At 46.1% G+C, this 144,179-nt stretch overlaps 3 protein-coding genes across 11 annotated transcripts in view; 2 read left to right on the top strand and 1 right to left on the bottom strand.

The window, feature by feature from the left end:
• The window catches only part of LOC135910519 (uncharacterized), an 18,968-nt gene extending 2,236 nt beyond the window's left edge, over nucleotides 1-16,732 (bottom strand). Inside the window, exons 1-7 of one of the 2 annotated variants that reach the window (XM_065442579.2) lie at nucleotides 16,181-16,732; nucleotides 12,522-12,686; nucleotides 11,579-11,751; nucleotides 10,385-10,546; nucleotides 9,392-9,556; nucleotides 6,847-7,098; nucleotides 5,156-5,346 (exon numbers count right to left, since the gene is read on the bottom strand). In XM_065442579.2, the coding sequence (XP_065298651.1) occupies nucleotides 5,156-5,346; nucleotides 6,847-7,098; nucleotides 9,392-9,556; nucleotides 10,385-10,546; nucleotides 11,579-11,751; nucleotides 12,522-12,686; nucleotides 16,181-16,359 (1,287 nt within the window). In that variant the 5' untranslated portion in view covers nucleotides 16,360-16,732. Of the gene's footprint in view, nucleotides 5,347-6,846; nucleotides 7,099-9,391; nucleotides 9,557-10,384; nucleotides 10,547-11,578; nucleotides 11,752-12,521; nucleotides 12,687-16,180 lie in introns of both variants that reach the window. The other variant, XM_065442580.2, reaches the window with a different exon arrangement.
• A 110-nt stretch (nucleotides 16,733-16,842) lies between these two features.
• On the top strand, nucleotides 16,843-44,000 carry UQCR-C1 (Ubiquinol-cytochrome c reductase core protein 1). Its single transcript, XM_065442581.2, has 13 exons — nucleotides 16,843-17,000; nucleotides 19,284-19,508; nucleotides 20,365-20,494; nucleotides 22,272-22,470; nucleotides 24,450-24,529; nucleotides 26,931-27,046; nucleotides 29,384-29,488; nucleotides 31,913-32,052; nucleotides 33,174-33,242; nucleotides 33,972-34,088; nucleotides 39,480-39,537; nucleotides 41,576-41,651; nucleotides 43,847-44,000. The coding sequence occupies exons 1-13, from the start codon at nucleotides 16,935-16,937 to the stop codon at nucleotides 43,909-43,911; spliced, it is 1,446 nt and encodes a 481-aa protein (XP_065298653.1). The 5' UTR covers nucleotides 16,843-16,934; the 3' UTR covers nucleotides 43,912-44,000.
• Nucleotides 44,001-53,339: 9,339 nt separating this feature from the next.
• On the top strand, nucleotides 53,340-132,610 carry LOC135910521 (CUB and sushi domain-containing protein 3-like). 8 transcript variants are annotated; one of them, XM_065442582.2, is made up of 11 exons: nucleotides 53,340-53,713; nucleotides 60,579-60,687; nucleotides 70,497-70,718; nucleotides 72,402-72,608; nucleotides 78,229-78,408; nucleotides 100,713-100,901; nucleotides 106,310-106,498; nucleotides 110,555-110,743; nucleotides 125,955-126,041; nucleotides 127,899-128,033; nucleotides 132,165-132,610. In XM_065442582.2, the coding sequence occupies exons 2-11, from the start codon at nucleotides 60,615-60,617 to the stop codon at nucleotides 132,245-132,247; spliced, it is 1,554 nt and encodes a 517-aa protein (XP_065298654.2). In that variant the 5' UTR covers nucleotides 53,340-53,713; nucleotides 60,579-60,614; the 3' UTR covers nucleotides 132,248-132,610. The 8 variants fall into 8 exon arrangements, with proteins under 8 accessions (XP_065298654.2, XP_065298655.2, XP_065298659.2 ...); XM_065442583.2 differs by having other exon boundaries at nucleotides 127,899-128,100; XM_070540801.1 differs by lacking the exon at nucleotides 53,340-53,713 and adding an exon at nucleotides 53,824-54,318.
• Nucleotides 132,611-144,179: the final 11,569 nt, after the last annotated feature.

Here is a 144,179-nt window from a genome sequence, read left to right as displayed (position 1 = left end):
ACTCTTCTATATCACTGGCACCTGCCAGCTTCGTGCTTGCTAGTTAAGCCATGTGACGTGTATGTGCAGTGCTCATGGAATGAAACACGTCAATTTAGGGCTAACTAATGTGCATACTTTTGTTACCACTGGCTGCAGTTTGTCTCACATTGACGCAATTTTGGCGCGTACACTTAGATCAGAGTCCGCGTCAACTTTGGTGACCAGATTCCTGGTGACATGACATGGTACTCTCGTGTACTTTGCACATGCGCAAGGTTCTACTGAATGCTCCCTGTTGCGTTTCATTCCATGAGCACTGTACACCCCTGCAATTTATTAACCAGAACACATGAGCTTTGCATCATGTCAGTGCCTTATAACGGTGAGATAGGTGACACTATGCGCAAGTCCACAAAGCACTCTGCTTGAGCATCGTCTGCTACACTATTTGCATCAGTAGGACACAAGCCCAGTCAGTTATCTGCGCAGTCCTACTTGTGAAAAGCCAATATGAAAATAGGTGTAGTTTACGATGTTTCACCTGTGATGCGCTATCCATTCTTTCTTTGTATTACTGGAACCCACACACGCGCCAGGGAATAAGCATAAACAAGAATGCAAATTTAACATAAATGAGGTATTGTAATTAGGAAAAGAAGCAGGGGCATAGCTCTGATTGCAAATACTTGTAGCTGCATGGCCTGGCTATTTGTAACATTACACAATATGGCCTCGCATACAACAAAGGCAGGGCATGTATACTTTTGAAGCAAACAGTGTAGCAGACGGCATTCAAACAGAAGACTGCTTTGTGCACTTGCACATACTATCGCCGACCTCGCCGTTATAAAGCGATACGTGTCATGTAGTTTATGCACACCCGTTCTGGTTAAAAGTTACAAGGGTGTACACCAGATAGTTTAGACAATATTATGCCGCAACAAATTAATTTGGAGCTACGATTGTTCATACAGGTGGACACGGGCGAACAGTGCCCAGAGTTGCACAAAAATCCAAGCGCATGATAAAAAAAAAAATGCTTCACTGTTAAAAAGGTATCGGGCATAGTTGAGAGACAGATGGTGCTGCTTGCTGTACGTCTGCCCCGTGTGCCCTTTATATCTGCCCCCGACGTTACCTAGCACATGAAAAGCTGGCAGGTGCCCAGCACAGTTACTAGTAACAGTAAACCGGTGGCAGTATCCTATAGCTCTCTGCAGTCAAGTATGCACGAATTTGTTCCAGCAGTGAAACCACTTGCGCCAATGAGCCAATGAGATGTAAATGTCAAGGTGCGAGTGTTGAGTAGAATAAACAAGAGGCTGAATAAACAAGACATTTGTGGCAAAGTTTCCTTCAATCTTGCAAACAAGACATACGGCTCTCTCAACGAGAACAGTTTTTCGCTGGCGCTGCAGCTTATGTGAGCAAGTTACACAGGTGCTACCATACCACTCTTGCAGTCCAAAATTCGAATTCTGCGTGACACTTTCAAACAGAACTGTCAAGAAAACCATAATAGTGGTGTTGGCGGTGTGTACCCGCACCACAGTAGCGCATCCTACCAGAAAATGCCTCAACAACGACACGGGTTAACATAAAAGCATGCAGGACCTTCTCCTGCATGCCTTAGTCGTCACTGACTAAAGTCAGGTCAAGCCTGAAAAACTAACTCTACTATGACAGAAGGATAGAATGAAGGAAACATAATATTTTCTGTTTTTGTCTTTGTACAATGCATGGTAATTTGCTGTCACCTCGACTGCATAAGCCGTAACCGGGCACCGAACACCTAGGCCCCATTGTAAATAAAGACGGGAATCTTTAAAACTGAAAGACAACAGACCAAACTTCAATCTACAGGGAATTGTGGTTACATATAACTCAAAGCAAAAGAGCCAAACAGGAACTATGACAGTCACTCTCACAATTTACACAATACAAAGTAAAGGACAAGACTGTTCACACAAGAAAGGCATATTCCTTCAGTCTTGCAAGACGAGAACACGGAGGAAGTTTATAGTATGTAATATATAAGTCTGGGGCACGGCACCCATGGTAACGTAAAATCTTAATGATGCAGCAACAGTGTTATAGATAATATGAAGTGAGGTTTAGACGTGACTTACGGTAGATGGCAATTGGGCAAGAGTGCTGAACCTTATGCAGCACAAACCACTGCTAACAATGACAAAAAGAAAATGAACTGTGATAAATCTTTGTGATAACCACTGTGCAAGAGAAGTGAAGGCTAGCAATGCACGACAGCGTCATTGCCACTGGTCGTGATAGCGTCACGACCAATGCATGACAGCGGCACTGATAGCGTCACAGTGATGGAGCATTTGTTCGATGAGGGAAATGATAAAACTCTATAAGCACATCTCACGGGATGTTAAAAAAGCCAACCATGTGAAAATGTTCCCGTTGGCATGAACACGCAAGTTTGTACAGTCAAACCTCTTCCAACACGGAAACACCCTCGTTATATCCAACATTCCTTATAAGTATGACAGCTGATATCAGTAAAAAATGTAAAAAATTTTAAGTTTACTTCATCATATCTCATAATTCGCAATATCCATGTATGTTTATAGAATCAAGAGGGGGGAACTTTGGGCCTGTTGGCCCGACATGTTTAATGAGGAAAAGAACTGCGACTTCAGACAGGACGTAAGACGAACCTTACCGCTCATCCTGTCCACTCCTTCGTTTTACGTCCCATCTGAAGTCGCGGCTCTTTTCCTTTTAAACATATTTACAGAAGTTTGACTGCATCACTAAATCTGAGACTGTAGCCTCAGAAACGTCAGACTCTAGCTATATCAACCAAGCCATTCCAACGCAAAAGTTTGCGTGGTAAAGTCTTGTTGACCCAGAGGTCGTGTCGAAATATGGCTTGTTGTGCAGACAATCCTAGCTGGCAGTGTACAATAAATGTCTGCAGAGATGACAATCTTGTACCACCAATTCAGATGGTGTTGTCAAACCTGCTCTTACAACATTATCAGTGTGCGTAGAAATTTCTGATGACATAAGAATTCCAACGTACAGAAGCATTCTAGGCTTTGCAAAGAAGCTGCCTAGAAGTAGATGACAATGAAATTTGTTATGACATTCAGCATCACTCTATGCTGCAATGTGGTTAAGTGGCAACATTAAAGCAATAAGGGGACCAGCTAGAACCTACCAGCTACTAGAAGCTTGGTGCCACATAATGCAATTTTTAGAGGCTAATGTGAATCAATTTTCGTGCCATTTGCATCAGCTAAGAAGTGTGTGAAAAAATGACCATGCCTTCTACAGCATATTACAAACTTTCTTTTTTTTCTGTGGCCACATTTTTCATAAGTGCCTATCCTGATCTTGTCTTTGCATGTTATGTCACTAGCTCATGCAAGCTGTCACGTGCTGTTTTCACCGGGATCAGCCATTAATGCAAATGTCATTGGCATGTGCAGGTCGCAAATCTATGAAATCTGCGTGAATGGCATAAGCAAATCTGTGAAACTGCGTCCAGTACAGAACTTTTCTAAGGTCAGAAAGGCTGCAGCTTGCACTCAATACTGCATGAGCATGTTGGCACCTATCTTCCAGTTGACCAGTGCACAGCGGAACACATAGGCTTGTGATACGGTTTTTGGTGAACGCTATACCTCAAGCAAACGGCTACTTACCATATCCACGGAGGAGGCCAGCTGTTGTAAACTACGACAGCAACAACGTCAAGCGTCTCGGCAATGTGGAGTTGGTGACAACAGTTTATGGGACATGGAATTTTCCAAAAGAAAAGAAAAGGAATTCCTGTGAATTCTTGGCACGCAGCCTTGAATTCAATGTTGCAGACTGCATTAGCTTTTGTGACCAACACGGTGATTCATTAAGTTAGAAGCATTGGGTCTTAACAGTGCAGAATTTCACATATGTCATGGAACTTGTGTCCTGTAAGCTTTTGTGGCCAACTGTACCTCCAGTGTGACACCGCCTCGCATTAACGTGTCCAGGTTTAGTCAGGCAATAACCGTGACGCTGTGATGGCCAAGATAGCATACCATAACACACCTGTGACACTACGGAATGCATTTTTGTTGGGATTTTTGGGCAGCAACTGCACGGAGTGAACACGCACACTGATTCCACGCCGAGAAATAAATGACACACAGTTGCTGGTTAAGAGTTGCTGCTGCTGCTGCTGGCAAAGCTATACAGGCTGCTTATCTCTCATACGACATGTGAACACACTAAGAAATGTCTAAAACAGTGCATTTTTTCGTGAGACAGTGACACTAAGTGGCTGAAGGCACATAGAGCTTTACGTAACTATGCAAACATATTCGATAATACAGTACGCAACAAAAGGACACCACCTGGGGCAGAAGGCAAGGGCAATCATGACGAAAAAACCATTACTCCACTGAAAGCAGGCTAGGAGCCAAGCACCAGGCCATGCTTGCACACCAGATGGCTGCCCAGCGATGCATGATGAGATAAGGTGCACCAGAAGCGTGTTCCCATAGTGCATGTGTCATTTAGTTCAACACGATAAAACATCCATGCTGGGTGGATGTGGAAGTCTCCACCAAATCATTCACCGAACAAAGATGCCTGGAAAGACAATTCGCCTTCCCAAAAAAAGGGCTCCCTTGGACACAGGAAAAGTGCGGAGGCGCAGATTTAGCAGACACAGAATGGCCACGTCAGATAGTCACCGTTAAGTCTCCCTGCAGGCACCACAGTAATGCCCAGATGTGCCTGACACGATAAGCAGGCAGTACTCATCTCCACACTCACTAGTGTGGCAGCACATCCGACAAAATGCACTGTCCCCGCACTTAGCAAGCAGAGGCACCGGATGTCACCCCACTCGAGGTAAGACGTGTTCATCCGAAGATGCCAGGCGAAATAAGCGAGCTTCGGCAGAGAAGGTTTGCCTACCGGCAGAAGGCAGGCATGAGGGCACATTTGACAAGACACACTACGCCCAACAAGCACACGCAATGTGTCCGGGAAATGCCTAAACACAGATGCTAGCAGGGTGCCCCGAGACTTCACTAGATAAGGTATGCAGCTTGCACTAGAAGAGCGTCACAGAAGGTAGAGAGATGGGGGAGCTGAAGCACACGGCAAAGTTACGAGCGACTCAGAGAACGGTGCAGCAGCCGACATCGCGCACCTCTGGCGGAGGGGGCATCACCTCCTGCGGCGGCTCCTGGTAGGAGCCGTCCAGGTACACCCGCAGGACAAAGATCCAGTACTCGCTGCGGTTGCCGTTGTTGTATGTGAAACTACTCTCGATGCCAGCGTGGGCTTCGCCGCCGGTGAACAGACGCATGGCCACCGTCTCGCAGCTCAGCACACGGGCACCTGCACAGTATGAAAGACGCGGCAAGGCACGGCAGTGAATTCTATGCTACCAAAAGGCCTAGCCTTTGTTTTCATTGGCTGCCTATGCTAACACAACGGCTGATAAGACCTGCTCGGTGAGTATTGCACTCATTCATCAACAACCTTTTTGTTGTATTCTCGAGCGATCACTTTCGCAAGATTTTGCACGACTTGGCACCAAATCTGGTGACGCATATGGTCGACAGCATTGCTGGCACTGTGCAAAGATAGTCGGGAATGCTGTCAGTCATATAGTATGCCAACGCGTCTTGTGCCGAGTCATGCAAAATCTCACCAGGGTGACTGCATTCTCAAAAGTGATCGCTAGATAAAACTGCCCCTGTGTTATCTTTTTAAGGTGTGAACCAATCGGTAGAAAAAGCATTTGCGTCAGAACCTGGGGTTTGGTCACAGCACTGTTTCTCGAAACCAGTGGAAATCAACATGAGCATGAAGTGAGAAAAATAGATGCAGCATTGCATTAAGAAGGGAACTTAATTGGGAGGACCTTAAGTCGAATGAAATTCTACAATGCCTGCGTGCACTACTCGCGCACACCAGCTGTGGCCTTTGAAACACGCAAAGAAATAAAAGAAAAAGAAATAAACAACACACTTCACCACTTGCATTTCTACATTCAAATGTAGCCAGCAAGCTTAGCCAAAGCATCAACTGCAACACCACTTTGGCACAGGCGCATGTTCTGGTGCCCCACCAACGCAGAAAGAAAAACTATGCAGGCCTTGTTTTTGATGGATATATATTCTGTTACTGTAGGAGCCCTTTCCATTATTTTCTCAAGTGAGCTAGGGGCACACATTTGTGGCCCCAGCTCAACCCGGGGAGCACTCCAACCATAGCTTGCACACTGCAACTTATTTTTATTTATTTATTTATCAATACTGTAGGTCTTCTGCAGACCCATACAGGGAGCGGGCTTTCATCATCATAGGCATGTAATAATATACATCAAGTTCTCAAAAAGACAACAGGAAAACATGAGGTAGATCAGAACACTTCAACAACAAGTGCATCAATATTATATTACATACATGGTTACGCCTCGCGTACACGAAAACAGAAAATCTAGCATTATGTATCGTATGCTATACATAAGAAAAATGTACACACGAGAATAATACAACACTACAAGATAATTTCCGGCGTTTTACAACAAGAAAAGTTATACAGGGTCAGGAAAACAGGAAAAGTAGTTATACAGGGAAAAATGTACACTGCACTTCTTACTTTTAGGTTGCCAACTCCTGATGTGCATACTACAATCATTTTGAATAAATTTACATGCAGTTCTGTCCAGTAACTAAAGGGCTCAATAACTAATAGTAACTAACTGAGAAAAAAGGAGGCACGGATTTGTAACAAAACTGCTGCATTACTGTTCTGCCCTGCACAGTGAGAGAAAGGGTCTTCACCATTCCACGAAAGTTGGGAAGGAGGTTGGAAGAAGGGGGCACTGACCGGTGGCCCTAATCCAGGCCTCGACGCGCTTCTTGGTGGCCGACAGGCTCTCAAACTCAGGCACAAAGATTCCGCGCGTCAGCTGCAGCGGCATGAAAGTCTTGCAGTGCAAAGCCAAGGGAGGGGAGGGCGGCAGTCCCCCTTCTATGGGCATGGGCTCCTTGCTGTAGGCCACCCTCAACACCCGCACGAAGAAGGTGGTCCGCTCCGCATGTTCCGTGTAAGACATGCGCTGTGTGTCCACCATGGTGCCTGCGTGAAAAAAGAAAATTCTGTTAATTACCAGAAATCTTTTTTATAATAACGAAGCTGTTGCATGAGTGGAGAACTGCTTCTTTTGTTAACGATGGCATCAGCATTCGGCTTATGCGCCACCTGCCATGAATTTTTGTACCCCTTAAAAAAACATAATTTTGGATAGTTAAGATACAGAGCAACCTTTGTGAACAAATTTTACGTTTGAAATATGAGTTAGCGCATGATGAAAAGTTTGCAAAAATGAATATTTTTGATGACGAAACTGCGGAAAATGCTTCTTTATCACCGCTCAATGGAACTGATGCAGAGCACAGAATGCTGGGAACCTGTGCGTGCAGAAAAATTTGGACGATGCTTAAACTTCACCTTTAAGAGTGGAATGCAATAGCATTCAAAGATCCTTGACTGCTTCTCATGCTTCCTGGCAACTGCAGTGTATGTAACTGTGATGTTTACTGGGAAACGCTCATGGTAAACGAATGCTATGCACAAAGGCGAGCGCCATCTAGATGTGTTTCAAGGAAGCGGGCACGCTGCTTCGTAGACTCCGAGATATTTATGTGCCGGCGTGCGCAAGTGGCAGGCGCCGTCGCCACTCTATGCATTGTAGAAACACTAGAAAAGGGGTTTGTTTGAGTTTTTGTGAAACATAATTATGTTTTCTTGGACATTCAGATTACAATCCAAGAGCTATCATGTCTGTAAGTTGTGTGTAAGCCGTAGTTTACGATTTTTCCACAGGTTCTAGCTTGAGAAATTCAATTAGTTCTGTCACTTTCTTGCGTCACATGGAAGGCCTGGGTATGCGTGGTTCAAAAATATTTTTACCGAAACAACGTCCGACGTGAGGCGCTCGACGCCGCTACTGAATTTTCTTTGATGCGAGCTCCTTAACGCTCTCGCATTAAAGTCTTGGAGGCTATGGCGATGTCTGGGATTTGCGTAATTTCTGCTACCACTAGGTGCACGCATAACTATCTGCTTAAGTGATAATTAAAGGCTGTTAAAAAGAAAATGAGACAGTTATCAGCTTTACATAATTGCCAAGATTGCTTCAATGGCATGTAGTACTACTCATTTATAACCAATTTAGCCAAAGTGAAATTTCACTGCAGCTGTCAATTAGGTGACCCTCTTATAATTCTTTATGAGTGTAGCTCCTACATGGCTGCAGGGAATTTGCTTCGTGATGCAGCATTAAGTTGCAGAAGCTTTATGCAGAACTTGCAGGAGTATAACATCTGTGATCGCCATCTCTTACCCATTTCGGAATCCATAGAGCACTTTGCACTTAGTACACTCAACGTACTGACACTTGTCACTGCAGTCGAAATGGCTCATTCGCCAGTGCTGTTTCAGCCAATCAGCGCGTGCTCCTCTGGGACAGTGTCTATACTGATTGTGATTGGAATGCAGCTACAGGTGTCAAGTTTACCACCACTCCCAATATCTTTATGACTCTACTTCTTTGACTATCATTCAGACCGAGTTCACGCTTTTATGCCCATCTGGTTGCCTGCCTCTTGATCATTGAGACTATCTCGCACATTATGACATTCATGTCGCATGATTGAAGTCCTTGGTGGATAGGCTGTTTCATGTATTTGAGTGTTACTTATTTTGCAAATACAGATTAACTTTACTACAATGAACAAGAACATAGCAAATTATAAGATATAACAAGGTAAATTAACTTTTGATAAAGCACACTTTACTTCATTGAGTATTTCACTGCTATATTGAAACTAAAATTGCAAGATGCGGGACAATATAGACAATGTCAGTTACAGCGTAGCAAGTATATATTTGTTTACTCAGAAGCTGAAAATGTGTATACTCGTAGCAAAAATGTCAAAGAGCCAGCAACAGCCACTTGAACCTGCCATTTTAGATGCTAGTGTGCGTTTGGTCCAGTGGCTTGACTTGGCTGGCCAACAGCCGGCAAGTGAACATGCTGATCTCGTGTGATCGCACCGACTGCATGTGGTCACACTGGGCCTCCTGTTGAAATTCAAAGGAGGCCCTTTGTTGGCCCATCAAAGGCAACACGCTTGCATTTCTTTTGCATAGATATTAGAAAGAAATTGCGATGTAAAGAACATACTTTCTTGCCGGATGAGACTTCGCTATAACGAGGTTCGACCGCACAAAGTCTTTGCATTGCACTGACAGTCATATTTGTAGAAGACTTTTGATGCACCGAGGCTTTACTTCTGTACTTTATGTACACCATGCATCACACATGCTTCCTAGAGTACTTTAGCACTGTCACGGAGGTGTTGCTCACCTGACTTCAGCTTGATCTCGAGGGACTGGGCATTGCAGAAACGCAGTGAGCCCTGCTGAGAGCACCACTGGGCAGCCCGGCCAATGACGTTGCAGAACGGCTCGTACCTCGGGAATGAAAAGAGGCCGCCCGTCGACTGCCGCAGAGGCACAAAGTCTGCCACGCCTGCGTGCACCACGAAGAAACATGTAAACACGATACGATAAGTTTGGGTGTCAACTACACTTTTTTAATATGCAGGAGAGAAGGTCATGAGGCTTCAGAAATGTTGCTGGGAAAGGCAGCCGCAATCATGCAAGCTGCGATGAAAAAGTACTGCAAAACCTCAAATGTAGTACGAACTGATATAACACGAGCGGTAAATCTAGGATCGCCAGGAAAGGCCACGTACAGTACGTATCGCAAATTACCGCACTTCCACGCTACTTCTTTATTGGAACCATGCTGTCTGCTCACTAACCCTAACTTTCCTCAGAAGACACACATTGCTGGATAGTTCCATCCAAAGGCACTCATCTGTGCTGTCCACAGCATTCAATATTCCGTTCTGTCACCTTGGCAAATGCTTCAGCCATGTTTCAGCGCAGTGGGCATGGGTGTCCGCGATTTTGGTTTGCCTCGAGATGTGCGACTGTCTCATCTCACAACGATTCTTAACCATAAGTGCACAGCAGAATGAGGAAAAAAAGAAGTGATTAGCATTACTATTAGCACCACCGAGCTAAGAGCGACTGTGGGGGAAAGTAAATGTTGCACTTTGTATCTCTACTTATGTTAGGGTTTTTTCAAAATATGTCCTTGAGTATATGTTTCTTGAAGGGCATAGCACTCGCTCACACGTGTTGCTCAGTTTCAAGAAATGACGTTTCAGGGCTCCTTTGATGCTCACCATAAAACAGATAGCACTGCATAACGATCACAACGATGGCCATAGCTGGCAGCTTTTCATGGAGGCTTGCAAGGCCACTTTGACGCAACCATGGTGGAACTCACCGATTTCCTCGCAACTCGTGGAGCCAAGCTCGTAGAAGACCCGCACCACAAAGAGGAAGTGCCGGTTGCGTCCGCCATACTCGGACCAGTACGACCGGTCGGGGTCGAAGTTTGAGTAGCTGGGGATCTTCATCTCTTGCGTCTCCACCGCCAGAACACGCCCTGCACATTGCAACCAACATGACACACGCCATGAGGGTGCAAATAGGTGATGATGCTCTGGTGAATAAACACCAATCCCTCTGAGAGGCATTTGCCACCACATCCTTTATCTTTCACAGATTATATAAGTGGCCCTTTAACAAGATATGCCATGACTCTGGTGGCTGCAACAAGTTACTAGAAGAATTAGCAGAGCAGATAGAGAATGGTAGCACGTAAAGCAGTGAAGGAAGAGACACGGCTGTGGCCCATAATGTGGTGTCTAGTCATTCCTTTGAGGAATCAGTGTCGACAGCATCAGAATGCTACTTGATATTCCATAGCAGTGCTTCAGTGTTCTGCAATGTAAACATAACAAAATACCAGGTCAGCCGAAGCACCAAATACTTCCAAAAGGCTGCACCTGACAAAGCGTGGGGAATTGTGCTTCCTAAGCAAACAGATAAAGATGGAAAAGAGAGACCCGGAGACTGAAAACATCAACAGCTGCAATATGGCAGGGCACCTTAGACCATATAAGCCCTGTTAGCTCCTTTCACTAATAAAAATATTTTACAGCAAACAGCCGTTAATTCCACATTCGGGGCCAACATTGTCTGTCACATCCCCAATTGCCACAACAGAAAACCCTCCTTGCTGCTGCCCTGCCCTCATACCACCACTCACTCTCCCGCGCACCGTACTGTCACATTGTTTAGAGCATGCCACCGGGTGCCACCTCCTCAACGTGTCACTGTATCAGAGCGGCAGAGTCAGACTGCTATGCGGCAGTGAACTCTGCCACGCTGTTTTGCCAAGTTCCTTCTCGCACTAAGGAAGATGTCAAAACACAATCATGTAACTTCGCAACATACAGCAAAAGTTTAACTGACACACTGTTTTGCCAATGCAGCCATAACATAATGACTGTCCATCGTCTATGATGAGGTAGCTGTCAAAAGTCTCGCAGATCTCCTCGGAATTTCCTCATCAGGCACATAATACATATGCTTGAGAATTCGAGCTCCCAGGTACTAAGCTCCACACACATACCTGGTGCAGGCTGGTGCATTAGCTGCTGGTTGTAGCGTTCCAGAAGCTCGTGCAGCGTCTCGAATGTAGGCATCCCAAACAGCCCTGCATGGCCTGTCTGCTGCGGGATCAGGTTGCGGTACTCCAGCTGCTGTGCAGGTCGACTCTGGTCAACGCGTGGAACCAGCCATAGCCTGCACCGCAGCCAATGCTTAGTCATGGTAATGCCTGCCACATTTCTTCAGTGATTTCTCCTATGTCTGAACATATAACTCAATTGACTGATCAACTGATGTTGTATTTCCTAAAATTTGTCTTCCCTGCCTAATTCTTGTGTCCCGTGGTATTCTTGCATGACACCCTTGCCATTCTTGTATGACACCCTTGCATGACACACGCGAAGGCGGTAGTTGCATGTTGGAGTTTCATAGCTCCAACGACAGATAGAGCAAGTGTTCGGATGCTAGCACCACCTAATGGTGTAGATGGCTTAATTGCAAACGGAAGTTGCTTCAGCTGCAAGATGGCACGCGTGGAGTGACCATGTGCTTGTCAATGCACTTCTGAAATTAGTACTGTACACAAGATACTAAGTGCACATGGTGTAATCTGCCATAATACAATGGTGCACACCCGTATGCATTTATGACACTTTGAAATATCAAAATTATATATAAAACAAGCAACCTACAGCACAGTTTTTGACACTGTGCACTCCTAATTAACCGCACTCATATCACACGATCGTAAACGTCAGACTTCTCTGTCAACAAAATGTGATTAAAGTGATGACACATCTCCGACCAGCATTATTTTCATGCCACCTAATGTTCACTGACAGGTTCCCCACTGTTCTACTGGGGAACTGTATCCACAAATTCTTGCAATGCTGTAGACATGCGAAGCTGAAAGTATTGCTGAAAGTGGTCGATCAAGAGAAATGCCTGGTTATACACCCACACACCTCAGGCTGCGCACATAGCGGGTGCTCTGCTCGCCGTACTCATAGTATGTCATGCGCTCGGTGTTGACCACCTCGGACGAGGTCTTGAACTCGACGCTCTCGCATGTCTTCACCTCCCAGGTGCAGTTCTCCTTGAGCCAGTCGTTGGCACGTTGGAGCAGCACCCTGCATGAGAAGCAAATGGATGAACACGCACCCACACCATCAACCAAGGTGGTCAATAAATTTACTTATTTATCTCTCTGCATACGCTGCCATAACATGGCATTACAGCAGGGTAGAATACTAGCAGGTAAGGAACACGGCCATGCATGCTGTCTCTATGGTGGCATTTCAGGTGTCCAGTTGGTGCCTCTTGCCTCGCCTACCCTGGCAGTGATACATTTGCACACATGTGAGTACTATATATGAGTGTGTATGCACTTATGTATACTAGCGCCAAACTGCATCTTGCAATGTAGTTGTACATCTCCAGTGAGAAATAAAGCACTACAACTATAGCCCTTAACCTGTGGGAGCAGCTCAGTGGCCATGGCGCTTTGCTGACGAGCACGAGACCATGAGTCTAATCCCCAGCAAGAGCCTTCTGATTGGGGCAAAATGCAATAACGCTCATGCACTTACGTTTAGGGTGCACATCAAAGAATCCCCGGTGGTCAAGGTTAATCTGGGGCCGTCCACCAGAGTCCTCTCATAAGCAACTGTGCGATTTCAGGACATTAAATCTCATAACTTAGGAGAGCAGAAAGTTGGGCTAATTGGTTGAAATGCGTACTGAAAAAGTTTTCACGGAGGCACGGCTTGCCCTTGTGTCTCCACGCAAACTTTTTCAGTACCCATAACTTAAGTTTTTATTACAGCCTTTATTAGATGCACTCCTTGCTGATACACACCGCACAACAACATAGTTTCTTTCCCAAGTCCTAGTCAGAATGCATTCAGTTGACCGTCGACAGCTGTCGCGTAACTTGATATGTCTTGTGACTTATGGGTGGGCTCACTCTGGCCACACAGGACGACGCAGACAGGAAAGCCATTAATGCAGGCAATAGATGACAGTAAAGTGATCTGCGCGCTGCTACTGCATAATTTAGTTGTGCCAGAGTCAAAGACACCCTTTCCCTTTAGTAATAGAAGCTTCCAAGCAACCTGCAACTACGTGCAAACTTGCACTGCTGCTGCTGTAATATAGCAGCAGCACAGCTGTTAACAAACACAATGGCCGCAAACAGCATTTGTTCCTAGCCTAGTTGCTTTGTACTTAATGGCATATAGCACATGTCTTCTTCGGGCTCAAAGACATGGTTAGACAAAGCTCAGTGACATGGTCACTTTCTTATTACCGACCAGTATGTTACAAAAACCCATTTTTCGTTTAACTACCATGGTTAGATGCAGACAGCAGCACCTTGTCATATGTGCACAGAGTAATCGTCCCCTCCATGTGTGTGTTAAGCTAAAAACAGCTTTTCTTTCCCTGCACACCAAGACGGAGGAGCAACAATGTGTGACGGATTGGTATGTTGACGCTGCACCCTGGATTTTGGTGTCATATTGCTGTATTCAAAACACACTTTGTGGGTGCTTTTCATTGTCTGTGATGACACAACAGTCTAGGCCAAGTAAGTGTCAGTTTTCTTGAACCTTGGCGGCAATACCATGACTAAACTGCTTCCACGCAGTCCTGCAGGCATCTGTCTTCATATCCGGGAGAATATTTTACTTAATCGTTTCCGAGTTAATTACCAAAAGGATTGAAAGGCAGTGTGAATTATAGAGTACGAGGTATCTCACAAGCATATGAGACACGAACAATCAACAGGAAGACACTGCAAATTTATACTTGGTTCACTTCATAAACTCGTTCAGCTGGTTTGAAGGATGATGTGAGTATACTTTATGCTACCTCTAAAGACACATGCTGCAGATTCTGCTAGCAGATGCATTACCGGGATGCATTAGTAGTTGGTTTTAGCACATGCTGAGGTGTGGTACAAGGGACACAGAAGTTTGTACGCTTATTTCTTCTGCTTGTTTATGGCCAGATGGGCAGGCAGTGAATAAGTGCGCACATTTACACAGCGCAAGCTAGAGCTAGCTAAAATGCTCTTTATTTCTTTTTTTTTAAATTCCACCTTTGCTGCTTCATGCGATGTCATGATTTTGGCTTGTACACTTAATTTGAGAGCGTAGATGCACAATCTTTAAATAGGTGACAAGATATACAGTGGTGTGAAATTACACTATCAAGTTAATTATGATTTGTAAGAGGCGTCATATACTTTCCTGTTTGCGTTTCAGTTGGTTGGGATAGTACAAGCCACATCATATAGTGGCACTTTCATGATTGTTGTAGTGTCATTCTTACTATTGACATCGTAACCAATATTTAAAGCTGTAATGCATGATTATAAGCAATTCATGGCTCCAGAAGGCTCCTCACTCTGCATCAATATGAAAAACAACACCTAATCTGCCTTCAAAGAGCGACATCCTGTAGACATGCGAGTTGTCTGTACAGTTGTTATAGGTTTAAGAGTCCTTCTAGCATAACCTTTCTTTTATTTTGTGTGCAACTCCTCTTCCATACTGGCACACCGTTAAGAGTGACTCTCATACATAATGCTGCATCTCAAACGGTGTGGTAACTGTGTATGCCACACAATCGAATGCACCAATGATTACATACAATCATTAACAAGAAAGTGTGAGCAAGGATGATCTGTAGCTTTGCAAGACCGGCTGGCGCACATATGCAATGACCTCATGACTTGACGCACGCATTTCATGCTCGACAGTGTTATCTTTGTTAAGAGAACTGCTGCTCTCGTTCCTTCCTATGAATGCCGCGCGCAAAAATTGTTCGAGATCGCGAGTTTAACAGCAAAGAGCGTTGACCGGACAATGCCAGCGAATATATGTATTTCTGGTATTATCGCGACGGGGCCGTTATCACCTCACCTACAGCTGTCGGCTACAGACGCTTACAATGCGTCTCGAAGGTACAACCCGGGGCTCGCTGTGAAAACACGCAGAAGTTCCGGAAGCCGCCGGTAAAACGCCTGTCACTCGATCGCGCTGCGAACTCGTACATAGATGAAACTGAGTCGCCCTATATATAGCCGATCAGCTATGCGTGCAGCAAAGCGCTTGTTAGTGAAGGAAAATAGCGACCACCCTCAACCAAGGTCAGTATAACGACGGCTCAAGGAAGTTTTTCTCCACGCGTGACCTCTGGTTGACCACACGCCATAGCAATAACCAGCTTTGCAAGGAAGCATATATTGGCACGTATAAACACACATGCAATTTTCGATGGCCGGACATCTCCGACGCAGTGCTTGCTTTGGGGACTGACGGCTTGCACAACTTGCACCGCGCGTGGAATCGAAAGTACAACCGTGGGATCGCTGCGAAAACACACAGCTGTCGTGTAACCAGTGACCTCGCAAAACGCAGACGGTGCGATATCACGCACGCGCGACACAATGTTTTTGTTTGCGCCTAGCTCCTGCGTGTCTGCATGCAGAATAAGCGCTTCGATTTCTCGCTTCGAAGCTTGCAAAAGAATCGAAACCAACCATGAAAGGCGCCGCGTCGAGTTACCGCGATATTGCAGCATCGTCGCGCCCAACTTCTAGTCGGGGCGCGCGTCTCACCTGAACGGCTCGAACGTCGGCGTGCTGAAGAGGCCGCCCGAACTGATGCAGTAAGGCAAGAAATCCACGAAGCTCAGTCCACCGCCCAGAGAAGCGTGCTGCCGCGTGGCTTCGCTGTACGAAGGCGGGAAGGACGAGACGTCCGGGCATCCCGCGAGCGGAGTAGCCGTGGCCGACATGACGCCGCCGTCGTCGTCTGCTCTCGCGCCGCAGACGAAAACAAGCGCGATCGCCGCCGCACCCGCTGCTGGCTCGGATGACGACAGCTACCAAGCGTCAATGACCAATGCGTGGCGGCCGCGGGCAGCGATAAACAACGACTAGCGCGTCAGTGTACGTGCATTTTTCGGCGCGACGACACCACCACCGGACGGTTTACGACACAGGCTGCGCCCATCCCCCATCTGAGGCGCGTCACATGTCCTGATCAGGGTACCTTGCTCAACAAACCTACCCGCCGAGCCTTACGCTAGGCTAGGGCAAAGGGAGAAGTTTTCCTGAAGGGCTCATTATTAATTTGTCCGACTATCGAAGTGCGCTTGCTTTCTTGCGTTTTTTTCTGTTTGTCCTGTCACATTGCTTTTCACGGCGCAAGGAAAATATAAGATGCTGCTAGACATATGATATTACTATTCCCCATTGTTCTGCTTCTCCCCACAGTGCGCCTCTGATTTGAGTGGAGTTTGTCCTGACGTTCCAGCAAGTTCCGGCGGACCCAGCAGTTCCGGTCGATCGAAGAGGGCACTCGGCAAAAATGGCGACCTCGAGGCTGCTCAAGGGTACCGCGATTCTCCTGCAAAATGCCGCGAGGAAGTCGTCTGTAAGTTGTTCTAGCAACACGGCCTTCAAATATGGAACGTACTTGTTCTTATGAGCCACGCTTTTAGCGATCTTCCTTCTGTGACTCGCGTAACAATGTCGGAAAAGCTTCGATCGGAGAGGGCCGCACGGCAATGTGGAAGCAAGATTGACCTTCCCTCTGTGACCGCATTGCATTTATTCTGCGACAATTCGTTTGCCTATACGGCATAAGAATCCCAATTTGGAATGTGCTATCACATGCCCGGAGTGGGTTTGGAGCTCTGAATCACTACCAAGTGCCTGTTTTAGTTTCGTGCCATGCCGGCTGCAAGTGTTCATGGGGCAGGTCATTCAAAGGAGCTGGGACGAGCCGTCACATAACCTGCGCTTGCCCGATGAGAAGAACGTGATTTCTGCTTTTCTTTTAACTTTGTTCAGTGCGGTGGTTCTCCTCTGTGTTTGCACTGAAGACACGAACGCTGGCTGAGGAGGTGGTTCATATTGCGGAAACTGTTTCGTTCCGAGCATGCGATCTGTTCGACACCGTGCAACGTAGATATGACAGGAGTAAAAATATCCGAACTGCCTGAATCGGCAGTCAGCTTTTGGTCACTATCTTTTGGCTTATGCATTTGACAGTGAACTTGAGGTTATGGCACGCTCCAACATTGCGAAGCGTAGCTCGTTGTCATCCTATTTGACTTTCAAGAAATGTATGACAGTGAGGAAAGTATTTCTCAAGATGCCACTGAAGAGAGCTCCAGAGTTAATTTTGGCCGTCTGCGATTTGTCAGAATGCATCTGAGAACCCGGCACTGAAATATTCTTACATTTAAGTTGGGCGAAGGTGCAATTTGCTCACATGCTGCCACTCCCTCCTAGCGTTTTTAAAGCATCAGCTCATGTGCTTGCAAGTTGATCAGGCATTGTGGTTGTGCCCAGGCAGCTCTCATAGGAAAGGTCGGTAGCAACTTAGTCTTATCTTTAGCACCAAACACAAAGCGATGGACTAAAACAAGCAAGAAATGGAAAGCATACGTGATGACTTCTAATGGATTTTATTCGAAAACTCACTCGAGCTTAATTATTACTGCATGTTTTAGCAATAAAACACATGTTAACAGGACACGCTACAAGCACTAAAAAAATAACCGAAGCCACATAACTGTAAGGAAAGACGTGTGCACTTCTGTTGAAGCATGCTGCAGATTGATCTTTTTTTTTTTGCATGTGTGTCTGAGGACGACACACATTGCCCCTGACAGACATTATTCTTCTTTAGCACGATTGCATTAAGGGCCCTGTGTTGCAGAAAATCCGTTGTCGATGGAGTTGTCCATGAGCGAAAATTTTCACATATATATTTCACACATATATTTTACATATATATATGTATATGCCGCACTATTCTATCGCTAAAGTTGGTCACACCTCTCCTTGCATTCTTGACAGAGTTATTACCCGGAATTTTGAGAATGACAGCCTGCAAACAAAGGTCATGAAACAAAACACCAACAGTGCATGCCTTTTTTGATAAATCTTCTCACAGTTAAATATTTTAACTGCGAAACAATAACAAACTTGAAGGCTGTGCACTTCCACCGAGATTGGCCAACACAAGAGACTGCATATCTACCAGAAAGCTTGCCTTCGTGCATAGTGTTCGCCGCCTGCACTTTTCGGTAAACATTATGGTTAAGGAAGTTGTAGTTGCCGGGAAACGTGAGAAGCAGTCGGGGATCTTTGAATGTCATTGCACTCCACTCTTAAAGGCAAAGCTTAAGTGCCCCATAATTTTTTGTATCTGTGTCTGAGGACGACACATGATGGCCTTTATAGACTTTTTTTTACCAGATATGCTTCACTGTAGATCCTCAAAAAAAAAAAAAAGTACTGTGATGGAGAGCCAGCATCTCGTTATACAGCTTCGGTTCTTTATTTTTTTATTCTTAAGTGCTTTTTATTTCAATATGGATTGTAAGGATAAATTGCAGTGATATCGAAGTTTGTGTCATTATTCAAATAAAATTGTTTGGAAGTTTGTGCACACGCTTGTCATTTGTGGTTGTAGCTCCTTGACTTGTGTTTTTTGACCGAGTAAAATGCGAATAAATATAAAGAGCGCTCACTCGCCCAGACTCCATTCGGCCTGCTTATGGGATTTCACATGAGGTTCCAAACCATCGAGACATGGTTTGGCTTAATTCTTGTTACAGTGTCAGCGGTTCTTTGCACTGTGGCTACGGCGGCGACACGCCGCCTTGCGGGCCTTCTTTGTGAAGTGCTTTTCCTTGCTGCTCAGCTTCCCCACCGCCACCTCCACCACCTGGCGGCCAGCAGCTTTACCCAGACGCTGGTGAACGTGCCCGAGACGGTGGTGACGACGCTGGACAATGGCCTCCGTGTGGCCACCGAGGACTCTGGCAACCCAACGTGCACGGTGGGCGTCTGGATCGACGCGGGCAGTCGGTACGAGACCGAGAAGAACAATGGCGTCGCCCACTTCCTCGAGCACATGGCCTTCAAGGTGATCCCAGCTTCTGTGCATGGCCATAAATAATTTAGTGCAACCTGTGTGACGCATCTGCACCTCAATATAGTTAACACTGGCTCAGTACCAAATTGCAAAGATAGAATGAAGTTAATCTAGAATTCACTTGCTTACATGATAGTGTAATGAAGTAATGTAATGTAATGGAAGTGCAGCATACAATGCCGCATTAATTCATGTTAAGGGGGGGACAAGGCACTTTAAATTACTTTTTTTATTTGCTTAAAAAAATTTTAGTGAAATTTGCACAGTTATGTATTGTTACCGGCTGATTTCAGGAATGCAGTTATTTTGTTCCGGTTATAAAGATCTTTTATGATATTTGAAGTAATAAATAGGGTTGCAGCAGGTACCCATATCCAGCAGGTTCAAGATCGGGGCGCCAGAGGGCTGTTCCTCTTGGGCTTTGGGTTGGCGAGTGGTGATGCATGCTTTGCGGGACCGTCCTGAGAAAGGCTTAGGAGCACGATGCCGGAATGGACTAATCGTACGAATGTGCTACCATTTGCCCAACCGTGCACACGAACGATTATGCCTTTGGTGTCCAGCATGGGGCGAACATATTCGCTCACCATCTGGTCGTAGCGAGTCAGACTTCCTCGATTTGTCACGCGCCCATCGGCATGTTCAGTGGATATATAGTAATTAGGCTAGCAGGCATTAGTGTAGGAAAGGTACAATGAATGCCCTTTTGATTGTGTACGCCACCGTGTTGTTGTTCCTTTGTCCCAAGAGCACGTGTGAGACCCCACAAGGTCGTTGATTTGTTGACCTAGCCCTGTCCAGGAAACACGTCCAAAACTGTCCTCATCTCCCATTCTTCGCAATGCAGGGCACGTCCAAAAGGTCGCAGATTGACCTCGAGCTGGAAGTAGAAAACATGGGGGCCCACCTGAACGCATACACGTCGCGCGAGCAGACCGTCTACTATGCCAAGTGCCTCTCCAAGGACATGCCCAAGGGTAAGAGAAAGAAAGGAGAAATTTATTTATTTATTTATTTAAAATACCTTACAGGTGCTATGGAGGCATAGTGTTAGAGGGGTTACAAAATCAAGGCAAAAAAAATAGAAGAAAGAGTAAGCAGCCTTTTGAAGTCTAATACAAAAGATACGTGTCAATACAGGGCTCATCAACATTACTACCAAGATCAAAACATGAAAAAGGAAAAACTGAAGTAATGAAAGGCCACAAAGGTACACTTAAGGAAATAACACAAGTAAAACTTAACATAAGGAACTAATACTAGGAGTAAAATACAGGGAAAATGAACAGATCAGGGAGTACAATTCTTGAAGGGATATTACGGAAAAAAAGACGCAAGAAAGCAGTTATACAGGGCATATAATAAATGGCAGGGACGTTGACCTGATGTTGACTACCCTATTCTGCTTCTCTGCACCAGGATAATGGGAAGGGAAAAAGTGTTATGAGCAGTGACAATAAAGCAGGTTTTATTTTTTTTAATTTTTACCTGCACTTCATGCAGGCTTGTGCTGACGAATGTAGGCAGAGCATAGGCTATGACGTCTTGTGCTGCACTTTGCAGATTGCATTCTAGCCAATCACAGCGGATTGCATGTCGTCGTCTGCATGAGCAGACGAAAAGTGCCTGACTTGACTAGCTGCATACGTGCCTTTGCCTGAACACCAAAGGCCAATTTACTAGTTTCCTTTCATCAGTAGATACGCACAAACTGCAGCTAACTACACTGTGAATTCAGGGTGCACGAACATGAAACAGCGTAGAGTCTGAAATAGCCTGACCCTTGTGTGCGCAATCTGTGAGTATGATTATTTTATCTTCTCAGAAGATAAGCTCACCTTATGATACATGGTCGCACTAACACTTCACTGCTGTCTATGTAGCGAACTTTCACTGTTGTCGTCATGTAGTGTACCGACAGTTGCAGGCGAAATGGTGGTGCGCGTTCGCAACACCTGTATCTCTGTCTGTCATTTGCTACCTACAGTCATTGAAACTGTGGTGTAGAAAACATAGTTTTCATGCTACACTTCTGCTAAAAAATGGCTCCGTGTAGGTGGGTGGAGCTACATTTTTTCCGTGCCAATTAAAAAAAAAATGGCCGACTTCCTACTCTAGCTACACTCATGTGGCTGGTGCAGTTAAAGAAAGAAAAGCCCTAATATGGACATCTATTTACAGACTCAGGTAAGGGCTCAACATCTGTTGCACCCATTTTGCAATGGCTGTAAAATTTCTGGGCAAGCCAACGAGGCATCGCTGTGAGCTATAGTTGGTGACCCAAGTTGACTCGGTGGCGTATGCACCGCTGCCCAACCCAAAGTGAACTTGAGATGCACTAACAAATTACATTTGCTCATTTCCATGACCTCATATCATAGGTAAGCTTCTCTATGACCTCTTCTCTTGGTAACTATGCCTTGTTGTGCGAAGGTTGATTCATCCACAAAAGCTCACGGAGCACAGGATTTGAGGGAAAGTTGAATTCCCATGAAGCTTAGGCGCATAGCCTCATATTCAAAGTTTTACACTGTGTGAAGTTTTGTGACTTACACGATGATCCACCAACATGCTTTACCAGAGGAGAGATTCACATTTGCCGTGGAACCCATGTTCTGTAAACGTTTGCAGCTGACTGTCAGTGCCCATTTAAGCAATACTAGCTCCCTTTTCCTGTCCGTGATGTGTTGTCAGTAGGAGTTGTCGATATCCCCTAATTCATTGACCCCGTATCTTGCCTTTCATGTGTTGCAGCTGTGGAGATCCTCGCGGACATCTTGCAAAACAGCAAGTTTGGCGAGGCAGAGATTGAGCGTGAGCGTGGGGTGATTCTGCGCGAGATGCAGGAGGTGGAGACCAACCTCCAGGAGGTCGTCTTTGACCACCTGCACTCGGTCGCCTACCAGGGCACGTCCCTTGGGCTGACCATCCTAGGACCCACCGAGAACATCAAGTGAGCCCCATGCCTCATCTTCTCGTTCCTAGAGTAGAATAGAGCACTAGCCAGTTGGGAGCACAACAATCATTGACTCAACATTGAATTGGTTGATTCATTCGTTCTCTCTCTCACACACACACACACACACTGTCTTTGCAAAAAAATCGGCAGTGGCTTAGCTCGGCTATGCCAGGATATGTGTAACGAAAGCCAAGGCATAGCATGGTTAGCCTTGCTTAATCTTGATTGCAAGTCCAGGTTATTCAGGTTGTCTAACTATGTTGCGGTGTTTAGCCAGTCGTTCGGCGTGCTGTTTGCCCGTTTCCTGGGCGATTCGTTTCCTCTTCATCTCATTCCGATGTCAATTCCAGGCCTCCTTCTGCTTATCAGAATTGTCGCCGTTCATACTTCCGCCTCAACTGTGGTTGCGGCGCACGCGAGCTCTCCTTTTCAATCCTCCGACATGTTATCAAACATGCGACGCAGCTGGCGAAGCGAGCGGAGGCGAATGCAATGACGAGGAACGCGGTGTGACGTTATTCCAAACGGCGGCTGCGGAGAGGCGCGGCGCTACGCAGCGGCGGAACACCTGTGGCTCGGTGCTACTAGTGGCGCATGCGCAGTAGTGACTATGGAGCGAGAGAGAGAGAGAGAAATGTCCGTCGTGAGGACGCGTTGTGACGTCATGTGCCTCCTCGGAGCACCGCCACGGCGAAATCGCAAGTTCGCAGCCAGTAAAGCTTTCGCTTTAAAAGTTGCTTCTTTATTTTTATTCGACTGTCCACTTGCTTTCATTTTATCTGTATCTCTGAAAAAAAAAAGATCATACTGCCATAATTTCTGAATTGGCAGAGCAACAGTAGGCAATGCTAGTTTGTGTAAATTTTTTTCTCTCTCAGCATTTGTCCCTGCAAGCACTGCTGTTAGGATCAGTGAAACCTCAAGGTTCTTGTTATAGTAACGTTCGCACTCGCATCTCTTATGCCAAGGCTAATGTGGGAGTGGACATAAGTACAGAGAAAATTGCTGCAGGTTGTTCAGGTTACTCAAGTAAATAAGGTAATGTCTCTGGTATGTACGCTGTCTCAAGTATTTATTCTACATCAGATGGGATTTAGTACGTCTCAGTAACATTTTATCACCATGTTCTCGATTAAGAGGTGTGCAATCTCTGAGCTCAACATGTTGTCCTTTGTGTCGTTCTCTGTGTTTCACATTCCATATTTCTTGGAACAACTTCGCAATCATCATAAATGGGAGACTGGCCCATGCCACTAGCAACTGTTTTGCCATTTTATGAAATGTTGCAAACAAGTTTCTAAGTTGTCAAAATTGGGTAATTCAGTTCTGTGTGCCGCTAGGTTCAGAATGTAAATGAATGTTTTCTTAATGAGCATTTGTAATGAAAGCAGCTCATTGTTGCCAACCTACATGGAAAGTCTCCATATTATGTTGACAGCGGCAATAATACTTGCTCTTGTTGTAAGCTGTGGCATGAACAGGATTTTGATTTCGTATCTGGTTGTAACATGAAGGCAAATTTCAGGCCTATTGTCTTGCTAAGAAGGTGCCCATTTTAATTGGGTAAATACAGTAATCGACACTGGCAGCCATTTATGATGTGTAGTTACTGGATATTTGCACTGATTGTCCTGAATTTACCTTATAACTAAGCCACGCGGGGCAATCTCGGTCATGATCAGGCCCAATCTGGATGGAATTTCTTGCGATTGGCTCCCTTCCTGAGCCTGCACAAAGGATTAAATCGGGATTGAGAAATTTAGTCCTTATTAGGCTCAATTATGATTGAGAGTGCCTAGTATTACTCTTGGTACAAACTTTGACATGCTTCATGTGATTTGAGTTTCTGAAATGGCACCTTGTGCAATGACACGCTTTTGACATTGGCAGGTTTTGCTGGAAAATTTACAAGCATTTATTTACATCCTAGCTTGTGATTGATGTCGGTTGCTCCCCCCGTCACTCATTCGCAGGAGTATCCAGAGGCAGGACCTAATTGACTACATCTCTCTTCACTACAAGGCACCCCGCATCGTTCTAGCTGGAGCTGGAGGTCTGTGTGATTTTTTTCAGAAATATTTCTTGTCTTCTGCATTGCCTTGCTAGCTGACAACTAAGGGCTGCTGCTTTGTTTGCTTCTCTCCTTGGCCTGTCATGGCATTATTTTTCTTTGAGTCTGCTTATTCCTGAATTGTGTTTTGTTTTTTAGATGATTACATAGTCTGCACTCGTTACAATGGACCCGCGTACGACAGACTTTCGGATATGACGGATGAAATTTAGCCTTAGTTTGTTCTACCTATTTTACAAATGCAATGAAGTTCGCTTTTAACAAACCGTGCTACAATGGGCTATCGGCTACTGCGGACAAAATTAGCAGCAATTTTTTTCAGAACCAGGCATATAAAGCATACTTTTGCCGTGTCTACATGGGCTGACAACTGACTTGAGAGGGTTAGCCGACGTTCGCGGCTCAATATCGCATGCACGAGGGAGGAAGATGGGATGGAAGCGCGCCGCCCTTGACGCGAGAGAGAAGGAGTTCTACTCCGGCGGTGGCTGCTTATGGCGCAACCGCCATATCTTGAAAGCGATCTGCGATGTCTCTAAAGTGCGCACCTGCATGGGCACCATATCTTGAAAGCGACCTGCGATATGGACAAAGTGCGCCCAGTGCCGGTAGTGCCCAGTGCCGTCGCTCAGTGAAATTTGCAAAGGCACTCAGGGAATACCTGGAAAACTCAGGGAATTTGGAAATGTCAACTTGGTAAACATCCTGAATAAAGTGCTTCCTACAATGTTCCCATGCCGTACTATTCACTATCTAACAATTAAATTTGACTAGTGGATGTCGGTGCCGAAAAGAAAAGGAACACGAAATCCTGGGGGTAAAAAAACTTGAATGGCCACATCCACCTCCATGCTGCGTATGCAACATGGCACAAATATGCTGCATCACTGACCTAGTGCCCTCTCTCCCTTCTCCCTTTCACACCTCCCATGCATGAGTTGACTGCGCCGATGGTGGGGGAGGGGTTAGGGGTTAGAAGGAAGACAGAAGGGAGGCGCGCAGAGGCTGGCGATGCGTAGGGTGATGCGACAAAGGCGTGTTGTGCAGGGTATACTGCTCAAAGGCAGGTGTGGTGAAGGCACGCAGGACAGAGGCAAGTGCAGTGGCTTGCACTTTTCTTTTTCAAGAGCTTTGCATTCTTTTTTCTTTCAGTGCGTCCAACCAGTATCCAAATTTCATTGTTATAACCGATCTGTGTGGCATGGGAGTGTGGCAAGTGGTTTATTTTACCGTAGGACACTCAAAAGTTCGCAGTGTCCTCAGCTGTTCGTTGTTATATCCAACATGTTGTTAAAACCGGTATTGTTATAAGTGGGTTTGACATTACATTTGTTTACGTCCCTCTTTATGTTTCATTTGGCACAGCTGCGAGCCAGGCATTTATGTTGGCGAGTTTACACAATCTTGTTGTTCCTAATGAGCAGGCAAACATTGGGTCTAATACCCTAGTGAGACATTGCTCATTGCAGTGAGACATGCATTTTCGGCTGGGCAGGGTACTGTGACTTAGTGGCAGACCATCTGCCTTGTGTGCCAAAAATACGGGTTTTGAGTCCCATGGCCTTTGAAAGCCAGCCAGACTTTCAAATGCGTGGAAAGCATTTTAAACGCAAGGCAATAGAGTCTCTGCGGGGATACATTTTCATTGCGAATTGTAGTATTTACAACGCAATAGTTTGTTGAATCAGTTTGCAAAGTCACAAAGCCCTTTCAAGCCAGAGGGATAAAGCTTAGGTAGGTCAATATACTGCCCTATCAATCCTATGCTAGCTGCTGAACTGCCATATTTGCAGCCAGTGTTCCCTATAATTTTTGTAGGGAAATGTGGTCCTTCCTTCTCTGCAGTGTGCAGCCAGGTCTTGTTACTGATTGGCTGACAAGCGCCCTAGCCTTTGCTGCACTGTACGAAGTTGGTGAGACACAGTGTAGCAAGAACTTTGGCCTATAATCTATGTTGTCAGTCATGCTGTGGTTTATTTTCATTTCAATGCAGTCAACCCTGGTTATAACAAAGTCAAACCCAATACAAAAATATGTTCGTTGTATCCAATACATTTGTTATAAGCACAAATTTCTCACATGCTGACATCGGCAAGAAATATATAAAATTGGCTTAATTTTATCCGTGTTTGTTATATCAAAGCTCACCTGTATATCCACTTCTGTTGTTGCCCCAACCCTGGAGTCGTGTCTGCATTGCGTCTTAGAGTCGACAAGGACATTGCAGTGTTCCTTGTGGATAGGCTCGTTCATGTTCACTGCTGACCGTAGTTTGCCGAGTGAGCATTGTGTGAATCCAACTCTACAACCGTTTGGCTCTTTTAAAGCATTTGCCTTCCTCAGGGAGCCTCTCGCTCATCTTTATCCTGGTGGTTTGACGCAGGTGTGAAGCACGACGAACTGGTCAAGCTGGCTCAGCAACACTTTGGCTCGGTCAAGACTGACTACGATGCCAAGGTGCCACCAGTCGAGCTGCCCTGCCGCTTCACCGGCAGCGAGGTGGGTTTGGAGTGACTGTTGGCACTTTTGTGGCCATCGTTTTCTGTCAAGTTGTGTTGATAGTGTTTTTGTCCTTAACTCTAAGGCAGAGGGTTTCCAAACTTTCTGACGTTGGGGAACCTCACCAGCCTTCCCAGATTGCCGTGAAACCCGCTGTGCCATGCATGCTGACGTCATCGCGCCTGTACCGCTAATTGTGTATGAACATGCCCCATGTATCGATTACGCTATGCCATTACCTTAGCGCAGGGGCAGCGGTGTTGTGCTTTGAAGCTCGAGGTCGCAGCTTCAGTCTCAGCTGCAGCGATCGTATCTTGATGGTGGTGAAAGGCAAAAAACACTCGTGCACATAGATTCAGGTGCACATTGAAGAACCCCAGGCGGTCAGAATTAATCCAGAGCTCTCTACTACAGCCTGCCTCATAATAAGATCGTGATTTTGGTATGTAAAACCCCACAATCTAATTTAAATTTTTACGCTATGTCATTTAGTCGGTCAACTCTCATATTTCAGCAATGAGACGTCCAGGCTGATGCATGCTCCTGGATTTGCTAGTGGCTTTCAGCTCGCAAAGCACCTTCGTCCATTCCATCCTGCATGTTGCTGACCACTTTGTGAGCATGGATGAGACATATTCTATGTGGACACTGTTTGCCCACGGATTGCACAGCAATGGGTGCTGTGTCCCACTGCTGTGATCGCCTTTCTCGCAAAGACTACTAAACGTGTGCCAACTCTCCTGTAATGTTAACAAATTTGGGCTTGTTTCATGATTTTGCCAGTGTTGCATGAAATATTACGAAAAGTAAATCCTGTTCATGAAGTGTTGCTCTTCGGTTTTCAAACTTCCTGTTGAAAATTCTCTGATGCTGAAAGGAGGCAGAAGGGGGTACTTGCATTGAATAAGTTTATACAAGTTGCTGAACCAGGCGAAATCATCAGGAATGGCAGAATCGTTGAAAAAAGTCATTGCGATCCAAAAACAAAGTGCCACTTATCAATCTTTGCTGTGAGAAAATTTCTGTTGCTTGCTGTGCCTAAAGGGGAAATCATAGTAAGCAGAGTGCATATGTATCCCTAAAAGAAAGCGTGTCATTGGGGCATGCTTTAAAACATGTGCGTTCTCCCCCCTCCCCCTCGGTGCGACGTTCTTGGGATTTTACCACTCTTAAAGTCCACAGTAATGAAATTTGAAGTTCATTCAAGGTTGGCAAGTATGCTACTGAACTGTGGATGTGGCATGCGGTGGATTTGTTAAATCCAGACTACAATGTAAAAATGCACCCAAGAGACAATGGGGCAGATTCTAAGTTAATGATGGCTCTTGGAGAACGCACTTAGGGAACCTCTCCTCTAAAATAAGCTGTAGAGCAGCACTCACAGGTTTCCCTGTTCACACATCTGGGTCCTGTGTGTTGCCTGCTGGCCAGTGTGCTGTTCCTGGTATAATCCAGTAGTACGTCATAAATGGAACAGCATTCCTTCACATCGCTGGACACAAGTCTTGTCTGCTGCATTGACTCACTAAACTGGTTTTTAACTGTGTTCCACCACTTCTCATAGCTCAAAAGCAAAAGCGCTTGCCAAGGCGCTAGATTTATATGCACTGTTTCTCATTGCATCAACAAAATAGCAAAAATGCGTAGCCACGGCTGCTCCGTACAGTGCTTCATCCATCACTGGTGAAGCTGCAAACCTATTTGAAATGTTGTAAGCCAGTTGAATCTCAAGTTACACATGGTACTGTGCATACCTAAGTCAAGGGTAGTTGCTGCTGGGTACCTGTGCTGTGTTTCTTTTGCACGAAAAAATTAATAGCCAAGGGCTTGGCACGTGGCATTTGCGCATCTACTTTCAAATGCTCCTGTGCTAAAGCAGGTTCACAGCATGTATTCCGATGGTTTCCTTTATTTGTGAAGAAATGTAAAATGATTTTGTCTGCAAATTTGTTTTGCACTCTGTCGGTCGGAGAGTAATGTTTGGACAGGCCTACAGCACATCTTCGCCATCTTATTCCAATTTTGTGTACCACTCATGCTGCACTAATAATTTTGTGTGCATTGAAGTTAGCAAGGACATTGCTCAGCTCTCGCCCCTTCTCTCCCTCTTCTATATTTTTTTCGTTTAGACAAGTCAAGCAGTAAACCTGGGGAGCTTTCTCTGCGTGTTGTACTTTGTTTTCCTCTCAGAGTTCTTTCCTTCTGCACAATATGATGCAGGTAACCGCCCAACAGAAAGCCCTTCTGAGCTGCATGGAATAGAGAATTATCTTGTTATGCGCTTTAGTGCTTGTCTCGCGTGCGTGGCAACCTGTCCAATGCATTGTTCCGTCGCAGGTTCGAGTGCGTGACGACGACATGCCATACGCGCACGTGGCCATCGCTGTGGAAAGCTGTGGCTGGGCTGACCCAGACAACATCCCCCTCATGGTGGCCAACACGGTAAGACAAGCTCTCCGTACGGTGTTGTGTAGCAGCTAATGACTACAGTTAAGCCTCGACATAACGAATTCGCTGAAATTGCCAATTCGTCTTGTTTTATCTAAATTTCGTTATTCTGAAATTGGACATGCTGAAATTCGACCTTTTATGTAAATGAGTACAATTGCCCGTGCATTTTCCTTGCACGAAAGAGGCTGCAATGTTTGCCAACCTATCGGGCAGTCAGAAAAAGCAAATCTGAGTGAGGCAAAAATTTATTTTGTTAAATTCGAGGATCAATAACAAGAAATAGGGTTTCATGCTTGGTCGACAGTATCTTCACATTGGCGGTACGAAGTGAAGCCAGCCACACTTTCACGTCCACTCTGCCCCCGTGGCTGATAGTGCTGCCTGGAGTGAGACGGCGCTATCATGAAAAGCGCTAGCGGCGGGAAACGAATGCTTCATCTGCCTGTTGCATCAACGAGACTCCAAAACTCGAGATTACGCAACCTCCAGTACTAAACACACCAGACAGCAACAACAAGCACACTAATCCATGCCATGTCGGAATGCCCACTCTTAGCAAAGATTAACTCTAAAACAGGAGGCACGGGCTGCATACGCGCTCAGCTGTGCACGTTCACGGATGTGCTACAGAAGGAGAAGCGCGCCAACCTATCCCCCACAGACTCCCTTCCCCTCGCCTGAGGGGAGGGTAGCCTGATCTCATTACTGCGAAAATGAGCTCTCCCCCTTTCCTTTTGGTTGTGCTGGAAGATTGTGCTCATCAGCTCATCAAGCCACCATTCTTCTTGGCTTAGCCTTGCGTGCTTTTACTTGCGCGTGAAGCATAAAATGTGCAGGGCGTGATAGGATCTCATCACTCTTGGTTGCGCACCACGCGATTTGAGAGGTGCGTTCGCAAGCAGCCGCTTGTAACTCAGCAATTTGTCCATCTGCATCCGAGGAAGTTTCCATTTGTTGTCTTGATATTGTCTCGTGGTGGCAGTGCAATGTCATTACATTGAAATCATGTATAAACACACTTGTTTATATTGTCACATAGTAGTGACGTTAGAGAACACAGTAGCAATACTGTGAAAGACAAAACTAGCTTTTATTGGGCGAACCTGTGCCCACATAGACAAGCTACACTTAAAGCACAACGATAGCGGCAAACACAGTCGGCGATTGTTGAAAATCTGATCAGCGGGTCAAGTGCGTCGGCTTTTATAGATCAGTCGTCGAATGTTCCAGAGTATCCGCTGGGACCCGCATGCCTTCCAGAAAGTTCTACACTATTTGCGTCGCGCATACATGCAATCAGATTACACAAGTTGCGAGGAAAGACAGCGGATGGAACCGTCGATAACGTTCAAGAAACTTCTTTTACATGCAGGCGCGTCCTGCGCTTTGCGATAACATTTGTTAGGTGGTGAGAAGTGGTCGTCTGATAAAGATAAAGAAGTACACGTGTCGATATTGAGGTCTAAATACATGGTGTTCTATGGACCAGAAGTTATAAAAAGTTATATACTTTGTTATATTGAGTAGCATCATATTGAATGTGTAGTACACATAAAATTATCAAGAGCCAGAGCTTCAATGAAACTAGAGAACCCTAGTTGATCTAGTAGTTGCCAATAAGAATATGATTCATGCATTGACTGTAGTTTTGTCTCTCCGTAGCGACCGCATGACAATGGTAGAGATAAGGGCTGCGATTTTGTAGCAATACCTTTTGCTCGGTGGCCGGCTGATCCCTTTATAGTGTGCGGAGCATCGCTCTGACCACTGACGAAGTGCAAAAACATGAAAAGGGACACCATAAAATGCATTGCTAGAAAATCACAGCCGCTGAATCTCTAGACCAAAGACAAGGTTATGTGCGTGCAAGTATGCGTTGGCAAACGTGGGCCATATTCTTAGACAATCACTTCTGATAATACTTCCATTTCCGCATTATTTCGCGTGACTAGCGACAGATGCGTTGATGGGCGGCAGTGTTTCCACACTGTGATGAGGTAGCATGCTTGGTTCTGTGCGAGGAATGCAGTCACTCTTAGATGCCAATGCATCTTACGCTAGTCCCAGAAAATTGAAAAGTGTCCTTGAAAGTGATGATCTGAAAATACGCCACAACTTTTTAGGCCGCCTGTGGAATTATATCTCTTATTGTCAGACGAATTTTTTATTTCGGACTTCCGGATACTCGTACACTTCGTCATGTTCAAATTGTCAGTTGGCAACTCTAGCTGTTTCTTCATCCAGCACGGAATATTGCAGCACCCAGCAAGCTCTGATTTCAAGTGTTCAAATGGCTGTCGAAGGTAAGAAGCCGGAGTGTGGAGGTCAGCATTGCTGGAACACTGAATTCACTGCTCCCCGAAGTGCGCTGGGTCGCCCCGTAAAGTGGTGCACTCAAACTGTGTTCTTCCGCAGCTGATCGGCAACTGGGACCGGTCGCACGGCGGTGGCACCAACGTGTCGAGCCGCCTGGCCGCGGAGTGCGCCTCGGATCCCGACAACCCCTGCCATAGTTTCCAGTCATTCAACACCTGCTACAAGGACACGGGCCTCTGGTGCGTCTCTTCCCTGATACCCTTTTTTTTTGCCCCCGAATTGCAGCGTATTGATTAGCTGTGGACAAAGATCTTTCTGCAAAAATGACCAGTGGGGACTCCGGCACTAGTGAGCTACGAGCATGGCGGTTACAGCCAGCTAGAGGGAATGAGGATAGACTTCAAACGACCTGCGTACTTTCTGAATTGATCATGTTCAGCAAATTATTGCTTTATGCAGTCAAGTCTCATTATAACAGAGCCACAAACAACACGAAAATACATTTAAATCTCGATAATTTGAGCTCGAAGGGACGTGAAGATTTGTTCGAATGAAACAGAATTTGAATCAGAGGGAGCTAATTTGTTGGTTGTTCTCTTGATAACCTCGATAATTTGACATTTGGGTAATTGGGACACTTCTTTGATCATGTGAAAATCCAACTTAATGAGATTTTACTGTATAGTAAAGTAGCACCTGACATGAAAAATACCTTTTCTTTATATTTAACGTTTGTTATAAGCACCCATCTGCTACATGCTGGTATGGGCAAGAAAAATTTTAGCGACTTCATAATATCCGGTAATTTGTTATATCTGTTGTGCGACTCATTTATAACCAATTTGCCGAAGTTTTGTTGCAGTTGGCCTTAAAAGGGCTGCAAAAGAGCAAGACCGCTTGTATATGTCAAAGAAAAACGTTTTGCCTGTTAGCAGACAAAATGAAAGGCAGTGCTTTTTTAAATTTCGTGCCTAAACCAGTGTCTCAGTTTGTTAGCGAGACGTCACAAAATCACATTTGCCTTCACTCTGATCATGATTGTGTTAGATCAGTGGGGTTTGAAGTGAAGCAGGTGACAGACCATGGTCTGAACAGAACAATGTTTGAAGACCCGTATCAAACCCTGGTACATGTCGTCGTTCATGTAGATGGCGTTTCGCTTCAGCCATGGTTAGTCACCTGTTTCACTTCTAAAATCGATTTTACCTAACCAGATAGTATTCTGGCAAACTCTCCGCTGTAGTAAAGTGCTGGCATTCATGCAGTTAAGAATGCCCTCGTGTTGTGGAAGCATTGCCTTCCTGCACTGCTCCATCTGATTAGTCTGCGTATTCTTGTCTTTCTCTTTTTGATCACTCAGGGGCATCTACTTTGTCTCTGAAGGTCGGGAGGAGATGGACTTCTTCGTGCATGCCATTCAGAGGGAATGGTGAGTACGGGCTGGCGCAATGTTTACAGCCGAGCTGTCAAGCTGCTTAGGCTGCATTATTTCGGTTAAGGAGAAATGAATGACAAGGACAAGCCTTATCTTTTGCAGTACTCTCAGCGCAGCCTTGCTACAGTGACCACAGCTTTCACATATTTACGACATTAAGCCACGCTTGTTGTCTATGTATTGCCTAGAGAAAATTTACCCATTTCAACATACATGACTTGTAAATTGCTGGAGTGTACTATAGTACCCACACCATAAGTGGAACTGCACTATAACGAAAACAGTTTTCAAAGCCTGCACGCATGTAAAACATATGTACTTGTTTCCGTAGTTACCTGCAGCAGAGCCAAGGCTGTGCGACCAGCGAGCGGAGATTCCTGCGCTGCGACATGTAGTGCCACAGTTGTTGGAAAGCATTTACTTGGAAGCTTCTTTGCAGGTCGCAGGGTGGTCTGTTGCATGATTCTGCTTTATTAGTAATAAGATATTTATTGAGGCTCTATGGTACTGAAAATGGAGTTTCCCACATGTTTGAATGAAGACATGCAAAGAACGAAAAAATTAATGCAATGCTGCCTTATGGGCATTAATTTGCATTTGAAAAGTAGAAACAATTAAGAAGATGCAAGAAATGTGGTGAAACTAAATTTTCAATGGATGGAATCCATTGGCGCCTGAACGGGACAGCCGCACCTGACGTTTCACTGGCTCTCTCATCGACAGGATGCGGATCTGCTTGAGTGCCACCGAGCCTGAGGTCACACGGGCTAAGAACCTGCTGAAGACCAACATGCTTCTGCAACTGGATGGCTCGACACCCATCTGCGAAGACATTGGCCGGTGCGTTGTTGCTCTCCGTCCTGTTTCTCTTTCTGTGTCTTGCCGGTATTCTCTCTGTTCCTTTCAGATCCTTGTGTGTGCAGCTGGCACAATAGGCTGCTTCGTTACAGTCACGTGCAACAGCAGACAGCTTCAGCTGAACGTTTATTGCCTGCTCTGCACAAACGTGTCCATCCTAACTCGTCCGCAAACTAGTGCAGCAAGCCCAAAAGCTGTTTTCTTATTTGTATGTTTAAACTGGGAGGATGCAAGTATTGGAAAATTTCAAACACAGTAAACCTCATTAAACCGTAGTTGGCCGGAACTCGGAAAAAGTACATACTAAACGGTAGTACTGCTTAACCGAAATAGCACGAGATCGCCCACTTACCTGTCAAAAACGGAACTCGGAGAGAGTGCGATGAAAGGGGAAAAAAACGTGCAGTATTTATTCACTTCGCACGACAAAAGTGTTATTTTCGTTTGATGCTGCGGTGGCCTAGCAGCGACAACAGCAGCCTCATACTTGCTGAAGCTGTGAGCCAGCTTTTCAGCCACCCCCTCTTCTCGGCAAACACTCGCATGGCAGATACCTCGTTGGCGTTACGTATTCTCTGTGCACACGCGAGGTAGCACTGCAGAAGTCACGGAGCGCCTTTTTCATTGCAGGTGGTTCTCGTCATGACAATTGCATTCACGAGGCTGACGTAACATGCAGCTTCTGCCACTGTCGGGCCTGAATCGCTTGTGCTGTCGCTTTGTGTCGTCCTCATCACTGTTGCTGGTTGACACTTCGGCAGCAACAGAGGCAACGATGGCAAAAAGTCGCACCTCATAGCCGTCATCTCTTCGCGGTTGCAGCAGCGCTGCCGAGCAACTTCTTTGCATTCCAAATGCCACACCCCCTAGTCAACAGCAGATCTTTGTCGCGTGCCAGTGCCGACTTCTTCGTGTCACATTCGATAGCATGAACTAATGTCTAATTTTTCTTAAATGCTGAGCACCCGGCGCTTTTTTTATTTGAGCTTTGGAATGACATGAGTCTTTGATCGCAGGATGCCACAACGCTCTCTGGCATGGCACTGAAGTGATGTTGATGCGGCTTCACGTGCAAATGCGCGGGGCGCTTGGGGGCTGTTGTTCCGATCTCTAAGGCTTGTTGTTCTGCCGAGCCGCCCAATGGAGACGGCGCACTGCCGCCATGTTTGCACGCCGAAAAGTCGAAACACTACGTGTTAACCGATACATACGCGGTACGCTGGTACGGTTTATGCGGATACAAGACACATTATGTTCAATGGTCGTTGAGTCAGGGATTTGATTTCACTACTTTTAAAACGAAACTACTGTTTAAGGGGGTACGGTTTAACGAGGTTTTACTGTATAATCGAATATTGTGCTACTAAGCCAGAGGGTGCAGGATCAAATCCCTGCTGTGGCAGCTGCATTTCGATGGGGGTGAAATGCAAAAGCGGGTATGTGCCGTGCACTGGGTGCACGTTAAAGAACCTCTGGTGGTCAGAAATAATCGGGAGTCCTTCACTACGGCGTGCCTCATAGTCAAATCATGGTTTTGGCACATAGAACCCCTGACTTCACTTATTTTTTTATGTAGAACATTATATTATTTGCTTCTAAAAAAAATAGGTATTAAATATTCTCAGATCTTCGGTTGGATACGGACATTTGAGTGTATTGCTGGCTGTGCGGGATCAACACACAGTTTTTAGTGTTTGCTTCTATCTAATCTAAGAATATGTGCCGGATTTCGTGCTGAATTTTGTGATAATTTTGGGTCGCTGGCGAAATCTAGCCTGAAGGGCATGCTTAGCAACTCGACGTCAAAGCTATGCGGAAAAGCCAGGGACACAGGTGCAGACAGTGAAGGCGTACTCTTTTGCAGCGCCACCCCCAATCCGAGCTTATTGCTTCACAGCGAATGCATTTGAGCGACTGCTGGCAAAGGGTCAAACGCCCTTGAGTTGATGGGCATTTGATGTTTAATAAGGCACCGGTTGGCGGGAAAAGATAACTAGTGGGAATTACTCAGTAACTTGGTCCACATATAGTCTTTTGTTGGTATAACAGCTTACTAGTCTGATTCTTTACCACTGACAATGTAATTGTGATGTTCCAAAATGTTAAAGTGACCAAACTAGCTAATATATACCTGTGCGTATCATTATTCGATATGCAAAGCTAAGTACAGTTGAACCTCAATATAGTGAAGTTGTACTTGCAGCGAACTACTTCATTAAATTGCGAGTTTCATTAATTGGAGATTTTGAAGTTTCAGCCGTAAAAATAATTTCACAAATTTGCCAGAACATTCCTGCTGGGTTGTAGGTTGTCAGTAGTCACTTATAAACAAATTGCAAGGAGGTCGGGCCATAATAGCAGGGTAGTGAGTGCCAGCACACACGATGCAGATCACGTCGAGAGCACTGCATCGGCTTGGCTCACGGCCGGCACTTGCGATTAACGTTTTGCATTGCGCTGTGCCATAAATCTTCGATGCCATGGCTAACTGCACTTGGTGAACGCAACTGTCATCAGATGGCGCCTTCACATTAAAAAGATAAGTGCGAAAAGATAAGATATTCATTCTGAGAAAAAAAAAATGGCTGTGGCTTAGCTAAGGTTAAGCCCAGGATGCAAAGCATACTAGCCTTTATTTTAACGCGACAGCGTTAAGGAGCTCGTGTCGCAGAAAAGCCGGTGTCGTCGGCGTCGGCTCAGGCGTGCGGCGCTTGCTCAGGAGCACATTTCGTTGTCGCGCCGAACGCTGCGTTGCTCGACGCTCACCGCGTCCGATGCGGGGCGCGTAGTCGCTGCGCCGTAGCAAAGCCACCTAGAAACAGTCTCTGTAGCACGCCGCAACCTTCGCTTCTCATTCCAACGAGCAGCTCTGTCTCCAGGAGGCATCTCACCTCGTGAGTGTCTAGCAGAGGCAAGCGCAGCTGCTTATATACCGCCGCGACGCCGCGGGCGACGGCGCGAGTTGGAGCCCCGTTTCTCCTCTGTCGTGACGTCACGGCGTCACGTGGTATTGAAGGCGACACCGCCGCGCCTGAGGAGCTGGGTTGAGCTCTCGTAATATGCTTCGCATAAAAAGATATGTCACAGTTTCACCAGAAAGGCGGAGCATTGATGTGGTGATAGCAGAGAGACAACTACACAAAGTAAAGTTCGTAGTTTTTGTTGGTGTCACGTGCATTCAGGCAAAAATCACTCGATGACCAAGAACACTCGCTGTCACAACACAAGCAAACGCTTCGCGCCGTGCCTTGGAAACTTGAGATTACGCGACCACCAACACTAGACACGCAGGAACAAAAATCACAATGAGGGAGCAACAGCTCGTCCTTTGCACTTGCCGAAGATTAACTCCAAGATCTGGCACATAGCTAGATGGCATGGCCAGCGAGGGTAGAGGAGAGGAGACGCGTGTGCTAGGGAGAGTGGGCGGAAAGCCCCCCCTCCCCCCCCCCTCCACTTCCTTCTCTAGTGCATGCTTGCACTGTTATGATCGTCAGCTCTCGTGTTTCTCTAAGCTGCAGTGCACCCCACCGCCTCTGCAAGTCGCTACGCAAGAAATGGCGCAGCGCTGTTTCCTGCATATTGCATCCCGGCATGCTTGCTTCATTGGTGTTTTTGTCGGTCGAACTTTTCATGCGGAAGGACGTTTGGAAATGTCTTTTTGCTCGGCCAACATTTTCATCATTTTTTGCTAGATTTACCAGCCATACAGGCTCCAGGTGCATGCCGGAAATGGACAAAAACTCAATTAAATCGAAACTGTGACATGAAGTTGCCTACTTAAAATGCACAAAACAAGGTGCAGAATGTTCAATGGGACTAAGATGGGGAAATATAGTTCGTTACATCGCAAATTTTGTAAAATCGAGATTTGTTATATCGAGGTTTGTATGTATTCAATTGGTATTCGAAAATATTTATGCTTGCCCACCCCTAGTCTAAAGTTATCAACACCCTTGGGCATATAGTTCTGTAAATGGATGTAACAAAGTCATTTTGGCTGCGCCTTCAAATTCATTATAAGAGCATGTCCGTTGCATGCAATGGCGTCCGGATTACTGGACACTGCTAGTGACATATTGTGATGCTTCATCTAACCGCAGTTCCTTGTAGACACATCATATTCTCATAGAAAAAAAAAAGATAATTAAAAAGGCAATGTGTTCATGATTATGCTGCTACCCCAGCAATGAAGTGTTTTTCTGAAGCAGTGTTTGTCTGGTTGAGCTCTGTGCTACCAACCTGGCTGCTTGTGTTTACGCTTCTGGTAACCTGCAAATGCTAAGGAAGTTGCCGACAAACTAAAACTCTCTATAATGATGTTCTAGTGTAGTGTAGATGGCACCAGGTTTGGTATTTCAAGACCAACTTTAGTATCAAATTAATATATCTTATATATAGATATCTCCTAACATTCACAATAGCCGAGTGCCACCCTTCTATGCACATAAAGCGCATGGTAGAGTTGGCTGTTTGCATCCGCCGTCCTCCAGGTCAACGATATCTTCCATCGGTGTTGGCAAATGAAAAGACTAGTCAAGACGAACTTTCCAGTAACCGAGGGGACCAACAAGTTTCTGGTAAAGCCTGGTAAAGATTGCAGCTCCAGCTATTAAGATTTCAGCTGGCATTGTTTTTAATGTATGCCATCAAAGGTACTTTTGCCAATCTGACAGTTTATTACGTGAAGCTTGCTTTGCCGACCTTCTTGGAGGAGTTTGGTGTGCCGTCATGTGTTTCACAAGGTGGGTTAGTTTCGGCGACAGTGTAATACTGAACTGAGTTCATCCTGCAGATAGTGCAGTCAGTGTAATCGAAATTGGGGCTATCCCAGAGACTGCATAATAAGAGGTGAGGACCAGGTAGGCCAATCCTGATGCCAGTGCACAATGTGTGTCCTTGCAAAGGTTCTAATGTGGTTTGTAATGCTGCCCGATCCTGCAGGCAATGCGTGTCACTTAACGAAACTGGCGGCAGGACCTCATCAAATTATACTGCTGCTGCGACCAAGCAGCTGCTCGCACAGAAAATAAATGCGGCATAGTCCAGTTTCGTTTGACCACTTGGAGACATTAAAAAAACAAAAAAAATGGGCTGTATTCTGTTATAAGTTGCCTGTACCCCCCCCCCCCCCCCTTTTCTTATGTAACACCCTCAGCCATGAAGGTCTTTACGGGTATTTTGTATATATACAAATACGATACTTCCGCAGTGAAAAAGCTTCTTTTGCAAGAACATGCTTCTCTCCATCATGGCGGCATAGGTCGTACTTTCTAATGTTTTCAGCTTGTTGACCTATCTTTCTTTTTCTGTCCTCATTTTCCTCACCTTTCAAGTATGTCTCATGCCTCATCCCTTGTGCATTTGTCACAGGCAAATGCTCTGCTATGGACGGCGCATTCCCCTGCCTGAGCTGGAGGCGAGAATCGACGTAAGTGCCTGAGATCTCTTCAGCAGCCTTGTCCATTCTTCGTGTTTGCCTTAAAGGGGTCATGGCACAGTCCATCTATTCTCAGTTTATCATCGTAACTGAGACCAGAAGGCCCAATATGGTTTTGCACGCACACGCTCAATTAAAAAAAAAAAAAGCTGGGCTCTATGTGTGCATTTGGAACAGAACTTTCAGTTTTAAATCTCTGCCTCTAAGACCCTCCCGCTGGCAGTGAGCATTTTGGCACGGCTTGTGTGATGTCAAGAAGTGTCGGGCCACCAATGGGTCATCTGCTCAGAAACATTCCGAAACCGTGCATGCATTGTGCCAGACTCTACTGGTTTCGTATGCTCTGGCACCAAATGGCACAGCAAGGGCGGAGCCATTGCATTGTGCCGGCAAGTCGGTAACTCGCACGACAAAAACATCCCAAATCAGAGAACAGCAACAGCGACTAATTTGAGCTCGTCGCCAAGATGCACATGTAAAAGAGAGAAAAAAAAATGTGGAACCAGGTGTACATTGACCTTGCAGATAATGCACTTCATTTTGTCACCAGTCGATGTTGCCACGCAGCTGTATGATTCAGCTGCGATGTAAAAGATATCAGATGCAAATTTCGTGCTGTATCGTATGTGCTTGTTTTTGTGCACGTACGGTTCAACATGCAATTTTTATTTCAAGCTCGAAAATTTGATGCCATGGCCTCTTTAACTCTGACACATTTCTCCTCTCACAGTATTTGTGAGAGATAATGTGTTTATACTTTACTAGTATTTTACTTTACAACTATACTTCACTACTTTTTACGATTTTATGTATTTATACTTATACTATTTATACGTATTGTACAATGTTGGGTGGTTCGATAATTATGCAGGGAAATTATTTCCTGCATATTAATTAAAAAACAATTTTTCTGAACAGTGTGCAGGGTGCAAGCATTGTGCAAATAAAAAGGATAATTCTTACTTTGCTGCAATATAGCAGTGGCTAATGGTTTTTTCGTCAGCTAGGCAAGTGCACATGTACATAAATATAGCCTTTGAGACATGGTGGAGGCACAATCAAATCACGTTAATTCAGACTCCCAGGGTTGCTGAGGTTTTCTTGAAATCAAATATCCAAAGTTGAGTTAAACGATGTCAAAAAGACAATGGCAGATTGTTGTACAAACAGACTGCACAAGTTCTGTATCATTCTGGTCAGTCTACTATGCCAGATCTGTGCCAACTTTCCCACTGGTGCCATCTCATGGCAGCACCCATCAGTATACACAGCAGCTCCTATACGAGGCATTGGCACATTTTAATTACGTATTCACACCTTATGAATACTGTCTTATCATCAATTTTTCCTCCCTTTGAGCTGGGAAGCCAGAAAGTTTGAATTGGCCAAAAGATTTGTTTAGTAAGGCACACTCAAATCAAATTCACTTGTTGGTGTGCCAGCCACAATTCCGAGATTTGTTTGAATTTCACTGGAATTTTGAATTGTCCAAGTTACATCCACACTCTTGCTTAGAGCTCTTGAGCTGCATGCTGCGAGGCAAAGAAAGTTGTATTCTTTTACTATTTCTGCTTGGTCTTAAAACCTACACTTGTGAGGCAATGGAAGTCACTGGGGCACATAAGTCGCACGGTCTTCAGTTTGATGTCCTGAATTTACTAGCTGCTTTGGCATTACTATTACGTTACTTGGCACCATGGTGCTCAAGAGCTCCAGGCAAGTGTGGACGTCTGTACAAGCAATCAAATCCCCCTCCTGTAAAAAAAGGCTGTTCTGCTAGTGGACTGTGTCGACACATCCATCAGTGCTGCTGCTGTTACTGTTTTTCACTGAGGCAACCATAACCTTTGTTCTGAGTAAATCATAACATTCTCCCGAGTAAACCGTAATAGCCTTATTACTCTAGAGTGCCAGCATCACTTGAAGATGGAGAGGGGACGGTCCCTCACTTTTTGATCGTGACTATACCAGCCTCATTGTTCGACATGTCCCAGACGTTTACGCTGAATTTTGTTTCCCCATCTTCTAGGCCGTCTCGGCGAAAACAGTGCGGGATGTCTGCACAAAGTACCTCTACGACCGTTGCCCTGCTGTTGCCGGTGTTGGTGAGTGGATCATGTTGCGAACATTAATCACAACGGGCTGCAGCAGGTTGATTCCAGCTTTGGCAGGAACATCCAGCTGTTACCAGTTTGCTCGAATATGATGTGCAGCCAAATTTTATGAGTTCAGGGTGAAAAAAAAATGATGCTCACCTGATTTTATAACGACAATGTTGCATGCCTCCGATTTTCGCGATCAGAATAGTATGGAACATGTAAAAGTTACCTTCGCAGAATGTCTCAAGTTATTCACACTTACTGTGCATTATTACAGCCAGACAGCTATTCATTATGCACTGTCCATCGCACGTCTTTCTCCATGTGGTCCTCCGCGTTTGGAGTCCCACATTTTCCTAAACGCCTCGGCAACACTTGTGAACGATGTAGTGGCCAACGTCTCAGCTAACCACTTTGCATGCTTTTTTCTGTCACTCATGCAGATCTCTGGAATGCTAAAAACATGTGAAATACCTCTGTTACTGCAAACCTGGCTTAAACGCTTTCCAAAAGAGCTCTCATAATTAAAGCAGCTCGCTGTTGCCATCTGGTGGTGACAGTGGCATTGGTTGTGACAGTAACCAAGACTTGTGAAATGTTCTTGCGGTTTTGTATTCGGTTGTAACGCGCAGGCGATTTGCAGACCCATTTTCCTGGGAAAGATGTGTATGTTATATTTGGGTAAGTAGGTAAATATAAGGAAGTGACGCTTAATTAAAGGGGAGCTCTAATGTAAGATACCAGCATGGATGACACCTGTACCGCCCAGAAGTTTGCAAAGTGATATTGTCACCGTTCGCAAGTTTCTTTTACTAGTATACAGGCTTTAGTAATACAGGCCTTCCATGCTATATCACAAATACATAGTATATACGCTGTAGAATCTCGTTTATACAATCCCGTATTGTACGATTTCCCGGCACCAGCGTTCGTTATCATGCACACAAAAGAATTACCCAATATAGTTACGCTACTTTTTTACTAGTTGATGCATTCACTGAAAATAATCTTTCCGCACCAATGTTCATGGCATTACCAATCCGCGATCACATAAAACGTTTTCCAGCTGCTAGAACCCATGTAAACAAGATTTGACGTGTGTGACTAGGAACAGTAGCCACTCGCTGCAGCAGCTTCCTCGCAGCACTCGCTTGCCCATGTCACGTGAAAACGGTAGCGCCCACTCACTTTCTTATTTCGGCAACAGAAAAGTCTCGAACGTGGGTCATCGCATGCCACATTAACAGCTATCGCTGCCCGCCCTATTGTGATGAGCATCTTCACCTATCACAGTGCGCGTAGCGTAGTGCGTGGCATGGCGCCAAAGCTGTATGTTTTTTAATGGATGATAATCCAAACTCCCCGCCAGTCCCTGTTGCAGGCGGCACGAAGTGAGCACAGCGTTTAGCTCTGGCAGAATCGTAGGGATCGTGTACCGGCGTCGCCAACCCGTTCGATTTTGTTTCGTTTTCGGTACCCACGAAAGTGGATGGGGGAACGGCGCCGCAGTAGCTCAGTAGGTAGAGCATCGCATGCGAAATGCGAAGGTTGTGGGATCGTTCCCCCCCTGCGGCAAGTAGTTTTTTCATCCACTTTTATTTCCCTTAATTCATCGTTTCTTTATTTCACTTATTAAGCCCTTGGTGTGGTATGGTTCATGACTGTACCATATCGGTGGAGACAGGAGGCAAGAACGTTCTGTGCTGTGCTTTATCTGCACGTCAAAGAACTCCAGCTGGTCACACCCATGCTATTGTATCTCTCATAGCTCACAAATTGTTTTGGGACTATACATGCAAGAAGTTATTTCATGTAGTAGTGTTTGTGGTTAGCAGGTAGACGACAGCGCACTACACACTTTCAGTATCTCGCATTGTTGCCTGCAGGCGTGCATGGTGCGCACACCATAAAATTTTTAACAGGCAACAGTCCGTGCAGTGCTTTGGCAGTAAAGATTATATATGCACAAAAGTATGGTAGTGTGGTCTAATGCCAACATAACGAATTAAATCTACAATGGGTCTTGCCTGTTGTAGGCTTCTAACGAGTATCACATGTAACGAAGGAATTTTCATGTCGAACGAGGCTTCACTGTAACAATGTTCCATTGTACGTAATCTGTCTCACGAGCAGACCGACAGTTTCTCTCCTGTTGTGTTAATGCCTGTAATAACCAATGGCCAACTTCCGTTTACTTGCAGGTCCCGTCGAGGCGCTGACTGACTACAGCCAACTGAGGAGCAACATGTACCGCATCCGGTACTAGGTGCTCCAACTCTGCAGTGCTCTTGCCGAGTCTTGTATAGTAGCGTTTGGTGTTTAACCACCAATAAAGATGTTCGTTGGACCTCGGAAGAGCTGGTGACCCAGTTTATCTTGCTGATATGCTGCTCTCGCTTCGAGTGGCTTCACTTCAGAAAGCATGCACGTTATGGCATTGTCCCCCCTTCTTTCTTTCTTTTTTTCTTCATTTTATGTTGGTTTCACAGGCTCTGTTCATTCTACATTCCTTTCCCGATCTCTGAAATTCCTTTTCCAGTCTGCAGTTAAAACTGTCATGGGCAGGTAACATTAGGCACTTAGTATTTTCTCATATTCTGAGTAATTATGTCACATCATCCACGGGTGGAATCACGAAAGACTGCAAACCCACGGCCTGCCACTGCCTGTGCAGGGCGGAGATTAAAGCCTAGTGAAGGAAAAGTGTTGGCAAATTGACCATCGATACTTAGTACTATTAAGTTTTTAGTGCTATTGATGGCATAAAAAAATTGACAGTGTTGTCACTATTATTACAATAAGTCACTAAAATGCAATCACTAGTATTGCGTTTCGACTTCCAAACTGTGCTGATGGTACTAAGTTCTCGGTGACAAATGCACTGCGTGGACGAAGAGTGCTACGATTGACACTGCTGTCCGCATAGCGTCTGACTTGGGTTGGGGGGGAGGGGACTTTGCAGGCAGACGTCTCCAAGTTTATGTTGCAGTTATGTGCCGTGATCACATGATCCTAAAATAGTACGTACTCTATTTTAAAGATGATTCAACGTCTAGTTGGTGTTGATCAAATGTTCTTGCTCTAGCGCAGCCCATTCTCACCCCCCAGCTCTCCCAGGAAGCCATTTTCAACTTATTTATTTATTTATTTATTTATTTATTTAGTGATACTGCAATCCCAGGGAAAGATTTTTGCAGGGTGGGCGTACAGATACAAGCACTTGTCAAATGCTTACAAAGGAAGCCAGAAAAAAAAAAGGATGCAAATGATTAGCGAACAAACAAAAAGGATCAACATTTGAGAGAACAAAGTTCAATGATGATAGTGTCACATAGGAGTAGACATAGCAGCACTGTAAGGTTTATGGCATATCGTAATTATTCAGGAACATATAAAATATTGATTAATACAGTAACACAAAATGTAAGGGGCATAAAGTTGATAACAATAAGAAATTGGTAACTATATGGGCAGCAGGGAATTAATACAACAGAAAATAGATGTTAATGGACACTTAGGAATATGATGAATGACGTCAGAGATTGCTGTAGTACTTGATCGTTACTAAGTCGATTCCATTCCGTTACTGTTCTTGGAAAAAATGAATATTTAAAGCAGTTATTACGCTGACAAAAAGGGGTGATTGTGAGATTATGACATTGTCTTGTAGTGTAACCTGAAGAGAAGGATATTAGTCCGTCAATATTAATCTTAAAATGACCTTTGAATAATTGGTATAAGAAATTAAGTCTGGAAACGCGATTTTTTTCAGATACAGATGTCAAACCAGCCCTATTTAACAGATCAGTTACTGATGTGCGTCCACAGTTATTGTAAACAAAACAAACTGCCTTCTTTTGTACTTCTTCAATTTTATTAATGTTCGTTTTAGTAAATGGATCCCAAATTATCACCGCATAATCTAACATTGGAAGGACAACCGATTTGTAAGCTAGGAGCCGGACTCTGGGTGTGGAGAGTTTTAGCGCTCGCCTAAGAAAAAAAAAGGTTACGGTTAGCATTGCTTATAACCTGATGAATGTGTTTAGTCCAGTCAAGGTCGTTAGTAATCCATAATCCTAGATATTTGTATTGTGCAACTTCAGAAAGGATATTGTTAACAAAAGAATATTGGAATGTGAGGGGATTTTTCTTGCGGGTTATTCTCACGTAAACGGTTTTTTGAAAATTTATCGGCATCTGCCAGGCATCACACCATTCAGTAATCTTTTGGAAGGCCTCGTTCAGTGTTGTTTGATCTGCTATGGTTTTAATTTCTGAGTAGAGCACACAATCATCAGTGTATAATTTTATATGAACTGGAATGTCCTTTACGATGTTGTTTGTATAAATGATGAATGGAAGTGGCCCAAGCACCGAACCCTGAGGGACGCCAGAGTCAAGAGAAAGAGACTGAGATGAATGATCACGAAAAGTGACATATTGTTGACGGTTACTCAAGTATGTCGAAATCCAATTAGTAACCTTATTTTTTATTGTGCTAATAATTTTGAAAAGCAGCTTTTTGTGAGAAACATCAAATGCTTTTGCAAAATTTATAAGTATGGCATCTGTTTGGTACCCATATTATTAATCGAGTTAGCAAAGTCATGTACAGTTTGGACTAATTGAGTGCAAGTAGAATAACCTTTCCAGAATCCGTGCTGAAAATTTGTAATAAAATCATGTTTTTCAAGAAAATCAGAGATGTGGGTATGTATTATGTGCTCCATAATTTTGCAAGTTGTCGATGTTAGTGAGATTGGTCTATAATTATTGATGCACTCTTTTTTACTGTTTTTATGTACTGGTTGAACTCTGGCCATCCTCCAGTCGTTCGAAACCTGTCCTTCGTTTAGAGACCTTGAAAATAATACAAACAAGTACTTGGCTACCCATTCTGCATACCTAGTTAGGAATGCATTTGGTATGCTGTTGGGCCCGGCGACTTCTTGGTATCGAGATTCAAAAGCATTTTAATAATACCTTGCTCGCTGATGACAAGATCAGGCATCGGAGGTAAACATGTTTCGAAAGCGGGCAGTATGCCATTATCATTAGTGAAAACAGATTTGAAGTATTCATTAAAAGCAGATGATATTTCTTTTTCGTCATGGGTTGGAGTTCCGTTAAAGGGACACTAAAGCGAAACAATAAATCAGTTTAGACTAATGAAACATTGTTTGAGAACCCTGCAGGCAGTCATTTCAAAAAAATAGTTTGATTATTAGACGAGAAAATGAAGGCCCAAGTATCAGTATTTGAATTTCGCGCTGAAACCGCAGCGCCGGTACGTCATCGTGACGTCAGGGATTCTAAAGTATGTTTTCGCATTTAGGCCACGTTGGCTGAATAAAGGTTCCCGAAACTTGCCATGTTTAATATCTGGTTCCTTTACAACACAATCTAGTTAATCTTTACCGCTGTATATAATTAGTAGGCCTTAGAAGATGCCATCAAAATTCAAGACGTCGCAGCCCCCAGATGCGGGAACTTAAGTAGGCGTCGCCACCCGTATTTCGTCCTTGCGCTTTTTCTGGCTTACCAAACGTCTTAGCGTTGCAAGAATGGTGTTTTTGGTGTTGTAGAACGGTAATTTACTGATGCAGAAGAAATCATTTTTCACTTTAGTGTCCCTTTAACTTCAAACACATGAGAATCTCTGTATACCGGAGAGATTGTGAGCCAGAATTTCTCTGGTGAAGTTGAAATGAAGTTAGGTACCAGTTGCTAAAACAATTTTCTTTATCAAGTGCTATCTGACTTTTATATTGATCAGCAAGAACGGCAATTTTTTCTTGTAGACAGCTAGAACGGTTAACTGCTTGCTTTCTCTTTTTTAATCGTTTTAATTTTGTGCACATTTGTATTGAAGTATGAGAAATCCAGGGATTCTCACGCTTTACCTTTTTGATAATGCTTGGTACAAAATGTTCAATACACATCAATATGAGATCCTTGAAGGAAATCCACAAATCATCTACATTTGCTGTTGACTTTGAAAAACTATTGAAAGAATAAGACATTGATTATCGATGTGTCATCTGCACGTGAGAGGTTAGGGAAACAAGAGTGTTTTCTATTTCTGTCGATAGCAGTGTCAGATAAGGTAAGGAGTACGGCCTGGTGATCGGAGATTCCCTTGACAATTTCGCATTTTGATTTAATACTAATAGATCCGCTCACGAATAAAAGGTCTAGTATAGATTTAGAACTGTCGTGTATCCTAGTGTACTTGCCAACAACTTGAGATAAATCTAAAGCAAACCCTATATCCAACATAGCATCACCTGTTTTGTCGTTATGGTTTACGAGGGACATTGTGGGCCACTCAATATTAGGTAGGTTGAAATCGCCAGCAAGAATTATTCGATCGCCAGGTTTTATATACGTGTTCATGTAAGCTTTTAAATCATCCAAAAGTGACAGGGAAGAGGAAGGTGGCCTGTACATCACGCCTATGATGTACCTGATTCGACCATAATAAGCTTTACTAAAAATGCACTCAACATTTGACACATCAGGCATCCTGAAAACTCGTAATGATTTTTTGTAGATAATACAAACGCCACCACCTCTATCAATGCGGTCTTTCCGGAGTGCATTGTACCCAGCAGGCACGAATTCGCTGTCGAAAATTTCATCATGTAACCAAGTTTCAGTCAGCACAGCAATCTCAGAATGGTTAGAAAGAAGAAGCCTCTGAAGCTCGGTGGCCTTAATAATTGCACTTCTGCCGTTAATGTTCAGCACTATCAAGGACGTAGTATCGTGTTGTTTCTGTCACTTATTTTTTCTTTTGGTCAATCTGATACGCTCTCTTTTTTTCTGTATCCCAGGCCTACAGAACACCATCTACGTTTATTTCATCGAAGACCAGCTTTACTTTAGTGCTGTTTGCTTTTTCTTCCGTGGCGCTGTCCCACAAAAGTTTACGCACCTCACGAACGCGCTTTGAAAAGTCTTCGGACAAAGACAACGACGAGCCTTTTAATCTGTGGGATGCATATAAAATGGACGTCTTTTCCCGATAGTCAAGAAATCTTATAATAACTGGCCTAGATTTCCCATTAGATTTACAGCCAAGCCTATGAAGTATTTCAATACCTGTAGGCGTTATACCTATCTTCTTTGTTATTAGGTCGTCCTCTACTTCAACTAGACTTTGAATCGCCTTCCACATTTTTTTACAATCAGTAGTGACTCATCTACTGATGGTATTATTGATAGTTTTGCACTAGTACAGTCGCCACTTTAATTTCTCTCTGCTTTGGAGGCACTAACAGAAACGGCGACATTTAAAATGTGCTGCATGCATCCTTAAAAGGAAGCTTTAGCTCTAGCCCAACTCCGACGCAGCCTATTCAGATACATGTAAAATGCAAAATCGCTTTTCTGAGATAACCCCTCGACCGATTTGAATGAAATTTGCGAGAAAGTTAAATTCTAGTGACTGTTGGAAGCAGAACTTTGATTTAGGGTCTGAATGTTGTGAAAAGGATTTTTAAAAATTTCTAGTTGAAAAAAATAGACTCACTAAGTTTATACATTAATAGCTTTACATCAAAAACAAATATTGTGGTTCTGTAAACGGCATCTGTTGGATTATTCAAAGCCGACAAATTCAATATTTCAATTTATATCTTACATGAATTTGTTAAGTTGTGTACAAGGGTTCTGCAAAAGCTGTCTTTCAATATTACTGAATTTTTTTAGATTCATGTGTAACTTGTCAATTTTGTCAACTTTAGATGTGCTATTAGATGCAATTAACAGAATTGTGGTATCATTTTGATTGCTAATTAAGTTGCAGGGTTGTAAGCTTGATAGTATCGTTTTCTGAAAATGTTCTATTTTTGCCAATTTTTTATCAAAAATTGATGATCTAAATCAGAAATTGAAAACCAACAGTCACTAGATTTTAACTTTTTTTTTTAAATGCAACAAACCTTGCGAAATTTGGTGCAGTGGTTGGTGAGAAAAACGAATTCTCCTTTTACATGTATTTAGATAGGACCACCCGAGCTAAAGCTTCCCCTTGAGATGCTTGTGTTCAGACTTGTGCTAGAACATGGGTTAAGCTGTGTGCAAGTGTCTAAACTGCTGGTTTGCACCACTTGTGTGGTCATTCAGCAAAGTGTGCTCTTTAATTCTTTGCTGTAATGATATAATACTGGAAGATTTTCTTAAATCGTATGGGCCTTCCCCTAAGTGGCGTTGCAATTTTCCCCTGCACACAAAGTGCGTTCCTAATGTTCAGGCTTGAGGTCCACATTTTAGGATGGGAGGATGCAGAATAATTCAAAATTTTTTGTATCAGCTACTACAGTGAAGATGCAAAAGATACAGTGAACCTCAATTTCTAGCCGACTGAATTAATTGGCACAGGAAAGGTTTTAATTGTCGAATGTTAGGCCAAGAGTTCAGACCTTCATGAAATGGGTTGATTATACATTCATCACAAACTTTGGCTCATGTAGGGTATATGGCTCATGTAAAGTATACCTTACATTGAAACACTGTAAGGTATACGTTTACTGATGTTGCATCACTAGAACCTCCATAACAGCCTTTCTTTGGTCACGTAAGTTATTGTCATCTCTGAATGGTTTGCTGGAACCTAGTGTTCTCAGCTAGTAATAGGAATGCGGTTGTAAAAGCATGCCACTGTGTCTACACTGCTGGATCCAGTTGTAGCGTATCCCATGTCGATTGCGGCTGCTGCTGCTATTCATTTGTAAGGTTTTTCTTTCTTTCATTCCTTTTTCGCACGTGTGTGGAAGGGAAGAAGCAAGAGCTAAAGAAAGTTGAGCTAGTTCGTATGTATTCATAGTAAAAGAATGTAAAAAGATGTGCAGACACGGACACAAGAGGCATGAACATGGCGTTTGTGTTGTCTGGTTCTCTGGTGTCCGTATCTGCACGCCCTACATTTTTCCACGAGAAAGAAGCAAAGTTTCTGCAGTCGGGTGATCATGACTACGTTATTAAAAAAAGTTTGCACCCTTTGGGGCTTATCTTGCACCATAACGGTAATCGTGATCTATTTTGACCCCATTTCCTTGCTTTAACGATGCGCGTACGATACTTCAAGGTCGGTACGAACGGCATGCGCGTTATCAACGTCACACTGCACTCTCCACAGGGAAGTACCAATCGAGCGCAGAGTTTCATAGGAAACGCGAGTAAGCCCGATTATTTTTTGTGAGACAAGATAAGCCGTCAAAGGATGCAAGCCTTTATAAGAGTGTAGGCCGGACGTCAGCTAAGATACATGGGATCGCCAAAATGTGGCTCTGCCATCAATTGTTTTGCGTGATAATTATTGTAAGTCTCGTGCGTATGCAGTCGAAAGCATTGCACGTGAATCGAATGGCCCGCGCTGTGTGTTGTGGTTCTGCGGTCCTACAAATGCCGACACGGGGTTCGTGCATAATGTTATTGCTAGCATATCTGGCTCCACGTCAGAGTTAAATCCTACAAAGAAGCGTTACGAAAGTACCAACGACTGCAAAAACGTGAAAAATTTGAAAGGAGCGATTTCATGAAGGAACTTCTGAACTTCCTCCATGAATTGAGTGCTGCGACGACAGCGCCACTAATTTCTCTATGCAGCTACGAAACAACGGCGAAGAGTTTGCTTGTGCGTTGTTAAAAGTCCTGCTTCGGTACGGGTAAAGTGTACTAGAATATTGGGTAGTGGGCTGACTGAGCTCCATCCGCTGTCGCGGTTTACGTCTCGCCTGCTAGATGGCGCCACCACTGTATTCAATGTAAGCGGCCGCGCTTTGGCCGTGCGAAAGGTACGTGGTCGCCGCTGTAGAAACGGTCTAATTTCTTGAATGCTCGTTTCTCATATAAATAAAGAGCTTGGACAGTATGCTTGTTTGTCAGTAGTACTTCGTCTTTCTTTTCATGAGGGAAAAGTTTCTTTAATCACCATTTTTGTAACGCTGGCTTTGCTGAGCTTGCACTCGTATCGAAAACTCGCGTCTTGCGCCGAGTAAAAGGCTGTGGGGTTCCTCTCCATTGACAGCAAGTTTGGGTATATTTACTCAATAATAGCGTGACATAACAAATGAATCACTTACATTCTTGTCAAAGACAGCAGTTTTACTGCTGTCTTTGATTAGAACGTAAGTGATCCATATGTCGCGGTGTTAACGAGTTGCGCGCGTGCAGAAATTCGTTTTCGGCGTTACCCTATTTGCAGTCCTTACAGCAATTCAGGCACCTTTGGAACGATGCCTTTCCTGTATACCCACCTATTTGACTCTGGCTGAGCATATTGTGGAAGAAAAATAGAGGTATATCAATGAAATGTTAAGCAGCATAGATATGAAGTTTTAATCGCACATGAATGTTGAAACAAAAGGTAAACCGTTTAAAACACCTTCCATGCTGTAGCTTGTCACATATGTGCCAGAAAACATGCGCCTATACATCAGTCGTTGCTCTACATTATTCCAACATAAAACGCATTTAATTCTCCCGACACTAACATACTGCATAATTTCCTATATCTGCCTTTCCAGAGAGTGATGTTGGTATAGCCACACTTATTTTTAAGGAAATATTTTATGAAAGAAAAAGAGAAAAAAAAATGCAAACAAAATGTTGGTTGAACAACTTTAACAAAAGTTTATTATCTTGACAAGCACAATGCAACAAGTAGACAATGCAGACAGCATGCACATTTCAAGAGCAGCGGCTCAACTTCAAGTGCTTTGCCTTTTGGCGCTTCCCCGACTTGTCAGTATTTATACTTTTAACATAGAAGTGAAGTCGTGTAGTGACATAGAATTTGATTATTTTTGGAGAAAGGGTGGAAGCATGACTGGAACAACCAACCTCTTGGCCAAGTCTGGCTTTGACAACTGTCAGCACATCTAAAATGCTGTCAGAGTGCAGCTGTCCATGGGAGAAGCAGCCTGTGAACAAGTCCTCAGGCTTCTTTATGAAACCAAATAAGCGACCAGTTGGATATAGGAGCCCTCCATTGTCACGAAACTTTGTCAGCCTCGCAAGCTGGAAAGTTTCATCTGGGGCAGGCATAGTGAGAAGGCTCTGACTTCCTTTTACGAGCAGGCCTCTCTTTCACAGCTTTTTTCGTCAAATACGCGGGTAGATTTGGAAGAATGGTTGGCACAGCATCACTGCTAAGCAGTGGCTTACCACGTGGGATCCGCACTTCCTTGCCACCAATGATGTGTACATAGTCGCGAATTACGTAGCGCGGCTCAAAATGTAGTTCGCACACGGCACTTGTGTCTTCGAGAGGCTTGTCCGCTCGATGGAGGTTTTTTTCCCACAGTCTTCGAAGTGCTTCATCCTTGGGCACGCTGAATAACGACGGCTTTGGGGCACCTTTTACATGTACATAGCCCGTTTTACAGCCGGGCGCAAAACAGTGGTTCAAACGGCGTGGTGCCATTTCCCACGCAATAGCGACGCACGATATACTTCCCTACGATGATTTCTTATAAACATTAGAATTGGTAATGTAAACTTCGGAACACATGAAAGAAAGCACAGCGGAGGCAGCGGCGCGCAAAGCCAGGAAGGCAGCGGCGGAGGCAGCGGAGGTTTACATTGACGACGACGACAGCGCCTCCGCGCGGGTCCCCGGGAAAACATAAAAATGTTCACATTTCCGGCGACGCGGGAGCGCACGCCGCCACCGGAGAGTCAGCTCACTACCCAATGGTCTAGTTCACTTTAGTACGGGTACGGGTTGCGGTCTGCGCGAACTGATGGGTCGGCGGCGGCGGCGGCACGTAATCGCCCTCAAACGCACGGCTCAGCAAAATTGATCCTCATGTTTCCGTGTCGGACAAGACGAGTGTGTTGGGGCGCCCGGAAACGAAGCCCTGATCGTGCGTGACTCCCGGGAGGGGAACACAGCGAGGCCGTGTTCGAACTGTCGGGTTGGTAGAAGGTCCCCCTTCGCTACGCGACCGACGCGACGACGCCACTGGACTCGCCTTCGACGTGCCGCCCCAAGAGGCGACGATGCGGGGACGCCTTCGTAGCGTGACGACGGTCCACCGGTAGCGTGACACCTTTGAGTAAGTAGTGAAACTTTTCCCGCGATCGATGCCCACTGTCCTGATTTAGAACTTTCTTGCCTCGAGTGGACCCTCGAGACCCGAGTTAGCGCGGAGGAAGTCCCGGATGAGCCTGAACGTTCCGTTCCGTGTGCGCGTGTGGTGACACATCCTACGCTTCAGCGATAGCCGCCTCTCTTGCCTCGTCCTTTCGTGCCGCTTTATCGCGCGCTGACAGCGCGCCTGCCACCTTGCCTGAGTTAACAAGTCGCCACGCCCTGTGCTTGTAGTGGCAAAGAGAAGTGCATCCAGTCGATCACGGGCTTCCGTCGAGTGATCCAGTTTGTGTGGGCGTCTGCTCCTAATGCCGAGGGAGGCCAACGAAAACAAGAGCGCGCTACCAGCCCAGCTGGTTTCTCTTCCTAAACTTTAGTGACCGCGTCGCGGAGTACGACTCTCAGTTCTATCTACGGCTGAAGTAGCAGAAACGCAAGCGTTGCGCTTTAACGTCTTGTGCTTGCGCCAGCACTGAGCTGCTGGACCGCATTGTTCAGTGGGAGCGTCGACTACGCGTAGAAGACACGGTTTCAGTGCTACACTTGCATACCGAAACTGCAGTCGCTTCGGTAAGTTACGTTAGTCACCAACGCATTTCCGTTACGAAGCCCCCAGTGTTTAGTGTGCGGTGTAAACAAGCCGGTTCAGCGACTTGTCAGGCGGCGCTGTGGAAATTTGGCGCATCCCAGGATTATTTGGCGTGGAGCTTTGGAGGAGCAAAAGTGCGCTGACACACGCCCACATGCCCTTCACAAAGTGCGTCACGCTGGTTCGTTGGTTTCTAGGTTATACGGGTGCTTAAAATTGAAAGCTGTTACTCACGCATTTCCGCCTAACTTTCTGGAAACATTTGGAAGGACGTGAAGAATCGCCATATCCGCAGAAGGGGCGATGGTTCGTAGCTTTGAAGTGATTCATTTGAAAATTTTGAGTGGCCAGTTATTGATTATTCTCATGTGGTTTCATTTGCTTTGGTTTCTTTTGAGCAAGTTCATTCTTTTATGCAGCAGGGACAAAGTATTGAGATAGTTCGTCCGAGTTAAGGGAATGCATTCTTCTTGCGGAATGATCAAAAGGGCAAACGTGGACAAGGACGTCTGTTCTGTCCATGTTTGCAGTCGATCATACTTGCCAATTCCCCAGAATGTTCTGTAACATTGACAAATTTTGGACATTTTACAAACTTACGAATGTTGCATCAAGTTTCAAGAAAAAATAAATTCTGTTTTCAGAAAGTTTTGACGGTCTTTGAACGTCATAGGTTTTTGATTGTGAAAAGATGCCAGAAAGGTGCTTTGTTTGTTCATTACTCACTTGTTCAATACTCCCTTTGCACTAGTCATCTCACAGTTATCTTTAACCAGTCATTAGCAACTGCCTTTGTTTCTTCATGGTGATGTGCTAAAATTCCACGTCTGCACAAATCTGGTAATAAGCAGATGTTAACTACCGACCGATTTCTCTAACCTCTAACTCTTGCAAACTACTCGGCCATATAATTTACAAACACATCATGAGCTACCTAGAATCCAATAACATACTAAATTAGTCATCATGGTATTCATCGTGGTATCAGCACCTCTATAAGCTGGTTGAATTCACGCATGACATTGCTAAAGCACTAGACCTTGGTACACAGGTTGATGCAATTTTCATTGGTCTGTCTAAAGCATTCGACACTGTGATTCACCATAAACTACTATTTAAACTCGTCCTCATCCTAAATAGTGCTAAACTTGTAGACTGGATTGCCAGTTTTCTGTCCAACCGTTCCCAATATGTACTCTATAATGATTTTGACTGCCAGATTGATAACGTTTCCTCCGCCGTGCTGCAAGCGACAGTCCTCGGTTCACTTCTCTTTCTGCTTTACATTAATGACTTGCCACGAAATATAATTACTAACATACGTCTCTATGCTGACGAGTGCACACTATACCACAATATTAACTCCCCTGAAGACCATACTGTTCTTAACGATGCACTATCGCACTTCTGCTCGTGGTGTAACAACTGGCAGATGAGTATAAGCTTCACCAAAACCGTTTCCATGGCATTCACAAGGCATTTAACTCCGTCCGTTTTTCTCGTACTTTTTCAATAACTCCTTTCTTCTAAGGTACCTAAATATGAGCGCCTCAAACTCTTATTTACTCACAGTTTATCCTGGACCAAACATATAGACAACAATGGCACTGCCGAGTGCCGGCTCTGCGCCGGTGTGAGAGCGTCGCATGTGGGCTAAAATTTCGGCGAGCTGGTGTCCACCTCTCCAATCTCTCCTTCACACCGCCTTGGTTGCCTGCTGCACTGCACATGTTTGCACAGGTTTTGTACCATGCATGGTGTGTGTCTGTGTGTGGACGTTTCATTCGACGGATAGGTGCACAATGTACACGCTTCGATCAGCCTTTAAGAAGGTCTATGCAGTTAACTATTTTCGTGGCTGCAATGTGGCGAAAGGTCAGCGTCTTCTTAGCCGTGTAGGTGACGCAGAGTGGTAATCAGTGATGACATTGTATGTGCCGCCGGAAAGAATTGTTGCCGCATACGACGGGTGTTGGCTAAAGTAATTTTTGCAGTTTCCCACAAAATATCTTCTACAAATCCGCATTGTCTCTGTTGGCGACCACGAACTTCTTTTGACAATGTGCGCAAATATACAATATGTATTGCCGCACAGCACAAATATAAAATGTGTACACAACTTTAACTAGTACATCCCCTTCAATATAGAATAGCGGCAGCAGCGAAAATAGCTTTAATTTTTTAACAAGGCTAAAGAGATGGAAGTTGAAAGCATAAGTAATCATTTCTGCTTCACCAATGCCGGTGCGACTGTTGCTTAGTGGCTGTGGTGTTGGGCTGCTAAGCACGAGGTCGTGGGATCGAATCCCGGCCACAATTTCGATGGGGGCGAAATGCAAAAACACCCATGTACTTAAATTTAGGTGCACATTAAAGAAACCTAGTTGGTCCAAATTGCTCTGGTGTCCCCCACTCTGCATCCTCACAATCTGCCTCGTAATCAGGTAGTGGTTTTGGCACACAAAATCCTATAATTTAATTTTAATGCTGGTGGGGCCAAGATGTAGGCATGTATCTCCCAGTAACTCATTTGATCAGTGCAGTGATGATGCAAGAACCAACTCCGGTCATGTTCAATGTACTGTACACCTATTCAATTTCTCGGCACTTATCAACTCCGACCACTGCTAGCGCATGCAAGAAAAGTTGTTTCCATTCTTTTGCAGCGCACACACAAACGAAACACGAGAAAGAAGACAGTACAAGTGCTGGCCTAACAACTGATAGCTTTTATTTGAAGAAAAAGATCATATACTAAGTAATCATGAAATTCATGTTGTGGATTGCATGCAAAAAATTATCATACACTCACGAGCTATCAGTGAATGAGATCTCTTCGTTTGCCAGGTTTTTACTTACTTTGTTCGGCACACTGCAGTAATGCATGTCTGTTGGCTGCCTTTTTTTGTACCATATTCTTGGGAATCCGTAGAATTTCACTGGTGGCATCAACCCTTTTGTGTTTACATTGCTGTTAAGGCAGTTAACAAAACAACAGTAATTACCAGTGTTCCGAAGACGTGCCATCGCAAACAAGAGACGTTCCCCCGCACAGCGCGAGCGCGACCTTGAAGGGAAGTGCGCGAGTGCGACCTTGAAGGGAAGCGGCAGTAACTTATGCCCGTTGGAGGGGATATTGTTCCGCCAGGGGAGAGAGGCATGCTGGCATCTAGGATGAAATTTGATGTGAAGACCCCTATTGAAGTAACATGTACTGAACCATTAAAAAAAGCTTGGCTATCTCCAATGCGCTCTTTATGGACTCCTCAAGAAACTAAACTGCTAACATATAAAACACTAATCCACCCACTCCATGAATATGCACCTATAATTTGGAACCCTTTTCATAAAACTGATATCAACAAGATTAGGCCCGTACAAAAGAAAGCCGTTCATTTTATCTATCGTCGCTACGATTTTTTTCACCTTTTAACCTCTCTAATCTCAACTTAACAACTCTGGTAACATGTTGCCACAACAAAAGCATAAAGTTCCTGCACGCCTTATATAACTATCCATGCTGTACCCACTTAGAAGTTTGCTGAATGTTCCTGCACCCCTAGCTCTCGCAGCCTAAATCTTTTGCCATTGCAACCAGCTGACTTGTACAAAGCTAGCTTTTTTCCCTCAACAATTCAGTGTTGGTATGCGTTGCCCAGCAAGTTTCGTTCTTCGCTCCAGACCAATCTTTGTCTGCAATTCACTTATGATGTTATTGGTAGTCCTGCTATACCCAAAGATGGCCTGCAGTATGTCAAAATTAAATTTTAAAAAATACAGACGAGTTCCCAAAGCAGGCAAAATCGGCAAGAGCAGAGTTGGTGAAAAAGTTACTGTGATCAAATAACAATGTGTTACTTGGTTGTTTCTACTGTTCCTAGTTTGCTGCTACTTGTGTGCTGCGCCTAAAGTTAAACTATCATTAATAAAGTGCGTATGTGTCCCACAACGGTTGAGCTTTAAAAGGGCAAGTTTTAAATTTTGTGCTGTGAACAGACCGATGACATCGGCCATCTGGGATCCTTATAAACGTTGCATTATTAATGACATTGAAGCCCTTCAATACTGTGCTGTTCATTTAGTCTACTCTGAATGTGCACCTTTTGTTAGTGTCACTGCTTCAGAAAATTGCATTAAATTACAAGAGCTTTTGCATCGTGGTAAACTTCCTCGCTTATCATTTTTCCCATAAACATTTATCATCGCACATCCCTCCATGACAACATTTTCTTGTAACATGCAGCTCTCTTTCCTTGCCAGGACCATCATAATGATGTAAAACAGGTAATGGGCTAATCAAAAACACTACACTGAATCTTTACTACTGCACACAATAAGGGATTGCAAGCAGTTGCCGTTATGCATTGCTACAGACACTAACAGCAGCAAATTTCAAGGCCTCATTTGTGATAATGTGCAGGCAACCAACCCTGATTAATATTCCACTGGTTTGTTCTCGCAGTGTGCTTAATAATTAACTAGTTTGCTCTTCTGTATGTTTGATTGTATGTTGCACTCCTATTCAATTTACCGAACTTTATACTTTTGCTCCGCGGTTTATTTGTTGCCGATTTTTGTACCTTTGTTTGACTGTGTTATTCATCTCCTTTAACAACTAATAGTTCAAGTTACTGCATTTGTGTGTTGTTCATGTATACGTGCACATATATATGCAATAGCTATATCCTTTTTTTCACCTATTCTACTGTATTATTATTGTGTTTTTAATGAGTTTTGTATATGCCAGCACTGTTAATTTGTTAATCAGTGTTTGCTTGGAATCATATTCACAGTACTTTAATTTTATTTGTGCCAGACCATCCTATGTAATACCCTCAACCAGAGGACCTTTAGGGGTAACTTGAATAAATGCAATACGATAGCCTCTGGGCCACCATGATGAGGCCTTGCAACCACAGCTGTGAATATGTTGCAAGCAATGCATTATTGTCTGTAGCACCAGTTGCCTTATCTCTATTATCAGTTTCATCACCGTGATGTGTAAAATGATCTCCAGAAAGGCATGTCTTTTTTTTTTTCCTCTTCCCAACACTAATACACTGCACAAGTTTCTGGTTTAAAAGCTTGGATCTTTGTCTGTCATTTCAGAAGTAACGGTCAGAGCAGATATGTTGGCTTGTGCATTGTTTAAACAGTCTGTTATGTCAGTTGCATTGGTCTCAGAGCAGCACTTTTTTACTGGATGATGCAAGAATTAACAAGCAGGCATCGCACTGGTTAACATCTGTTTGCATTATCACGCTTGCCTTTTATACACAGATAAAATGATGCCAACACTAAATGAGCATGAAATGATTTCAAAAAGTCAGCGCATTAGGCGTTCCCATCATGCATGCATGTCACGCTGTCGTGGCAAGGAACTCATTTTCTTTTTATAAAGGGCTGGTGACACAATAACCTTTTGAGCTGTCAGTTGTGAACACCTCAGATATGTTTCGGAGTTATTGCAGTGCTTAAGCGCCATTTCAAACTTTACTTTTGCACTAACAACAATGTGAGACAAGACTTCTAGAGATAGCGAGCTTGCTTGCATTGTCGCTGTAGTGAATGTGCGACCTGCTGTGCACATTCAATGAATTGGTTTCTGTGCCTGAATAGTATGCCCTTGGTCTGTTTGCAAGGCCAAAGTTTCCGTTTGCACACAGACCAATTGCCTATCATGGTGCAGAAAGTATGGCACAGTGCGTTCATCATTTTTTTTTAGATCCTTGCCAAATGCTGCTTGATTAGCCTTCACAGATCATTACTCTGCGTGTTTGTCATAGCAGGTGATATCTTGCATTCCGTAAGTTGAAACAGATGCAGGAGTGTTGATGTAGGTGAACCTCGGTATAAGAAACACAGATTTAATGAGTTTAATGAATATTAAACATAATGAAGGTATTTTGGTATCGAATGCAGCTTCGTTATGGAGCTAAATTGTATTTCTGTACAAATGTATGGCAATAACATTGGCATTCCGTTTATTAAAGCATGTCATCAGCCTTCGCTGTGGACAAAACTATGTGGAACACCAGTGCATTCCATGGCGGGTCGTGTAGATAAACACTTCGAAACTGGTTGTACTCATTGTATTTCTGCAAGTGGGACTTTGTTGATGCGACAAGCTTTGCCGTGCGACTAGTCTGAGTGTGTACATGTGTCCGCATCTCAGGACCACACACTTGACCCTTGCCAGGCACGTTCTGTATCGTTGTCTTGTGCCTTCCACAACACGCAGGTTGGTGGCTGCAACGGTGGCAGTGACAGCGGCAATATGCAGTCGTGGAGGTGGCATGTCATCCTCCTGCAGATCATGCTTCTCCTCGTCCTGCTGGCGTTGCTTGCAGGTATGTGCATTACCCTTGTCTGCAACCCATGTGTTGTCCCGCAACATAGCCTCCTCTATTCTATAAATGCCTGCTTGGTGACGCCAAAACTGTGGGTCACTCAAAGGGCACCAGATTCCGGGTAATTGGTCACAATTTATGGAACATGTCGTAGTGCACGTTGTGGGAACGCTCGACTCTCGCACGTCCCCTGATATTGTTTTTCCTGCACGGCTGGTATCTCCTGTAATCCGGCTTCCCTGCGTGGCTGCACGCAGTTGGCTCGCGATGTAGTTGCAGAATGGTACAAGAGATAGCGCGAGTGTTGTGCTGCTAACGTCTCCTGACGGCGAGGTTACTCTGGTGGAAAGGAAGTAGTCTTTTCCTCTTCGGCTCGGGGTGGGCTGTGTGTGCGGACATTTCGTCCTCCTACCAGCACGCTTTGCAGAGCTGTCCTGTGAGAGTCTTCGGAGTGGGACACCAGGATGAATGAACACAGTTGTTTGAACAATTAGGCGTCGGTGTCCAGCATGGAGGTGAACATATTCGCTCGATATCCTGTTGTGATGAGCTGGACTTCCTCGATTCGCCAGTGCTATCGATATGTTCTATTAGTAGTAATTCGGCTAGCTGGCATTGTTGCATGAAAGGTGCAGTAAATGCCCTTGGGGTTTTTCGCACTACTGCATTGTTATTACTTTGTCCCAAGGACACTGTTGAGACCCCACAACATCATGGGCATCATGCTGAAGTTGACATCATGTACACGTTGCAAATAGGGTTCTCACTAAGCCACCCTCGCATGTAAAGGGTTGGGCTTGACGATGAATTCTCGAGTGCTGACTTTGCACAGGCGGACTTCAGTGATACAAGGGCAAGCAAAAGATGCAACACATTTTTACAAATAACAGCAACATGCAGTAAGGCCTTTATAAACATGCCACAATTTGTTGTTATGGCATTCATCAGGGGGGCTATAATTTATGAAAGTGAGTAGGTCGAAACTACAACGCCAGCCCTGTCGGCTGAAGAGTGTGTAGCATCCATTGCTTAGCTGTCAAAATAAAGGAAGGATATATACCTGCAACATTGTGTGGCATATCTATGCCACACAATGTGGCACCAGCAATGGTGCCACATTGCATATCACCTGCATATCACCTGCTACATATCACCAGCAATGGTGATATGTAGCAGGTGATATGTAGCACAATGTTGCAGGTGATATGTAGCATCATCCCGAGAGGGATGATGCTACATATCATTTTGCTCGGTCACATGCTCATATTGCCACCCACTCTTCTTGCTCACTGTTCGTGTTTATAAGTGCCTGCCGCCATCCCGGAGCAGGCGTTTCCTTCCTGTAACCGTCTGTCATCATGTTGTTTTGAAGCTGCTAGGTCGCTGCCATGAAATAAAACCATGCTTCAGTATTGTCTGCCCCTTTGCCTGCGGAAGCCCACAGACATGACGCATTGTAAGTTCCAGCTTCGTATGCTTCTCCTAAATGGACACTGTAAAGGCAAAATTAAGGTTGAGCTACATTAGAAACTTACTTTCCGAGAATGCCAAGAAAGCCACTCTTACCGTGAGAGGATGCTCAAGCCAGAGAAGGCACAAAAACGAAAGGCGGGTGACAGGGCTGCCTTTATTAAACTTCTACACCAGCTTGCTATGGCGCGAATTTTGATGGCATCTGGTTGGGCCTAGTTTGATTTTTTGTCGATAAAAGTTGGCTGCATTGCATCATAGAAGAAGCAAAGACTCGATTTGGCAAGTTAATTGAACTACAATGGGACAAACACGACACATTATACTGTACTTCGCAATCTGACATCGTACTGATGTGCAAGCGATGGGATTTCGGCGTGAAATTCAAGAAATGGAAGTATGGTCTTCATTTTCTCTTTGTAATCTGCCTGTAATCACAAAATCACACTTTACTTCTTCGGGCACTGTGTGCACAGTTCTGTGTGTTAAGATACTGCATTGAAAGCAGAAGCACTGATGGCAATAATAATATTTAAAGTGTCTCTCATATGTCCTGAACCACTTCTGATTGGATCTGTGCTGCAAATTTCAATATTATGTGTCAAGTGTTGTAGTAAAACAAGTTCATTTGTCTATTTATTTATTTTAACACCTTCAGGGCCTCCAGGCCATTACAGAAGAGAGTGGTAACAATAAATATAAAAAAGAACACTAAGCAAATATCGGGTAACATATTCCAGCGCATTTTTAAAGTCACTGGGGTCCGTAATAGATGCAGTGGAGGTGGGCAAGTGGTTCCAATCATTACAAGTTCGAGGAATGAAGGAATGAAAGTGTTGTTTAGCGTGACGAGGAACAAACACTTTATGACAGTGGTCGATACTAGATGATATGAAGGATGGGAAAGTAATTCTTGTTAACATGGGGATTATGGTAGTAAATCTTGTGAAATAAGGAGAGACATGCTATGATCCTGTGCAAGGAAAGGGACAGAAGCTGAAACGATGTTTTCATGGGTGAAACTCTGGATAGATTGGAGTAGTTGGAAAAAATGAAGCGTGCGCTACGATTTTATACAGCTTCGAGGTGACTAATAAGACATTCATTAAATGGATCCCATACAGCTGAAGCATATTCTAGTTTGGAATGAATGAAAGATTTATGAAGAAGGGGTTTAAGATAGAAAGGGGCCATTGAAAAGCTATGGCGCAGGTACCCAAACATGCAGTTAGCATTGTGGACAATATAATGAATTTGTGGTTGCCAAGCCGCACATTGCCAAGACAGGTTAGAATTAGTGTGGACCCCTACGTATTTGTACATAGTCACTTCTTCGAGAGGGGTACCATTTATGTTATACTTAGAAGTGTCAGTGGAGCGTTTCAGAGAAATTTTCACTAGCTTGCACTTCATTGCATTGAGTTTCATTTCCCATGTGCTACACCAATCAGAAATATTGTTCAGGTCAGTCTGTGGTGGTGATGTGTCAGTATTAAAGGAAATCATGCGATATACAACACATTCATCTGCAAAAAGCCTAATAGAAGAGTTAATACAATCAGGTAAATCAGTTATGTAAATTAGGAAAAGAACGGGCCCAAGAACAGAACCTTGGGGCACTCCTGAAAGGACGGGACGGAGAGAAGAATCGTAGCCGTTAGCAGTTATAAATTGCTGTCGGTTTAACAAAAAGTTTTTAATCCGTGCAAGAATGTTAGGTTCAAGACTTAGTTTAGTAAGCTTAAGACAAAGTGTTTCATGGCAGACAAGGTCAAAAGCTTTAGAGAAATCTAAGGACACACAATCAATATAAAATCCCAAGTCTAGAGCTATGAAGGGTTTATTAGTAAATGAAATTAATTGCGTTTGACATTAGAATGTCTTCCTGAAACCATGCTGACCAGATGTGAAAAAAAGAATTACCTTTGAGAAAATTAACCAGGTAAGAATAAATTACATGTTCAGAGATCTTACAAGGGACATTGGTTACCAGCGTACATCTGTCGTCTCATCTTTTTTTTGTTGTTGTTGTTGTTTATATCTGCACTGCAATTCGCCAGTATGCTGTACCAACAAGCCCAAACAGCCATACTTGGCACCCACATTTTGAAAACTAGACAAAACTTACTGAAGGACTAAGCATTCCTAATCTATCCTTTAGCTGTACACTTTTCATGGTTCTGAAGGTGCAATAAACATGGTGTAGAACACGTGAATTTACATTGCTCGCTCTGGTTTGGCTCGGTCATCTCCTATGCCACCTACATTGGGTGATGCTACGAGTAGTAGTACAACAGATGACCGAGTGAGCTGGAACGAATGTTAAACCGTTGCAATGTCCTGCTCCCATGTGATTACCTTCCGAGTCATGGTGTCACGACACGTACACCTCCACCTGCCGTGGTGGCTTTAGTGGCTAGGGCGTTAAAGGGGCCCTGAACCACTTTTTATCGAAGTGGAAAAATACATTTGAAATGAAGATAGGCTATTTCAGAACCACTTTGCCGCAAAAAGTAGTTCAATGCGTTCAGCAGAAGCGGAGTTATCCGCAATCAAACATGGCCTCAGCTGTGCTCCCCTTCCTCCTCGAATGCCTTGCACAGCGAAGGCTACGACAGAGATGTCACCGTGGCGCACAGTTCAAATTTCCGATTTGGTGCCTATGCTGCACTAAACGTAAGCCAAACGCGGCTGTCCTCAGAGAGCGGCGTTGCGCTTAGCCACTGGACTCGTGGTGGCACCTCGCGGCGGCCGCGGTGTAGCCGAGCGCAGCGACGAATAGCAGCCGCATATTGGAGTGTGCTTTATGACGAAATAAAGCACACAGAAAAGAGCGACGATCATGGGGTTTTTGAAATGAGAGCATTTGAGAAAAAGGTGACTTCGTGCTCCGCTTGCGAACTCCATGGATCGCGTACAAAAGCAGAACTTGGCTTAGATGTTCACAACAGCGTATGCTACCCGCGGACTATGTTACTTCACCAAGCCCGAGGGGTGTTAAGCTGAGGTCGTGGGATCAAATCCCGACCGCTGTGACTGCGTTTTGATGGGGCTGAAATGCCAAAACACTTGTGTACCATGTATTGTGTGCATGGTAAAGAACCCCAGGTGGTCAAAATTAATCCGGTAGTCCCCTACTACAGCATGCCTCACAATCAGGATGTAGTTTTGGAACATAAAACCTCAGGATTTAATTTTTATTAACATAGAACTCCTAGGAAATGGAACCTGAACTGGTTCATAGGAAAGCTACTTTAGCACATTATTTAAGGCGTTCTGAGGCCTGCCAGCATATTTTCTAGGGTTTCAAGGTCAAGAACCTGAAAATAAAAATAAAAATAAATTGTTGAAAATGTTATGTCAGTACTATTTGTCTCTTGAAACTGCGGTCCTCATGAGCAGTTGCCTTAATGCGCTGGCAAGTGTTTTCATGTGGTGGTGTTTGTGCCTGCGACTGAGAGTGGGACCCTTACATCTGACTGCAAATATGAAAAGCCGTACTGCTGCTGGATGCTGTTGATGGTAGAAGAGTGGCAAACATGGCAGATTTGCATTGTATTCATTGAAACTGTGCACAAGGAACAGGACACAAAAAAAATTGGGGGGGTAATTCAACCTCTGGTTGAAGTTGATGAAAGACGTCTTCTTGAGTAAGTCGGGGTTGAGAATGGGGTGGAGTCTGTGAGCACAACACTCTATCGTGCCACTCCTCGTGTGAAGAAAGTAGATGGAGCATCAGACGGCCACCTACGGTGTCCGCAATATCTACGTTGTGTAGCAGACGCAGCTACATGCAACTGTAGCGCATTTGCTATGCAAAACAGGCTTGGAGTGCATACTGGTGCTCGTGTGCTCCAGTCTGGCCACGTTGTGTGGTGCGGACAGGCTTTGGCCTGCAGCAGCTGGGCCAGCTGATAGTAGCCACATCCGAATTGCATATTTAGAAGCACTGTCAATAGCTCAATACGAAGCCATGTCTGCCAAGTCATCTATCCAGTAGCTGCCAGGAGTGGGCGTGTGCTGGCAAGCATATGTGTGGTCTGACCTTCAGTTTTGCATGGTTCGAGGCTAGTTGAGTGTTCAAAATAGCCGAAATTAGTGAGACCCAACGGCTACGACACCGTTGAGCAGTGTGGCTGAAGCTTAATTCCGGCGTGGGCAGGTGCAGCCAAGTGTGAGCAGACGATACTCAGCTTATTCCAGAAGTATATAATTCTTGTCGAAATTCGAAACATATATTTTTGCTTACTTCAGCCTGTATAGTAAATGGCATCAATAAATATACAATGTAATAGCAGGAAGAAGCGCACTGATCCAAACACCCTTTTTGATTTATGTCAGCGAATGACATATGGCAGTGCTCTAAATGACTCTGCCCGCTGACATCAAGGGGCCGCCACCGGCCGCCCCACAAGGATGAGGAGATGGTGTTTGGGAAAAAGGTGACTTTGTGCTCCACTTGTGAGCCCCACACTCTGTGCACGAGTGCAAACTTTGACAGGTACTCACAGCAGCACACGCCATTCGGAGAGAGTTTTTTTTTTTCACCAAGCTCGAGGGGTGATTCAGGGCTCCTTTAAATGGTAAATGTGGAAAAAAAGAGTTGCACAAAAGCTAGTGTGTTGCAAACAATTGAAATTGTTTTCAAGTGTGTTCTGCAAGCCATGTATTGACATTTTGGTCATAAAGTTAGTAAGGAAGAAGTTAGTTATAATTACTGACCCATAGACTCATAGGGATGGCAAATACGAGAAGCGAGCAACCTGCTGTACCAGTTTTCAAGAGTGCTGTGTGCAGTGCTGTATGATAGATGTATGTGTGCAGCGTGGCGCCTGCACACTTTGTATCTCTACGAATCAAGAAGCAAATTACAGCGACAAGCAGGCTTTGCTGTCTGCTACAAGAGCTTCAGCCTATTTTTTGACAAATGTGCGTATTGGAATACAACAGCTGGTTTTCTTTTGTCATTGCAATAATTTCTACCCTGGTAGTACAAACGTGGGGTATGCAGCAGATTGGTTTCTATGGGTGCTACATTTTCGTCAGAAATCGAGTTGCAAGAGAAAGCGTTTTAAATGAAAGGAATTCAACACGGTTACAAGCCTTTTATGTTTGTATTGCATCTTTATCCCAGCTAGACTGGTTGTAACCGAAGCAGTGTTTGGCATAATGTAGTGCCATCTGAAAAAATTGTAACGGAAGTGTGGTAACCCTAACCAAGGTAACTTTTCTATACAATTGAGGAGGGTAGCTTTACTAGTAAAATGTGAATAATGCCCACCATTCGCGATAAAAAACATGTAAATCCACAAAAGAGAAATGAGATAAGCTGTATTTAACAGGTGCACCTATGCGATACACCTCTCCTTTACTTGGCAGACAAAGAACCACGTCCAATGGACTCGCGCAGGAAAGAAGTGCAGGAAGAACACTGCCAAGAACAAGCAAAGAGGCGAAAGTGTAAAATGAAGATTACTTTAGTAGAATAGAACTAAAAAAAAAACAGCAGTTGGCAACAAAGGCACACGTACCATGCGGAGTTGTGTTACTTTGCCAGCCAATCACAGAAGCAAACAAAGTTGTCGTCATGCGGCCTTTTCAAAATGGCTTTGTACTTAATACCTCCGGAGCGTCTGCTGTTCTTGAAGAGTCTTTTCATTGGCGGAAGCAATGAGGTGGGCAAGAGACATGGACATAATGTATGGAGTCAGCATTTCGCTCTTCTAAAGTCTGTGGCGCAGTTCATTTCACTGCTGAACCCGTTTTACTCATGAAACTTCACTGCCCAACTGAAGTGAAACTTCACAACAAATAGTTGTAGCGAAGCAAGTATGTTATTTCAGTTCAATAAAGAATTAGGCATTCGCCATTCTACTATAACAGGCGAAGGAAAAGGTATAAAATTCCACGCTAATAATTTTTTTTGTAGTTACTGCCTTATTTGGGTAACAGAAAAGTTTGAAGTACGAATTATTTGCAGCCTCGCGGAGGAACAGTGGATGGCAGTTATGAGGGCGTGGGCAGAGCTTCATTGCAGATTTAAGTTTTATCCGACTATAGTAGCGTTTTTCAAATTAGATCTGGAAGAATTATAGAGAAATATATATTTGCGGAACAATCACAGTTCTTTTGGATCCCTCGTTTACTGCTCTAACAAGTTAAGTGCCACAGCCGACTCTTGTTATTTGGGAAGTTGCGTAACGATGCGTGGCCACCAGTCGCGTACAACCGCGTATAGTGCAGGAAGCTGCGATTCTACACGTACTGCACCCACCGCGGAAGGTTAGAAAAACACCTACATAAACACAGCAGAGAAGTGGCTACGTTAGGTGGCTCGAATGATAACTGTAGAAGTGTCATTCAGAACACACAGAATTGTTGTTCACTTCCTGCGGCGTTTTCTCTACTTCCTTTTAAATAAAAAGATGTTGATCCATCAATGTGTTAATAAACGACAGTTAAATTTGTGAATTTTCGCTTTTCCTACCTGTTTGGCTGTTGCATTGGCTCTCTCCCTTAGTAGATCACTTAACTTCTCAAATCCTTGCGCCTCTTGTTTCCAGTTGGCGATTTTGCACGAAAAGAGCTGTACAATTATGGAAAAACCAGACAAGTTAACAGGTGACAGTCATATTGCCTATGAGTTTAAGGCTTATTACAGAGTTTGATGATGCATGCTGACTCGCATTATTTTATTTTTCACCTTATCTAACCCATATCACACGTATATGCTTTGGAGGATTTGTCAGCGTCGCGACGAGCCGTCATTCGATGAAATAATGAAACAAAAAAAAAGTTAAACGCAATTGGCAATTTCACTGGCTGCAACTCGTTCCACATGCATACAGACCAGCTGACCACGAACTGAATCCCTTTCCTGGTCTCTGCATCAGTCTAAACGAAGAAGGTTGAACTAACGAAGCAACAATGATGCGTGTGACCGTTGAATAGATGGTGACAACTGAATGCATCTGCAGTTAATTGCGCTGGCACTGAATTGATGAGGAAACTGGCCTTCACATCCCAGGAGATGCCGATAACTACCGCCATCCAAAAGGAGTGAAAAAGGCAGCAAAATGTTGACCGCCGAATAGATGTCAAGACTCAACATTGATTTGGTGGCGCTTTAGGAATGTGTGTGAGAAGTGGTGGCGTGGGTGGGGAGGGGGCGGGGGGGGGGTTGCGAGTTCCCCCGAGCCCCCCCTTGGGTACGTGTTTGGGGGGCACATTAAACAAATCCAGGTGGTCAAAATCAATCCATAGTCCCCCACTACGGCACGCCTCATAACCAGATTGTGGTAACTGGCATGTGAAACCCCAGAATTTGCCTCTAGAACAGTTAACTTGCTCTGAAATGGCTCCTGCAAGGTGTCACCAATTTAAAGAGCATGGTGCAGGCAGCGCATGCTGCAGTGCCAAGCCAAGGACACAAGCTTTGATGACTAGCAGATTGCAGCAACAGCCAAAGGGAGGAAACGGCTACCTTTGTTAGCAATTGCACCAGGAGCCCAATTTGATGGCTTTTAATTCTTTAATAGCAAATAGCTCTCTTTAGCTCTTTCACCTGTTTTCGTTATGGTTGGCGCTTGGCGGCGGTCAGACTGCCAATACAAAGGTGCCGATGCAAAGGGCACCTGCTCTTGCGCGACCAAGTTGCAGGGCGCGTGCGTTGCCAAGCACGAGCTTTTATAGCTCTGCGAGAGGCAAGTTCTGTTGCCTGAACGGTTTGGGGCATCTGAAGCTTTAGATGCTGTGGTGGTGGGCCTGAGAAAAACAGCTGTCCTTTTCTTCTGTCGCTCTCACTGTCTGTGGCGGTTGCAAGAGAGGAGGATGGCAGTCGCATTCCACACCGGCAGTTGCGCCGGAGACAACACACACATGATGGACTGGCTTTTGTGCATCACTGCAGATGTGCTGGTTAACGGCTCTGTTCTCTATGGAATTGCGTGTTGAAACCACAAAAGCTACCTAAATATCCTCACTGCAATGAATATGTGCCTTAAACAAATCAGTTCTTTAATGATGATCATCAAGCTTCATTGACTAAGGATGGCTAACTGGCCTAAAGGGTAGAGGGATGTGGGGGTTGCAAAATGTAGTAGGCCAGCCATCAAGAGGTGCTTCACTTTTCACCATGCGGAGGATGCCGGATTTTAGCGTGAAGTTGTAGAATGCTCTGCTGGCTTCTGCCAACGGACAGATCCTCAATAAAGTAATTGCTTCCTAAAAGCATTTGGTAATTGCACAAATTGACAATCGTTGTCAATGTTTTCTGTGCTTTTTTTTGCAGCATAATGACTCGGCTGTGTATTGAGATGCGCTCTGCCTTTCTCTTGCAGTGGCCGATTGCAGCTGGGATGACCTGACAGAGGACACGCTTCACTATGAAGGCAACTACACTACGAAGGCCTTCAAGAAGACATTCAAGGATGGGGAGATCGCTCCTTACAAGTGTCGAAATGGCTATACCGTCTCCGGCCTTTATTCAGGACCCCACGTACCGAACGCCACCTGCCGCGGCAACAAATGGGAGTATGATTCAAGGAATCTGGTGTGCAAGGGTAAGTGGGAGTACGAAAAGCACACCACCTCTGCTGAATATTTTGTGGCTTACAGATTCAAGGTCTTTCTATGATTTTACAAATGTCGCGTCAACTTTTGCAACAAGTGTTTGCGAGAACGTTTCAAATCATCTTAAAGACACGTTGGCGCTGATGATGAATCATTAATTTGATGTCTTGTGACGCTAGTGCCAAGTATGGCCAAAGAGCGGTCAGGCGTGGCACAAGATGCCAAAGAACACAGGCAAAAGGAAAGATGGTTGCGGCACTTCCCTTTTATGTCGCCACAAGACACTATATGCCACGGTAGTACTTGTTGCAAGCAAGTTTGTTCAGACAAGACTGTGAAGCAGGTGAAACCAGTAACAAAGTTGCTGCAAAAGTTACTCTAATCTAAAGCTGTGTTGCTTGTCAAGTCTTTATTTTTCCAAGTTTGTTGCAGCTTATTTATTGTGTCTAAATGTAAACGATTGTTAATAAAATATGCATGTATACCACAAAAGTTGTGTTCCCAGGGCGAAAGAAACTGTGGCTGAGGAGATTGGGAACAGAGCAGATCCCATCATCATCTTAATGATGTTAATAAAGTTTCTGTCTGTCTGTTTGCCAGGTGCTGCTGCAATGTTGGTGCGTTTATACACAAATACCTTGTAACACTATCTTTACCCGCCGCGTTGGCATAGCGGCTACGGTTTCGCACTGCTAAGCACGAAGTCGCGGGATCAAATCCCAGCTGCGGCAGCTGCATTTTGATGGAGGCGAAATCCCAAAATGCCCACGTACCGTGCATTGGGGGCACGTTAAAGGTACCGTGGTGGTCAAAATTAATCTGGAGTCTCCCACTACGTGATGCCTCATAGTTAAATCGTGGTTTTGGCACGTAAAATCCCAGATTTCAATTCAGTTCAACAATATCTTTGATATCAGCGTTGCAAGCAAATGATGAATGTATAACAATGCTACTGTTGCATTGGATGCGGCTTCGTTATAGTAAGGTTTAACTGTATTTAGAAAACTTTGAATGCTGAAATATAAGTCAAAGCAAATATCTAATAGCACAATATTTAACTGTATATCCGAAAATATTGAATATCGAAAAGGATCCTCCCCCCCCTGCTGCTAACTTAGGGGGCCTCAGCCCAATCATCGCCAGCCCTTCCAGGTTACCTGCAAGGATGGTGTTGAGACGATCTTTGCCCCTGAGGTGCAGCATTGCTGTACATTCGAGGGGCATGAACATTCCCTTACACAACTTCTTGGTCCTTGATGTACGAGTTGCACGGATTGGTCTGCACCTGCAAAGGTTTTTTTCTTCTCATCATGGCAAGGGCAAAACTGAGAATGAGGCAAGTGGTCGGCATCATGATGGCAGTCTTCATTGGCTGCATAATATAAAGGATGGTGTATGGCCATTGCAAACCCTTTTTTGAGCTTATAACTGCTTCCACAGTAACAGTGGTGGTGATTTTGAAATGTTGAAAGAAAAGGCAAGCTGTCACTTCAATTGCAGGCTGCAGGAGCATTATTTGGAACGCCGTGTATAGGGACGATATTTGGATCATGTGTTCATGAAAGCATTGTCTACAAACAAACAAACCAACCAGTTCTGTGCAGATTTGTTTAAAGGGTTGTTTTAGGGCCCCTTCTTCAAGACCTTTACCTGTGTCTTCCTTCTGCCTGCAGCCGTAAGTTGCGGTCATCCATGCCCGGGTGGTTCCTGTCGAAATGGGGCAGTCAACCCGCCCGTGTTTAACTTCCCTAATTTTGTGAACTTCACCTGCAACCCGGGCTACCACTTGGTGACGCACGACGACCAAAAGTGGGATCCAAGCTACCAAGTCTACTGCACGTCTAGTGGCAAATGGAGCCGTCCGGCGCCCAAGTGTGTAGGTTAGTAATAGAGTACACATTGTCCTTTGTAGTCTCAGCTTGCCGACCAGGCCAACATTTGTCTGCTGTAGTTGCTCAGTTGTTCAGTGGTACTAGAAAAGTATCAAGTTGGGCATCTTTTTGTCATTAAGTTTGACAACCTATAACTTTGCTTCAAAATGGCCTAAAATGAAGACTTATAGCTTATGACACGCTGTGAACATTCAGAATCGATTGCTTGTGCTGTACTTTCCCATGCAAGTTGCTGTTAATTATTTAATTAGGCCCTTAACAACGAACATCCTGTACTGGATTTCATAAAAAAATGGTTATCATAGAAAAAAAGTAGTGCGTTTTAGAAATCAACTGGTAAAACTACATCAACTGTGCAAATTTTGTTGAAATTCCTTTAAACAATAGTTATTTTATGTGCCTCATCCTCTGTTAGGGAATACTCTTGTTCCCAGAGGGTATTCAGTGGAAAAACATATTCCCTTTATTACTCAAAATATTCAGCTTTTATCTGTGAAGAAACAAGTTTCACAGTAGCCAATAGCTACAAGGAGAGCCTAGCAAGAACACCAAGAACAAACTGCCAACTCACGCTAGCTACACAGTAGGCACACAGGGGGGCCAACATCACAACTGAAGGGCCTGTATTTGGCAAAGTAACAACGTCATTATGCGCATAATTCGTTTTTCAACTTCAAAGTGATGCCAAAATGAGGTTCAGAAAATAACATTTGCTTAAATGCATTTTAATGCGTATTTGTATGCAAGTATTTTATTCGCTTTCAAGATTACTAATGTGCCAACAGCACATTTAAGCTGTAGTTAGAAGCTTCTACGGAGAATGTGTAACGCCAATATAACTCCCTTGAACTAACGCTTCCTTGAAAGCTTTGTGCTCCTTTGCTTCGAAGGAACTTTGGTGTGCCAGTGTGACAGGGGTATTAGACTCCCGGCTACCCCTGCGGCATTTTGATTGCTGTGAAATGCAAAAACACTTGTGTGTGTGTGCACAAAAGAATTCCAGGTGGTTAAAGTAAGTCGTTACTCGCCACGGTAGCTCAGTGTCCATGGTATTGCACTGCCGAGCACAATGTTGCAGCTTCGGTCCCAGCCACAGTGGGTGCATTTCAACGGGGGTGAAAGGTGAAAATGTTCGTCTGTGCTTTGGGTGCACCTTTAAAGGGACACTGAAGGAGAAAAACTTAATCAGAGTAGATTGAGGAAGTATTGAAGAACCCCCTGTTCATTCATTTCGCGGTAATAGGTTGGTTATTATGAGAGAAAATGACAGTCAGGGTTTCACTCTTGAATTTCGCACCAGAACTGCTAGGCCGGTACATCAATGTGTGACGTGGATTGCAAAGTATTTTTTTTTTAGCATTGTGGTTCATTAAAAATGTTCTGAAGAATTTTTACTGGCAAAAACTTGACTAGGCACAGGCAGGTGCCATCAAAATTTGTGGCGTCATGGGAAGCTGATGCGAGAATTTCGAGGCGACATCGCCACTCATTTCTTCTTTTCGTCTTTTCTGGCTTGCTAGGCATTTTTGTGATGTAAGGCTTTGGTTTTGTAGAAGGGTAATTTTATGTAAGAGTAAATAACATAGCTAACATAATTTTTCTCTTTTGAACCTTAAGAACTCCACGTGGTCAAAATTATTCCAGAGTCTCCCACTACGGCGTGCCTCACAATCAGGTCATGGTTTCGGTGCCCAAAACCCCAGAAATAATAAATTTAAATTTTAGAATTGGTTTGGGGCCTTCTGCCACCACAATCAATCATTAAAAGAAATGTGGTTGTTATAGCAGTCCTGCATCAACTGCAACTGAACATGGAAAATGGCTACGCATTTTGTAGTGGTAAAATTTTCTAATGGAATATGAATAACATAAAAATACAGGCTTCAAGTTTAGAATTGAGTGCAAAATATTTCTTTTTTTCTTTTTTTGCTCTCTAAGTAAGACCTTTGAAAAGTAACATGGGCAGAAAAGGTAACAGTTAAAAAATATTGTTTTAAGTGCACGCTACCATGTTTGGAAGTGTTTGGAGCAGCATGTTAGAGCTAAATGTGAAAGTTCACTACAACTGCATGCAGCATGTCATCGAAGTTGCCTGTGAACAGTATGCATGTTTTTTAATGCAAAAGCATTATATAAGTCATGAAGTGGAAAATCTGGCAGCATCCGCGGAGATGGTAGAAAAAGTTATGTGGTCACAGCCGATCCAGAGAAGGCACACGCCGCGTAGGCGCTGAGTTCGTTGAAGCACCACCAAATGGTGCTCACCTCAGCGCATCCGTGGCAGTGCTGGCTGTGTGGGGGAAAGAAAAAAAAAGAACCAGAAAGCTCGCCTTTGCACATAGCATTTGCTACTAGCGTTTCCCAGTAACGAATACGGTTGCATAAGCTGAAGTTGCCAGGAAGTGGCAACCGTGTGACCGGTCTATATATAGCACCTCGCATTGCGGCGCTGCCGGTCGGTGTGGTGATTTTGGTGAGTTCTGTTGTGCGCTCCAGTGGACGAACCTTCGACTTCGAGTTCTCAGTACAGTAGCTGCATTCAGCTCCTTTGGAGCTGAACGAGTCCGAGGTGTCATTGGAGAGACGTCGCACTGCTTTCGAATTCATTCATGTAGAGATACCTAAATGCCCGTAATGTTTTTCTCATGGCATCCAGGCACACATTCAAGTTGCCCTGACATCAAATGTCCAGAAAGGTGATTAGGCGTAGCTTTCAACAAGACATGCTCACCGCAGATAATGGCTTACTCTTAATACTGTGGCATGAGAAGTTCGTTTTTTAATTGATAGCTTTTTTAGGTGCTGTCACACATTGACTTCTGCATTCTTTGACAAACTGCATGGTGTTTCGACAGTAATTTGAGGACCATTCTTTCAGCTGTTGTTCTTTTTTTCTTTCTGTTTTCTTTCTTTTCTTCTTTTTTTTTTTTGTAACGGAAGTGGGCATTTAGCATCACCTGGAAGAGTCCTGAACTATAAAGCTTCTGTAAAACCTCATTGTAAAATATGGCCCCAAATTCCTTTTCTTTGTATCGTGTTGCAAAAATATGAATGAAAATACAAAATCATTGCAAAACACGAACTTGCTAATGTTGCTCACATTGGCTACGTTCATAGAAATTTTGTCTGGTAGTACAGCAAGGACTAGCAGACGTCGGGTTACGTTCACCGGATACCATAACCAATGTTCCTCATAGTTTTCGCACTGGTCATGTGGGTTGAAGATTTGTCCACATGGTAGTATCACAGTGTTTTCACAGGGTTTTTCAGAGGGTTTTTAAAACACCTAGGAACCCCATATGTTTTGGCACCATCACTACCATGCAGTCATGGGATATGAATGGCATTGTTTAATTATAATGGGCTGCCCCAGACTTGCCCCAGAGGCTTTGTGTCAAGAAAAAAGGCAGCACTTGTCAAAGCAATGGCTCCCACCTAGCATTGGACATCATTTCCAATGAACTTGTAACGCTTGTAGGCATTAAATGATATGTAGACTATTGCCTTCTCTCTGGTCACATTAATGACACCAAATCGCTGTGATTTTGGAGATTAGAGGCCTGAAATGGGAAGGCTTTGGTTTGAGCACCCCTGTCTATTGCCTTGGCTGATGTTGGCATTTAAGTTAGTCGCTCGAGAATAAGTGCAGTGAATTGTTTGGCATTATGAGTATTATCATTCAACTGTTACTAAAAAACCAAAGTATGTATGCCAGAAGTATTTTCTGTATCTTCTTTTACGTTATTGTTTATCATGCTGCTTTGCTTTCTAACAGCCCGCACAAGGTGGAAACCATGTTTACATCACTCTAAGTCTCTTACATCCTCCATAGTCGGTGTACGCAAAGCCCTTTGGGGTCCCAAACAGATGGGGCTGCTATTCTGAAATGCTTTAGTAGTGTGCGAGTACTCCAAAACACCCTATTGAAGTGCAAGTACTTTGGGGAGAGCAGAATTGAGGTGTTAGTTTACAAGGAAAGTCGTTGCAGTTTTGCACAGATGTGGCTGGCTTCCATGTGGTGCAGGAAAACGCAGTGTTGCAATTTGAGTGTGCCAGTAGGTATTTTGCATCACCAAGGGAAAACTTGATGTTAGTCTAGCTATGTCATGGCCGACATTCCGAAATGCGATTGGCTGTCGGTCTTTGGAAATTGTTCAAGGGTGCATATATCTAGGCTAATTAGTCGCAGAGGTCTCGGATCACGAGGGGGAAGTTTCCAAAAGAATAAAAATGGGCTGGAGTGTGTATGACAGGCACTCATAAGTAATGGCCGGCAGCTTTCTGTTAGCCTTGAAAAGCATACATTCATTGCTTTCCGCCGACACTCGCTTGGGGGGGAGAAACTTGGAGGTTAAGGGGAAGCTTTAGCTCGGTTGCTCCTATCTAAATACATGTAAAAGGAAGATTTGTTTTTCTCGGCAACCGCTGCACCAAATTTGACGAAGTTTGTTGCATTTAAAAGAAAAACTTTAAATCTAGTGACTATTGGTTTCCAATGTTTTAATTTAGATCATAAATGTTTTATTAAAAACTGGCAAAAATAGAAAATTTTCAGAACACAAAACTGTCAAGTTTACAAATGTTTAACTCGGCAAGGAAAAATGGTACCACAATTCTGTGAATTGCATCTGATAGTACACCTAAAGTGGTCAAAATTGATATGTTATACATGAATGTAAAAGAATTTAGTAATGTGTAAATGCAGATTTTGCAGAACCATTGTATCCAACCTAACAAATTCACTTAACATATAAATTGACATATCGAATTTGTTCACTTTTAATGGTCTAATGGATGCCATTTACAGAACTGCGATATCTGTTTTTGATGCAGAGCTATTAACTTGTGTACTTCGTGCTTCCATATTTTTCACATTTTTGAAAATTTCTGCAATAAAATTCAATTCCTAAATCGAAATTCCGCTTCCTACAGTGACTAGAATTTAACTTTCTCTCTCAAATGACACAAATTTCATTAAAATTGGTCCAGCGGTTATCTCAGAAAAGCGTTTCATGCATTTTACATGTATTTGAATTGGCAAGGGGCTTTTCAAATGTATTTCGATATGTGTTGTACTTCATTGCCGTGCACTTCTCACTTTAATTTTATCAACAAGCATCAGACTTTTTCTTTCTCCGTTATCTTTCTTTCCGTCATTGTTTAATGCAAATAGCATTCTTGGTGTTATCAGACCAGTTTTCTCTCCCGCCATCTAGCTATCCCCATATCCCACAAAAATAAATGTCAATCCCACAGTTATTGTAGTCTAAAAATGTGGGTCCCTGTGTTTGTGCCACTGGGCGTGCACTGCAGGCTTCACTGTGCTGCCTCCAGAAGGCACACCGTGTCAAGAGGGAAAGCGTGCAAAAGGAGGCCAGCTACAGTGCATGCCTCATACATGATGTATTTTGGCTATTTGCTTACTTGGACAGTCATCGTAAACGAGTTCTGCCCGAATTTTTTTCTCTATATGTCTGCAGTAAGCCTTCAGCTTTGTTTCTTTATTTTCCTCAGCTCGGCGGCCTCTGGCTCTGTCCAACCGTTCTCCTTTGTGTGCAACTATGACTGCAAAAAAAAAAAAAATGCATGCCTGTTCCTGTTGTTTCAGAGGTGGTGTGCCCACAGCCCACTCCCATTGCCAATGGCCAGGTCAGCCCATCGAAGCCAATCTTCCGAGAAAACGACGCTATCCAGTACACCTGCGATCAGCCGTACTTGCTGAATGGGGATGCCACACGCCGATGCCAGAACGATGCCACATGGTCTGGCGATGAGCCAATTTGTGAGAGTAAGTTCAAACCACTCTGCGGCTTAGTTTCCATCTGGAGAGCCCTGCCATCAGATAGATACTGGGCTGTGAGCGCCAGTGCTTTCCCATTGAATTACGAGCATGTGTGTGCAGCACCAGTTGTTGATGTACACAGAGATATATCTCCATAGTGGCAACTGAAATTTCTGTCGCCGTTAAGCGACTCTTTCATAAACGTCATGAATGTTTCTGTTCATCTGTGGCACTGATCAATCTAGCTGCAACTATGAGGTACCAGTGCCTGTCCCGTGTCCCTACAGAACAAAGCCTGTGACCCTTTACCCGACAGCCAGCAACTAGTAAAAAAGCTAGTAAAAAATTCACTTATGATTACGATACTCCCTAATGCGAAATTTGAGTGCAACTCTATGCGTGTTTTCATTTTGCATGTCATTGTTTTGTATTAGGATTATATAGGTTTATATTACGAAGGGAGCACTGTGAGTAGCGCGCTTTGTTTCCATACAGACAGTATGCGCTACTGTGGCACCATATCGTAGCCGTCATGGCCGCACAGCCCGTCTTGCTCAGCACTACGCTTTTCTTCGCACGCTTTCATTCCGCAAACGCCGAGAGTGGCTCTTCACCAAATGGAAATCGTGCGACCGGTTTCAGCGGCGACAGCACCCAAGGAATGTCACTTCGAGCCTTACTTGTAGCCACTCGCCCTCACCCCTTGCAGGAGCAGCGATACGGGTCACACACGCCGGTATCGCAGACTGACCTCAGCAGCTGACGCTGCGGACTAGCATAGCCCTCCCCACCTCAGGCCGCCCTGACCCCCTCAGAAGCACAGACGACATCACCCACACAGCGCATGCACAGGCCGTTTCTCTTCCACTCCTCCTCCACTTTCCCCCTTGACCGTTCTTCATACATCTGCCGCTGCATTCCGTATTCGCTTTCATCTTTCGCCTGTGCTCGTTCACTCGGTTACGAGGTATAATGCTACCGCCGAGCCACACTTGCATGCAACGCAAGAAAGGGCACTTAAGAGCTACACTCTAAAAAGGGAGAAGAAAAAAAAACGTGCAGGTTTCACGTACTGTGAGTACGAGGGTAAGTGAATGTTTGGTGCGCCGGCAAGATGAAACAGCACAGCTTGATAGATGATGTGCAGCTGGTTTCGGCAAGGAATTCGTATCGCCAGCGTTATCGGCCATGCTGGCGCACCTTCCAGAGACATGCCACAGTGGCCCGCTTCACTAAATGCGGCCTCCCAAGTGCAGCAAGTTTTGTCTTGCTGAAACTGTTGAACACCGATAAGTTGGGAAGTCCTATCAGTTGGTGTTTTGAGCCAGTGAGCGAAGGTGTAGCTGCCTTCTAAGCCAACTGGAGATAACAAGATAGCAAGATAACAAATTCACAACGTGGTAGAATTTGACAGTATCCAGTAAAGCACCCCCGCTGCGACGTGCAGATTGGATTAGATTACAGAAGTTTTCACTGCCAATGAAAATGCCAATTTAAATCGCATGTCATAGTAAATGTTACAGGAAAGAAGTGTGTGTTAGAATTGAGTAAATATGATACGTAGTTTACCCTTATTGTGGAGTTATCCATGGAAGATTTTGCAGTATATTCAATGTCAAAATTTATGAATAAATGTTATAATAGTCAGCTTTTGTGCTTGTCGTCTGCTGTTGCCTGCAACCATAGAGGGCATGGAAGTTGCCTGCAACCTCCATGCCCAGCATGCTTTTTTTGTATATTCTGGTTACCTAAATGTCACACTTATAAAGTCCGTGTTTGCATGGAGGTACTGTAACAGTCTGTGGGCATGTGTGTGCGTGTGTGTGTGTGTCGACAGCACAAACAGCACCTGTCGAAACTCTAGCCTTGCACTGCTACTGGCAGTCACGCTGCCTTTTGCATCAGTTCTTGGTGTAAAAACAAGACAGCTAAAGCTGACAACAGATCTCTTTTACTGCTTTATTCATAGTTCATGTTAAATCCTTGCATGTTTGAAGGCAGGTAGCGGTCACGTATCTGAGGAAGCTGACTCTGGTTTACAGTACACGTCTTACTTACACTCAGTGTCAGAAAAACTGTCGAGCAGTAATTTCAGTGCAGTGACTGCCTGATACAGGGCTTGCTACATTGACTGCATTGTGTGCGCGTGTTCTTTGCAGACGACGCATGTGGCCTGCAATATGTGTTGACATATAACCACGCTAGAATGCTCATAAATGCAATAAATACTCCCTTTCATCTGCTCAGATATAGTACCGATACACACTCCTTTGTATAGTTCAGTAGCAGTTACATCAAGAAAATGTGGAGTGTGAATAATATATATATATTTTTTTAAGATTTTACACTTGTGCTCATAAGTTATACCATAGGAGTGAATAGTGGATTTCCTGCATGCACCGTCTGGTGTCAGAATGCCTGCTGTCTAAAGTGTTGCAGTGCTCATATGTGTTCATCCTTACTGACTTGCTGGCTTGTCGGTTCACTCAGAGTTAATGTGCCTGCCGTTCAACAGAATTGACAGTGATCATCGCCAATAGTAGCGCTGATGGCAATGCAGCTGCGGAGCAGCCACAATTCCCTATGGCCAAGTTCGATGCCATTTCTGAATCGTGCAAGCGCTTGCTCGCACTGCTGCTGTGTCTGCCATGTCTGCTTGGGCGATAAATACCGCTAGCGCTTCCTGCAGAGTGCGTTGCTTTGTGCACAAACTGCTGTTTGCGAGAAAAAGTAAAACTGTCGTGGAAGCTGTGGCTAACGTAAATTATGGTTTTCCTTTAGCTTAGTGGGAATAACTAGGACACCGTTCCTTTTGGTTACCGCATGTGCATCCATTATTTTGAATTTCGTGCCATGCTTGGCAGCTCTGGTGCTGCAATACAGGTGCTGCGAATAGTACTTTTCGATCACGACATTCTGCCAACAACAGCGGTTTGTGCAGGGAACAGTCCCCTCTGCCGAAAGTGCAAGCAGTGTATCTCGGACAGTCACAGCAGAAATGCGTGCAGGGATAAAAGTTAAAAAGTAGTGTTCTCTATTATTATGAGCATTGAAGTGGTCAATGCTTGGCAGATGAAGATACCGCTAGTGCGAGCAGGCACTTCTATAATTTGGAAATAGCGTGGAGCTCGAGCTGTGCCGCTGCTTCACTGTCAGCACTATTGGTGGCTGCGACTGCAAATTCCAGTGCACGGCACGTGCGTTGGCACGGACCAAGCAAACGAGCAGGCCAGCCAGTAAGAATCGATGTACATGCACACTGCAACACTCGACAGCAGGAACCACACTGTCAGACGGTGCTCGCATGCAATTTGCCACACGCTCCCATGGTCTCCAACCTTGTGAACACGACTGTATACTTGGCACGTTGAGCCAGCTCTGTGGTGTGGCGTGGTGTGGCGTGGTGTGGTGTGGTGGGTTGTGCTCTGCAGTGCTGTGTTGTGCTGATCTGCGAGCTGTGTGGAATGAGCTGTGGCGGCATGTGTCGTATGCAGGTCGTCGAAAACATGTGGAATATTGGACTCCAAATGTGATTGATGGTAAGGGAAGAGTTACGTGGCTACCATGGCTCGCACATGCTTGGCAGTTCTTGTTGAGCCTTAACAGCATGGGTGCTTTGTGGGTGTCTGTGTTGTACGGCAGTGCTGCATCGGGCTGCCTTGTGGCACTGCGAACTGAGAACAAGTGCGGGTTCGGTGTGCATGCAATGTTCGACGTTATTAATCAGCTGTGCTGAAAAGAAGTGTTATGGTATTCATGTAGTGCTTCACTACAGCAATACTTGATGAGAAAGCCCACGTCCGTCAAATGACACGCGGTGCCATTGTTGGTGACAACCTAAGAATGCAGTGGCAAATACGCCGTTACTTCTTTTAGGAATGCCAGCCATAACCCACCATGGTGGCTCGGCAGCTATGGCATTGCGCTAATGGCTGCGGCAGCCACATTCTGATGGGAGCATAGTGCAAAAAAAATGCTTGTGTAATTGTGCTTTTGGTGCAACCTCGGTGGTCAACATTAATCTGAAGTCCTCCACTGCGACCTCCCTCAAAACACACCGTGCAGTTCTGGGACTTTAAATTCCACAATTTAATTTAGAAATGCCAGCCAATTACGTTTGCTCACTTTTGTGATATCACTGCAGAGGCAGACATTCTTCGGTTATCGGTGTTTCTTGGGAATTATGTTTAGAAGCATCGAACAACAGAGGGCAGATGAGTGCAGGTTTGTGGGTGAAGCGTGTACAGAACTCTTAGGTTGTCACTGAGCGTAACCTTAAAGCATGAACTAACCAGGTGTACTGACAGTTCCATGTGATGCAACCTGCATGCTTTAAAACGTGCCTTTTCTTTTTTGCATTAAGCGCATGACGCTTTGTTGAGCTTTTGACAGATAAAATGCCACCACAAACAAATTGAGCACTAAGAGCTGGCTAGTCCAGTACTCAACGAAAACTTGCCAGGCGAGAATGGGTCATGGTCAAAATAATGGATGTTCCAGGGCCACAACAGGTCTCTTGTTCACAAGCAAGAGGAGTGTGGGAGGGTCCGATTATTTAGCCCAATATTTGTTTGCTTTTCTTTGAACCTTAGGCAAGTGCTCAGTGTATTTTGATCGAGGAACCTACTCATTTGAATGAGTGACTGTTTGCTGGATGTTGGCTACAAACACGAATGAGGAATTTCAATATGGAAAGATATGGAGGGCAATCCTGATAGATACACTGATGATGCCAACGAAGGAACGTATAGCTTTACTTCTCATTACAACAGACCCCGATAATCCGATAGAAAACTTCCGTTTTATCCGATGTCCGTAATAACCGAAACGCCTCACTTCCGAAACATTTGTCGCGATGTCTAACTTTATTGCAAAGAGTGAGTGATCCACGTCCAAAGTAGAAAACAAACAAAAAAGTCGCAGTTTCACCCAAAAGGCGAATCGTCGATTGCGATAGCAAATTAAGCAAGATCATTGCAGCAGGAGCAGCTCGGGCTCTCTCTCGCTTCAACGCGAACTAAACGTCGAAAGCACAACGTGTTTGAAGATACCAGCACTGGACGCATTTTGTGCAGATTACACATCGCTTTGAAGATGAGGCCCGCTCGGGCACACACTTCTTTCACATCGCAGATCGCTTTTAAGATATGGCAGCTGCGCCAAAAGCAGCAGCTGTCGGGAGTAGAACCCCCTCTCTCTCGCCTCCCCGCACCCACCATGCCTCGTGCTAGACAGAAGACTGCGCATTTCTGCCCAGCCTTGGTCCGTCGCGTGTGCGATATTGAGCTGCAATCGTCCATCGAGCTTCGCAAATCCGTTCAGTCCATGTCAACAGGGCAAATGTCCGTTTTATAGGCCCGATTTTGAAAAAGACTGCCGCTAATTTCGTCCACTTTAGCCGATAGACCATAGTAGCGCAGCCTATTAAAAGCGAATTTCGTTGCATTCATAAAATAGGTAGAGCAAACTAAGCTTGAAATATGGTCCGTTAATCCAAAACTGTTTGTTGTACGTGAGTCCATGGTAATGAGCATAGACTGTAATTCTTTTACGTACACTTAATTTATAGGAAAAAGACTACGCTACTCATGAACAGTGGCTGGCAGTTTAGCTGTAGCAGAATAACATTCTTGCCTGTGTGAGCTCACCTTCCCTGCACATGTTTCCTCGATGATCTTAAAGCAGTTGTGTTGATTTCAGCTATGTTTTTCAAGTTCCCTTGCTTTGGAGGATTTGGGCTGTAATTTCTGATCACTTTTGAGGACACTTTTGCACGATATTGACACCTAGAATGGCAAAACCTCATTGGAGGGATAGACGTTCCATCCGCTGGCTCAACTGACCAATAATCACTGAAAATGATACTCACGAAAGGGCAAAATGCTGATGCAGAATCTGGTGCTCCAGACTTTCAAGGACAGCCGTTTAGCTCTAACCATGCTCATGTAGACTTGCGGCTTTAATTTAGCATGGCTGCTGACTTCTGGCTTTTGGTGATGCATTTCGTAAAATTTTACTCAACAACTCATCTATAGCTTTGAAAAACTTCTCTTTGTATTGTGATTTCCTTTCTTTCTTTTTTCACGAATGCAACTTTGGTGAGAAATGGTAATTGGAATGGTTTTTGTTTTTCAAGAAAAGCATAGGGACAGGAAGATCAGAGTCCGAGTTTCACTCTGATGCGTGCATCAATGCTGTTGGCCAACAAAGGGTGAAGCTCATAACCATAACTTAGCACAAAAAGCAAGCAAGCAGAATGTTGTGAAGATACCAGCTGCTACAAGATCTATAGCTATAGTACACTCCAGCTAAACAAAACTACAACTAGCATATAGACAGAGCTACGCACATAGCCTGTGTTGTATGCCTGCTCATTCGTCGGGTCTCCAAACCAGATGCAGTTTTCTTGTGCACTCAGAATGAATGGAGCTAGCATAAAAACGTCTCCAATAGCGAGTAATGTCAAATCTTGCCCATCTTGTGCTAAATAACACGTGTGAAGGCCGGATGTAAGAAATTCTTTGACCACATCATTTTGAAACTACTATACCTTGACTCAGTTATATGCAGTGCACTTTAACCGTTTCAGTGCCAAGCTTTTCTGTTGGATATTATAAAGCAAACACAATGGTTTATTTTAGGTTATCCAGAAGGGGAATGGCAAGTGGACTTTTAGTATAGCCCTCCACATTGCTATCTTAATTTTTGATCTCCTACCTAGTTTCGTTCTGACGTGCATGCTTCCATGATAGGGTTGCTATGTTGGGGTTAAAGAAAGGAAGAAAAAAAAAGACTGGTCTGCAATAAATGCACGGCAGATGGCAGAAACACACACGAGTTGTTATTGCGCTGCAGCACCAATACTCTGATGGAGAAAAACTGCGGTAACAATGCACAAAATCCGAGAGTCGCCCCTCCATGTGCTACTGTGCTCGCAAAGGGGCGCGCTCCACAGTGTGCTAACAAAAACCCAGGCTGAGCAAACCCTTGAAGATGAGAAAGTATGGTTTGAGAAATTTTCAACAGACGGCAGAACTGCCTCAAAGCTTGCCAACTTTAGTGTTACAGTGCACATCTGACTGGAGAGAATGAAGAACGCACGAGTAAATCAGTGGCACTGAAAGGGTTAAAAACATGGACAAAGAAAAAAGAATCAGGACGAACATGAAGTGTTTTTCGTGTGTCCCAATTTTTTGTGTCCGTGTGTTTTTTTTTTTTTTTCAAGTGCGCTGCTAACAGCTAAGTCACAAATCACTAGCTAGCCCATCAGGGGTAGCACATGGTACAGCTTATTGATGGCCGTGCGTCTCCTGCTGTCAGCTCCTACATAGAGTCGGTGCCTCCCTCGCTGATATGGTGCAATTTTGCATTATTGGGCAGTCCTAATGCGGCTACCGACGATACGATTAGCGAAACAATGGAGGTGTAGATGGGAGGCGGCACTGTGGAGCTAACTGTAAAGCTAACCATACTAATTGTAAGTACCGTGAAGTAACAAGTAGAGTTTATTGCTTGTTATTTTCTTCTTTTTTTTCTCCATCATTTGCACACACCTGTAAAACCATGGTCTTTGTGCTCTGCCTTGTTTGCTTCATCGATGCTAACAGTCACAGCAGGCTGAAATGACACTTCAGCCAGCAAAGCCTTATTAAGGGTTTTTCTCTGATAATAAAGAAGTACTGTATTTGTAGTTTTTATTATGTTGTTTGCCTCTGCATAACTGATGAAAATTCTGCAAATCGCTCAAGCTGCACGACATTCACTTGAATGCAGCATGAAGGGAAATGTTGAATGAGAGCTGAGCTCTTTCTTTTTCTTTTTTTCTTTTTTTGTTCTTCTAGTTTTATTCGTCTGTTTTAATGCCGTTTGACTCTGGTGTCAGCATTTCACTTGGCTTCAATGGAAAACCTTTCAGAGCGTTGCCCGCCACCAAAGCTGCCATTCGGAGAAATTAAAACCAATGGTGATTACGGGGTCGGGGCCCACGTCGTCTACGTCTGCGATGACGGCCAGCGAGGGGCTGCCCGGTGCGGCGATAACCTCAAGTGGAGTCCAGATCCACCACCGTGCACGGACACAAAGCAAAAACGTTTGTCAATTTCTGATTGCCTTTTTGTGTCCCACTGGTCTTCCAGCTGCACTGCCTCCCACCCTTTCTCTTACTGATTTTTCTCCATCTTGTGGTTTCCTTGTCTGGTGACGTGTGTTCCTTTGTTGACTTGTTGTTGGATGGCCTGCATGGATTGAAGTGGTTGTTCCTTTTGTTTTTCTTCTTTCCTTGCCTACACAAAGTGCTTGTGAGCAAGCAGACAGGACAGCGATGACAGACAGGGCAACACCACAAGAACTTGCCTGTTTCATGACTTTGTACACAAAACGAGCAAAAAAAAAATTAATTGAAAAAAATGTATAGTGTAATCACTTGAGCATAAAGTATGGATGACATTACCAAAACAGTAACACTGGTAATGCGAGTAGCAATAATATTGGGTAACAAACAACCTCTTGCATTAACATCAATGAAGAACAACTTGTTGTGGAACCAACATACATTTGAGCACACAAAATAGGCAATGTACAGGTGTGTGTAGAAGTGTGTACCAAAAGTGCTTAGACAATGCACTGTTAAATACGTTGCACACATGAGTAAAAGTAACACAGTAATGCAAAAAAATAAAAATAATTTATGAACTAGCAATGGCCTAACTTTAGCACAGCACTGAATACCTCACTGTCTTCATAAGCTCGTACTAATCATACCTTCTGCCATAGATAGCCAGGCATAGCTAACAGTAGTGCTAGCCCGCTATCAAGACTGGCTGACATCGTAAGCTTTTGTTCTTTTGTAAAGTATCCCTGCATGGTTCAGCTTACCACTCTTGGCTTGACTTGGCTTGACTTGTCCCATTCTTATGCATGTTGTGTGCCATCCATCTTGTGTTCTCCTTCCGCCTCTGTGTTGAGTCTCTTTCTGGGTGGTTTTTCTTGCTTCTTTTGGCCTCTTTGGGTAGCAAACAGCGATATGCATATTAACTTTGCTCTGTGGCCAATCTTCTCAATTGGCTCTTCCAGTTCCAATTTAAGGTTTTTGACGTGCGAACACAGTGGACTAAACTACATGTGCCTGTACTAGAAAGTTTATTAGCGGAGTTCGTTCTTCTGTATTGGCACTAAATTGATGGGAAAAGTTATGCTTGTAACTTGAAATCATCTGTCAAGTAAAAGTAATGTAAACTTGCAACACACAGTAAAAAAAGTAAATGATCTTCAATGATATTGCTTTTGTGAACTCTGCGTAAATGAGTCCTGGGACTGTTTATTGAAATGACGTATTTTGTTTTTCATTCTTTTCTCTCCATGATTGGCTCAGACACTGCCATGCTACAAAGTTTTGGGAAATGGAATCTTGTATGCAACCCTTATTTGTTACTTGATCTTCTCTTCATAGTGTTCTGTGGGAGCCAAGCTTTGAGTGTCTGTAGAACATTTTTTGAATGCGATATCGAGAAGGGTGTTGGATCAAAACAGTCTCTCTTCGCACATACACACCAATGCTGCCTTTTATGCTTGCCATTATGCTACTATTGTCTCGACAGTTCATGGTTGAATGGAACTGCAGCAGAACCTTGTTCATTGTTGAGTTTTCTTAAGTGCTGCTATTTTTGCGTGCTTTAGGTGAGAAGGGCACATGTAAAGTAGGGCTCTGTCAATACAAGATCATGTCGCTTGACTTCAGGTGAAGTTTAAGTTACAAGTCCTGCTACTAATACTGTAGCTTTAATATAAAGGTTATTTTTGAGATTTAACCAGGCGCTGTATTTTGTGTCCATCTCAGCCCCATCATTTGTCACTCGAACTTTCTTGCTGTTTCACTCTTCCATTTTTCTCTGGTCACCCGGCCTTTTGCAAATCCTTCCATGCTCTGGTTTTCCTTTATCTTTGGAAGTTGTTGTATTGGCTGGTCATGTTATCATTTGCTTTCTTTTTTGCCAACAATAGCAACACCAGCACCACCAGCGTCATCGCCTCCACCCCGTCCTCCGCCAACTACAACTGCTAGTACACCTTTACCAGCAACACGTTAGTATTCAATACGATCCTCTCTCTCTCTCTCTTTTTTTTTAATGCATTAGACTTCATGGCCATATTGATCCATTTGTGACCATATCAGTCACGTGTCACACGATGAAAACATGTGCTTCATTATGCACACGGAATTCATCGGTGAGTAAGTAGTCCGTGTAAGGAAGAGATCCCTAAATGTGGTAATGCAAGACCAGTGTTGGTCGAAATTTGTTCCTGTCATTTACGTTATCTGAATGTTCACTCACACTCAGTTATGCCAAGGAATTTGCACTGGTCACACTCGTAACGCACTTTTTATGTTTGTTCTTTTTTTCCTCCTTTACCCCTCTTTCATCCACGTGGCCTGTCGCTTGTTCACTGCCAATATGCATGTCTTCCCTTTACTGCCTTCTTCCTCTCCGTGCACATTAAATGTGTCCTTCTGGTTTCATACACTTTATGTTTCTTTCATTCCAAACCTGCATATTCCTTACTTCCTGGCTTGGTTCATATCGTGCAATTTCGTTCAACCCTTGGGCTGCTTTCTTTGCACTGTTGTTGATTAAAACCTACAAAAACCTGCCACTTCCTTTCCTTCCGTCTCAAATGGCTGTGCCATTCATCATGTGTTGTTCCTACCCTGGCTTGGCTGATTTGATTGAAACCAAAATGGGCTTTTGTTCCCTTCTTCTTTTGTGTTTTTGTCTTCATCTTGCTTGCACACTGGGCATGAATATCATTGCACGTGTCTATCACCTTTCACTGTTAACTCTCCTGAAACTATTGTTTCTGTTGCGGCCTTGTTCCCCCATCTTCTTGTGACTTCGCCACTTGATTTTTGCATTGTCCCCGGGCTTTGCTGTCTTCGTTGCGGCTACATTCTTGCTGGCGTCTGCATGCGGTTTGGTGCTTCCTACTCCCGTCTCTCCTCTTCGTTCCTGCATTGCACCTTTCAAAATGCGCGCTTCTGCGCCGCATTGCTGCTGACAGAGTGTAGCCCACTGTCAAGTCCAACCAACGGCAAGCTGTTCAGCAGTGACGGCTTCAAAATCAATGCGTCCGTCCTCTTTACCTGCGACGAAGGCTACACCTTGCACGGGCCTGCAATGCTCCTGTGCAGGTCGACAGGCGTATGGGATCCTCTAACGACACCAACATGTGAGTGAATCTTCCTAGCTGCTTTTGTCTATTGTCACGGGTTTAGAGGTGTGAAAATGTTTACCACTAAGTGTCTTCGTTGACGTCTGCAAGACATGTACGGCCGCCTGCTTTGCTTGCTTATGGCGAATTCCATGAGTCAATCTGGTGCAGCTGCAAGAGTTCTCAGGGAAGCTTTTGGAGTTCACAAATGCAAATTTGCCTGTGTAAGTGAAATTGCTGTGCACCAGATAGCCACACATGGATGTAGCCACACATTCTTGTTCTTTAAACCACTTATTCTGTTTATGGTTAACAAAAGCAGGAGGGTAATTTTCGCCTGGCTTCTGCTATAACAAGAAGTATTTCAGTATTCTAGTCAGGCCCAACACCTGCAGCAAATGTGCAAGAAAGCAGTTTGTTTACATAGGCGTTCGTAGTGATCCATGCTTTTAACAATTTCAGTGATGGTTTGGCACTTACCACTGTTTTCTTTGTGCTTAAATTTCGCAACATTGTCACATTTTATTATCATATCGTTCAGTAAATTGCTTGGCATCGTTTCATGCCTTGTTAATACTAAAAAAAAATGAAGAACTACTGTCATGCACAAGAAAACTGCTGTGTAGATGTTGAAGCAAATTATGTGTTGTGGAACAAAAGTTGTTTCCTAATCTCTGCTGCATTATGTTTAATAATCACTTAAGGTCTCCCCTGAAGCACTCGGCAGTTTAAATTGATAACACAACTAGAATTTTGGTGTCTCAGTGCACGACACACTGTATACAACCTTGTAGTAGTATGCAAAGTCTGTCATGTATCTCAGTGATCAGTGTCAACAATGTAAAGTCTTGCTACATTGCTCCCTCATTTGCCAATAAATCTTGGTGTCTCTCTTGTAGGCACTGCACCTCCGCCATGGATCATCATACTCAGCGTCTGTCTCGCAGTTCTCGCGTCTCTCGTGCTGTGCTGCCTAGGATTTTTTTACATCATGCGACGGAGACGGCGGCATACGCCTCCACCTCGTAGCTACAGGCGGCAGATACGAAAGCCGGGACCGTACGATGCAATATCCAACGACGAGGTGGCGAGGCTGGGAAAGCCATTTCCTGTGACGAGCTTATGAGCCGTGCGCAATGTGGCGCAGGTTGACAGACTGGCGACCTGCAGGCTATCGCTGCTCAGTGGCCTGTCCCCAACAGATTGTCAGGCCATTAGCTTTCAACATCAACTTGTTGGTCAGCGGGCATGAAAACTGGAGGCCATGGTTTCTTGTCCAGCACTTGTGAGCAGTGTGTGACTGTCTTTGTGTGATTAAGTGAATAGCAGACCGGGTGTGTTGCACGAGTTGAGCTAACATGGAATAGTTGGCGTTGTCGCACTGCTTTGAGCATCTAGGTGCATAGGTGTCGTGGTTTTGCCTCAAGTCATTTTCATTCGTATGGTCGCCAGCAGAGTGTCCCATATCTACGGGCAGACTGGAGCTGCTTTTGTGGCATTGCGATGGAAGCGTTGGGCTGCTAAGCATGGTGACGTATTGCCAAAGTGCTCAGTTTGTTTAAGGATACGGTGTCAGATGGCTTAAGCCTGAAAAAAATTAGGTGACCCACTCTCATCTATAGTAATGCATCCTGGTTTTGAACTATGTACTTTCTGCTACTTGATCACCCGGTTTCATACACGTGAAATGGGCATGCTGGCTTAGGATTACAAGAGGCAACCATGTGCAGCCAGTGGGCTTCATTCTCTCACATATGTGCAGGTATGTGAAATTCATGAATGGAATATCTTGTAGCTGACTTGAAAAGCAGCAGCAAGGATTGCATGGTGCACAACGTAATGTATCATTGAAGTTGACTGGCTTAGCTGCTGTTATAAGCAGACTGATATCTGCCTTCTAGTGAAATTTAGTTTTGCTGCTATCTGAACTTTGCGTTGTAGAGCAAGGAGTCTTGAGTTTAAAGGGCTGAAGGATTAGGAGAAAGTCCTCTTATTAGGTCCCATTGGTCCTGTTACATTTAAGCTTAAGCGATGACTTGCCTAAGACTGCCAGTAGCACGCAAGCAGAAAGTTACCTGCATATCTCATTGCATTATTGCTGTAGCGCTCACTGTATCAACATTCATCTGTGCTATATGTGTAGTGCCGGTAATGTCCTTAGTACTCAGCCATGAAAGTAAATCGTGGCTACCAGCATTTCTGTTAAGAACCACCAGCCGTTAGTCAGCAAATTGAGCACAACAGAGGTGTTTTGCATTATGACTTACCTCAACACACTGTACAGGTACCTGTTACAAGGGTCATTGATTTACTGCCACTCCGACCTGAAAACAAAGTGAGGCATATTTTTGCTGGGAGTGCTAGCAAAATATATTCAGTGCTACGCCAAACGGCTAGTAATAATTTTTTTAGCCAATAGTGTCGTGGTTAGGGTTGTCACTTTTGCAACAATGAGCAACTGGAATGTGGGTTGTAAGCATACAGGGTACGAAGGAGGGCCATTGGATTATTGTTTTGAACAGGCACCACACATTCAAACTAAATAAAAAGCAATGTTTTGGTAATTTTTAATGCAACGTGAGTTGTCAGCTGAACTAGCGAGTTGCATTACCATGCACAGCATACAAGACATTTAATTGAGGGCAGATAAAAATCGGCACATAGCTGTTGAAGTTTTACCAAATTGTTGCCGATGTGTAAGTATAGTTTACTCATTTTACTTTGCCTTCTAATGAACTCAATCTACCGATAATTGTTGTCGCAACATATTCATTAATCATCCAACCAGGACTAGGGACAGATTGGTATAGGTTGAACTGGCAACTGTTACCATCTACAAGAAACTGTACCAGCTGAAAACCAAACAGGTAGCAACCCTAGTCAGGATAGCTTTGGAATTATGACACCACAACACTGAGAATGCATCGCATTGAACTATTATGTGGAAATGGGAGCAGTTCAAGAACTGGTGAGCTAATTATTTCTGCTACAGTCTTGGAGGCTGTCTGAAGCAGCATTCCTGCTGCTGGATGTATTCTTAATGAACAACATGCATTGCTTTCTGTGCATTGACCATAGCATTCTGGAGAAGCTACAGTTATCTTGTGAGGAGTGGTGATGTTACATTTGCTTGTCAAATATGTTTTTTTTTTTTCATTGCCTTTCTTACTGCACCTTCCATATTTTTATCTTTTGCACAGCATCCAGCTTTCGATAGTGTTTTTGTCTTTCCGGTAAAGCATTTACTGCGTTTTACATGCATTTGCTGCACTTGCCAAAACACTGCCTTTTCTGGAGATGGTGTTCCCGCTTGCATTAATTCTTTTTCTAGTCTCGCAAAAGTCTGGTTCAACGTTTATTTCATTGTTTCCGTCTCTTACAAACTGTTCTCTCGGTCATTGTGAAAATATAGTAAAGTTGCAGACTATACCCAACATCACTGTACTTGCATAAAAAAAAAAAACTTAGAAATTGAAAAATGGCATAGTATTGATCCCTTTAATCACCATTTTTCTTTCAAATTACTCTCATTACTTTATTGATGCTGTGCTATTAATGCATTTTTGTAAATAAGCCTGGACTATGTGTAGGAAACTACAGAGAGAGGGTGATATTGAAGGAAGGAAATGCAGGCAGATTAACTAGACTTTCTAGAGTTTTTTACGCTACGCATGAAGAGGGAGATGAGGGAGTGAAAGAGAGAGATGCTAGTATATCTACAGTCTGGCACTCAAGTATGTCACCTCCACGTACCATAGAGGGCTGGGCTCCTGCGATCATTGCTTTGGCAAAGGGTTCATCGTCCTGCAGGGAATTACAGAATCACTTCAGAGTCAAAGGGCTCTTTCGAAGGTTGTTTTTTTAAATGAGCGATGCTGATGTAAATTCTGTGCTGCAATGTAAGAAATGAAGCACCTCAACACATTCATGCTTGTTCAAATGCCTTTCTGATGCTTGTACATACCGCTGCGTTATGCTAACCAATCTAGATGTACTCTGCTTACGATTTTCATTTTGCGCCGCATATTGCTGCGCCATCGGGCTTGAAAATCTCGTGCTGGTTTTCTGTAGAGTGGTGAAATTTGTCAGGATGGGTCAAACGCATGTGACGTTATGCCCAGAATCGGAACCAGATGGGAAAAGTTCTAAAGGTGTTCACACTTAAAAGTTGGCCTTGGTCTCATGACACTCATGAAAGAAAGATTCGTACATGTGACCACTGTAAGCAACGAATGATTACCAAGTTTTCAGAGTATTGGGCCGAAATAGTGTAATTACTTATTCTATTTTAATGTCATTTCTTATCGGGCTTCATCAGTGGCCAGAGCAGCGCTCTGCCCACATTGTCAACAGGATATCACCAGGCTGTGAATGGGGGATGATAAGAGTTGCATAGAATTTTGCAGAAGGAATTGGTACGTTATACCATCCCGCTTATGTTCTATGTGTGTGCCAAAACATGATATATATACCAGGTTATCTATTTTAATGGAAACAGACTTGTAGTTATATCTACGACAGGAGATATAAGTCTGCTTCTAATAAAATAAATGGCCTAGTATATAATCTCACTGTTAAGACATGGGCCAGAATAATGTAATGATTCTATTTCAATACTATTCTTTGTCCTTTGTTAGTGGTCTATGAATGGGCCTCTGCCCACGTTATCTCTGAGATCAGCCACTTGTGTATGCTGGATGATGAGAAAGGAATAGAATGAAGTGAAAGGAACCTGTATGTTATGCCAACGATTGATTGATTCAGGCAGACATATAATGCCTGCCATTCTTTGTGACGGGGGAGGGGAAAAAAAGAACCACCTTTTTAGAAAATGACTACTACCTTAAGTACGGACCTGTGAGACCTTTAGTGATAGCTCATGAACTTTCTTTCCCTTCGATTTACTTTGTGTTCAAGCATGCCATGACATACTGTGAATAGGGACTGTTTTTTTTTTCATTTATTTCCCAAGAATCTGTACTCGCAGAGCTCTGTGGAACTAGACTGTGTGACGTTTTAGGAACGCTTAGAATAGGCATTAAAGCGCGACACTGAAGGAAAGGTGGAGGCAGGGTAATGATTAGTGTTTTGTTGCCTCCTCTTTCCTCTGCCCTGAACAATGTGCTGGTCGGTAATTTTTGGAGCCCCTGTTTTATTGTCCCCTGTTTGCATATGAAAGCTCCTACAGCAGTCAGTTGTCCACCTGGTTTTGTCATGAAGTGCCCAAGTATCGCTCACTACAGTAACCTTTGTGCGAGATCGTTTCCTGTGTTTGCACAAGCAGCATCTTTGGGGCTCATTCACACCAACTACTCAGAGAGGCCACCTGACCAGCCGCAACTGTCGATCAAGGAGCGACTTTTGGTGATTGATGTTCGTACCGGCAAGTGCGACTTTTCCATCGTCGCACTAAAACACCTTGCGATTGGTGCCCTTCGTGTCTGCTTACACTGCCATCGCAATGTAAAATAAACATGAGTGTGTGCAGATGTCCTGTGCGGCCGATTGGTTCAGCAGCTTTGCAACTGCAGTCGTGCAACTGACCCAAAACAGTTGCTTTCAACCATAGTGACCATTCCTGACTACTTGCAACTGGTCGCTTAGCAGCCAACTTGGTCGCACAACCTCTTCAAGTCACTGGTGTGAATGGGCCTTTAGTGTTGTAATATACACACTTGTCGCAGACCTTTGCTCCTATGTCGTGGCATCAATGTTCCTGCCGCATCTTGTGCCTTGCGCTTGTGCCTTTAAGAGCGGAGGTTTCCACTTTTTGTAAAGAAACTCTTTGCAGGTGCCACAGGTGGCATTAGCAGCGTGTGTTGACAAGTTTAGTACAGTTCAGTAGATGTGGCTCATGTGTGAACTCATCACAAGCATTGTCGTAGCTTGTAGCCACACATTCTAGATGTGTGAAACTTTTCTACTGCAGGTAATTTGAAAGCACATTATGCAAATTGTGTTGAGCTGGAATCTCTGATAAGCTCGACAGTTTCAAGTCCTTGATTCAGCTGTAGATTGAATGCACAATTGTCAAGCCAAATGACTGATAAGATGTATATATCCAAAGTCCCTTTGTGTTTTTATTGAATGAAGTTCAGCATGATTATCATGAAACTTTATATGAGCTAGCCGAAACATGATTACTTGAGGTGATTTGGCCAGTATTTTGTGTACGTTTCACCCTGTTGCAAAGATTTTTTTATATGACGAAAATGTTTTTCTACTTGAGAATCTCAATTCCTGTCTTCATATTTTTTCTGTAGGGGATGTGAGGACAAACCAATGTGTTATATTTTGTGTGCATATGTGTTTGCAAACGTCTGGAGTGATGTCCATCAGGCACGTATCTTCTGAATTATTAGTGTGGTTCCACCAGTGCCTATAAGTTGGCACTTGGTTTTGTGCTGTCCTTCAGTTAAAAAAATTCCAGAAAGATTTTTCTAGCATTTCTCCTATTACCAAATAATTTTCTGCGGAGTGATTATGTGTACAATATCTTGTGCCATACCAAGCATTTCAAGCTGTTTTTTTATTGGCCTACTTTGCACATTTCATCGCAATTATCCTTGACGTCCTTCTTGTTCAACACATGCTCACTTGTGTGTGTGTTAGCGCTGGCTACATCACTTCTTGAACTGCCATGTGCACCTTCTAGCAAGTAACTTGTGATTGTGAATCGTGTGTGATCTTTGCGGCAATGTTTTCATTCGCCCTCCCTGCTATGATATAGCCCTGTTTTCAATGAGCCTACATGATCCACACATGTGTGCAACCATATCATGCTCGGTTCATAGTCTGTGACACGTTGCGCTCAGAGCATTGAGGGCATTATTAATACTGATGTCACAGCCACTTTGGGTCCACGATTGAGCTCGATTGCCATAGAATTTCTCAGTTGCAATTGGCTCCCTTGCGCATGTTTTAGAAGGGAGCCAATCATGAGCGAGAAATTCTCCCGATCGTGCTCAATCATGATCCGAAGTTACCTGTGTGGCCGGGGGCTATGAGATTTGCTGTACACTCGAAAAGCTTGCACTGTGGCAGAGCAATGTTCGAGTTGGTGCGTTCCAAGGCGAGCGCCGGCTTGTGGTGCTTAATTCAAATTCTGTTCTCGCTTGCACTGTGTGCAGGCTGCCCCCGCCGAACGTACAAAAGTGTAGTAAAAAAAACAACGAAAATTACATCAGTGTCCTGTGTGTGTTCCTCATGTCGCCATGATCATTGCGTGCATGATTTTCTCATGATTTCAGCGAGCTTGCTTAAATGCGGCCCGTCATTTGCGATGATGCATGCAAATTGGCTATGTTCTCGCTACACGCGTACCGCCAACACTATGACAAACTTTGCCAAAATGACACTCAAAAGACTGGGGTGCCATCAGGTAGGTAACAAACTTTCGCGGTGCCAGTAGTGTGTTAGATCCATCATGTTCTTAATAACGAACTATCAGATGTTTCATCCGCAAAATGAGATGATATGAGGCAAAAGTTAATTTTGCCATTTAAAACGTGGCCTAGTAGCCAGGGTGAATGTGGCTTCATTGTGTTCTGCACGCGCACACTCTTGTATGGTTGTAACCATCACAGGTGCTGCTCCTTTGCTACCATACCTTTTTCACCAAATAGACTGCGGCTTGTGTTACTGTCGTCTTTTATTTGCGTTTATGTCCATCTGACCGCTTGCCTCGATTCTCCACTACAATTGCGGAGATGATAGAGGCAGCCACCGTTGATGTGAGAAACCGTGGTGCGAAACTCAATTGGAAATGTAGGAAATGTGCTAGACTACGACAGGAAATATTTGTTTCCCTCTGTCCTTGTGTTTCTGTGCAACAGTTTATGTCAAGAAGTAGGACCAATGAGCCGGAGCTACCTTTTTGCAGCGTCCTCATGTTTGCCGGTGAATGAAGTGAAGCATAGATAAGCATACTCGGTGTTTCTTTTTTATGTGCAACACTTTCTCTTAATGGAAAATGTCATATCTAGGTCCTGACATTTCTCGAGGTAGGCCATGTGGGTAGACGGACATTGTCAGCAAGAAACATTTCTTGCTACACAGGTATTTGTTCGATAGCGATATAGGAAATGGCATTAATAACTGTGCACCCACAACAACTGCGCACAGCCATTAGCTCCATGTCCTACGATCAATTTATGATTGCCTTTGCCCTTATGTTGAGCAAGCCACTCCTGCCTACCAGTTGTGATACAATAATTCAGCATTGGTCAAGATGCAGGCTTTTGCTTTGAGGGACGCGCACTAAATCACGTCGCTCTGATAAGCATTCTTCCTAACTCTATTTTCATTGCCTTTGCTGTAATAGATTAATTAGAAAAAAATTTATATTTAAAACAATGTATGATAGTTTGGCCACCCAAATTAATGTCCCTGTGCATGCCAATGGCTTGGGTACGACAGTTCCTTTTAAAAGAAAGCGTACTGAACAAAAAATATTACCAGAATTTTAATACAGTAAACATTTTAGTGCGGTCTCTACCTGATCATTTGAAATTGTCGGGGGTGCCGAACTACAGCAATGTTCCCGCGACAAAGGCTATTCACTGGGGTCAGGTGACCTGAAAAGGCTTAACAGCATGGCAGGTCATACAGCGCGTGCATCTGTGCTTGCGGCAGTTTCTGGCATGACTATGATGCGTTGCATATATGGTGAAGTGGACAAGTTTTTGAAAGTTATGCCAACGATTTGCTTGCTGTTTGTGGTGGTGTTAGCAAGGTCCTCCAGTATGCTTTCTTTCTTTCTTCTTTTTATAACTGAGGGCAAACGTAAGTGTGGAAGGCTTAAGTGTAATTAGCAATACTCAACTGTAGCTTAGGCTTGCAAGTTGCAGCAGTGGCACGCTACAACGTCTGACATGGCGTGTGATGTCTCTGAAGTGCAAAACGTGTTTTAAGAAGTGCCCGAACCCTTGACAGTCTTACCGAGCAACCATGTTTCAAGTTTCCAGTATATTTTATTAGGTTACATTAGTGAGAGCCGCGACCTTTCCGACGCGTCGTCTGGCGTATGCATAAAGGAGATATTGTACCGTTTCTACGCACATGTGATGATTGGTTGATTGTAAAAAATAAAATACTAAATTTTGAGGTTTCGACGCAATTAAAAGTAAAGGAAGAAAGAGGGAGGGGGATTATGATGGCTTCACGGCAACTGTCTAGCTTTGGCTGCTAACTTATGTTTGCCACTTGAAATATGGCTGCTCTGACTAGCATTCTGACGTTAGCTGTTGAATGTCGTGGGAAACGTCAGCATCAGCCCAGTTTGATCCGTTGAATGACTGGTCTGAAAGCATTAAAAAAGTGGTCGGAATGTTGATCCACATTTCAATGTCGAACTGTGCAGGTGGCTGCAGGATTATTGATAGCGGATGCTCGCTACTTTCTTTTTATCATGCATAGACTCGTTTTAATCTTCGTTTTGGCCTGAACTAGCTTGACCCTCCAACGTGGATCAGAAGTGCGATGCTCATAACCGAAAACAATGCAGGAAAATGAAGACTCAACAGAAGGAACAGACACCACAAAGCAACGAGAACGCTTGTGCTGCAGCCACGATTCCTGTCGGCCCAAGACTATGCAAGCTGGCACGACCTTTCAGCGCATTAGCAGCCTGTTGCACGTTTACAATATGTGTAGGCCGGCAGCGCTGACGGTGTCGCAAGCATTCGTGGAGTTGCCACGATGTAGTGGGGAAAGGACTCGTCCGTTATATTTCTGCAGATACAACCGAAGATGATTATCAAAGTAATGTGCCATTTCGTGGTGGTGGCGTAGAGCAGAGGTAGAACACCGGGCCTCTAACCTGAAGGTCAGGAGCTCGAATCCTCCTCCAGTCCACCATATGTTGAGGCTTGGAGTGGTGCCTGACACCAGCAAGAAATGCCGAGCACCAGTGCAGCTATACTAGACCGGGTGCAACCAAATTGGGAAGGCCCACTAAGCTTCAGCAAAGGCACTCCCTCACCAGAACATGAATTGGTCTCCCTGGTGCAGTATTCGGCCACTACCTCCCTCATGACTCCTGCGATTCCCTAAAGCGGCATGCTTTCGTGTTCAAATTAAGCAAGCTTTCTTTCCATGGCAACGTGTAGTATCTCGCCGTGCGTTCGATTTAAGCGAGAAATCGAATTAAACGGGAGTCGGCTGCATAAGGAAAGCGTCGTTTTCCTCAAGCACCTCGCGGTCCAGCGCAGACATTGGAACGAGGCGCGCGGCGGCAGCGCCAGAACTATGTCGCAAACTTGTGTCTCGCCTTTCGTGTATATATACAACACGCGATACGCTGGGCGCGGCCCTCACTGCCGCCGACATAGGCCGATCCCAAAGGCAGGACAATGTGGCACAGTGTTGCGAAGCGCTGGCTCCCACCAGGAAAGGAGGGAATCGATGAACTAAAGCGCGCTCTCTTTTTTTTATGAGGGAAGTGTTGCCACGTGACCCGGCTCGCACACGCGCCAAACGGCTCAAGGCGCTAGCTTACGCGAAGGGACCAGTGGCGAGGTCATTCCTTTCTGCCATGCGTGCGCATATATGTTGGCTATTCGCGGCAGAGCATAGGGCAGCTGCAATGCCGGGGGTCGCCATCCGACACACCGCAATTTATTTATTGAGCTGCAGTTGCAACGCCTCTCCCGCTGAGCCCACCCATATGCAGTGAGAAACCCAGCCAGCTTGCTAGTAACAGCGCAAAATGTAGACAAGGGACGAGACCAGAAGACACCACAAGCGCTGACTTTCAACAACGTTTATTCCGAAAGAAACACGGCTTCTTATAAACGTTGTTGAAAGTCAGCGCTTGTGGTGTCTTCTGGTCTCGTCCCTTGTCTACATTTTGCGCTGTTACTGTTACTAGCAGGATGGAAAACCAACAAGCCCAAGCTGCTATTCTAGCCAGCCAGCTGTCGCGCCACACCTAAAGGTAAAGGCTTCGCTTCAAAAGCAGCGCCAATCCTTGAACACATTCTGTATCGCGACCATGGCGCACGTTGATATCGCTGCTTACGTACGTCAGCGCATGCGCCAACAGCGTCGCGATCGAGCGAGTCGCGCTCGGTGACGGAAACGTGCTTCTGCGCGAACCCTCCCAGCTCCTGGTGCGACGACGTGTCCGAGGCCCGGCTCCATAGTCAACGGCGCCGTCGACGTGCCGCCGGGCACGCTCGGCGTGAATGCCAAGATCCGGTACCGGTGCGACGCGGGCTACACGTTGGTCGGAGTGGCGGAGCGCGTCTGCCAGGGCGACGGCTCGTGGTCGAACTCTGAGCCCGTCTGCCAGGGTGAGTGCGCAGCGAGACGAATCTGGCGACGCCAACAGCCGTTGAAGGCTTCCCGGCATGTAAAAAAGATACAGCGGAAACAAAAAACGCGTCCCATATCCAATAATCCCGTGTGAACGTGTGGGAATTCCACACATAGGACGTGGGTGGCGCACGACTGGGCTGTAGACGCACCTATAAAGCGAGATATAAGAAGGAAGAAGAAGCATGTGCTTGCTGTGGTAAAGCTAGGGAAACTACGGAGCGTGTTTTATTAGAATGTGAAGACGTCTACCCAGCGGTCGATTTAGGCACCACTGGCCTCCTTGAAGCCCTTGGGTTCAGAGGAAGCAGTGGTAAAGCAAACATGTCCGCAATAGACATTAGTAAGAGGCGACTGGAGGATTGGTGGAAGAAAAGTAGGGAAACGACAAAAGACGGAGACGTACAAAAGCACAGTTCGCAATAGGGGATCAGAAAATTTGGGCGTGGTAGTTCATAGTGTTTTTTTCTTTTTTCATTGTTTAACCTAGGTAGAATATTAGGCAGTATAGTAGCAAGAGCTTGGTGGCGCAACCCACCGCCCCGTTCCAAAGGGGACGCTCATAACATCCATCCATCCGAGAAGGAGACGGGAGCTCGCCTGCCTAACCCCTTCCACTTGCATGAATACCTATGGGGTGCTTGATTGTGGCATCGCGTGCCCACCTCCCGCCATTCCGGCCTGGCGCGTGCTTTATCACGCGTCCTCCAGCAATGGCGCGCGTCAAGCCACCATCCTTATCACCCTCGCACGAAGCGCTTCCCCATGCACCTACAGCATGGAGTGCGGGGCGCAATAGGACCTTGCCGCACTTAAGACTTCGTACGGAACCTCATTGCGACGTCGAGCTCGATGGCGGAAATTCAATTGGAGTGTTCAGCTGTAATTGGCATCGCTAGCATAATAAACGTAAGTGCTGCGCGCGCGTTTTTGGCAGCGCCCGCGTGTGGCTGACACAGCGATCGCGACAACTGAACAAGCCAGTGTATCGTGACGTCATGGCTCGTCAACTGTCTCGGTGCCGAGAGTGAAACTGGTTCGTAGAAAAAAGTATCCTAGCATTTAAGGCGCTCTGGCGCTTGCCGTTATGATTTAGAGGGGTTTATAGGGTTTATACCTTCACTTGAAGCAGTTTCGCCCGGCAGGCGAAGCGTTGATTGCGATGGGAAATTATTAGTCAGCTATACGAATTAAGGTTAGTCGTTTTATCAGCTACATGCACTGATGTAAACGTTCTCCAAATTAACACGCACGTTGCCACGCGTGCGCAGCCAAACACGGACACATCTCGCTCGATGACCGCGAACATTCGCTGCCAGAACGCTGGCGTGACGAAGAGCGGCAGCAGCGGCGAGCGAATTCCCTTTCGTGCTGCCTCTCGCTTCAACGCGAACTTGGCGCGCGCGAGAACACAGCGCACGCGAAGCCATCAGCTATCTCCGGTCGGGGAAGCCTTCGAGCCCAGCGCAGATTGCCCCCCAAGAGAGGGCGCGTGCGTCCGCGCTAGGGTGCCTAGTCCGCGCTGCGGCGCCGCAGCTGGAGTAGAAGAGGAGATAACGCAGTAACCTGCCCCCTTCCTCCGCTCCTCCTAGCGCGCACACATCGCTCCGTTCCGCCCTTGCGCGCGTGAGAAAACTGCGTGCACCCTCCCCGCCTTCCTCCCTTGCGAGCGCGAGAAAACAGCGCTGCATCAAGCCACCGTTCCTCTCGGCTCACTTTTGCACGCACCTACTGCATACGGCGCGCGGTCGTGATGTTATCGCATTTGGACTTTATATGGAACATAACGGCGACGGCGGAAATTCGCCTGGAGTGGCCTTAGTATTGCTATGGATGGATGGATGCAAAACTTAATAAGGTCCTGAGGTACGCGACTCAGCGCGCTGCGGGCTGCTCCCACGTTGGGACAGTCAGGCCTTGCCCGACCGCCGCATCGTGGGCCCTCTGGACAGCCCATAGTTGCGCCCCGGCATCGGGGCTCTTGATAGCGGAGAGCCACTTGTCCTCGTTGATTTGTTCTGTGCCTCGTAACGAGGGGCAACGCCAGAGCATATGGTCTACTATAGGCTAGCGATGTCATTGCAGTGTCTGCAAGAACTAGTGGCATAGGTGTCGGGATAAATTTTGTCGCTATAAAAAATTTAAGAAATAAACTCGGTGCCCTTCCACGCTTTGAAGAAGTATGACCAGCGAAGCTCTGTATGCGTGGCCCCTAATGGCGAACTGCACCTCCGCCGCGGGTCGGTCCGGCGTTGCGCTATCTTCGGGATCGGCCCTCGTGTGAAAAATTGTTGGTCTACGTGCGGACGCGACCCGCCAGCTCGTAGAGACAGCTTCGCTATAAAAGAAAAGCGATGAATAAAATGGACGTCGAGAGAATGTCATGTCTGACCTGAAACAACCTTCACCGGAACCTTCCAGCCGCTCAGCCTTCAACGATGTGCTCGGCTCCCCCACCCATAGCGAACGGCGCCGTCGATGTACCTCAAGGCACTTTAGGCGTGAACAGCAGGGTTCAGTACAGGTGCGACGCTGGCTACACGTTGGTTGGAACAGCCGAGCGCGTTTCCCTGAGTGCCGGCTCGTGGTCCGGTGCGGAGCCAGCGTGAGTGTACCGCCTGAGCGGCCGCTTTTGCCCCTCCGACAGACGACGTGCGAAACATGCAAATGCGCTTGTCCACACCCCTCGTTTGACCTAACGAAGAGGGCGGACATCGGCTTAGAATTCGCAATTTAGGTGTCAAAATATGCGGGCTGGCAACGTCATTTCTACAGTCCACTGCTCCCCTCGCCGTCCGAGCTTCCAAAACGCGGCCAGCTTGGTTTGGGCAAGTTCGATGTGTAGAGAGCACGGAGGAAGGAAAAACTGAGGAGAGGCGCTGATGTCACTCTTTGTGAAGCTTTGGGAAGTGGTCGTTACTTCGCCATCTTGTAGGGGCAGATTCCGATCGCGATACGGTTGCCTAATTCACTTCGTCCGGGTATTGTGCTCTAGCCTAGAAAGGAGTTCATAACGAGCTCCGCAAGTCGTGCAGACTGCGAGGTCGATCCCCCGCCACTTTCGCCGGAATGTCTGAGAATAAATGTGTGCCTTCTGATTGCGTTGCAAGAATGCACAGGCGATGGCCGGCAGCTCGCTTTACGCACATCACGACCTACGGCGAGCCCGCCTGTAGTTTACGAGAGCAAACACGTACGCTGGTCGCGGGTTTACGGGAATCGTTTTGCTTTAGTGAACAAGTTTTTCGGGCGGCCCCGCACCCCAGAGTTGTGACGAGCCACAGCGCGCCGACGAAGAGGCCAGCAGAGGAGAACGTCGTTGCGCGTTTAAGTATATACACCGACTGCGGCCGGAGGTATGTCATTCTCGCGGTAAGCGCAGCTTCGCGGAAACCTATAGTTCTGCGGTGCCGAACAGCTATAAGCGCGTATGGGTGCGGATAGCGCGTTGGCTAGGCCTAAGTGCGACCATCAGCCGTTTGATGTGCGCGCAGGCGTACGCATATCTTCTGTCCAGCCTTGTTCGCTCTTGCACGGCATCCGCCAACCTTCACTTCCCTGCGCCTCTCGAGCACTTATATATCTGGTGTGAGGACCGAGGGTTCGTCCCTTAATTTCTCACAGCAGCCACTTCTTTCCCATTCTTCCTCGCGGCTGTTTTACGTGCCACAATTAAACGCATCGTCGGCTGTCAAAAGCAGGAGCAGTGCAACAGTCGTCAGTGACCAGCGAGGCGTTTATCCTACGTATTCTGAAGCACAGCGGTTTCCGTCTGCGATGACATGTTAGCATGAATCCACCGACGACGGGAAATATATTCCCACAACGTCCTTCGTCCGTGGTGTGGTACGTGCGCTTTATGACATTCGGTTGGCGTTTCGATTAAATTCAATGGTGCCTGGATTAAATTGTCCGGCGCTTGGAATAAATTGAGCGGGAAAACTTGTAGTCTTTCTCCGGGTTTGCGAAATCTCGCTAGAGTGAAACCATCTCCGAAAGTAGGGGAGGATGGATGGATGGATGGATGTTATGAGCGTCCCCTTTGGAACGGGGCGGTGGGTTGCGCCACCAAGCTCTTGCTATTATACTGCCTAATGTCCTACCTAGGTCAAACAATGAAAACAAAAAAACACTATGAACTGCCACGCCCAAATTTTCTGATCCCCTATTGCGAACTGTGTTTTTGTACGTCTCCGTCTTTTGTCGTTTCCCTACTTTTCTTCCACCAATCCTCCTATCGCCTCTTACTAATGCCTACTGCGGACCTGTTTGCTTTACGACTGCTCCCGCTGAACCCAAGGGCTTCAAGGAGGCCAGTGGTGCCTAAATCGACTGCTGGGTAGACGTCTTCACATTGTAATAAAACATGCTCCGTCGTTTCCCTAGCTTTACCGCAGCAAGCACATGCTTCTTCTTCTTCCTTCTTATATCTCGCTTTATAGGTGCGTGTTCTAGGAGAAGCCCTCTAGCGGCGTAGTCGGCGCACCCTGCTGTCTGCTGCGCGCTGCTCGAACACGACGGACTTCGTTCGCATCGTAGCGTGCTATAGCTTGTTCCCGTCGACCGCATCGCTGTTTCGCCAGTTTCAAGAAAATATAAGCGAGCCAAGTGGAAAGCTTCAGAAGAACTTCAGTTTGGCCTAGTTGGTATGTACTGCAAATCATATTGACCGCAAAAAAGACGGGGACAGAGGAAGAAAACACATACCGCCTGTGCTGTTTATGTGTTTTCTTCCTCTGTCCCCGTCTTTTTTGCGGTCAATATGATTTGCAAGTGGAAAGCGTACGCGAAAGGCCATCACATAGGAACGTAAGGACGCTGTCGCAACGGCTGTCGCGTTCGGGTGCTAAAGAAGTCACGTGTTGCACACACCGGAGAGGGTATTGCTGTTGTGTTCAATTTTTCATCGCACACGCTGCCGCGTAGCGGTTCGGCGGGCCGCGGACCCCTATAGTCTTCTTTGGATGTTTAAAGTTGTGCATACAATCGGGCATAAACTGCAGTGAATGCCAATAGCCGGTGTAACGAAATAAGGGATATAACGAAATAATTTTGGCTTCCCCTTCAACTTCGTTATAACGAGGTTCGAGTATTTGTGACTAAGAAAATATATTTGTGTAGTGAAGGAGGCTGTGGGTCAGCCGGGGAACTTTCGGGGACCTTCTAGCGGCACCGAAACTGGCTTAATACGCTGAAAATTCCACGAAATTTCTGGCGTCGTGCCGACATAATCGACGCCGTGGTCAGAGCGCGGAATTCGAAAACGGGGAGTTCGGTGCTTGGTTTATTCGCCAATAATTGTTCAGCAGAGCTCGCAGCCTCACAAGGCAGCCACCGATGTCTGTAGCTAGCAACACTGCTTTTCACCCACAAAAAAACTTCGCAGCTGCTGTCGCAAAAACTTGCCCAACGCCCGCTTCCATAACCAACGGTGCCGTCGACGTGCCTCCGGGAACACTGGGCGTGAATACGAAAGTGCGGTACCAGTGCAACGCAGGCTACATGCTGGTCGGAGTGACGGAGCGCGTCTGCCAAATGGACGGCTCGTGGTCGGGCGTGGAGCCGAACTGTCAGGGTGAGTGGAGAGGAGGAGGGGTGGAGTTAACGCTGCTTAGACAAGGGGGAGGAGGAAGGGAGCGGGTCGCCTGAAATAAATTTGTAGTTCTTAAAGATGTGAGATGAACTCGTGAATTTAGAAAAAGAAAAGGATAACGCTCTGCCGCAACGATGGCACGTGCGGGAGAATCGGCAACGTTATCGAATTAGCCTATTTGTCGCCGTTTTGCCCTCCCCCCCCCCCCCAAAAAAAAAGAAACACGCAAACGCACACTCACGCACACACGCACACGTATGTGTAGTAAACATACGTACGTACGCACGCATACGCATTTATTCTCAGGCTTGAAGCCTGCGCCCATAGGAGTAAAATTTAAAGAAGCCGCAACAATACGTAGCTGCGGAGCCATCTGTCATAATACAGCGGGTACAACGTGAAGCCTGATATCTTAAAGTGTGCGCGAATTTTAGGAGCATCGATTCTTCACCTGGAGCTGATGAAAAACAAGCGGGAAACGTCCGATTCCGCGTGATGTAAAAAAAAAAACGTCCGTTTTGGTAAATGTTATCGTTTATCGTTGTCAGAGAGTGTACTGGAACGACATTCTCTACGACGTTGCTGCGTTGCCCCGGTCGTCTGCGTGTTCGCTGAGGCATCCTTGAGTCTTGCGCCTTAACCGATATTAATTTGTTAAATTGTGTTATATATATATATATATATATATATATATATATATATATATATATATATATATATATTGAAATATTTCTGTAAAAATAGGATATGTGCTGCCGATTTGGGTAATACAGGTAAAGATTTTTTTAGGAAAATGTCTCGAAAGTTAGGAGGCTGGGGCGTTTGCTCTCGGCGTATGCGCACCTTCAAGCGGTGGGTTCACATCTTTCATTGTTTTTCAAGCTGTTTTTCATGAGGCATGATTCACAAGTGTCCGGATAGGTTATTTCCGAGTGGACTGTATCCACATAAATAGTTGACGGCTTGATGTCCGAAGTTCTCGCAGACAGCTCTCGCATGGAGTCTAAATATTTAAAACTTAATGTAGAAAAGTCACTGAAAAATTGAAAATTATTCAGTGCGAATTTCAGTGAATTTCTCAGTGAGCTTAACGGGCTTAAGGGGAAATAAAGTGAGAGAATTAAACGTCATTCGACGCGGCCTCTTTCCCGTCTATACCGGTGTGCCGACAAAGCCCAACGCTGCTTTACCTCGATGCTACATGTGGCAAGAAAAGGCATGTCAAAGGGACACTAAAGTGAAAGATGACTTCTTCTGCATCAGTAAATTACCTTTCTACAGCACCAAAAATACCACTCTTACAACGATAAGACGTTTGGCAAGCGAGAAAAAGCGCAAGAACGAAATACGGGTGGCGACGCCTACTTGAAGTTTCCTCACCTGGTAGCTGTGACGTCTTGGATTTTGATGGCATCCTTTAGCGCCTACTAATTATAGATAGCGGTACAGATTGACTACATTGTGTTCTTAAGGAACCAAATATTAAACGTGGCAAGTTTCGGGAACCCATACTCAGCCAACGCGGCCCAAATGCGAAAACATACTTTGGAATCCCTGACGTCACGCTGACGTACCGATGCTGGGGTTTCGGCGCGAATTTCAAATACTGATACTTGGACCTTCATTTTCTCGTCTAACAATCAAGCTATTTTTTTTGATGACTGCCTGCAGGGTTCTCAAACAATGCTTCATTAGTCTAAACTGATTTATTGTTTCGCTTTAGTGTGTACCCTTTAAGCATGGCACGGCCGGTGGCCATGCGAGACTACGGCGCTGCCATCAGCCTTGCTATGTTGAATGCGACGTATCTCTACTTACATGCTGGTATCTCTATCGAATCGAGCGCATTCTCGTAATTTATGAAGGCCGTATAGAGAGGCCAGAGGTGTTGTGCGAAGACCTCGGGCACTTGAGCAATGAAGTCGATGGTGGGCGTTGTACGATATCCTTTTCTAAAGCAATCCGCTTTTGTCGGCAAGTCGTGTGTTGACCCGTTTCTATTCCGAACGGGTTGAGTAAATAGTCTGCACAAAAATGGAAGCAAGCTAATGAATCTAACATTCTGAAAAACTTTTCTTCTTCTTATGGATTGGTATTCATGTGGATATTCTGGATACGGATATGTATTTTCCAAGCCTCATTTTTTTTTTTTGGATATTTGAAGCCTCCGGGCATTTCGCACAAAGTGTCGCAAGTTCTTTTGCTACAACGTGCCTCTTTCATCAGAATTACCGTTATTTTATCATCTGCAGTTTTTGCCTGGGCATATCTTGCGAAGAAAGCCCTTACAGAGGTTTGCAAGATGTACAGTCGAGAGCAAAAGTTACCAAAAGTGCCGCAAAAAATTGTCTATTCTCCGCGGCCGAGGCATAAAACCCAAAATTAGTGGGTGTACTGCCGACGTGCACCTGCTTGACCAGCGTCATGCTTAAAAGACAATTTCACGTTGCGCGGATGTGCTAGAAGAATTCTTTTTCTGTTCTTTTTTTGTTGTTGTCATGGTCTCTAGACTTTTGCTCTCGACTGTGTGCGTTACAAAGTGGAACCTGCAATGCCCAAGGTATCACTTATGCTACGCTGTGTTTCATAGTTAAGACTTTGGCTTATAGCACAAGAAACTTAATAATACTTATAAAGATACTAGGTGTGTGTTTACTCACATAACACACACACACACACACGCACACAACATATATATATATATATATATATATATATATATATATATATATATATATATATATATATATATATATATATATATATATATATATATATATATATATATATATATATATATATATATACATATACACTCTTGGCTTCGGGGCATAGAGTTTCTAACTGTAACACCTAGAGGGAAATCTGGCGCCACCGTCTATGGGAGTTTCATAAGGGGGCACCGTGCCGTCATGGGAATGACGGTATATGTGTCTGCGAGGCTCGTGTTGGCTGGTGTTGTGAGAGGCTTCGCGTAAAACGTGGATATGGCTACACAAAGAACGCGTTCTCAAAGTAAAATCTTCATAAAATGTTTCCATTCACGCATATTACATCTTTACTCACCTACAATGCATGACCAAGCGAAGACAAGCAAGAACAGACGACAGACTGTTTCAAAGCGAGTGCGAACCTTGTCGTCTGTCCTCCAACTTTAGCGGCCCGCTGATACTTTTTACGTAACATATAATCGTACACGCAATAACAAGTTCTTATAGTTAAACAAAACATGTTTTTGCGTAATAATAAAACCAAAACAGCTTTTCACGTGCTGTTTAAGTATAAAATGAATCATTGTGACAGACGGAACGGTGCTTGCCAAGCGCTTCTTCAAGGTGTCCTGTCTCTCCGAGAACGATGCCAATCCAAAGTCACAATATACCGGCATTCCCATGCATACCACAGCGCAGCAGCGCCAGATTTCCCTCTAACTAATGTAGTGAGAAACCCTATGCTTGGGGGTGTGCTTGGGATGAATTAGACTTAACTTGATCCCTATGGTAAATTTCATTTCAGTAGCTACCATAGGAAAACGGTTTTGCGTGGAGGTCACAGCTACGTACGTTCCATTCCGCGGTGTACTCTATCCTTTGTCCCTCCGTATCGCTGCTTGCGCAAACCGTTGTTTGCGCTTTTCGTCAGCAGTGCTCACAGTGCATTGATCGACATGCCAGGGGTCGCTCTTTGCGAAACGCTGTTTAAAACCCCTTAAACGTCGTAAAGCAGTGACCCTCCTCCTCCGCCTTCACTCCTCCTCGTTTCTCCTCTCCTTCACGATCCCTCCTCGACCGTGGCGCCACCTACACTGCTCGAGCGTAGCAACGACGCCAACATGCGCTCCTCGCCACTCTGTAGACGTTTCTCGAGCAAAAATGGCGCTGATTCACGGCGCGAGGGCCCACGTGATGCTATTAGGCCAATAGCAACGCGGCGATAGCCTCGGCCAGAGCGCGTGAGGAGGAGGCGGCATTCTTCAAAGCGTGGCACTTTGCGAAGTTTAAGGAGTTTTAAACGCTGTTTTGCGGCGGCGCCTCGCAGCCATTCCCGCCGTCACCTGTCCGGCGCCCGGTGCCCCAACCAACGGTGCTGTCGACGTGCCCGCGGGCATGCCTGGCGTGGACACCCGGGTCCAGTACCGGTGCAACGCGGGCTACACGTTGGTCGGGATGATGGAGCGCGTGTGCCAGGCCGACGGCTCGTGGTCGGGCGCCGAGCCCGTCTGTCAAGGTCAGCGCGCGTAGACTAGGGCTTTCTTGTACCCCAGTCACACGGGTATGCACCGAAAGTCCTTCGAAGTTAAGGAGCATACAGCTTTCAAAGGAACATTGGTTCTAGGGATAGGCGCATGTGCTACGCGGTACGTCTCCAGGTGTCTGAACCTTTTTAACAGAAACCGCAACTTCTAAAACACGAAAGGGGCGAGAAACGAGAGAAAGCTACCGACGCGCTGAAAGAGAAAAAAAAAACGAGGACACTTCGATGAGTTCCAGCTGATAACCAAATCGCACATGGCACCCATGTTGGGCCATTGTTGGGTCGATGTTGCGTTGATGTTGCTGGAGGTGACGGATTGTGTCGGCTGCTGTGCCGACACAATCATCATTGAGATTGCGGGTGTCGCGAAAGTGTTGAGTGCTTAGGAAGTTGTGTAATGGGGTGAAAATTGTTTTTAACCGGTAAAATATCGAACAATCGTATTTATACAGAATTCGTTTTTGTTACGTCGGACGCCCACTAGGTTCATCAGTATTACTTTGAGATTTGAAAGGACAAGCGTGCACTCCGTTCACTCAAAACTCACTTCAACAAGGCCTCCTTTGAAGCACGCACGTGAAAGCGCGCGTATTCCCTTGAAGAAAAGGATCTTTGGCTCAACGGACTTTGAAAGTGACCGTGTGACTGGGGTCCACTGCAACGCAATTCTGAAGCGCGTAAAGGAAATATATAGTTTCAGAGAGTGTAGATGTGCAAAGCAGCCTCAGAATCTTACGCTTAAAATACGATGGAGTGCGCGACAAAAAGTTCGCTATAAGTTGGAAGGTGATTCAACCTCTAATAATTGACGTCGATTAAACGCAGTCTTCCGGAGCTAGTTTTGGTGAGAATGGAGCGGATTCACTGCGCACAACACTCTATCGCGCCATCCCTCGCGTGAAGTGGAGTGTAGGAAAAGCATCGGACTGTGTAAATATCGTGACATACGCCATCCTCGGGATGGGTTGACATTCTTAGACAACAGTAGCTCTAGAATCGGCCCACGAAAGAGCCTATATAAACAGACGTACCCGGTAGGGAAAAGTGAGTAGCTCGTTGAGAACGACGTCATTATCTTTGAACAAATGTTCGGCTTCGGCTGTGATACCGCAGGCTACGATGAAGTTTTCGAAGCGTTTCACCCACTTCAACCACTCGGTGCCGACCTTGTTGGCGTCAGTGGCACGCGCGTCGAAGAAAGGGAACGATGGAAGCATGTTGTGCGCCATACCGCAAAGTAGAAGTTTCGACAATGTGTGTTGGTATCTTCGTTCTGCTTAAAATCGTTGCTTGGCAGCCTTCACGAAGTTCAGACGCATCTTCGTCGCCATTGTAACGTATGGTAGTTCGAGCATTGAGACTGATTACGGCCGATTCTGTTGGGAACGCACACAGATTTATTTCAACGAAACTGCAGCCATCTTGGAAGCTCCCCTGAACCCCAGGGTTGCCTTTCTTCATTCCAAAGAGTGCTATGCATGGACACTACAGTATGATGCCAGGGTTAGCGCAGAGTATGAAGTCTATTTCATTTCTAGTCTCGCCGTTCGGGCTCCTCCACGTCCACTTTCGGCTATCCCGCTTGCGGAAGAAGGTATTCATTATCCTCATATTATTCTGTTCCGCAAACTCTACTAATAACTCTCCCCTGCTATTCCTAGTGCCTATGCCATATTCCCCCACTGCCTTGTCTCCAGCCTGCTTCTTGCCTACCATGGCATTAAAGTCGCCCATTAGTACAGTCAAAGCTCGTTAATTCGAACTTCAATAATTCGAATTTATGGATAATTTGAACTGTACGATTTGGTCCGGCCAAGCTCCATAGAAGTCTATGTACAAAAAAGTCCGTTAATTCGAACGCGAGAAGGTTCCCTCGCGGATAATTCGAACTACGCTCGCCTGGCACACGGCCAGAGAAACGCGCCTACTGCCTACACACAAGGCTGTATTGCCTCCGAAACGGAGAGAACGGCGAGAGAAGGCAAAATCGGACAAAAATCTAACCGACGCGGGGTCAGCCAGAAGGCAGCGGCGGCTGCCGCGTCTCCGTTCTAAGTAACCTCGGAGACTTCTTGCCCGTTGCGAATCTCGGAGGCTTTGCAAATCTTGTACAGCTGCTAATGTTGTGCGGAGATGGCACGGCAAGCTCCAAAACACAGCGAATCAAGTACGTCGCAGCTGCGCTTGCAATCAAGAACCAACGAATCAGGGCCTTCGCCACCTTCACATGTTCAGCGTCTTTGTCTCGGCAGTCTTCATCGGTTGTGCACCTCTGTTTTCAGCTTAGGAGGTATTGGCTGTCGCGATTCATTGGGATGTTGTTCAGCCTCGGCTAACATTCGTTTCGGTGGACATCGGTGGTGTGGCACAGTCGGACCCAGAGCTTCGACTTGAAGATGGCGTGTGCCCGCGGCACACGCCATCACTTTCTGACACGCCAAATTTCTGACATGCCCTATACTGCTTCCAAATCGCAGTGTACTGTTGCCCTCCTTCACTTTCGTTAGTTCGAACTTTCGTTAATTCGAACTGAAGCGGCTTCCCCTTGCGGTTCGAATTAACGAGCTTTTACTGTATAGTGTATTTAGTTTTCACTCTACCCATCGCCGATTCTACGTCTTCATAGAAGCTTTCGACTTCCTGGTCATCGTGACTGGATGTAGGGGCGTAGACCTGTACAATCTTCATTTTGTACCTCTTATTAAGTTTCACAACAAGACCTGCCACCCTCTCGTTAATGCTATAGAATTCCTGTATGTTACCAGCTATATTCTTACTTATCAGGAATCCGACGCCTAGTTCCCTTCTCTCTGCTAAGCCCCGGTAGCACAGGACGTGCCCGCTTTTTAGCACTGTATATGCTTCTTTTGGCCTCCTAACTTCGCTGAGCCCTATTATATCCCATTTACTGCCCTCTAATTCCTCCAATAGCACTGCTAGACTCGCCTCACTAGATAACGTTCTAGCGTTAAACGTTGCCAGGTTCATATTCCAATGGCGGCCTGTCCGGAGCCAGTGATTCTTAGCACCCTCTGTAGCGTCGCAGGTCTGACCGCCGCCGTGGTCGGTTGCTGCGCAGCTGCTGGGGACTGAGGGCCGGGGTTTGATTGTTGTGTTCATATAGGAGATTGTGGCCAAGTACTGCACCAGGGTGGCCAATCCTGCTCTGGTGAGGGAGTGCGTTACCGGTTCTGGTCACCGGGATCAGGCCACACTCCAGGCCTGTTTGTGCAATTTTATCAACACGCGGCATTTTTTTTAGTCCGGTGGAAAATTGCCGGCACCGGGATTCGAACCACGGACCTCTTGCACGTGAGGCCGGTGTTCTACCTCTACGCCACCGCTGCACAGGTGGACGTCAAACTTGATGGCGAGGACGTCCGTTTTACAATCGAAACTGGCGCTACCGTGTCTGTCGTCGGTTCAAACAGCTTAAAAAATCGTTTAAGCAAGGAAACGCTGTCCAAGACATCGAAGAAAGTATTTGCTTATGGGGCAAATTCTCCTTTACTGCTACTTGGAAGGCTTGATGTTGTCGTGACCTACAAGGAGAGCAGCAGCCATGAAACTCTCTACGTTGTGTCCGGAGACTGTGCACCACTGCTCAGTTTCTCTGCAGCTTCCCGTCTAGGACTAGTCCAGATCACGTATAGCGTGGGAGAGGTTACCAACAGACTGGATCCGAGGATGGCCTACCCAGACCTCTTCAAGGGAGTGGGCTGTCTAAAGGACTTCCAGGTGCACCTCCATGTTGACCCCAGTGTTCAACCAGTATCCCAACCTCACAGACGCATTCCCTTCTATATGCGAAAGCCACTGGAAAAAGAGCTCGAAAGGCTGCAGTCCCTTGGCATAATCGAAAAGACTGAAGGACCAACCCCCTGGGTATCACCAATTGTGGCAGTACCGAAGCCACATGACCCCGAGCACATTCGAATGTGTGTTGACATGCGCTGTGCCAACCAAGCTATCCAGCGTGAGAGACATGTCACATCCACAGTGGACGACATCTTTGTTGCTTTGAACGGCTCCATCTTATTCTCTAAACTCGATCTGAAAGATGGGTACCACCAACTAGTACTTGACGCAACATCCCGTGTGATCACCACTTTCTCCACACATGCTGGGCTCTTCCGATACAAAAGACTCAACTTCGGAATCAACTCGGCAGCCGAAGTGTTTCAGGACACCATCCGTCAGGTTTTAACTAACATCCCCAACGTGCTCAACGTAAGCGATGACATATTGTTGTATGGAAAGACTGAGAAAGAGCATGATAAGGCTTTGAAGGCCACATTAGAATGCCTACTTGCAAGTGGTCTCACACTGAACGTCAAGAAATGCAAGTTCTACCAACGGGAACTGACATTTTTCGGGCATGTGTTCTCCAGCAATGGTGTGCAACCGGACCCGACTAAGGTGTCTGTGATCTTGGGTTCATCACCACATTCCAGTGCCACTGAAGTGAAGAGTCTCCTCGGGCTTGTTAACTACTGTGGTCGGTTCATACCCAACTTGGCCCACCTCATACAACCACCCAGGAAACTCACGGCCAAAGGTGAGGAGTGGTGTTGGACAGACATACAGCAAGACGCCCTGGACGAACTGAAGAGAAAGCTTTCCGAGGCCACAACTCTCGCCTACTTCGATCCAGGAAAGAACATCACACTCATTGTAGATGCTGCTCCTCATGGCCTTGGTGCCATTCTCACGCAGACATCCGGAAGCGAAACCAGACTGGTAGCATATGGGAGTCGTGCTCTTTCTCCTGTGGAGGCACGCTACTCTCAAATTGAACGGCAAATGCTGGCCGTGGTGCGGGGAATTGAGCATTTTCACATCTACCTGTATGGGACAGCATTCTGCCTACTGACAGACCACAAGCCATTCAGCATTCTCAGTCAGCATTCTCAGCAACCCTCGCTCCCTGCCTTCAGCACGGCTGGAGCGTTTGGCACTTCGATTTCAACAATACACCTATGAAGTGCAACACACTAGTGGTCCAAGTTACCCATCTGACTACTTGTCCCGACACCCTGTAAACTCCACGTCACCATTTCGGTGCATGGAGTCTGTCGCCGAACAGTATGTGAACTTCATTGTGTCTCATAGCCTGCCTCGTGCCATGACCAGAGAGGAGGTAACCGAAGCAACGCTCGCTGACCCGGTGATGAACTCGCTCAAGCCCTAAAGCAACCCCAACAAGGCAAAGATTGGAAGACCACAACTCTGATGCCCTTCTCTCGCGTTGCAACAGAACTGTCAGTTTCCAAAGAAGGCCTTGTGTTAAGAGGCACGCGGATAGTACTGCCAGCACAACTTCATACTAAGGCGGTGCATCTTGCACATCGAGGACACCAAGGCATTGTCAAGACAAAACAGCTGTTGCGTGAGAAAGTGTGGTTTCCAGGGATAGACTCTTTAGTGGACCAGACAGTTAAGAGTTGCCTGGCATGCCAAGCGAACACACCAGTACACCATCGAGATCCCTTGCCAATCCAGGAGCTGCCTCGAGGCCCGTGGACTGAACTGTCGTTAGATTTTGCTGGCCCTTCCCCTGATGGCAAGTATGCCGTGGCAGTGGTGGATGATTTCTCCAAGTACCCATTTGTTAGCATCCTACACACTCTTGCAGCAACTACAGTCATCAAGCAACTGCGCACTGTTTTCGCTCAGTTCGGTTGTCCAGAAGTTGTAAAGTCAGACAATGGCTCACCATTTCAGAGTGAGAGTTTTGCAGAGTTCGCCAGTGAGCTCGGGTTCAAGCATCACCGCATCACTCCATGGTGGCCAGAGGCTAATGGGGAAGCAGAAAGATTCATGCGCACCCTCAAGAAGTCTATACTCGCAAGTCGCGTCAGCCACTTGGATTGGACTAATGAGCTTCAGTCGTTCCTGCTGGCTTTTAGGTCCACACCCCATAGTTCCACAGGAAAATCTCCGTTTGAACTTCTATTTGGGAAACCCATGAAGAATCTTCTACTGACACTTGTCGCTGGTACTCACAACTCGGCTCACTATGAGGTCAGACAGAATGACACTGAAAGAAAAGCATACAAGTGGTACGTCGACACTCGGAGGCATACGAGTAACAACCAGCTGTGTGTGGGACAAGTCCTCTGTAAACAGGATAGGTCAAACAAGTTTTCGCCTTACTATGACCCACACCCATACACAATCACCAAAGTCAATGGCTCCAGAATCACAGCGTCCAGAGATGGAGTGTCGATTTGTCGCAACTCAAGTTTCTTCAAAGATGCAAGCACAGTACAAGTGGAACGACATCAGGACCCGACCGACATGCCATATCTGGATGATGAAGCTGTGCTGTTATGACATCCAACCGGTGCCACCAGTGTTACGACTTTGCACCGCTGCACCACGAATACGGCTTTGTGGTCCCGTAGCGCTCGTCACCCGTTTCGTGACAGAGCGTTGGTAGCGAAGACTCCGAGCCTGGCGTCGATGAGAATAACAAAAGGGACTTTATACATTATATACAGGTTATCATACAGGACATGAACGGGTCGGCACTGGGGCCGAGTGCTCACAACAAACGCGACTGTTCTCGCACGACGACGTCCGGCGAAAACGCGTTACACATCTCACCCCAGTCGGGAGCGACACTCTCTCCCGGTGGGGTCGGCAGATCCTGTTTTCGAGCGGCGTGTCGCTGCTTTTATAATCCCCGAGGCCCATTGTCACTCAAACGGCCCAATACAAAGTCAGCACACGACGGTCGTCCGAGGGGTCCAACCAGCGACCGCGCTGGCCACCCGGTTCAAAGTTCGCGCGCGCGGTGACCTCCAGGCAAGGGAGGTGCGGCGCCGGGCCGTCTGGCACACGCGGACACGTCTAAACACGCTGCTCGCCGAGGCTTCTCCCGCACGACGGCGCAGCATCTTGTCTTGTGAAGGGAGAATTATGGCGCTCGCAGGATAGATTCCGCATCTTGCAGATTCGGAATCCGGGCTTGTGGTAATGGCACAACAGCATCCCCGCCCTCAGATAAGGCGCCGGGAAGACGAGCTGCCTCCACGTGGCTCGGATGCCAGGCGCGCACGTTCGTCAGGCTCGTCCAAGTTCACGTCCAGTGTCGGGACGCCAGGTAACATCACGTGCCCAGGTCCGACTCGCCAGGACAGGAGCTCTGCTCACCACGTCGTCGCCAAGGCACCTTGACCAGCTCCGCTCGGGTCGTTCCTAAGACCTTGCTTCTCGCCACTGGTCCCGCTTGGTCGTTCTGCAGCTTGCAAAACCGACCGGCAAAAGGCAACACCCAACACGAACAAGTGCCCTCTGTCTCCCGTCAAACACCAGACAAGGCCATAATTCAACTCAACCTAACTAAATTGTTTCCCCCCCTTTTTTTTCTCCCGCTGCAACAAGAGGCAGGTGTACGATCTAGCACACAAGGCTTAAACAATCAGTTTTCAAATCATCAACACAACAAAATAGAAACAATTATTAATCAGCAATAATAATTACAAATAGAATGGTCCCCTTGAAATCGCTTTGGACCGAAAACATACTTCTGAGGAAGCAAATGAGGTCATTCATTTTTCCCGGCGATATTTTCGCGGAATCCGAAGCTGCTTATATTTGCGACCCTGCTTATCCGTGTAGCGGCGGTACAATAAGCCAGATTCCTTGCCAAATGAAACCCCCTTTTCTTTCACTCCCCGTTTGACGCTCTTCCTCAGATCGGCTAGTGAACAATCTTCCTGTTGTTCGCGAATCAGACTTTTTCTTTCAACTGCAGCCTGCTCCTGCCGGCTGGCGGAAACCGGAGCGAGTGTGGAGCCCGCGTCGCCTAATTGCGGCGTCGAGTCTATATCGCGGCTAGCACTGCACGCGTCACTCCCACTCACTTCCAGGACCCGCTCGTCTAGGCCAGCCTCCGAGCTCTGCCTCTCCCGTGACTGCTCGCCACTCAAGTTACCGTGATCGGTCCGTGTGCCGCACCGCTGTTCGCTCACCGACGCTAAGTCAAGTTCCCTCGACAGCGGGCGCGCTTTGGATCGCGTGGGGGCCATGTACGCCACGTCGGCAAAGAATGATTTGCCGTGATCCCTCAGCAGCTGCTCCGAGCTATTTGAGAAGAGGTAGGAAAATTGCTCCGGGAGGGCGGCTGACACAGCGGCTTCGGTGTTAAGTTTCCCAAATTCTCCTTCAATGCTAACCGTTGCGATCGGTAAACAGACACTCTCCTTCTCGGCCACTTGCCGTATCCTAACGCACTCTCCCGTAAAATCACTCGAGGAGACGAAAGACGGGTGAACAACGTCCATAGTTGCTGCAGAGTCCCGCAGTGCTCGGCACTTCTTGCCGTTTACCTTAATTTCCTGCACATAGGGCTCCAATAGACGTATGTTTTTGTGAGTTTCCTGTATCGTTGCAAAAGCAATTCTCTCTGGGCAGCTTGCAGCGATGTGCCCTTGCTTTTTGCAATTGTAGCAGGTTAACGGTCTCCGTTTTTCAAAAGAACGCGTCATTTCGTTTCGCTGTTTCGGACCATCGTCATCATTCTGAGATGCATTCTGTCCATCCCTTACAGTTTCTTTGGGAAGGGACTCGTCGTCCCGAAACTCGCGACGCGTGATTTCCTTCCGTTCGTCGGGCTTCCCGTAAAACCCATCTCTTCTATCTGCTTTTTCTACGCGCACTGCCTTGCTGTGCAAGCTGCGGCGGGTGTAATACTCTTCCGCTAACTCTGCTGCCTTGTTTAGCTTAACCTCCTTTAGCCTATCTTGCAGCCAGAGCCGGACATCCTCATCAATGCAACGGTAGAACTGCTCCAACGCGATGCATTCGACAATTTTGTCGCGGTCGTCGTAAACCTCTTCGCCCTTCAGCCATTCCACCAGGTCGGCTTTTAGACGAAACGCGAAGTCAACATTCGACTCCTTGCCCTTTTTTGCATACCGGAACCTCTGCCGGAAAGCTTCGGGCGACAATTTGTACTTCCGCAGTAGCGCTTCCTTCACATCACTGTAGCTCTCAAACGCCTCTTTCGATAAGCAAGTTATTACGTCTGATGCCTCCCCAGGAAGCAACGCTAACAGATTCTGTGCCCAAAGGGATCGCTCAATGCTATTCCGTTCACACACGTGCTCAAATTTCACGAGGTATTTGGCCATATCCTCTCCGACGACAAAGGGTGGAAGTTGATCGCGTATTCTGGGAACATTAGAAGTGAGACTAGGCGCCGGCAAGTTATTTCGGTTCTCCAACTCTTTCATTTTAAGCTCGTGCTCACGAATCTCTCTCCTTTCCTCCTTTTCCTCCTCGCGACGTTGCTGTTCTCTCCTTTCCTGCTCGCAACGTTCCTTCTCCCTTTCCTCCCTTTCCCGACGTTCATTGATATCCGCCCAGGCCTCTGCGGCTTCCTCAGCCGTTACGTCCCCAGTCCTCATGACCTCAAGGATCGCATTCTTTCTTTTGGTTGAGCCCAACTCAATGCCCAACTCCTCACAAATTTCGAGAAGTTCCTTCACCTTGTACTTCTCCATCGTTCACACTGTCCTCCTGCTGTTTACCCTTTTTGAATATACCTGCCGAACGCTACTATAATGCTACTAGTAAGACATATGCAAGTATTTCACACACTGCCCTGTTTACCCCCTCAGCATCCCCTGGTTTCCAAAACACTCTTACTAGGCTTGAAACACTCAAGGTTATCACAATGCAACACCAAATCCTTCCCTAAGCTACTATAACCTGTGTCAGAGAAAGTCTGGTGTTTGAGGTAAACTTCAGGCACTCACCGCGCCGAGGTAGCTGATGCCGGTCAATCCCGTAGCTGCCATCCAGTGTTACGACATCCCACCGCTGCCACCAGTGTTATGACATCCAACCGGTGCCACCAGTGTTACGACTTTGCACCGCTGCACCACGAATACGGCTTTGTGGTCCCGTAGCGCTCGTCACCCGTTTCGTGACAGAGCGTTGGTAGCGAAGACTCCGAGCCTGGCGTCGATGAGAATAACAAAAGGGACTTTATACATTATATACAGGTTATCATACAGGACATGAACGGGTCGGCACTGGGGCCGAGTGCTCACAACAAACGCGACTGTTCTCGCACGACGACGTCCGGCGAAAACGCGTTACACATCTCACCCCAGTCGGGAGCGACACTCTCTCCCGGTGGGGTCGGCAGATCCTGTTTTCGAGCGGCGTGTCGCTGCTTTTATAATCCCCGAGGCCCATTGTCACTCAAACGGCCCAATACAAAGTCAGCACACGACGGTCGTCCGAGGGGTCCAACCAGCGACCGCGCTGGCCACCCGGTTCAAAGTTCGCGCGCGCGGTGACCTCCAGGCAAGGGAGGTGCGGCGCCGGGCCGTCTGGCACACGCGGACACGTCTAAACACGCTGCTCGCCGAGGCTTCTCCCGCACGACGGCGCAGCATCTTGTCTTGTGAAGGGAGAATTATGGCGCTCGCAGGATAGATTCCGCATCTTGCAGATTCGGAATCCGGGCTTGTGGTAATGGCACAACAGTGCCGAGTAACAGTGACCTTTCAACCCCCAGCATAGCTACTCCTAGCCAAACCATATCAGCAGCTCCCAAGGCCGTCTCACAGCGGTACCCCCAACGATCCAGGCAACGACCTAGGCACCTGAAAGACTTCGTGTTTAAGCAAAACTGATTTTTTCCTTCCCTGAGGGGATGATGTAGTGTCCATGTATAGCACTCTTTGGAATGAAGGAAGGCAACACGGGTTCAGGAGAGCTTCCAAGATGGCTGCAGTTTCGTTGAAATAAATGTGTGTGCGTTCCCAACAGAATCGGCCGTAATCAGTCTCAATGCTCGATCTACCATACGTTACACATACAAGATGTGAACGTGCTCGGAAAGGAGCGCTGCAGTGACCATAGGATGGTAAGATCTCGAATTAGCCTAGACTTGAGGAGGGAATGGAAGAAACTGGTGCATAAGAAGCCGATCAATGAGTTAGGGTTAAGAGGGAAAATAGAGGAATTCCGGATCAAGCTACAAAACAGGTATTCGGCTTTAACCCAGGAAGAGGACCTTAGTGTTGAAGCAATGAACGACAATCTTCTTATGGGCATCATCAAGGAAAGTGCAATAGAAGTCGGTGGTAACTCCGTTAGACGGGATACCAGTAAGCTATCACAGGAGACGAAAAATCTGATCAAGAAACGTCAATGTATGAAAGCCTCTAACCCTACAGCTAGAATAGAACTAGCAGAACTTTCCAAGTTAATCAACAAGCGTAAGACAGCTCACATAAGGAAGTATAATATGGATAGAATTGAGCATGCTCTCAGGAACGGAGGAAGCCTAAAACCAGTGAAGAAGAAAATAGGAATATGCAATAATCGGATATATGCGTTAAGAGACAAAGCCGGCAATATCATTACTAATATGGATGAGGTGGTTCAAGTGGCTGAGGTGGTTCAAGTGGCTGAGGAGTTTTATAGAGGTTTATACAGTACCAGTGGCACCCTCAACGATAATGGAAAAGGGAATAGTCTAGAGGAATTTGACATCCCACAAGTAACACCGGAAGGAGTGAAGAAAGCCTTAGGAGCTATGCAAAGGGGAAAGGCAGCGGAGGAGGATCAGGTAACAGCAGATTTGTTGAAGTATGGTGGGCAGATTGTTCTAGATAAACTGGCCACCCTGTATACGCAATGCCTCATGACCTCGAGCGTACCACAATTTTGGAAGAACGCCAACATAAGCTTAATCCATAAGAAAGGGGACGCCAAAGACTTGAAAAATTATAGACCGATCAGCTTACTGTCCGTCGCCTACAAAGTATTTACTAAGGTAATTGCAAATAGAATCAGGAACACCTTAGACTTCTGTCAGCCAAAGGACCAGGCAGGATTTCGTAAAGGCTACTCAACAATAGACCGTATTCACACTATCAATCAGGTGATGGAGAAATGTGCGGAATATAACCAACCCTTATATATAGCTTACATCGATTACGAGAAAGCGTTTGATTCAGTTGAAACCCCAGCAGTCATGCAGGCATTCAAGGTGTAGACGAGCCGTATATAATAATACTGAAAGATATCTATAGCGGCTCCACAGCCACCGTAGTCCTCCATAAAGGAAGCAACAATTAAAATCCCAATAAAGGGCGTCAGGCAGGGAGATGCGACCTCTCCAATGCTATTCATAGCTTGTTTACAGGAGGTATTAAGAGAGCTGGATTGGGAAAAATTGGGGATAAAAGTTAATGGAGAATACCTTAGTAACTTGCGATTCGCTGATGATATTGCCTTGCTTAGTAACTCAGGGGACCAATTGCAATGCATGCTCATTGACCTGGACAGGCAAAGCAGAAGGGTGGGTCTAAAGATTAATCTGCGGAAAACTAAACTAATGGTTAACAGTATCGGAAGAGAACAGCAATTTACGATAGGTAGCGAGGCACTGGAATAGGTAAGGGAATACATCTACTTAGGGCATATAGTGACCGCGGATCCAGATCATGACACTGAAATAATCTGAAGAATAAGAATGGGCTGGGGTGCGTTTGGCAGGCATGCTCAGATCATCAACAGCAGGTTGCCATTATCCCTCAAGAGAAAAGTGTACAAAAGCTGTGTCTTACCAGTACTCGCCTACGGGTCAGAATCCTGGAGGCTTACGAAAAGGGTTTTACTCAAATTGAGGACGACCCAACGAGCTATAGAAAGAAGAACGAGGGGTGTAAAGTTAAGTGGGATAAGAAGAGAGCAGATTGAATAAGGGAACAAACGCGAGTTAATGACATCTTAGTTGAAGTCAAGAAACAAAAATGGACACGGGCATGAAATGAGGAGGAAAGATAACCGATGGTCATTAAGGGTTACGGACTGGATTCCAAGAGAAGGGAAGCGTATAGCAGAGGGCGGCAGAGAGTTAGGTGGGCGGATGAGATTAAGAAGTTTGCAGGGACAACGTGGCCACAATTAGCACATGACCGGGGTAGTTGGAGAAGTGTGGGAGAGGCTTTTGCCTTGCAGTGGGCGTAGCCAGGATTATTATTATTATCATCATTATTATTATTATTATTATTATTATTATTATTATTATTATTATTATTATTATTATTATTATTATTATTATTATTATCCCGTGTTGCGCGTCGGTGGCCGCCCGTCTCCAGTTTGAGTAGCTCAGCTGCAGCCCGCTCGACGCCTGCACAATTTTGGCGAACTCCCACACGTTGCACAGTACCATGGTGATGTGCGAACTTGAATATTTTTGTTTGCGGACTCGTTTTCTGGCTTCATAGCAAATAGTATTTCTATATTGTATTTACTTTATGGTTGATGGGTGCTTGTATACATATAGAACGTGTGTGGGGGAGCGACAAAGAGCCTGTGCTTCGCCTTTATTTCTCAAGTCTGTTCCTACTGGACAGGTTCAAGAGCCTGCTACGATGAATCGGTCAGCACCGTCAACATATATGCAGTTGTATCTTTAATTATAAAACGGATTTGGCCACCTTTTCGAGAAACATCTGCTGGCGTCCGTCACAGTTCCTCGTTTAAGTCCGAATGGCTAACGAGTGAAATGGCGCAGGAAGGAGCTTCACCGGATGTTGCCCGACAAATTGAACCGACAGTCCTATGACGCGTTAGCCACTGTGGACGTATATAGATGCCAAGAAATCACCTGGGGATGATTTTCCCCCTTTTCCGCGGCCCCACCAGGAGCGCATTCGCCCCCTCCCCCCCCCCCCCCCCAGTAGCCGCAGCAACTAATGAAGCATCGAAATTAAGAGGACCCGGACGTGCAAGCAGCGCACTATAGAGTAACCACAGTCATGAGTCAAAATGTTTGTACGTTACAATGCCGCCCTTCCCTCCATCACGTACATCTATAGAGTTTTCAATATTGCTGGTGATGTCTTCGCAAGAAAACGAGGAAAGGTGGCCGGCGAAGATTTTGAAAAGCAGTGGATAATGAAAAAAACTGGAGGACGCTTAAGCTTCGCCTTCAAGAGTGGGACGCGACAGCGTTCCCGTCGACCCGCCAAGGGGTATAAGACAATGCGCTACGGCACAGCGATCACTTACGATGCGCCCCGCATCGGACTTAGCGCCCACCTGTCACGCGGTTAACGTCGAGCAACGCAGCGTTCGGCGCGGCAACGAAACGTGCGCCTGAGCGAACGGAACGAACCAAAGAACTCGGTGTCTCGGAGGGGAAACGATCTACGCCAGCCAAACGTCGTGATCGGCACGGGCAGAGAGATAGATAGTAATCTAAAGAAAGGAACGGCGCTTGATTCTGCAACCGGGAGCACGGCGAAGCGTCGTCAGGGGAGAGGGAGCCCCGCGACGCGCCTGGCAGCGGTCCCAATGCGCGCGCGGCGCGCCTCCTGTCGGGGCAGCGCCGTACATTGAGAGGAGGGGGTCTTCAGTGTTTGCCGCAAGATGGCTCTGCGTGTGCGGAAAGCGCAGAAGAAATGCAGCGGAAACGCACTTCGCAACTCGTGTAATTGTGACTTCTGTACGTTACATGTTCATAATTACCGATGTACACCGCAGTATAACTTTCCACGGCTCGTTTCGAAGGCAACACCGCATTCACTAGAGGCGCGTTTGCACCGCTTGGAAGCATCGAACTCGTGGCTGAGTGTTAGCGTCTCCGTCTCGCACTCCGGAGACCCTGGTTCGATTCCCACCGAGGCAATCTTGGAAGTTGCTTTTTATTTATGAAGCGCCTGCCGTGATTTATCGCTCACGGTCAGCGCCGCAAACGCCGACACCGACGCCGACGACACCGGCTTTTCTGCGACACGAGCTCCTTAACGCTATCGCGTTAATATAAATAACTTGTGAAGGGCTGAAGACCACGTGTTGATACGCAGTCGAGCCAGTCCATTTCATTTGCTGCATTTGAGCAGTGCTAATAAAAACATTAGGAAGGAAGTAACTTAAAAGTAATCGATTACACTTTAGATTTGATTGATTGCATCCGTGAGGCAGTAATCGGTCCCTGGGATCAATTACATTTTTTAACGAAGTAATTGTTATCGGTTACCTTCTCTTTCTGTAGCGTGTAGGAGTCTGGCAGCGAGTGACGCTTTTTCCTGTCCCGTACTTATTTCACATTGTTTCGCGACCTGGCTATTACTCCACAATTTGCATAAAGAATGACTGACTAAAGATATCCCACTAAAAACTGGCTTCTTCGCGTTTTCAGCCACTGGACAGGCTCCGCAACCTCCACAACCTCCGCAACATCCGCAACCACCAGCGGCACCTACAACGTCACAAAGCCCGATGCCAGGTACGCACGGTGAAACCTGATCACAACGAAGCCTGCTGTATACCAAATCCGCAAGCAACTCTGCGAATTTTATCTACGCGAAGCGTACTGCGTTTTCTTTTTCTTAAGTGTATCGACATCGCATGTATCGTGCTTGTAAGCCGTGCTAGCAAGCGTATCACAGCGAGCCTGTACTATTTACCATCGACCATGTCGCGATGAATACGTTGTTTCCCGTCACTTCATAGATAGTCCGCTAGGTCACTGTAGCTTCGTTTGCACGAACCTCAGCCCGCTAGATCACTAACTTCGACGAAAACGAGTCGAGTCGGAAGTCGAACTGACCAATCCCAACCCGACCGCATTTGTACGCACCTTGGCAAGCGCGTTGGGCGAATCAACCCAGCCCTTGCAGGCGGGTTGACATAACTCACCTCTACACTCACTCGGCCCGACACGCCAGCGTTTGCATGAACCCGGGTTTTTCGAACCGACAAGCCGATTCGACACGAATGTATCGTGCTTATACTAGTGCGTAGTTTTCGGGCTCGCTCAGTCCTTGGCTGGGTCCTTGGGTGGGCTCAGTCCTTGGGTGGGAGGTATAGACCAGTGTTCCGAGAAAGGGAGATCGGTTGAAACTGGGAAGGGTTTTTGGAGCCGCAAGTCTAGCGTGCGTCTACCGGCTTAACGATAAAGCCCCGCTATCAATTGGCCTCCTACTGTGTATTCAGTCGGCGTCAAATGTTGCTGGACCACTGGACCCACCCTGGTAATCGGATTTCTAGTCTGTACTATAATACGCGCGAAGAACATAGTGTTGTAATGCGGTTTTACTTATTGCGGTCGCAAGCTGCTCGGAGATTCGTTTTCGCAGAACGCCGACTGTACACATCGGTCGGTAGTGCGCTATAGAAAAGCGTGCCGCAATTATGCGACAAAAGCAGTGCATTTAAATGCGTTGTATAGCGCAATGTGCCCTCCTCCATCACTGGCGGTACGCGAATCGCCGGAAACAGGTTCCACCTTGTTTCCGACGAAGGGTGGATGTATCGCATGTAAACGCTGTAGCATAAGTATTAGCGTGACGCACAAAGGAATGGTCGGTATGATGTATTTCCAGAAAACAAAATACAGTTTTGCGGGTATGTGGGAAAGGGATGAAAGCTGCCTCGCGAGCAGCGTCTGCCACGAGAACAATAAAGTATTCTTCAGTGATCCGTGTTTTCTTAGATTTAGTAATTGTTATAAGAGAAAGTAAAGGTCAAAGTCCTGTTTCTCGAATTTCGCGACGAGACCCTTGCAGGACTTGTACGTCAGTATGACGTCACAGATTTCAACGCATATATATCCTCGCATTTAGGCCGTCGCGGTTCTGAAAATTTTCTTGAAACTTACGAAGCTTTGGCCTTTGGCTTTTTCATTGTTTAGTCCACTTTTACCATTAAAGTGCTAACTTGTCGCGAGCACACGCCGGCAAAATTCACGACGTCAAGACGAGCTGGTGCGGTTACACTCGCGCCGCTCGTTTTTCTTTCGTCTTTTTCTGGCTTAACAAGTGCCTAATTTCGTGGTAATATGTGACTTTGTTTTGTTATTGTAATTAGGGGAATTCACTAACACAGCCCAAATAATTTTTTATTGCCTCTTTAGCGCCTCTTTAAAAGGTCAACTGGTTCGCGAATGTGTGAACCGGCGTCCCCATGCAGCTGTGATTGCTACGTTGTCGAATTCCGCCATGTTGTCGACTTCGCCATCTTGTCGGCTATGATTGGCCCACAGGGCTGCTGCGGCGCTTCTGATTGGCTCAATTAATGCCGCCATTACAGAGAGTATAGAGAGCCCCCGCGTGTCTGAGCGGCGCGTACTTCTCGCGTGCAGATGCCCATCCGCCGGGAGGCGACGAGAAGCCGTCCGACAGCGGCAGCGGCGAGGCACAGACGACGTCGTGGGTGGTGCTGTCGCTGCTGGGCGGGCTCGTGGTGGTGGGCGCGGTGGTCCTCTACATGTGCTACCGTAAGCACCGGCGGGCCAGGGATGCCTCGGGCTCTAGCAGCACCAGGACGCAGTAGGCCGCGCACCGGTGTGTGCGCGCTCGTGCACGCGCAGCCGAGCAGCCTGCTGAGCCGCACGCGCTCGTGTGTCTGCACATACGTAACCCTGCAGGAGAAGCGACGTATCTTACTGGCGATGTCAAGTTGGGCTTAGGTTGAGGCTAGTCTGGTTATTAAGGGTTACGGACTGGATCCCAAGGGAAGGGAAGCGTAGCAGGGGGCGGCAGAAAATTAGGTGGGCGGATGAGATTAAGAAGTTTGCAGGGACGGCATGGCCACAATTAGTACATGACCGGGGTTGTTGGAGAAGTATGGGAGAGGCCTTTGCCCTGCAGTGGGCGTAACCAGGCTGCTGCTGCTGCTGATGATGATGAGGCTAGTCGGTTGTCATCATCATCAGCCTGGTTGCGCCCACTGCAGGGCAAAGGCTCCTCCCATACTTCTCCAACTACCCCGGTCATGCACTAATTGGCGGCCATGTTGTCCCTGCAAACTTCTTAATGTCATCCGCCCACCTAACCTTCTGCCGCCGCCTGCTACGCTTCCCGACTACAACCGGCTTAGCACCCTCTGCTGGGTCAGATCTGTGACGCAGCAGAGGGTGCTAAGTCGGTTGTACGCGTGTTGGAATGAAACGCGCCGTTGGGGCGACGGCAACGAACGACCAACGGACGCACGCGACGCCTGGACAAGCGCTTGTCCAGGTGTCCAGATGCTACAACGTGAAGTTGTAGCAACGTTCACGTTGTAGCAACTCTGCCGCACGTTTCTCACGCGTGAAAGGATGACACTTAGCGGCTACGGATGTTAGATAATGATTGAGATATCTTTAAAAGAATACGAAGGTTTGGTAACGATTAGAAGATATTTTAATAGGCTTCCAAATCGCACCCCCCAGTGACGACTCCCTCGGAGTAGCGGAAACTTGTCCCGAAGGCCGTGCTTTTGAGCGCTGCAAGCGCCGGAAGCGATCGCAGGAGACAGAAAGATGTCGCGGTCGCCATGATGTGGACGCTATATATATTGGGTACTAACGTTGCTCTAGAAATGCCGGACCTGGCGTCATCGACATTATCGTCACATCAGGGCAGAACAAAATTGTTGGCGCTATGCTGCAATAAGGCTAAGATTGCGTTTCTCATAAAAGAAAGGCTGCGCGCGTTTGCGCTCATGGGTGACAGCCGCAACGATTGCATGCAATAACGGAGCAGCGAGATCGTATCATGACGTCATGGAACACTCATGTATTGGATATCGAAACTGAAAGCGGATCGCGGAAACAAGTATCGTAATAGAATATTGAGAGTGTTCTGACGCCGTCAGCTTATTTTTATATGAATTGGAATGTTTGGACATTCACTTGAATAAAAACAAATTACAAGTCTAAAATTTCATGTGAGTATATTCCTTTAATGTTTGCACCGGTTCTTCAAAACTCTTGAGTGAAGCTCCGTGCGTGTCATATGCTCCTTTGAGGCGGCTGCTCACAAAACGGACAGTTTTGTTGCCGGAGACGTATCGGAGTCGAGAATTAGATATTAGAAATTTGCGAGTATTCGTCTATGGCCAAATAAATAGTACGTCATAAGAGTGGCTGTTCGTGCCTATCGATGCTAAAAAACGCTGCAATGTGGCCTCAGATGTGCGTTGTTAATCCGTCTATATCCAAAATAATGACCCGATACTGATGGGTGCCAGTTTCTGAAGTAACGCAAGGAGCAGCTTTTTTTCTCCTGTGTGTGTGTGTTTGTGTGTGTGTGTGTGTGTGTGTGTGTGTGTGTGTGTGTGTGTGTGTGTGTGTGTGTGTGTGTGTGTGTGTGTGTGTGTGTGTTTGTGTGTGTGTGTGTGAGTGAGTGAGTGAGAGAGAGAGAGAGAGAGAGAGAGAGAGAGAGAGAGATCGGGGCAGTCACTTACCAGACCAAGGATGTTTCTTACATTGCGCTATCAATTATACGGGCGCTCGAAGCGTGTTTCCACCGTCGCCGTCATCGCCCTGCTGTCTCTTTAACTACCCAACAATCCACAGCACTACCAGCATCTGGGCAAGGCCGTACGGTGTTTTCTGGAATACTATGGTATACTGTGCCAGTCATTTCTTCGCAGCAAATCGTGGGAGCAGAACGTCGTGACGTTTTGCCCACGGAGGAAGGAAAAAAAAAAGAAAACGTAGGAGGGAGCATTACGTCACGCAGCCAGCCTTGGCAACCGAACGCTCCGTGAAGCCACAGTGGTAGCTCAACGCGTGACCTCTTGCGCGTCGAGATCGCGGAGCAAGAATCGAGACTTGCTGGGACGTTTGGTTCCCAGTAGCCATGCCAGTAGTGTTCATTCGGTGCGCGCTTGTTTAGCTGCCCTGCCGTGGCTCTGCCTGCAGGACGGGAACAACAAAACTAAACGCGAATTTTGACGTGTGATCACGCATTGCGCCACCAGGTTTGACTTCAGTCGCGTTGCGGTATGCTCCCTCCTATCTTTTCCCTTCTTCCGTGGTTTTGCCACTCTCTACTGCTCGCTCTCTCGTATGCTATGCAGTTATTACTCCTTGCGCGGTCCAATGTAGCGCCGTAGCAGACGACCAAGCGAGTCGAAGTGAGTGGCGAAGAGGCACGATGTTTTGCTGTCACGTGACTACCTTCCGCATCATGACGTCATGACACACGCACCTCCTGCGGAAGGAAACTGGTTCGCAGAAAAGCTACTGATACCGAACAAACATTGCCTCGAAACAGTTTGTTGTTAGTGGACTCGAGTGCACAACATACTAGAGCATAAGCCATCGTTGATCCTGTCATACGCTTTTCTGAAAGAAAGTACAACTATAATAAACATCTCTTGATAGCGAAGTGTTTGCGTCAGCTGACTAAGGTTTACATTCAACTATGGGGGACCGTGCGTCTACCCTCTGACATAGTGACTTCGTAGGCATTTTAAAAGCATGGTACAGTGCTCAACGATTGAAACGCGATAAAACCGGCCCGAATGGAGGCCAGCGCTTTTCTCACCACCGGTGATCCCCGAGAGGCCAAGTGCCTTCATAGTGCGTCATAAATAAACGCCATCGCTTTCATTGTGTACCACAATGCACCAATTCGGTGCCTGCAGCACCCACCGGTGCCACAATAAGTGCCCGGCTACCATGGATGCGGGCGAGCATTCCGTTTAAATCGCTGAGCGCTGTACATTCACTGTAAAATAATTTACACCATAAAAAGGGAATAAGGTGTAAATCCGATCTATGAATCACACTCTTACACCCTAAAAGAGGGTGTAAGAGTCAGTTGTAGGCCGATTTACACCATCATTCACTTTTAAGGGAGGAGGAGGAAAAGAAGTAAGGAATGGTAAGGAGGTAAACCAGAAGCTGGTCCGGTTTGCTACCCTACACGGGAAGGGGTTCAAAGGATGAAAAGAGAGAAAGGAGAGGGAGGGAACAATGTACTTTCAGTGTGAACACGTGCAGTTGTCTATCGCTTCACCCCTACGATCTGCCGCCGAGGTCAGTCGATTTCATGAATCGCAGCAGTGCCCGCGTCGCTTTGTAAGCCTGCGACGCGTGGGGCCATGGTCCAAGAATCTTTGTCTCTGAAAAATGGTCTGCTGTCTTATTTGAGGGAGAAATTATTTTAACAATGTACTTTCAGTGTGAACACGTGCAGTTGTCTATCGCTTCACCCCTACGATCTGCCGCCGAGGTCAGTCGATTTCATGAATCGCAGCAGTGCCCGCGTCGCTTTGTAAGCCTGCGACGCGTGGGGCCATGGTCCAAGAATCTTTGTCTCTGAAAAATGGTCTGCTGTCTTATTTGAGGGAGAAATTATTTTACAGTGTTGGCGGTGGCGAACAGTGTTTGCTTCTCGCAGATCATTGTACGCGAGCTCATCTGCGCACCAAAAATTGATGATCAGACGTTGATCCTGTGACTTGCTGTCTTCGTCACGAGCTGTTTCCAAAGGCAGGTGCGACTATAACGAACTTCTCTTATATAGCGAACTGCACGGTGGAGCGCGTTAACGGCGCGATCGTTGCTCACTGCAGCAATGGCGGGCGCGACCGTTCTTTTTTTTTCTCTCTCTCTCTCCTCCCAATGACGCAGTGTCGAGATCGGGCGGCGACGACGACGCGGGGGCGTTGATGGACCGTCAAGGGGTGGAGACCAAGTCGGGGGCGTTTCCATGACGACCGAAGCTGTGCCCACGTGACTCGGCGTGCGAAGTGCGAGGGCTAATTAAATACCGCGTGCCACTGCGTACGCCGCTGACAGAACAGTTGCGAGCGACGGAGGGCAAACTCGCGGCTGCTGTGCGACATGCGGGCCGCTACGGAGTCTATCGTAAACTGGAAGACGACTGAGAAGTTTGGTTCCGGACCAGGCTTCTGCGTAACTCCAGTTACCTAATGAACGTTCTTTTTTTTTATTGCCACGCACCACTTATTAGAGATAGATCACGATTCGTTCTTTTTTTTTAACGTTGGATTATCGCCAGACAAGCACGGTGTTTTCGTTAATATACTACTACGGGCCAATGTGTTTAGTTTGCAGTCTTCGTAGTATTGATTCATTGGAATGCGAGGGCTGCTTTTCCCCCTCTTGTTTCTAAGTTTTGTTTATAGTGATAGATAAGTTAAATAGCAAGAAGAAATATCGTAAAGCGTGCAAATCTTAAATGTGTTAGGTGTACGATTTCCGCACCAACAGGTTTAATTGTTTATGTTGCGAATGCTCTCGCAAAGTCTTGCTTTTGGTGTATGTTGATTGATGTTAGCAAAGGATGCTATTTTTAGAATCTTAAAAATAGGTATTGTGGCGCATATATACAGAGATGTGAGCGGGAAGCGCTGCTATAACGTTCCTGTTACTGCCTTCAGAGGCTGCGTATTATTGGCAGCGAGAATTGAAAAGAAGTTTCCATTATTTCTCAGCATATGTTTACCTTTCAAGACGCCATCACTCGTGCCTGCATGCAATGAACGTGCTCACGGAAAAAGTTTTACGCTGAGCATCTCACTTTGGCTGTTCGAGAGACACTCGATCTATTTCCCAAGGTCGTTCCTGTAAGCTGCCGCTTAATGTAAAAATACAAGTGTGCTTGTTTTGTATCGTGTGTGCCTTGCTCATCTGCCAGCCACTTATCTGGTCTTTCAGCGACACTCGCGCACATAACACACGAATGCACCGACCGTCCGGGCGACGCAATTTCGCCACGAGTCACAACACACACACTCACTACGTGGTCTTGGGCGGCGAGACTCTCCGAACTGGACCTGGGAAGCCAACTGGCGACCCTCGACCAGGCCCGGCGAGCCGCGATCGCCAGTGGAGCCCTGTCAGAGGGAACCACCCAGGAATAAACCGCGCAACGGTTTCTGCAATAATAAAGCCTCCTAGTCCTCCTCCTCAGCGCCACAAAAAGTAAACAAATAAATAAACGAAGACGGAAATCGAGACGCGAGTAACACAAGTGCCGTGTGCAGCGCGTGTCTGCCGTGTCAACTCCCGCTAGATTATTTTTTATAAGTGATTTGGCCTTTATTAGTAAATTACCCATCTACAATTCCATAGGACGACAAGAAGAAACGTACCCACTTGGTAAGCCAAAAAAGGGGTAAAAAGTGAACACGGTTGGCCACGCTGCCTTGGAAGTACTCGCCGTGACGTCATCGCAAGTTTCGCGAAATCTTACGGAGCCCAACGTGGCCCAAATAATAAAAAAAGAAGCTTTGAAATCTGTGACGTCACACTGACGTACTAGCGCTGGGAGTTTCGGGGCGAAATTAAGAGAATGGAACTTTGACCTTCATTTCATTATAACAATTACCATTAACTATAATACTCCCCCACCTGACGAAATAAAGTTGTTTCTCTTTCTCTCTCGCTCTTACGGGCAATAACTCCACAGTTACGCGCTTTGCAACTGCTACGCATCCGGTTGCAAAACACTGTGGGCACACAAGCTAAGGCGTACCTGCCGAAATCGCGCCGGCGTCTCACGCAGTAATGAAAGTAAAAAAAAAGTGTGCGTTCCAGTTGGTCCTAATTTGTTCGCGTTTCGTTTTTTCGACTCATTTAGCGTTTTCATAACGCGCTTCTGAAGACCAAGCGTTTTCATCCATTCGCTACTCACGTGACTATAGTACGACTACGCTGCCAAATCTACGTCATGGCAGAGTCTAAGATGGAGAGATGTAGAAAGAAGAAAACGTACGCATTAGGAAATAAATTAACGGCAACCTCTCTGGTGCTTCCGGCGAGCTGCCTAAATTAAGTCGATCGTTTTACTACTCGGCAGGTGTAACAACCCCAGCAGCAGTGTCCTATAGAGCCCGATTTTAGAGCTCCTGGATTCACATTGCTTTTCTTTGCTATTGGCCACCAATCAGTCTCCGCGCGAAAAATTCCGACTTAACTCATATCTCGCGATGACTGTCTACGTTAATGCGGTTAGAATTCAAGCAATGTAGCGATCGACGCACCGTATCGCCACCGCCGAATTGCGTCATGTGCGCGTGTCGTGCTGCAGCCAGGTTCCTCTCTCACGCTTCCTTCTCGACGCACTGCGCCGTCTAGCGGTGGGCACGCAAAGTCTCCCTTTTGCGTGGCCTCCGAGAGTGCACCGGTTGCGAGCCGGTGTTTGCCGACTGGAGCTGACATTGTGAATTGATCCCTCGCTGCCCGGGGGCGTTTCTATCTCAGCGCTAAAGCGTCGGGATCACGTGCTTGAACCCGTGGGACGCGGGCTCGAATCCACCCTGCACCGGTTAAATTTTAACGTTTTGTTGAAGTGACAGCGGCATAAAGAGGCTGTATGTGTGGACAGATAGACGCGAATGGCTAAAGTATGGGATAACAATGCTAATCGCAGTAGAAATGAATCCGTCCTCCATGCTTAAAACAATCGAATTCGCATTCTCTCAGCTACGTCGTTCACAACACGGCCACCGAGCAGATTGCATGAATTGCGCCACTGTGTACCCTTGACCAAAGTGCTTACAAGATGTCCGATCAGCAGCCTTTGGCCAGCTGTCGATGAAATGCGCAATTGAAGGGCATGAACGCGTTGTGCCTATAGTGCTGAGAACAGCACTAAAGAAAATAGTTCCAGTTAAAGATTTTCCTAAACTGCGAGTAAGGTTACTCGCGTTCGTATAAGTCTACATGATGTACTATCAGCGTCAAATGAAACGTGAACAGCGGAGCGCGTGGCCCGAGCATTAGTGAAGGTTGTTAGATACGGGACCTTTTCCTGAGCCTCCTTCGAGTTCACCAGACCACATCGAATCGCGCCACAGCTAATTAAGAAGCGCAGAAGCACGGATACCACATTCCCGAGGCGCGGCACGTGCAAACAAGTTGGAGGCCCCCTCCTCGTGTGCCGAAGGTGGAGCTATTCACTGCTTGACTCTTCCCGAAAGTGAAGCGAGGGCCTGGCACTGTTACAGGTAACTTGGGTCCAAGAGGCAAGACGGGTGTAATGCATCGTGAAACCCTGGCAGCGTCGCCCCCATCCGCCTATTGTGACGGCGCATTGCAAGTCACCAAGGCAAGACCGCAGGGAGAAGTAAGCCCTCGGACAATTAGGGACCAAGCAGCGACCTTCTCCGCCGGGTGTGACACCATCGCACGGGCGCCTACCATTGGCCGAAAATGACGACACCTGAGCGCGCTCGTCGATTGGCCAAAAATGGCGTCACCTGAGCGGGCTCTCCCATTGGCCGAACGTGACGTGTCTTCGAGACACCGAAGGGCTTAAAAGACACAGACCGGGAGCATTCCTAGAGCATTCCTTCATTGATCTCTTTCGAGCTTCTTGCCACGGGCCGCAGCGTCCGAGTTGCTGCCGGCCCGTAATGACTTTAAGACTGTTAATTGACTCTCACTGTAAATAATGTAAATAAACCTTCCAAGTTTTCATCCCGACGTCCTCCTCAACTCTCACAAGGTATAGTGCGCGCCGTCATCATCACCATTGACAGGCGCGCACATCCGGTTAGGCCGCACTAAGCGATCCCCCTCCAGTGAGATAATTTCGCTTCTCTTATGGTTCTTATATTTGAAAGGGGGAAAAGAAAAACGAAAACAGAAGCTAGAATATTGCAGTTGATGGCGAGTATTGTCGCACAGTTCACGGAAACTATATGCAAGTGCTATCGGGCGTCAAACGGGAACAGCGGTGTGCGTGGTAGAGTTTGCACCGTCATCATAAGAGATAGATTCGCTCACGCGGTTTTGCCCTTGTGAGCCACATCTATTCTTCGACTCCTAAACGAGCGCAGTGCGGCCGAACCGGATGCGTGTGCCTGTCACTGGTCATGACTGGACGGGGCCCACTATACCTTCACTAATGCTCGGGCCACGCGCTCCGCTGTCCACGTTTCATTTGACGCTGATAGTACGTACTAACGTTGGTACGTATACAGTGCGGCCAATGTCGTACGATGCGCTTGTTTATATCACTGAGCATGAACGCAGAAAAGTTTTATTTCTTTTTTTTTGCTTTGCGTGTACATGCGCACTGAGCGGTCAGCATGGGTCAGCCGCTCTCGCGTCCAGTTCGATGATGACCGGTACGCGCCGGTTTCTTCTATCACGCAGTCGATTCATCAGGCGCGAACTTGTTGCAGCGTGAATTTTTGGAGCCTATAGGCCACGGGTGGAAACCTATAGGCTTCTGCTGTTCTTCCTTCTTTTTTCACTCTATGGAGCCTGAGTTCGTCGCAGTTTTCAACGCGAAAGGGGCCAAAGGTAAGTAATTTTTTGTGCTACGCTGCGTTTCCAAATGGGCTTGTGAAGCGCAGGTATACCTGTGTTAAGGGGATATATACGAGTTGCTTGGGAAAAAGAAAGTATTTTGCTTATTTCAAATAAATGCCAGTTTCTTATACTGTGAGCCATCAACTCGCTGGTCATATTTGATAAATACGTACGTTTACTGCGTGAAAAAAATAACGAATTCCGGGGTTACGTCTTGTTTGTTGGGCTTGTAAGAGTTGTCGGACGATCCCACCGCTGGCACACAGTTGTAGGAATTGTCGGACGATCTCGCCGCTGCCACCATTTGGAAGGGTTGAAGGTCGTAGAGAGGAACTTGGGAGGAACTAGGCGAACAGGTCTTATTTACGGTATTTACATTTTAAACAAGGGATACATTCGACAGTCTAGCGTGACTCCCAAATGGAGCACGCAAACGAAGCATACAGCAAACGAGCACACAGCTCACGAGTACGAACATGAGCACAGAGCACGACGACGAGCACAGACGAGCACACCCAAGCAGCCGACAAATAGCCGCTTATAAACACTCCATTGGTCCCTAGTTCCCTAGGTGAGAGAACCGTTCGACGTCATCGTCAACGCAGTCGAGCCGCCGGTTGTCCATTATCTCGAGTCTTGAAGGGCGCGTCGGTTCCCCGAGCTGACCCCCGCAGCGCGGCCGCCGGGTGCCCATTGTCTTGCCCCTCTAAATTCCAGAGCTGCCTTTCTCCTGTAGTCGCCACGAGTGTCAGCAGACTGTGACGAATCCTGGGGCCCCCCGTACCGCAAAGCACCCCTTTTGTTAGGGAAAGCTATTCTTGCTGAAGAGAGACCATGACGACCCGGCAAATCAACCGACAATACGCTGGGTGCCAAACGTGGCCCGCCCTGCTGTCGTCACCGATTCTCCGAACGAGGCGCATGGTGGATTAGCACTGTCGTCCTGGCTGGTTCTCCGAAGGGCGCCAGCACCGCGGGTCGATCGAAGCACGTGCAGCGGGCTGAAATAGCTTTGCAGAGCAGTACCCCTGCGGGCCGATCCTCACAGGCTCCAACAAAACGGAGGGCGAGAGTGCAATATGCATAAGCGCACGCCGTGCGCTGCTTCGTGGTAGCATCGATCGTGTTCGGTCTCTTGTTAGCGACGTGCGCTCCTCACCGTGTTTAAAAGCGAAGCGTTGGAACCTCGCTGGATTTCGTGACCGTGGGAGCTGTGGCCTGGCTGTTCCCTTGCCGAACTGGACAACCAATCACAAGCGGAGCACGCGCGCCACTGGGTTCCTTGCAGCACCACCAGATGGCGCTCGCCTCCGCATGGTTAGTGTTATGTAAATTTAGTGTTAGAAAATCGGGTGTTATGGTATTCAATGAAAACAGTGAACACAGGGTGGCAGTACAGGGCCAGGAAATACCTCGGGTATGGAAATATAAATACCTCGGTATATGGATAAACGAAGGCAATAGATATATGTAAACAAAAAAATGGCTGTGGCTTAGCTAAGGTTAAGCCCAGGATGCGAAGCATACTAGCCTTTATTTTAGTTGTTGAACCACTGTTTAGCCTGGTGAACTGCTGTTGCTCGGCTATATTTGGTTCGGCTACACGAAGAAGCAACTCATGCGTTACTCTGCTTCGCCTTCAAGAGTGGAACGCGACAGCGTTCCCGTCGACCCGCCAAGGGGTGTAAGACAATGAGCTACGGCGCAGCGACTACGCGTCCCGCATTAGACGCGGTGAGCGTCGAGCAACGCAGCGTTCGGCGCGGCAACGAAGTGTGCGCCTGAGCAAGAGACGCACGCCTTAGAAACAGCTCGTTTCTAAGGCAACACCGCATTCACTAGAGGCGCTTTTGTACCGCTTTGAAGCATCGTACTCGTGGCTCAGTGGTAGCGTCTCCGTCTCACACTCCGGAGACCCTGGTTCGATTCCCACCCAGCCCATCTTGCAAGAGTTGAGCCAAAGCCACCTAGAAAATCAGTCTCTGTAGCACGTCGCAACCTTCGCTTCTCATTCCAACGAGCAGCTCTATCTCCAGGAGGCATCTCACCTCGTGAGTGTCTAGCAGAGGCAAGCGCAGCTGCTTAAATACCGCCGCGACGCCGCGAGCGACGGCGCGAGTTGGAGCCCCGTTTCTCCTCTGTCGTGACGTCACGGTGTCACGTGGTATTGAAGGCGACACCGCCGCGCCTGAGTAGCTGGGTTGAGCTCTCGTAATATGCTGCGCATAAAAAAGAACAATAACAGTGAACGGGAAGAGAAACGCAGCCATAATGAAGCACTGAGCGCTATGGGGATACAATAGGTACGAGGTGCTCCGGGGTATGTGGAAAGGTGTAATGGTTCCAGGACTTGCTTTTGGAAATGCGGTTGTTTGCTTGAAATCGGGGGTACAATCAGGACTCGATGGGAACCAAAGGTCAGTGGGTCGCCTCGCATTGGGCGCTCGAGGGAAGACTACAAATGAAGCTGTGCAGGGCGATATGGGCTGGACTAGTTTTGAAGGGAGGGAAGCTTGCAGTGAAATTGAGTATGAAGAACGACTGAGGAATATGGAAGAAAGTAAACGGGCTGGGAGAGTGTTGAGGTATCTGTACAGGAAAAACATTGATTCACAGTGGAGGAAACGAACTAGGAAGCTTACCAGCAAGTGTGCGGCTTATAGGGGGGGCAACACAGCAACAAAGAACGTCAAGCGAAAAGTCGGAGAGGCTGAAATGATCTCATCGGTGGCGGCAATGGAAAAGAAACCTGCTATGATTAACTACTTAAGAGGAAAAAGTGAAATCAGGAGGAGGAGGAGGAATAAACTTTTATTGTACAACCAGCACTTTATGATGGCCGGGCCTAAGCATCCCACGAAGGGACGTCGAGGGTTTGCCTCGCCGCCGCCTCGCGGGCGTGCTGGGTCGCCCAGGTTTGGTCGTCGAGGGCGGAGCTCCGCAGAGCCTCATGCAACCTCGATGAGAGAGTCGTGGTGTTAGTCTGGGTGTACTGTGCTGGGCACTCCCATAGCATATGCGGAAGCGTAGCCGGGTGAATTCCACAGCACTGGCAGTTGGGGGTAGTGTAGACGTCCGGAAATATAAGGTGGAGGCGGGCGGGTGAAGGGTACGTGTTTGTTTGTAGTAGACGCAGGGTGGTAGCCTGCGCCCGGCTGAACTTTGGGTGAGGCGGGGGGAAGATTCGGCGACTGAGGTAAAAGGCCTTAACGAGATCGTTATAACTTGTCAGACTGTCCCTGGTGTCCAACTCATCTCCAGTGACTCCGGCGGGGTTGACTATATAGGCCTCGCGCAATGCAGTGGGTGACCTCGTTGAGATAGGGGAGGTGTGGGTGGACAGGGCCCGCATGGGCCGGGATCCATGTTAGGGAGATTATGGTGTCTTTAGAGTGTGGTGCCTGGCAGAGGATGCGAAGAGCTTGGGGAGAAATACGCCCTTTGCTGTAGTTAGTAACGGCTGAGCGAGAGTCACACACTATGGTTAGAAGTGAAACCAGGAAAGAAACAATTTATGATAACTCAAAGGGAAGCTCATTACTTTTCGAACGAGATCGGGATGCCTTAAAACACGAAGCCATCTGGCCAGCGGTAGATTTAGGCAACACTGGCCTCCTTGAAGCCCTTGGGCTCAACGACAACAGTGGAAAGGTAAACATGTCCGCAGCAGAGATTAGTAAGAGGCGATTGGAAGATCGGTTGGAGAAAAGTAGGGAAACGACAATAAACGGAGACGTACAAAAGGAAAGTTCGCAATAGAGGATAAAAAATGTGGTTGTGCGAGTTAATTGTCGTTTTCTTTTTCTTTTTTAACTTGGGTAGGACATTAGGCAGTATAATAGCAAGAGCTTGGTAGCGCAATAACCCACCGCCGCATTCCAAAGGGGACGCTCATAACACCCATCCATCCATCCATCCATCCATCCATCCATCCATCCATCCATCCATCCATCCATCCATCCATCCATCCATCCATCCATCCATCCATCCATCCATCCATCCATCCATATATCCATCCATCAGAAACATCAACCGGTCGGCAGTCGAGATAAACAAGAGACGTTTAGAGTATTGGTGGGGAAAGAAAGTGGGAAACAAATTGATACGACCGGATCCGCTGTAGGCATAGGTAGTGATACAAGGTAGAGAAGTTTTGAGGAAATAAGATTATAGAGATGCAAACAAAAATGCCAGAGTGAAAAACATGTGCAATGTACCTGATTAAATCAAGCAGACTAGGTGACCATGTGCCGCCACCCCGTTTCATAGGGGGTGCCAACAAATAATCGTTGTCATCGCCACCGCGGCAGCGGCGGCGCGGGCCGTGTGGGGGACAGAAAGAAGAAAACCGGAAAGCTCGCCTTAGTGCATCCGAGGCTGCACGCGTGCGTTCGTTCGTGTTTCGATTTTTTATGCACAGACAGAAAGCTTCGCTTTACGTAGATTCAAACTCGTTGGACCTGCTGCAATTTTTTTCTGGCAACTGATCAGTTGACTTCCTTCTTTTGCTCTGGCTGTTCTTCATTGTCTCGCTCATCTTCATTTCTTCGGCTATCTGCGGTATAGTGCAAGACAGTAGCGCACGTTAATTCATCCCTTTGTGATGTGTGTGTGTGTGTGTGTGTGTGTGTGTGTGTGTGTGTGTGTGTGTGTGTGTGTGTGTGTGTGTGTGTGTGTGTGTGTGTGTGTGTGTGTGTGTGTGTGTGTGTGTGTGCTCGCGCGTGCGTGCGCATCTTGACGTTTGTGGCATATCCAAACATCGTAAAAATACACGTGGCAACTGCTAAATCCATCCGTGGCTTACAATGATATTGGGCAATGCGAGGCATCCTGTGAGGGAACCTTCATAAAAGCCTGCTCCGGCAACGATTTTCCAAGTTTGGCTCTGCCAGTTATTGGCTTGCCATCACACCCAGGCAAAGGCAGTTTGGCGTCTAATTTGGCAAGCATGGAAACAAACATTGGCCACTGATAATTTGCTTCGCTTGGACCTTCTGAGCAAGCGGTCGTAGATGGCCTTCCGGCAGGATACAGTCGTGCAGTACAAGGACTAAGCTCTGTATCCCAGGAAGGCTAATGCTTCGCTGTCCGAATAGGCCAGGAGACGTCCATAGCAGGTGGTGCGCTGCGCTGTGGCTGGCTTTCCCTTGTCGCAAGTGCCACAGGTCGGGTCCAGCGACTTGTCGAACTAGGGAGAAGTAAAAACCGAAATATCGGACCAAGGATGACGAGCTTGCTCTGATCACCGTGCTTTCGATGTAGTTTAACCGAGATACAGCGTATATTCGCACTGGTATTCAGTCATTGCGTGTAAAGATATGTTCTTGAGAGTTAAACCAGCCAAAAGACGAAGAGACAAGTGGCGCCTGCTGCATCAAACTGCTCCATATCTAACTGTACTGCTCTAGCTCATATACTGTATAGGTTGTAGAAGGAATCGTGATGGTTATACTGGTTATTATGGTTATGGTATACTGGTTATTCTGGTTGATGGTTATTACGTGCATAATGTGCATAATGTCATCAGTACGATCCTGAGTGGGATCGCGGTCAGTCAGTGGCGCTGCTTCGTTGCTGCTGACTCAGCGCGGCGACTCGTGCATATATGCGCGCACTCAAGGCAGTATACGCACGCTTCGAGCGTGGTCTCGAACAAATGTCGAGGCGTTTTCAGGAGAGAATATTGCCATGCCTCCGTGTCACCTCGCTCAAGTGCAAATTATTTTTTTTTTTTGCCACAGGTACGCTCGTCACGATTCCCTTGTGGGCTATTTCCGTTCTCCAACGTCGTGCGCCTGACGATTTCCCGTCGCGAACCCCGACGACAATTAACGTTCCCGACATGAATTACGTCACCGTCTTATCAAGTTAGGAGCCCGATGTTGGTATAGCGGGTAATACAAGCTAAGGTAGTAAATAATACGTGTATATATAGTTAATACTATAGGTAATATAGTTGTTCCTCGCATGCATGTAGATAATGTATTGTTCCTCGCACGCCTGGGTTGTTTGGTGGTTGCTTTGGAAAATAAATAAAGAAGTAAGCATTATGAAATGCACAGTAGCGTGTTTGCAGTATGGTCCTTACCTTTATAGTGCCGAAGCTTTGGTACATGCTTGCCATCTTCAATAGGTGCTCGCATTTTTACGTTCGCTTCTAATCGTTTGTACTTACTAGTTGCCCGCGATGGCATCAAATTGGTCAGGACACTTGTTCGTGTGCACAGTGTTCTCGCTCCATGCAAGCCTCACGCGCATGTATATATGCTGCTGTGCTTTTGCAGCGAAGCTGTATATGCCTAGCGGATCCGTCCGTCCGTCTGGCGGTCGCCTGTACGCCGGAAACTCCTCCGGCGCAACCCCATGCGCATGCGCGAAGAGAGAGAGAGAAAAAGGAGCGCGATTAGCCAACACTACCTAGACAGCACAAGGCCTTTTCACTCCGATCCATGACGTCACGCTACCTGGTCCGAAATTTCCATTGACATGGCTGGCGTGATGAAAGCGGTGACGTCAAAACTCACTGTTGCCTACTCAGGAGTATCCCCATTAAATTCTATGGCAGTCGGGCCACGTAACATGACGTCATGGATTGGAGCTGAAAAGGCCTTGTGCTCTCCACGTGGCGTTGGATTACCCGCTCCAGTAGTGACGTCGTTGCTCTCCGTCGCAGCGGAGCGCGCGCGCAGCAGATTCTTTCCGGCTATGAAATGGAAAGGTCATGCATCATACGTACTCCTAAGGAGCAGGCAGCTTTCGATCAGCAACGCCGCGAGCGGAGCCGAGAACGAGCTCGTTCGTCTACGCCGTGCCGATGCTGCAGCCCGGGCACAAGAACAGGCCCGTGCAGCCGAGCACAAGCAGCAACTGCGTACCGGGGATCCGGCAGTCTACCAAGCCGTCGTTTAATGAACAGTCGGGATTAACCCCGTGGTACACACCGGGGCCGCACGTTTCAGCTTCGCTGGTTAACCGTCTGTACGGCGTGATTGGGCGGCGATTTTTTTACGAGTTCGTCAACACATACAAAGACTTATACACAACTTCCAGGGAACCGAAGAAGAAGCGCTCGAAGCCATCACTGCGAAATACATCGGAGACGAGCAACAACGGAAGACGCAGCCAGTCATTCACCCGGAGTACGAGGGGGAACCCAATCCGGATTTAGACCAGCCTTTCACCAAGTCGGAGATCGTGGCAGCCATAAGAAATCTCACAAGAAACACGACGCCCGGCAGGGATAAAATTAACAACAAGACCCTCCGTAACCTGGACGACGGGGCGACGGAGAGTTTGTTAAAGTATATCAATGAAAGCTGGGAGACGGGCAGTATACCGGCTTCCTGGAAGCACGCGGAC

This window comes from Dermacentor albipictus, chromosome 6 (genome assembly GCF_038994185.2).
Source record: "Dermacentor albipictus isolate Rhodes 1998 colony chromosome 6, USDA_Dalb.pri_finalv2, whole genome shotgun sequence".
NCBI lineage: Eukaryota > Metazoa > Arthropoda > Arachnida > Ixodida > Ixodidae > Dermacentor > Dermacentor albipictus.
This window is presented reverse-complemented; position numbering and strand designations above follow the sequence as displayed.

Coding starts and splice junctions, on each gene's coding strand:
- UQCR-C1 (XM_065442581.2), top strand. CDS start 16,935: ATGGCGACCTCGAGGCTGCTCAAGGGTACCGCGATTCTCCTGCAAAAT. Junction 22,471..24,449: donor GGACCCACCGAGAACATCAA/GTGAGCCCCATG, acceptor ACTCATTCGCAG/GAGTATCCAGAGGCAGGACC. Junction 24,530..26,930: donor CGTTCTAGCTGGAGCTGGAG/GTCTGTGTGATT, acceptor GGTTTGACGCAG/GTGTGAAGCACGACGAACTG.
- LOC135910521 (XM_065442582.2), top strand. CDS start 60,615: ATGCAGTCGTGGAGGTGGCATGTCATCCTCCTGCAGATCATGCTTCTC. Junction 70,719..72,401: donor AAGGAATCTGGTGTGCAAGG/GTAAGTGGGAGT, acceptor TTCTGCCTGCAG/CCGTAAGTTGCGGTCATCCA. Junction 72,609..78,228: donor TCCGGCGCCCAAGTGTGTAG/GTTAGTAATAGA, acceptor CTGTTGTTTCAG/AGGTGGTGTGCCCACAGCCC.